General features: G+C 40.5%; 14 protein-coding genes, 4 long non-coding RNA genes and 1 pseudogene across 29 annotated transcripts; 7 read left to right on the top strand and 12 right to left on the bottom strand.

Moving 5' to 3' along the window:
* Positions 1 to 14448: 14448 nt before the first annotated feature.
* On the bottom strand, positions 14449 to 22301 carry LOC133725329 (uncharacterized). Of its 2 annotated transcripts, none has more exons than XM_062152544.1 (11): positions 21915 to 22301; positions 20941 to 21177; positions 20114 to 20275; positions 19227 to 19336; positions 18439 to 18547; positions 17275 to 17430; positions 17013 to 17128; positions 16770 to 16936; positions 15093 to 15223; positions 14900 to 15015; positions 14449 to 14736 (listed from the first exon to the last, which is right to left on the bottom strand). In XM_062152544.1, the coding sequence occupies exons 1-10, from the start codon at positions 22260 to 22262 to the stop codon at positions 14908 to 14910; spliced, it is 1644 nt and encodes a 547-aa protein (XP_062008528.1). In that variant the 5' UTR covers positions 22263 to 22301; the 3' UTR covers positions 14449 to 14736; positions 14900 to 14907. The 2 variants fall into 2 exon arrangements, with proteins under 2 accessions (XP_062008528.1, XP_062008527.1); XM_062152543.1 differs by having other exon boundaries at positions 14876 to 15015; positions 21915 to 22300.
* An 89-nt stretch (positions 22302 to 22390) lies between these two features.
* Positions 22391 to 23123, top strand: LOC133725330 (small ribosomal subunit protein eS30z/eS30y/eS30x). The gene is made up of 3 exons (XM_062152545.1): positions 22391 to 22537; positions 22624 to 22761; positions 22894 to 23123. Exons 1-3 carry the CDS (start codon positions 22534 to 22536, stop codon positions 22938 to 22940), a joined length of 189 nt encoding a protein of 62 aa, XP_062008529.1. The 5' UTR covers positions 22391 to 22533; the 3' UTR covers positions 22941 to 23123.
* Positions 23124 to 33399: 10276 nt separating this feature from the next.
* On the bottom strand, positions 33400 to 36973 carry LOC133730151 (uncharacterized). Its single transcript, XM_062157801.1, has 3 exons — positions 36828 to 36973; positions 35137 to 36645; positions 33400 to 35050 (listed from the first exon to the last, which is right to left on the bottom strand). Exons 1-3 carry the CDS (start codon positions 36971 to 36973, stop codon positions 33400 to 33402), a joined length of 3306 nt encoding a protein of 1101 aa, XP_062013785.1.
* An 8542-nt stretch (positions 36974 to 45515) lies between these two features.
* Positions 45516 to 49176, top strand: LOC133725332 (glycosyltransferase BC10). The gene is made up of 3 exons (XM_062152547.1): positions 45516 to 45935; positions 46275 to 46823; positions 48228 to 49176. The coding sequence occupies exons 2-3, from the start codon at positions 46302 to 46304 to the stop codon at positions 48864 to 48866; spliced, it is 1161 nt and encodes a 386-aa protein (XP_062008531.1). The 5' UTR covers positions 45516 to 45935; positions 46275 to 46301; the 3' UTR covers positions 48867 to 49176.
* A 2561-nt stretch (positions 49177 to 51737) lies between these two features.
* LOC133725331 (IAA-amino acid hydrolase ILR1-like 4) lies at positions 51738 to 54958 on the bottom strand. The gene is made up of 5 exons (XM_062152546.1): positions 54470 to 54958; positions 54251 to 54376; positions 53315 to 53629; positions 52676 to 52804; positions 51738 to 52463 (listed from the first exon to the last, which is right to left on the bottom strand). Exons 1-5 carry the CDS (start codon positions 54827 to 54829, stop codon positions 52056 to 52058), a joined length of 1338 nt encoding a protein of 445 aa, XP_062008530.1. The 5' UTR covers positions 54830 to 54958; the 3' UTR covers positions 51738 to 52055.
* Positions 54959 to 65782: 10824 nt separating this feature from the next.
* Positions 65783 to 66357, bottom strand: LOC133740461 (uncharacterized). Its single transcript, XR_009861236.1, has 2 exons — positions 66195 to 66357; positions 65783 to 65971 (listed from the first exon to the last, which is right to left on the bottom strand). It is a non-coding gene; the product is annotated as an uncharacterized LOC133740461 (long non-coding RNA).
* A 178-nt stretch (positions 66358 to 66535) lies between these two features.
* On the bottom strand, positions 66536 to 67449 carry LOC133730169 (geranyl diphosphate phosphohydrolase-like; annotated as a pseudogene).
* A 500-nt stretch (positions 67450 to 67949) lies between these two features.
* LOC133725333 (uncharacterized) lies at positions 67950 to 71967 on the top strand. Of its 7 annotated transcripts, none has more exons than XR_009854366.1 (11): positions 67950 to 68306; positions 68400 to 68505; positions 68595 to 68767; positions 69382 to 69494; positions 69586 to 69891; positions 70081 to 70178; positions 70269 to 70341; positions 70639 to 70713; positions 71151 to 71204; positions 71320 to 71393; positions 71606 to 71967. It is a non-coding gene; the product is annotated as an uncharacterized LOC133725333 (long non-coding RNA). The 7 variants fall into 7 exon arrangements; XR_009854365.1 differs by having other exon boundaries at positions 69423 to 69494; XR_009854363.1 differs by having other exon boundaries at positions 68400 to 68521; positions 68613 to 68767; positions 69423 to 69891.
* A 1241-nt stretch (positions 71968 to 73208) lies between these two features.
* Positions 73209 to 74087, bottom strand: LOC133725334 (geranyl diphosphate phosphohydrolase-like). The gene is made up of 2 exons (XM_062152548.1): positions 73868 to 74087; positions 73209 to 73698 (listed from the first exon to the last, which is right to left on the bottom strand). Exons 1-2 carry the CDS (start codon positions 74022 to 74024, stop codon positions 73403 to 73405), a joined length of 453 nt encoding a protein of 150 aa, XP_062008532.1. The 5' UTR covers positions 74025 to 74087; the 3' UTR covers positions 73209 to 73402.
* Positions 74088 to 87424: 13337 nt separating this feature from the next.
* Positions 87425 to 88314, bottom strand: LOC133725338 (geranyl diphosphate phosphohydrolase-like). The gene is made up of 2 exons (XM_062152552.1): positions 88084 to 88314; positions 87425 to 87914 (listed from the first exon to the last, which is right to left on the bottom strand). Exons 1-2 carry the CDS (start codon positions 88238 to 88240, stop codon positions 87619 to 87621), a joined length of 453 nt encoding a protein of 150 aa, XP_062008536.1. The 5' UTR covers positions 88241 to 88314; the 3' UTR covers positions 87425 to 87618.
* Positions 88315 to 89954: 1640 nt separating this feature from the next.
* Positions 89955 to 90840, bottom strand: LOC133725339 (geranyl diphosphate phosphohydrolase-like). Its single transcript, XM_062152553.1, has 2 exons — positions 90614 to 90840; positions 89955 to 90444 (listed from the first exon to the last, which is right to left on the bottom strand). Exons 1-2 carry the CDS (start codon positions 90768 to 90770, stop codon positions 90149 to 90151), a joined length of 453 nt encoding a protein of 150 aa, XP_062008537.1. The 5' UTR covers positions 90771 to 90840; the 3' UTR covers positions 89955 to 90148.
* Positions 90841 to 92482: 1642 nt separating this feature from the next.
* LOC133725337 (geranyl diphosphate phosphohydrolase) lies at positions 92483 to 93370 on the bottom strand. Its single transcript, XM_062152551.1, has 2 exons — positions 93142 to 93370; positions 92483 to 92972 (listed from the first exon to the last, which is right to left on the bottom strand). Exons 1-2 carry the CDS (start codon positions 93296 to 93298, stop codon positions 92677 to 92679), a joined length of 453 nt encoding a protein of 150 aa, XP_062008535.1. The 5' UTR covers positions 93299 to 93370; the 3' UTR covers positions 92483 to 92676.
* Positions 93371 to 95004: 1634 nt separating this feature from the next.
* LOC133725336 (geranyl diphosphate phosphohydrolase) lies at positions 95005 to 95892 on the bottom strand. Its single transcript, XM_062152550.1, has 2 exons — positions 95664 to 95892; positions 95005 to 95494 (listed from the first exon to the last, which is right to left on the bottom strand). The coding sequence occupies exons 1-2, from the start codon at positions 95818 to 95820 to the stop codon at positions 95199 to 95201; spliced, it is 453 nt and encodes a 150-aa protein (XP_062008534.1). The 5' UTR covers positions 95821 to 95892; the 3' UTR covers positions 95005 to 95198.
* A 1637-nt stretch (positions 95893 to 97529) lies between these two features.
* Positions 97530 to 98417, bottom strand: LOC133725335 (geranyl diphosphate phosphohydrolase). The gene is made up of 2 exons (XM_062152549.1): positions 98189 to 98417; positions 97530 to 98019 (listed from the first exon to the last, which is right to left on the bottom strand). The coding sequence occupies exons 1-2, from the start codon at positions 98343 to 98345 to the stop codon at positions 97724 to 97726; spliced, it is 453 nt and encodes a 150-aa protein (XP_062008533.1). The 5' UTR covers positions 98346 to 98417; the 3' UTR covers positions 97530 to 97723.
* Positions 98418 to 106727: 8310 nt separating this feature from the next.
* On the bottom strand, positions 106728 to 107611 carry LOC133725340 (geranyl diphosphate phosphohydrolase). The gene is made up of 2 exons (XM_062152554.1): positions 107387 to 107611; positions 106728 to 107217 (listed from the first exon to the last, which is right to left on the bottom strand). Exons 1-2 carry the CDS (start codon positions 107541 to 107543, stop codon positions 106922 to 106924), a joined length of 453 nt encoding a protein of 150 aa, XP_062008538.1. The 5' UTR covers positions 107544 to 107611; the 3' UTR covers positions 106728 to 106921.
* Positions 107612 to 109320: 1709 nt separating this feature from the next.
* Positions 109321 to 112582, top strand: LOC133725344 (uncharacterized). Its single transcript, XM_062152569.1, has 4 exons — positions 109321 to 109387; positions 110190 to 111714; positions 111802 to 111975; positions 112169 to 112582. The coding sequence occupies exons 2-4, from the start codon at positions 110203 to 110205 to the stop codon at positions 112415 to 112417; spliced, it is 1935 nt and encodes a 644-aa protein (XP_062008553.1). The 5' UTR covers positions 109321 to 109387; positions 110190 to 110202; the 3' UTR covers positions 112418 to 112582.
* A 721-nt stretch (positions 112583 to 113303) lies between these two features.
* On the top strand, positions 113304 to 114594 carry LOC133725348 (jacalin-related lectin 19-like). The gene is made up of 3 exons (XM_062152572.1): positions 113304 to 113428; positions 113606 to 113830; positions 114051 to 114594. The coding sequence occupies exons 1-3, from the start codon at positions 113426 to 113428 to the stop codon at positions 114408 to 114410; spliced, it is 588 nt and encodes a 195-aa protein (XP_062008556.1). The 5' UTR covers positions 113304 to 113425; the 3' UTR covers positions 114411 to 114594.
* A 5622-nt stretch (positions 114595 to 120216) lies between these two features.
* LOC133725357 (uncharacterized) lies at positions 120217 to 121660 on the top strand. Of its 3 annotated transcripts, XR_009854384.1 has the most exons (4): positions 120217 to 120408; positions 120486 to 120590; positions 120755 to 120768; positions 120808 to 121660. It is a non-coding gene; the product is annotated as an uncharacterized LOC133725357 (long non-coding RNA). The 3 variants fall into 3 exon arrangements; XR_009854383.1 differs by having other exon boundaries at positions 120217 to 120590; XR_009854382.1 differs by having other exon boundaries at positions 120755 to 121660.
* Positions 121661 to 125446: 3786 nt separating this feature from the next.
* LOC133725353 (uncharacterized) lies at positions 125447 to 128195 on the top strand. 3 transcript variants are annotated; one of them, XR_009854370.1, is made up of 5 exons: positions 125447 to 125650; positions 125745 to 125866; positions 126100 to 126218; positions 126980 to 127076; positions 127714 to 127928. It is a non-coding gene; the product is annotated as an uncharacterized LOC133725353 (long non-coding RNA). The 3 variants fall into 3 exon arrangements; XR_009854369.1 differs by lacking the exon at positions 127714 to 127928 and adding an exon at positions 128145 to 128195 and having other exon boundaries at positions 125448 to 125650; XR_009854368.1 differs by lacking the exon at positions 127714 to 127928 and having other exon boundaries at positions 125464 to 125650; positions 126980 to 127081.
* The last annotated feature ends 12438 nt before the right edge of the window (positions 128196 to 140633 follow it).

Here is a 140633-nt window from a genome sequence, read left to right on the forward strand (position 1 = left end):
AATTCAGCTACTATATTAAAAAAAATAAAAAAATAAAAAATAAAAAATAAAAAAATAAATAAATACAACTCTTAGGGGACAATTCTAAGTGTTCCTACAAAGCTACTAAGCCGAGTCAGCGGCTCCGGAAACTTTTTCCAGCTTTGCCCTCGCAGGAAAGGCTGAGCTCAAGGGAAATGTGAGAGCCACCACCGTGACCGCCACCTCCATCGGAAGTAGTCTTCATGTTGCCAAAGATGTCCTCACCATGCATGGGGAACAGAGGAAGGGTTTCAATCTCCATGTTCATAGATCCATAACCACCATAGTTCCCCATCTGCCCGTTAACAGCAATCATCACACCAGCAGAAGAAGCAGAAGCAGGTGCAGATGAATTGGCAACATTGTCATCACCAACAAGCCCTGATCTTTGCATGGGCACATGAACATCCGAAGTGGACTTCTTCTTCTGCTTCTCCCGAGCCCTTTGGTTCACGAACCAAAAATAGACGTTCTTGAACTCGATCTTGCCGTACCATTTCAGCTGGAGATAGATCCTCTCAACCTGCTCTACAGTTGGGGACCTAACTCCCTTATTGTAGAAAAGCTCCTTGAGGATTCTTATCTGATCTGTAGTGGGAGTCCACCTACTCCGCTTATAAAGCATGTTAGCACTACTCCCGGCTGCTTTGTTGCTTCCTCCATCCTCGATTGGTTGCTGGGTTTGTGGTTCCATTGGTGATGGATTGAGAGAATGCGAGAATTGAAGAGTGATGATAATGAGTAATTAAGAAAGATTGCTGTTAGAAATATTCGAATTGATGAAATGATTTTGGGATTGGAAATTTGGGTTTATAATGTGGAGGAAGATATATGCATGCAAATATCCACCCTTGGATGGACGGTCAAAGAGGAGTCGAATCGATGTCAGTAAATCGAGCTTAGTGATTCCAAATCTCGGGAAAAAAGGGACTAGCAGCATGTGAGGAGCGGTTTTTGAGGAGTTAGCTATTATTAAAGGATTAATAGCATGTGGGGAAACCGAACGGTTTTCGAGGAGGTAACTGTTCTTTTCATGAGATTATTTTTCACGACTGTTGTTTTTCAACGAGTGATTAGTGCCTTAAATCTCGGAAAAGAAGGAGTTATTGACGCTAAGAGTTTTGAGTTGGGAGCCAGCAAGTGGATCCAAAAGATACATATTTTCTCAAAACCCTCACCGCGAGTCTCTTTTTGACGCGGAGCATATTTTAAAAAGTTCATATTATTTTCAATATACAACTATAGGGGCCTATATTTGGGGCCTTGCGAGACACAATTATTGGCTTCTCACGAATATTTGGATATCAGGATAAGAAAATATTATTGTATTCATAAAGTGGATTTGCGGCCAAAAGCAATACATTCATTACAAAGCCAAAAGTGGCTAGAATACAAAACAGGAATCTTCGGATTATCTTCTGAATCTTTTCTCAAGTGGAAGCAGCTATGGAATCCAACGCCGGGTTGAGCCGTGCCATTATCTCCTGGAGGGGCAGAGAGTGAAGGAACCGAATATCAGCTTGAGTCTCTGCACCCCCTCTAGCCTTGGTAACCACCATTAGTTGGACGTGAAGTATAGGAACAGCCATTCTGTGGCTTGAACCCATTCCTTCAAAGAGTCCAGCCCTTCTCATCCCTCCAAGATTCTATCAAGAAGAGAAAGGGGGAGAAGGAGGTGAGAACCAAAGCCCCTTCCATCTGGAGGGCACAACACGGGCCGGGTCCAGAAGGAAGGAAACAGAGGAGGAAAGACGAACCTCAGAGTGGCCGTCCTCCCTTTCTCCGTTTCGCTCCGTGTGTAGGATTATGACAAAGATGATCTCGCATGAGCGTGGATCCCACACTCGGAGCCCCCTCGCGTTTCTAAACCAATCTGAAGCCTGGCATTGTTGTTACAGACTCCAGAAAGGACGAAACAAGGGGTTGCCTAAGATTACGCCATGAGGCCTAACTCAGGCTTAAGATTACGCCATAAAGCTTAAAATTTAGAGGCTAAAGGTCATTTCATGAGGGGAAGATTTGTAAAGAAGGAGAAAAAGAAGCAAGGATTGAAAGGCCATTTCTCGAATATTTCAGAAAAGTTGTTGTGAGTATTCCCTTCCTGAAATACAACTATTTATAGGGACTTCAGGCAAATCCCCACCCTTGGATGAAGCTCAATTTCAAAACCGATGTCAGTAAATCGAGCTTAGTAATTCCAAATCTCGGAAAAAAGGGACTAAGCAGCATGTGAGGAGCGGTTTTTGAGGAGTTAGCTATTATTAGAGGATTAATAGCATGTGGGGAAACCGAACGGTTTTCGAGGAGGTAACTGTTCTTTTCACGAGATTACCTCCTCACGACCGTTGTTTTTCAACGAGTGATTAATGCCTTAAATCTCGGAAAAGAAGGGATTAACAGCATGTGAGGAGACCGAACGGTTTTCGAGGGGGCCTACAGAGATTGGCTCGCAAAGTTCCTCCACGCGGAGTTTCGCCGCAATAGCACTTGCTTCGGCCTGAGTGGCCCGTTCTCTGAGATGGGCCAGGTTGCGGCCCATTTCTTCAGAAGCAGCCAGAGGTTCATCGAGTTGGGCTTCTTCTGTAGCAATCGCGTTTTCAACAAAGGCTAAACCGGTATGGAGGTCCTCGATCCGAAGTTTGAAGTCGGACCTTTGGATTTGTAATTCCCGCAGGCGGATGGTTCGCTCATTTAAAATACCGCGAGAGATGTCCATTTCTCGAGAGAGGCTATTCAAAGCCTCTCGAGTGTCGTGAGCCTGGGCGTTCGCGGCCGGTTGACGTTGGCGGGCCTCATCAAGTTCATTCAGCAGATCGTCAATGGCACTAAATTGCTGTATGGTCAATGCCTTCTCCTGGCAAAGATACCTTAGGGCTTCCAAGACTCGCGGGAGGATGTCTGTCTCCAATACCTGAGGACCCAGATGTTCGTGAAGCACCATCTTAGCCTCATCCACAGCAGAAGGAGGAGTTATCTCCAACACCCTCATCAGTCTCTCGAATCTGGTGGGAGGAGGAGGAGGCAGCAGAGGCGCCACAGGATCACGAACCACCAATGCAAAAGGGTGGACAGCTTCCTCAGTTTCTTCATCTTCAATAGGTTGGTCTATCCCTTCAGCCGCGGGAGAATCTGGAAACTCAACTCGCGGCTCACCATGGGCAAGTGGAGCAGATTCAAGCACAGAGCCCTCAGCTTCGACGGTTGTCTCATTTGTTCGCGAGACTTAGGGGGCACCACCACCGTCAGTATCATTTTCCATCTCTGGGGCGACTTTCCCGCCGATAAGACCAGCAGCGTTTGCAGCCACCTCCTCGGTACAAACAGAATCCTGGTCAGGTTCAGAAATGTCAGAGAGCGGGGTTGGATCTAAAGGGAAATGGAAAGCATTGGCCAACAGTGGCTTACCTCTCGAGCTGTCGGGTCAATATCTGGTACTTGGTCTTCAAGAGGAAGAGGCCTCACCTCATTCACCTCTTGGACCTCTAGTGCCGCGAGAATCTCTGTCGTCATCAGTTCCTCATAAGCGGCAGAATCCTCAGAGTGGCTTTCCACACTTTCATGCTCCGAGGAGTCGTCATCAGAGATCGTTATTAGAATGGTAGGACCTTGCAGATGCTCTATAGATGTGGGAGACGGAAGAGGCGCCACGGGGTTAGTTGATGCTTGAACTAGCGAGAGAGTTGGTTCTTCTGCAGTGGCTGAGGGTCCAGCCTCGCTTAGGCGAGAGGGATTAGTGGTCCTTTGACGGACCTGTCAAAAGATACATAGTGAAGATCCTGCCCAGATTCTAAAATTTAAATAGGATAAGACGGGGTCGGAGTTTACCAATCGCATTCCCAGAGGTTCGTCATCTTCAAAACTCTCTTCGACAAATTGAGCTCGATCGCGTTTGCAAGCAAAGACAGCAGTGGCCTGTACGAGAAAAGAGTCATAACTCAAAAAGGGGGGAAGCACCAAATATACAAGTTTGGGATCATTCTTAACTAAATTACCTCAGCGGGATCTTCATCATCCAAAGACTCTCCCTCAGAAGTCTCCTCTGCTATTGCCTTTCGTTTCCCGGCCTGAACAGAGGCTATCCTGCTCTGGGTAGTTTGCTGCAAAACACACTCAGGAATAAGAGCGGGAAAATCAACACAAGGAAAAGGAATGGTGAAGAAAGACAAAAACTTACTGTTGCCCTAGGCTCGTGGATTTGTATCCCTGGACGCGATGAGCGAGAAGGTAGAATAGGTCGCGGGGGTTGTGCTGCAGGGTTGGAGAAGCGCTCAAGAATCTTGCGGTCCTCCGGACCAGGAATACTCATGCCACGAAAGTTCAGGACGAAGAGTTCGTCATGTGGCAGGTCCCAACAGTTCACGGACACTTCTTTCCACCAATCAGCATAATCGTCGTCGACATCGTTGAGGGGGTACAGCGCTCTGACCCAAGGGGGAATCACTATCAAAGTAAACTGACTCTGAAAAGGGACAGACCCAGGTGGGGCTAATCTCCGCCAAGAGGTGTAGTAATTGGCAGAATCAACCAGAGGCCAGGGTACCAACTGGGCCAACCCAAATTGGCGAGCGAAGTGGTTAGGGGCATAGAGCTCATAACTTACGCGGTCGGTGGCAAGACGAATATCCAAGCAGGAGATGGCGCGACGAAAGGCCAGGAGGGCTCTTTCGCTATGATCCCGTCCACTGGGCAGAAAGCCATCGTCAAGGGGAGGAGGGAAACTCCTAGAAAGGACTATTTTTGGGTCCGGCATCTCTCCCAGCAAGTACAAGTAAATAAAACACTCGGAGTAGGGAGGAGCTCGATACCTTACGTTGCGGCAAAGCCAGTTCCCCAAAAGGGAATCAACTGGAGGTTCCTTTGGAATATCACCGCGACGGAAGAGAGGGAAATAAATCTGCAGCCAAAAGGCAAGGATCCAGAAGGGACCACTAATTTCGGTATCGAAGGGGCGCATTACGGCTCTATAAAGGGAGCGATATAACGCACCTAATACAGGTTGCCCAAGGCCAACGCAAATACCATTGTAGAGAGCAGTGGCCAGAGAATTCCAGGGCCCAGTAGGTTTGTTGGAAGAAGTGCAAAAGATAAATTTGCAAAGCCAGAATTCCAGGAATGCGATACCTCCTGTATGGTCACGCTGGGTACAGTAATAGTCGCGCCAGAATGGGTAGGATCTGCTGTGATGCCCTCGACCAGCCATATCCATTCTCAAAGAAAATTGAATGCCATCAAACTGACCATGCACATAGGGGTCAAAGTCAATGGGCTACCCCGTGATGGTAAGAACATCCAGCAGAGTTATGCTCATCTGCCCAAACTGGAAGTCGAATGTATTGCTGGAGGTGTTCCAGAAGCAAAGAGCGGCGGCTAGCGGTGCAGGGCTAGTATTATGGGGAAGACAGAAGCATAGATCGATGGTTTGGGTGATACCCACCGCGTCCCATCGGGCCAAATCTCTCGCTCGGACCTCCTGATACCAAACCTTTTCCTCGGGAGCGACGGTAGGCCAGAAGCCCACTTTCCTCCTTGGTCCCCAACTGCTAAAATCACCAGGCACCTGCCGAAGAGCCGCTATGGGACGGCGGATGGGAAGCGCATAATAGGCCATAGCATCATCTGGCAAACGATCGCGAGGTGTGGGACCCAGACTCGCTTGACTATCGCCGCCACCAAAGCCCATCAGTCGACTTCTCTCCTCTCCGGTCTGACTTCTACATCGAACACTCATGTTAGTCCGCCAGGTGAATGCGGCTTTCTCAGTGATTTCATCTGCCTGATCGATAACGAATGGTTTCTTGGATGCCATTTCTGGGTTGTGAGGAACACTTCTCCATTACACCTTGATTTATAGCTCAGATATTACTGGAGATTAATTTATTAGCTGGGCCAGTGAGTGGCCCTAGTTAATAATTAATGAGTCATTATTCCATTTTGAGAATCGCATCTAAGGCGACAGCGGAGATACTTCTCCATTACACCTTGATTTATAGCTCAGATATTACTGGAGATTAATTTATTAGCTGGGCCAGTGAGTGGCCCTAGTTAATAATTAATGAATCATTATTCCATCTTGAGAATCGCATCTAAGGCGACAGTGAAGATATTCCACCTTTTCCTACCACCGCAGGGCCAACATAGTGGCCTGAAGTTTTTAAATAAAACATGATTAAAACCGATGCGGGAAGTAGATACTAAAGTTGTAGCAGATACGGTGGTTTCACCTGGTCACACGTCATGATGTCGATAGCCATGATCTAATCATCCTCTTCGACATAAGACTCGCGAAGGATTAAATGACAGCAAATAGTTTGCTATTTTGCATCTTATTTCGCCAAGTACTATAGGCCTTGATCTAGCCAGGAAAGCGGCTTCAACACCTACATTTGAGAAAATCAACAGAGAGCCAGCAAACAAGGCAGATACTTGTTGCTATACACATAGCGAAGCTACCACCAAGGAAGAGAAGGATCCTCATTCGCGATCAAAAGCAGTCTCCTTCGCATGGGGGGCACGCTAAAGTTCTGATCTCCTACAACCTGCCCAAGTTTCGCCAGATCCATGGGGGGCAATAAACTTGGCAAAGGAAGCGTCAGTTCATGACAAAGGCAATCCAGATTGTGGCATTCAAGCCTTATGACCTATTTAGAGGCATATATGGAATCAGTCAAGCCAATAAAAGTGGCTTTTGGAGCAACAACATTATAAGAGCAGTGCTGGTTCAAGACCTCTTCAGTCAAGACGGAGACCTTTGACTTCGAGGTCTGGGGGGCAATGTTTGGACCCAAAATGAGTATTTTGGCCTGACAAGGCACGTCTTGGAGAAATTGAGCCAATGTCAGTGGCTCAAGCTATATATTGTCGACAAGTTCGAAATATATATATATATTTAGAGGCTAAATAAAGCCTACTATGGAAATGAAAAATCAACTTTAGCACATTTTCCTACTTCGGCTAGGAGAAAGCGAGCTAGACAAGAAAGGAGGGGTGGCAGACTGACCAAATGAACTCGAAATGAGCTGAAACTCTGCAGATCCATTCTAGACAGCCCAAGAATCATTTCTTATGAAGAGTGCCAAAGCTCGTTCGGAGTGGAAAACCTTCAAACAAACAGTCCAATTTTCTGCAGAAGCAAAACTTGGAAACTGGACCTGTAAGAGGTCCAGCAGCATTTCCGGCCCACCACATGGAAATAAATTCTGAAATTTTACCACAATAATCTACATTCATGGTGGATCATTTCATATGAAGAAATGGAAGGTTGAATCTGAGTTCTTAGTGGAGATAAAAATTGAGGGATAAGGGAGCAGAAAATGACTTAAACCTAACAAATTCCATTAAGTGTTTAAGTATTCAAACCTAACATTCCATTAATGTTTAAGTGCTAAAACCTAACCCATTATGAGTTGTTTAAGGCCAAATAGTGTTGCTTGTTAGCCTATAAATAGAGGCTACAACATAGAACAATTCACTCATTCATACATCAAAACATCCCTAAGATGATCGAAGTTCTCTCTAGAGCAAACCTCTCTAAGAGCAACTCCTTTCCTTCTCTTTCTCTTATAGGTGATCACACTCTAAGTCCTAGTCTCCTCAGGAGCCGACTATCAGTGCCACCAAACCCTCTGTCAAAATGCTTCGGTCCTAGTCTCCTCGGGAGCCGACTGTAGTACCGCGACCACAACGGTTACGGAACCAGCCAAGCAAGGGTAACGCCCTAGCAACCCAGCCAAGCTAAAGTCACGCTTTAGCAAGTACTTCTCTCTACTTCCCGGTGATTTCGCTCTGCTTAACCTACAACGTTAAGTATCGACTTGGTGACACAAGACAAAGTCCTCCAGCACGAGGCACAAAGAATCCTGCGACGAGGTTGGTGCTCTCCTCGTCTACAGTCGCTCAAAAGAAGTCAGGTCAAGGGACACCCCCAACGACCGCACCCAAACGGTGCTGGCACGCCCACGCAAGAAAAGAGACTGTTGACCAGCTCAAGAAAAACTGGAGCCAAACAACGAATATGATATATGTACCTATTTGAAAGAAAGTCTCTAACCCATAAGAAAATGATGAAATAAACCTCATGAATAGGTCGTTTGAAATCATCCTTTGAAATCATATGCAACTTTGTGAAAGGTCTCCACCCAAAGAAAAAATGACGAATGAATTCACTAGCTTCTATATATAGGAAGAAACATACCAAAAATTCATTATTGTATGATAATAATGACATTAATGTAAACACCTAAAATTAAGTACTGATAAAAACCTAAAGTGAAGGTAATACCAACAATAACGTCAATCAAACTCCATAATATTTGCTAGATGATTTTGACTATTAATCCTATTTAATAGGTGAATGGGAATTTGATAATGGCAACTTCAGTAATTCTTAACAACATTGGGTTTTAATATTTACCCTATTTAATAGGTTTTTTTATTTTGAATAAACCTAATTAATTGGTTTGGGTGTATATTAAAACACTCTTATGGATGGGTTTATTCTAAAAGGGGTGTGTAAATTTGGGTGTACAATCAAATTCCCCAAACAAAAAAGTCCCTAAGTTCTACTAAAACTGAAGGCAACAGGAACAACAACTCCGCCTCTAGTACCCCCATCACCCCAATAGTCTTTAGAAGATCCATCTATTCTCTCATACCAGACCACCATAAACAAAGCCACACATGAGCTGTGTGAATGCTTGCAATAGTATTACATTGCAGGGTGCATGAAATCATCTCAGCTAAGTAAAATAGTATACAACAAAGTTATAGCCAAGTTGAGAAGAATGTGATTACACTAATATCTTCATGTCACAGACACTCACAGAGAATATGTTGGCAACTGTATTTCCTTTTGATTACTGCTGAGTTTGACAACAACTTGGATTACATCTCCTCTGAGCCGTGTATCATAAATCCAAGGAATTTTACTATAAATGAGATCAAACCCACAAGCCATAGCTCAAATTAAAAGCCAATCAACTACCCATGCCATGACAAGCCCATTGTTCAAGTTGTGTTCTTTTGCTACAAATAGTTCTTCTTTCTGTTACCTCTGGGTTCATAAACTCGTCCATTCAGTGGTACCATGAAGATATAGACACATAGAGAGACAAACACTTAACAGTTCCATCACATAGAAGATGGATGAAGTACCTGGTGAGAACCGTATCAAATTAGTGCCTTTCCACTTCAAATATTATTATTATTATTATTATTATTATTATTTTTTTGTGTTGGCTTCACTACATGAAGGAAGCTACTGATTTGAAGCTTAGTTCATTAGAACTTGCTTCACGCAATGCCGCCAACAACAAAGAAAAAGAAAAAAAGGAGGTCTGAGACTTCAGTCAGAAATTGGGGAGCGGCTGGAGAATGATAGAAGATTAAGAGCTTTATACAGCAACCAGCTTTGGGGTCACAGTTTTCTCTAGTCAAGTGTAGGTGATTCTATTGTAAGTTTGTAACCTTGGTTTATCATCCGATGGAGTGAGGTGGCTCAACCGCGAAAAAGGTAGCAAGTGATCTTTAAAAAGCTTGGACAGTTTCCTCATATTTTAATTTTGGATTAAATACTTGTTACTCCTCAAACTTTTGCCTGAAAAACAGTTTAGTCCCTCGCCTTTTAAATTAAACTGGATAGTCCTTATTCTCTCTAATTCTCACACAACAGGTCCTCAACAGACCTAAATTGACTATTATACCCTCATTCATCTTTTTTTCAATTTTTTTTAATTTTTCTCTCTTTATTTTTATTTTTTCATACTTCTCTCTCTCAGCTCTTTCATTAATTTAAAAGGCAATTACAAAGAGGTCTAAAAGAACTCCCAATAGCCTATTACAAACAACACACAACATAGGCCCAAACAAAAAAAACAGTAACATAGTGTAGCCCAAGAATGAGCTGCCACGCCACCACCAGCGACCACACCGTCGTGAAAGACAGAGCCTCCATTCCATCGTGAAGCAAACAGCGGTAATAGCCTTCAAACCTATGCCAAATTAAATAAAACAAGCCTTCAAACCTCCAGAAATCACCGTAATCATCACATGCATCAAGAACCTATTTTGCCGAAAGAACCACAGACACAGCAACCGAATGAAATGAGTCTGGATAAACCGGATGAAGGTGAGATCCTGGGTAGGACCGAAAACACAGGCACCCGAAGGTACACAGTCCCTTGTTGCATCACCTCGTGCGATAGTGAAAAAACCAAAGCTCTAAAGAGCCAATGAACCAAACAAAGGAAAACAATGGGAGATGAAGAGGATGGAAACAAATGAATCTAAGAAATTTGAAATCGAAAACAAAGAGACTTAAGCAAGGTCAGAACGGAGATGAACTCTGAGCAAAACCGCCGAATATGGCAGGCATGGAAAAAACCGAAAGGAATACAGAACCAGCAAAAACAGAAGAGATCTGGCGAGAGAGGGGGGAGGAGGAGGTGGAAGAACTTGTCGGTTTGCTTTTTTCAGAGAGAGAGGTTTCCTTTCGATCCAGACCTAGAGAGAGAGAGAGAGAGAATAAATATATAAATAAAAAGAGAGAAAAATTTTAAAAAAAATTGAAAAAAAGATGAATAAGGGTATAATAGTCAATTTAGGTCTATTGAGGACCTGTTGTGTGAGAATTAGAGAGAATAAGGACTATCCAATTTAATTTAAAAGGCGAGGGACTAAACTGTTTTTCAGGCAAAAGTTTGAGGAGTAACAAGTATTTAATCCTTTAATTTTTCTCTATTTTAGGGAAAAATGAGCCTCTTTTGCTCCAACAGACTCTCTATAACTATCCCATAGAGATAGTGAGGAAAGAGAGAACAAAATTTCCTAAATTTACAGTAATTTCTAAAACTTTAAGGAAGAATTATGGAGATTTTAGAGATTGCTATAAAATAGATAATCTGTTATAATTGGAGAAGAAAAATTGCTTACTTTGACTTTTGCTTCCCTATAATACAAAAATGATAAGGAAGCTATTAGAGTTAGGGCTGGCAAATTCTCCCGAACCAAACCGTACCAACCGCATCCGAGCCGAGCCAAGTGAATTGGTAGCCGAAAACTTGGTAACCGAAGTCTTGGTACGGTACAACCGTACCGACTCTACATACACGGTACGGTAATGGTTTCAATTTTCACATATACATGGTATACCATACCGTACCGAATACATGTATTATACTCATATTTTTTTAATTTTTTATTCTTTGGTCTTCTTCTTTTGGACTCTTCTTCTCTCTTCTCTTTCTTCTTTCTTCTTTCTTCTTTCTTCTTTCTTCTTTCTTCTTTCTTTTCCCCGTCTCTTTTGTCTCTCTTCTTATCTTTTTCTTTTTAGTTTTTTATTCTTTTCTCTTCTCTCTTCTCTCTTCTCTTTCTTCTTTCTTCTTTTTCTTTCTTTTCCCATCTCGATCTTCTGTCTCTTCTTCTTCTTCTTTCCCATCCCTTCTGATTCTTATTTTTTCTTCTTTCAAGGTCATTTCTTCTCTTTCTTCTTTCACCTCAATCTCTCTCTTGAATCCAAGCTCATCAGCCCTCAAACTTTGTTGCTGTCACTCCCGCTGTCGTCGGACGGGCTGTGGCCGTAGGCGACAATGGTAGATGGGAGGAGGAAGGAGAGTTCAGGGGCGCTGAGGGGTGGGGTTTCAGATCTTGCAGACCTAGAGGGGTTGGGATTTGGAACTTGGTTGCTGGTTTGGGGTCGGAGGAGATTGAAACGGATCTCGACCTTCAGTTTGGGGGAGTCGGCGCGATCTAGGCGGTGGTGGAGGGATGGCAGTGGAGTCGGCGCGATCTGGGTGGTGGTGGAGGGATGGCAGTGGTGGTGGTGGTGTCGGGTGGTTGGGGTTGACTCTGCAAGATCTGGGCTTGCCTTGCCTAGCAGGCTCAATTCTTGGGCTCTGGCCAGATCGTGGCCCAATCTTAAACTCGGTTGGAGGCCCAACCAACCGATATCGAGAAGTTGGTAACCGAAGTCTTGGTACCGGTAATGGTACTTCATTTTGTGTACCAATAAGCTCTGGTACGGTATGTGGTTTTAGACTTGAAGGCCCGGTACCGTACCGAACCCAGCCCTAATTAGAGTTGCTCAAGCGAAGCCGATTTAAGTTGGCAATTCTCACAAGTTTAGTGAGTTAATTTTTGCACAAAAATAAATTTATCAAGTTTAAGAAGTATTTTAGCAATTATGCCAAAAGAGAAACATAAACATGCAAAAAAAATTAAAGAAAGGATGGTCAACAATTAGGGGTCGTCTAGGGTACCTTGATGTATGCCATACCCTTATTTTTTTTAATTTATTAAAATTAATGTAGTGGAAACCTGTTGAACTGGTTAACAGGTTACCCACTTAAATGTTGACATGTGTTATTTTAAAAAATAAAATTTACTATATTAACAACACATTTTTTCTTGATATGTAATATTGTTCAGAAATAAGTAATAAATAATGTCAAAATAATAAATTACACCTAGTAGAACTAAAATTACGACTCATGACCACACTTATTTTGGTTATTGTAATTGAGTGGTCAGAGATGTAAGTATCATAGTTGGACAACTTTTATCAAATGGATAACATTGATTATCAAATGGAGAATCTCCTTACGACCTAGAGCAGACAAGGCACTTTGAGTGCACATACAGGCACGCAGCCCGACTAGCCCTATATGACACATATAGGGACTTATTGCTCGCAAAATGCGAAAAACAAATAGACAACTTAAAATAGTAAAAACATAAAAAGAACAAATTACAACTTGGCCCAGGTCCACAAAGTGAGCGCAAGCCCCATCTCCAGCCCAGATCGGGCCCACCAGCTGCATCCAAGCCCAAAGGACCAAACCAACATAGTATTTAGCCCGCCGGGCCCAAAGCAGTAGCTTCGCTGCCCCGCCACCACAACCGCCAACCCACCATCGGCGTCGGGAAACCGTCACGCCTCCGTCGCCGTCCAACCATCGGTGGACAACATCGAGCGCCTCAATCCACCCAACGCAATCCGGCATCTGGGAAATCTGCAGAAAAAACTGGATCGAACACCCGAAACAACCATCAATCCTAGCCGCCCAACGACCGCCAGTAGACGCCGTTCCGACCCAGCAAACTCCCTTCCCTTCTCCGATCGCCGCCCATTTCCCCAACGCAGCCACACCCTTCGACCAATATAGGCGAAACCGTACACCTTCCGATCCAATCCTTCTAAACTTAGCCACAACCTTGAAACAAAACACCCGTCCGGCCTCACCCAACAGCCACCAGCTAGGCCAGAGTCCGTTGCTAGCGCCGAGGCGCAGCCGGACAGGCACTATCACACACAGCGGTGTCGATCCTGTAGGGTTTTCCTCTAAAATCCCACGTCCTCATTCCATCATTTCATTAATTATAAAAACATAAAGATTTACCACTCTGACAACAAATTTGTTGTCACACTTGTTAAATTGTCCACAAACTAGTACATTAGTTTAGGTGGAGTAATTACTACAAATAGAACAAAAACGATCATTTTTACATCAATTGCCGTGGATTGTGGTAAAATGCATACTCATTGAAGTAATCATTTCATTAATGATAAAAACACAAAGATTTACCACTCTAACAACAAATTTGTTGTCACACTTGTTAAATTGTCCATAAACTAGTAAATAGGTTGTCGATTGAAAGTAATTACAACTTTGACGATAGAAATTACACAATATATTACTTAAATTACGCAAGGGAGAACTTCATTACACCAATGAGAACATACGTGCTTTTAGTCAAAATATAATGGTTTACCTATATGATAACACATTGTGGTAACATTTGTAAATTAGTTCAAAAAACAGTAATAACAAGTTGTACGTGAAGTAGTTACTACATCTAAAATAAGAATTATCTATTTTTACATTAATTGTTGTGGTTGTCCATTTTAAAAAAATTATATTTGGTTAAGAAAACTATTAATGCTATAATTAATTAGTAATAAAGACTATTTAATTAATACAAATTCCGTGAGCATTAGAAGTCTTTTGTTTTTTAATAAGGAAAAAATGTAATTGTCAATAGTGTAATTGTTAATTGATAATCAAACATTAATTGGTTAATGATAAAATTAATTAGTAATAAATACTATTTAACTAATAGTAATTGGCTAAAAACTAAACAAGTAACCAAATTTTAAATATTTTGGATCATTAGATATATTACTAATCCAATGGTCCAAAATATTTAACAAAATGAGTGTATGACAAACATCCGGGTACCTAAGAAAATTCCCAACAATTGAATCCTTGAACAGTCTTCACCGCATATATGGCGCTTATGAAAATGGATGGAGAACATTCAAAATTCAGGGAGAGGCTTCTCCTGAATTAGGTTACTCTTGTTATGATGTTTAAATTACGCTGCATTTTTTTGGAGCATTTAATAGTGCAAGTATGTTTATAACTATGTCATCAAGTTTTGGGTTCTCATTCATACTAAGCAAAGAAGCTACTCACATCGTCATGTGTGTGAATTTAAGCAAGTTGTCTTGTAAAGATACAAGTTAGTTTTACATAGCTACAAGGTACCTCAAGGTTACAAAATTAGTTTCCGTAAAGGCGGTTGGGATCTCTCTCAACTTGAAATGATTAGCCCCTTCACAACATCAAAAATGGCAATGATCTGAAACAACTTGCCATGGGTTGCTTCTTCCCACTCCTTTCAATCTCCAGTCACTAGCGTTCCTCGGCGAGCTTGAAAATCCTGTAAGAACTAAACATTTTGAGCAAGAGTTTGAATTCCCTAATTTATAGAAGCATCTAAACTTAAAGAAACACCGTCATGGAACTAATCTTTTTATGACTAAAATAGACTATCTCAGGCTAAAAGAACTACGAACAACCTTGGTAATGAAAATCATACGCACCACTAGGGTCAACAAAGCTCCAAGAGGCAAACACACTCAATATGAGGAGTGTGCGGAAACATGTCTACTGGTTGCACACTCTTTAGCTTGTAACAGCCTTTTATGTTTTTCTCTACCTGCACAGAAGTTATTGCAGGTCAAAAAATTGAGTGTCACAGATGTCGAGGACTCAAGATAAAAAGCAGATACATACCACACCATTGCAGAGATAATCAAGGTCACGTGCACATGTGGCAGGGTTACATGATACATAAACAATGCGTGAAGCCTTCAGCTTTAGAAGAAACTTAATCAACTTCATGTGCATTCCTGGACGATTGGGATCTGTATGATTCACCATGTCAAAATGAAGGTCAGAAGCAAATTGTTTTTTCATGAAAGTAACAGGCCGGGGATGAGCAATCCACATCCAAACGAAAAAAAAAAAAAATCAGTAAGACCATACATAAATAAGCTAACTGCAAACAAAATCACACCAGTACAGATAGCAAATCCAGTTAAATATCACTGAAGACCACAATGCTGAACAAATTCTAACTTGAGCCCAAAGTTTTACATCCCAACCCTTTATAATTTCCATCAATTATCCTATTACACCCCAATGACCAAAAGAAAACAGCTAACCACTAACAATCCACAAGTTTTAGCTTTTCACCCTTTCCCCAAAGCCTTGACTGAATGCTCAACTCAACAACCTCCCAACCACCCCCCACACCGGCAGAACAATTCAACACACAACAACTTCCTTAAGCAGTTTTCACCACAATTGTTGAGAAAAATGATAATGCACATACATTCTCTTTGGGATCTTACTCTTACTTGTCTTGACCCTTTACCAACCAAGCCAATATCTAACTTTCAGTGGAGTCTTCTTTGGTTTCTAAATTTGGGATATTTGTGGAAGAAAAGAGGATTTCATTCATTCCATATTTGCATAAACAAGTTTACTTACTCCAAATCTCGTTTATGATTGCTCCTAGCCAAAATCTCCAGATTACTAAGTGATCTCTTTCACCCTCAACTATAACTTTTCATAAAAAGAACTTATCACCAATCCTTCAAGCTTGTTAGCAATATTACACAGAATCTTAAACAAGCCATATAATTCATAGGTATAATGCCCGACACCACTTAGACCAGAGTTGATCTTTCTTCCCATGGAAAGGAAACCTTTTTTCCAAGTTTGAAGCCTTTTCCACCACTGGGTTCCAAAAACTAATTGCTCTAGGATCTCCTCCCAAGGAAAGACAAATACTTCAGAGGACAATGCAACCACAACACAACCCCACATATCAGTGGATGTTGAAATTTTACCACCTCTGAGTTAATTTCCACTAGACAACACTTGGGCTTTATTGCAGTCCTGAAAATGTACTTGGCAGATTTAAAAACTCTGAAAGATAAAATTAATTTTTCTCTGAACCATCCAGAAAGAAGACGGTGTCACCAGCATATTTAGAGGAGGGTTCCATTCCAACTGGCAACTATCTAATCTAATAAAGTTATACAGCAGAAACCGTATTACTTCCTACAGCAGGAAACCCCTCCTCCAGTTACTTCAAATGTAGATATTGGGAGGAGCACTTGCAGAAAGTAACATTCATGTATATCTTAAAGAATATGAATGTACTCAACAAGAGCACAAGTATGCATCATACCACATCCAATAGGCAAAAAGTAAGCAAAAGGAAATTGCTAAGAATACCCTGTTCAACCATGGTTTCATTAAATTAGAAGCAAGTAAATTCCAAAACAAATTATCAATCAGAAAGCTAGTCCTATGCTTTAAGTTCCTAAACCCTAAACCTAAGGTTAAAAAAAAAACAAGATATGAAGCTGGACAAACTAAGGATTCCAACGAAAAGTTTACCTGAAATAACGATGTCAGGCTTAGGAAAAGTGTTCCCAAAACTTTCATCAATTTTGTTAAGATCCCCTTGGACAAATGTGGCGTTACGGATACCATTCAGCTCAGCATTCAGACAAGCATCTGCAATGGCCTGAGGAATTATTTCATAGCCATAAACATGTTTGGCCCTGCAATTAATATGTAAAGCATAAATATCAGATTTTTCTAAAAGGCATCTAAAACAAATGAACAGCTTAGAATTACCTTCTGGCAAGTGTCAGACCAATGGTGCCAGTCCCACAAAACAGGTCAAGAACAATCTCTGAGCCCTCTCCTCTGAGACCAGCACAATCTTCTATGAGTTTATATAAAATCTCTGCCTATGCATTTACACATTTTTTTAGTTTAATTTCATGGATAGTATTCCGATAAATAGTATTAAACAACTAACAGAAAGCAAGCAATAATCCACCATTAATTTAACTGTTTTAAGATGAGAACAAAGCATTTCTTTCACAATGCATACCTGGTGAGTATTTGTTTGGAAGAATGAGTTTGCTGATATTTGAAAGGTGAGCCCTCGTAAGGTCTCTGTTATGCTAGACTTTCCATACAAAGTGTACTCGACCTCCCCAAGAGACGTGTTACCAACAGACGTATTTACATTGTTCATGATGCTTACCTATCAGTCATAGGAAAAAAGATATCATATGAGACCAAATAGAAGGGAAAAAAAATGATTGACGTGTAGAGACTAGAGCATAACTATTTTTTTATCAGATGATGAGTAAAAAATATCTCAATGAAGTAAAATATACGAAAGCAGAACGTAACAAATCATGGCTAAAATGAAATACATTTTTATTAACCTCTGTATATAGAGCTGTTACAAGAAAAGAAATGTTTATAAATCTCTTAGGTAACTCATTTGATGTTATAACTAAAGCTGAAACATAAAGAATTAGGGGTTCCCAACAAAAGAATTTTTTAGAAACATTCAATAAGACAAAAAGTATATACGAAAAGTAAAGGATTTAAAGGACAAATAATTAGGGAATAGAAAAGTAAAACAGTTTCTCTATCACATTGTCCACCTTAGACTGCAATATGTAATATGTAATATGTGGATAATTATAGTACTATTTCATGATATACCCAGTTCACTGATTTTCTCCTGACAAACCAGCTATACAGACAAACAACTATCATCTACTACAGCTGACATTGATTTCAATACGCAACTGACATTCAAAACAGTTTCTATAAAGTGGACTAGGGAGGGAGTTTACAAAATCAACTATAGCAGCTGACATTGATTTCACTATGCAACTGACATTCAAACAAGTTTCCATCAGGTGGACAAGGGAGGGAAATTACATTATATGTCACAAGTGTCGAATTAGAGACTCATGAAGAACCCACATGTATATTTCAATTGGCATTAAACTCACGCGTTCACATAAGTTAATGCCAAATTGGTTGAGAGAACTCTAAACACTGCATCATGGGTTTGATTCACCCAACCCCGAAGGCACAGAAAGCAATTCAAGCAATGTAGTATACAATGTACAAGTAGTATTCAGAGAACTGATCTCAATCAGTTCAAATAACATTGAAAAGTGGGATAGATTTTACATCATATGTTATATATTCCACAGTACCAATTAAATTGGAAATTGTCCATACGAACCACTTCGGGGATAGCTGTTATCCTTTGAAGAAGAGGCTTAAGTAGCTCTGGCTTGTAAGATGAGGTCACAAAATTAACCATAAGTTCAGGAAGACCGGTCTCCACATTCCTGGAACATGAATGACAGCCATAACTTCTTATTAGATTAGATATTAATGAGCTCACAGAGAAAGATATATAACTAAACAACTAAAAAATATATAATTCCCCAAGGGAAATCCTGCACTTGGTGTCTGTTCAAATTACTAGTGAAACACAACATGTTAAGTATCCCTCAACCGATCACAAATATCTTATGATACAATGCTACAGTTAGGCTTTTAGGTTTTCATTATAAACTAGTTTTCAAGAATGTTACCAAGTAGAAGAATAGGTATGGTTTCCAGAATTGACCTAAGGGAAATGTGGTATTTTTGTTCTTCATTTGTTCCTTGATCTACATCACTATGGCCTCATTTGTACTAAGATTTACCAATTCAATAATTGTCAGATTCCATTTCAAAAAAAAAAAAAAGGATAATGGCTCAATTTATCTCATAAAGCAACAAGAGATTCCAAGAAACATGTATTCATGCCATAGACTCATATACACTACTTGTCATTCTTTTAGCATTGCCCTATGCTCATCATAGTAGGCATAAAAGTTATATTTGAATTATGGAAGAAGATACATAAGTTGCATATAGATTCATGCAGGAGTAGCTCCTTCTTTGGCTTCTTCTTTGATATGAGAACTGCAACGTTCCAATACCCACACACCCACAAACAAGAATCATGCATATTAGTACCTTCCAGTTCTTAGCATTAGATGCTTAAGAAATCCGGCATGAGAGTAAACATCATAAGGAGAGAGACCTAATTGTGGATCTCTCCAACTTTGTTGCACTGCGGCAAGAACCTATACAATAGAAAAAACAAGTCACTAAAACAGAAAGTACAATTCCTGACACTGATGATATATACTATTAATTCATTAGATATATGTAGACAAAGAAGAGAAGCTGTAAAATCACCAACAATGTTACATACTGCAATCCATGCTTGACATTATTGAGAATTTTCAGTACATAGATCAATAGGAGAAAATGCATCCTTAACTGGAAAGTGCACTGTGCTTTGCCCAGAGACAAATTATAATCTTGTAATTATGCAAGTAGGAAACAATGGGATTCTCAGAAGACAGAAGAAATGAAATAAATATAAAGAAACTACATAATCTTTTACAGATATTACTGTATTAGTGACATCGGTTTCTACTGTTGAGAGAGACATCAACTGACATTTGTTGGTTCACCAAGAGTTCTTCATGAGCATGATATGAGTTAATAGACTTCAGTGCAACATTCGGTTTCTTTTCCTAACAAATATATGCCATAAAGAGTGGACATATACTTAATTCTCTTGACTTTTATTTTTATTTTTTTTGTTTAGAAAGAAACTGATATTTTATTAGATAAGCCACAGAACATTGAGGATAAAAAGTCCTCAAGCCACATAACAATATCCTTTCTTTTGATTTTAACCATTTTTTTATATACTTGCGATAAACAGTAGTAGATTGACATTATCAAAACTAAAGAAGGCTGAAAAAAGGGGTCCCTGATTTGTAATGGTATATGCAGTATAGATTCTGCATTTCATAACATAAAGGCACCAGAAATTACACAGGAATTACCATATCGGCAGGCTCACTTTGCAATAAGCACTTGTCAACATTTAGAACCTTATCAAAAAAGCCAGGAGCATGCAAACCCAAGGCATAATTCTCAATTCCATCTTGTCTCTCGTGTAATGATTCTTTAGGTAACCATTTTTGAGAACCAAATGAGAACTCCATCTGCAAAAGCAGGAAAAATATCAATTTTGTTTTCCTTCTAAACAACTATAATCGATTGATACACTTCTCTAAAATAGAAAGTAGACAGGACCATGCGAATTCTTAAAGCTCTAAGGGTGGATTACATGGCCAAGCCAACAGTAAGTACCAATGTATATGTTGCACTAGAACAGTACTCAGATGCTGTTAGTATTGAAGTTGTCATGGAGAAATAGAAATATGCACACCATGTCAACACACCTTTAACATGCATAGCACCAATTTGATGTTTGGTCCCAATTTGAATTGAATAGAAACATAAGTACTGATAATAGTTGGTGATGCAAAGTACTATAAGCTGTTACAGACCAACAAAACTTTAGGTTTAACCTCGTTGTCACTATTTTCCATTATTGTCTGTGGTCCTAGTCCCATGTCACAACATTAACATTATTATCACTGTTTTCTACTTAACTTCCACACATGAAGAACCAGTTGAACTCATTCATTAGATCGAAAGCCAAACAAGTGACCATATAGTAAAAGGGGCATGAAATACAGAGCAAAAATGGAACACTAATTAGTAGTAAATAGCATGAAACTTTTCCATATTTGAAAAGTACTATGGCTATTGGATGCAGCTGAATGATCATCTAAATTTAAAAAGGTTTAAGTTGTGCACTAGCCTTATTCCTGTAACGGAACTGGATGTCACAGGGAACAATGGGCTTCATGATGCTTTCCAGCTCTGTAGGAGAAACCTTTCCAAAATTCATTATCAACTCACGAACTTGGTGCTCCTTAGCTCTGATTTGCGCCTCATAGGACAAACTTTGTGTTTTACATCCTCCACAGTAAGAAGCATACTCACAAGGAGCATCCACGAAATCCCAATGAGGAGATAGTGTCTGTACCTTTGTCACCTGCACTTTTTAACCAAGTAAAATGTGTTTCTTTTTTTTTTGAAAGGAGTCAAATGTGTTTCTTGAGAACTGAGAAAAACATGAAATAATCTCCAGATAGTATAAAATGGGGAATAACACCAAATTATAAACAAATACAATTGCAGGTTGCTCAAGTTATATACTACAGCAACTTCTAGCATAAAACTTTGCTTCTTAAAATGCTGTTTCTGCAGCCAAATTTTCGTTTCCAAGCCTCAACTCTACCCCATAAGTCTCTACACATACGAACAGAAAGTCTATTCATAGGAATACTTCTAATACTCCATTCTAATTCTAACAAACCTCCACAAGACCAAAATTACTCAACACATCAGTCTATTCCATCTTTCTTTTCCTTTAGTTTTAGCAATCTCATAACGTAGTTCTTCAATCAGTCATACAATCACTTCAGAAAACTCTCAGATATGCATCAGTAAGCTAGCACAATCCAATAATCTATACTTCCTATCAAATTACTTCAAACTCAGATGAGCTAACTTAATCTATACCAACCCTAACTCTTCCCAAAATACTTACATTTCCCTATTCGAAATCCACCGAAAAGTGGGAACAATACAGATAGTACTTGAACCACAATCTCACAAGTCACAACCTGTCTACTACTCCTAAAGCTGATTTTTACACCAAAACAATAACTCAAACAAAACCGAAAATTCAATTTTCCTATCAAAATTCTCAGAAGCCATTACTCGTACCTCAGCATAGGTCCCTTTCTTGCGAGTCACGCGCCCAATGAACCGCTCCCCAGGCAAAGCCCTGTCGCACATGACAACGAACCCGGTCTCCGAAACCTTACACAGACCCTTCCCTTTGAAAGCCAAAGACTCACACACCAGCTCCAAACTCTGCCCTCGCTTCGGGAAATACGAGCTGGCCTTGGGCTTGGGCTTGGGCTTGGGATTCTCATTGGACTCGGCCCGCTCCGAATCTTCAGTCGAAGGCGAAGACGGCAGAGCCGCCAGCGTCTTCGCGCTTCGGAAATTCCGCAGCCACGGGCGAACCGTGGTCACGTGCCTCAGGCCGTGGCTCGGCATCGTCGCCATTTTTCGGAGCTCGACTCTGTTTGGAGGGAAAGCAGAAGAAGAAGATAGTGAGAGTAAAAGGGATAGAGGACATTTTCGTCATTACAAAAACTACACCAAACGCACCGTTTTGGGAAACGTCGGTTTTAGTTCAAAACGACGGCGTTTGCTATATTTAAGGACTTTATATAGCGCGCAGTGCCTCCGCTGAAACCCTAAATCGTAGAAGCGGAGCCTCCCATCTCTTTTTGAGTTTCTTCTGTGCCGGCGAGAGCAGCGTCTACGATCAGCCATGGGTACTTGAAATGCTTCTTATAACTTTGTATGTGTATATTTGGCGATGTCCGATTGGTCTGTGACGGTGAGTGAGTTGTGTGTGCAGGTAAGGTTCACGGTTCGTTGGCTCGTGCCGGAAAGGTGAGGGGTCAGACCCCAAAGGTGGCCAAGCAGGACAAGAAGAAGAAGCCCAGAGGCCGCGCCCACAAGAGGATGCAGTACAACAGGAGATTCGTCACTGCCGGTGAGATTATCACTCCCCAATTCTCTGTTTATGTTTTCATTTTCACGATTTAGGGTTTCATTTGATTCGATTCGGTTCAAGTTCTGGTGATTTGGCTGTTACTGAGATTGATTTTTGTTTCGATTTTTGCAGTTGTTGGATTCGGGAAGAAGAGGGGACCTAACTCGTCTGAGAAGTAGGGTTGCAATGTGAGCGCTTCTGCTGGTTTCTCATGAGGCAATAGTGTCTTTTTTTTTTCAATTTTTCTTTTGTAGCCAAAAGGATGGTTTAAGTTTGTACTTGTTTTGCTGAATTATCTTAGAAGCGATGTTCTTAATGTCCGAAATTGTGAGATTCTTATGAATATGTGCTACTTTTGACCACGTGATTGTGTGCTTTTCTGCTTCAGTCTAAGTTTTATTTGTTCTATGATTTACTGTTATCATTGAAAGAATGAATGTGGGATTTCAGGTGCCACAATATGAATCTATTTTATGGTCCTTTCTATTACCAGAATAAGTAGAACTGTTTAGTATGTCAAGATACAATTTAGCGTAAGTGATAATAGGATTAGCTTTTCTAATTTGCTATATGTCCCCGCCCCCACATAAACCACTGATGCGACTGTGGACAAATTACTTTCATAGGATTCTGGCCTTAAATCTCTTGATAGTAATGGCAAAATGTCGTGCTACATGATTTTGTGGACTGTTATACGATTCTGATCTAGATGTTGGATAGAGGATGGCATCTCCTCCTGCTTCTTGTGTCCTAAGTATAGGCAAAGATTGTTGTTGTGTATGGGTACAGCTTGTATTCTGCAGAGTGACCTTGGTGGTACCAAGGATGAGCCAAAAGCCTTGCCTTTGGAGTAGACACCGAGTGTACAACTAGTAGCATGTCTAATGTGTTATGGGTTTGTTAGTAACATGATGTGATTCGTAGATAGGGAGAAGCACTTGGATATGTATTCTAGAACTAGTTACATGTCTGATGTGTTATGCAGTTAAAGTGATAAATTTTATTGAATCTTGTTTGATATGCAAAAAGTTGTTGGTCGATCTTTTGATTTCTTTGAATGTCCCATGGGATGAGTTGTTATGCTGTGTATTTGTTGTAAAGATCCAAAACCCAGTTTGAGAAGGTTGAAGGGAGGATTCCCATCCTCATAATCCGAGGAAGGCTTTCTCTACCCTCACTGAGGATTGGAGTGGTAACGCTTTCCTACCTGAGTTGTTGAAGGGTTTTAGCTCAAACTACTTGGACCAAGCAATAAACCACTTTAATTTTTATACCTAAAATCATTTTTTCTTTTTGGGGAAACTGGAACGGTAGACTTTATTAATGAAGCTAAGTAGTTACATTACGTGATGAGGAGTGCCTCCAGTGTTGGAGGGATAGACCCACTCTAGGAGATAAGCAAACCAGTGCGCAGGGCACATTTAGTCAAAGAATGACCTAACCTATTAGCTTCCCTATAGGCATGGGTGAACAAACAGTTATGCAAGGCAGAAAGAGAATAAGAAATATCATCTACCACTCTACCAAACTCTGACAAATCTTCACCCTCAGCTTGTACCGCTTGGACTAGTTGCAGACAATCCGATTCGAAAACGACCAACTGACATGCTAGACGGCCGGCATAACCTTCCACCAAAATTGGAGTTAACACCATATCCACCCGTGCACATGCTCCTGCAACAACCTGCCCAGTTGTATCCCGGGCAACCACACCCAACCCTCCCTTGTGTGAAGCAACCTGGAAGGCACCATCGAGGCATCGATGTTAGCTTTAAGCCAACCTGCAGGTGGTGGACACCTAAGTAATTAACTCGAGCCGCCCACGGAAGAAAACCCTAAGCGCCGCCGAGCCCTTTGTGCACCGCCGCTAAGCCATTGAGTGCACCCTAACCTTTCCCACCATGTGGCAAGGAAACATTCTTGTTTGGAATTGTCATGGTATTACAAACAAGGAAACCCAAAGAGCGTTGATAGATATGGTACAGGCTAAACGACCGTCTCTCATCTTTGCTTTGGAATTCAGATCTCAAGGTTGATGTTAGAACCTCCTCGTTCCACCATATTGACGTAGATGTCTCTGAATAGAATGAACTTGCCTCTTGGCGCTTCAGTGGTATATATGGCTTTGCTGCTAGAGGAGATCGAAATCTTATGTGGTCTCTTGTTGAAACCCTAGAGCGGGAAAATTGTCCCCTCCCTTGGTTAATGGCTAGTGACTTTAATGAAGTTTGGTGTAGGAATGACAAATCTGGTGGCATACCACGAGCCACTACTACAATGCATCTCTTTCAGACAACAATGATGAATGCAGGTTTGAATGAGATGGGATTTGTGGGCAGCAGGTTCACATGGTCAAATAAGTTCACGAAGGAAAGGCTAGATCGGGGATTCCAATCAACACAGTGGAGAGATAGGTACCCTTTCAGTTGTGTGATTACTTTGCTTCCTTCGGACTCTGACCATAATCCCATTCTTGTGGAAGTCAAAGCACAACGTAGCCCACCAAAATGTTGTCCTAGAAAATTTCGTTTTGAAGAAAGTTGGTTTGGCAAAGCACAATGCCATGAGATTATCCAAAAAAATTGGGCGCGGCCTCTAACTGGGAACACTCTCCACCAACTTGGTACAAAAATTTAAACTGCTGGCAAGCAACTAATGCAGTGGCACCGGATTGATATGCAGGAGCAGAAGATGGAACTAAAGGCAGTTCAAGAGAAGCTTTTTGATATCATGAAACAGCCCTTCTCCGCAGAACAATATGAAGAACAACGCCTTCTCCATGTCAAACAAAGTCATTTGCTTGCCCTCCAAGAGAAATATTAGAGACAGCGATCTAGGGCTTTATGGCTTCAAGAAGGGGATAGGAACTCTGCATACTTCCATCGGAAGACATCCAATAGAAGAAATAAAAATAAGATCAGGGGCCTTCTAAATGCCACGGGGGAATGGCAAACTGAATCCGTCGTACTTAAGCAGATGATGGTTGAATATTATGAGCATGTATTCAAGGCTGGAACAGTCAATGATGATGTTATATCCACTATCTTCCGAGCTACACCAATGAAAGTTACTTCCTCTATGAATGATGATCTTAATATGCCTTACTCGGATGAAGAAATCAAAGCTGCTCTCTTTCAAATGCATCCTTCAAAAAGTCCGGGGCCAGATGGTATGTCCCCTTTCTTTTACCAAAATATTGGCATATTGTTGGATTTGATGTATGTCTAGCTATACGAAATTTTTTGGAAAAATGTGAGCATTGGGATGAGTCGAATTTTACCTACATCTGCCTTATTCCAAAAATAGCTAATCCCACAGAAGCTGCACACTTTCGACCTATTGCCCTCTGCAATGTCATCTATAGAATCTACTCCAAAGTCATAGCCAACAGAATCAAAAGATGGATACCTGAAATCATTTCTCCACTCCAAAGTGCATATGTTCCGGGCCGGTTAATTTCGGACAATACTTTAGTGGCTACTGAGGTTGCACATTTCATGCTCAAAACTTAGATCCCAAGTAGATGGCTTCTTCTCTCTTAAACTGGATATTAGCAAGGCTTATGATCGCCTTGAATGGTCGTACTTGCAGGCTATTCTGACAAAATTAGGGTTTGCCTCTAACTGGATCAACATGATGATGAGATGTGTGACTTCTGTTAGTTATGCAATCTTGGTCAATGGTGAAGCTACTGCAAAAATACATCCTACCAGGGGTATCAGACAGGGTGATCCACTCTCTCCCTATCTATTTATCTTATGTGCTGAAGGTCTGTCTGCCTTAATTTCTCAGGCAATACAGTTTGGTTCCATTCAGGGGCTAAAAATGGGTCCACAAGCGCCAGTGTTACATCACCTCTTCTTTGCGGATGATAGCCTTCTTTTTGGTGCAGCTACTTTGGAGGAATATATGACCTTCAAAGGAATTCTTGATACTTATGAAAAAGCCTCCGGACAGAAGGTAAATTTTAGTAAAAGCAGTGTTGTGTTCAGTACTACTGTGCAGCCTCATCTAAAGGAAGTTCTACCTGCGGTGTTGAATGTTAAATGTGTTGATGAACATGATCGATATCTTGGTCTACCTTTACGAGTAGGCAAATCCAAGACAGCTCGGTTTCAGTACTTGAAAGAAAAAGTCTCCAAAAAGCTCGTGCATTGGAAGTCAAAAATTCTGAGTAGTACGAGTAAGGAAATTCTCATTAAAGCCATTGCTCAAGTAATGCCAACCTATGCTATGAATTGTTATCTTCTCCCAAAAAGCTTTTGTGATGACATCCATAAACTCTGTGCTTCCTTCTTCTGGGATGACATGGAGGGCAAGCGAAAAATCCATTGGAGGAGCTGGGAAAAATTTTGCTTAACTAAGCATGAAGGTGGCTTGGGATTCAAGAACATTTATGCCTACAATCTTGCCATGTTAGCCAAGCAACGTTGGAGGCTCATCACCAGACCTAACTCGCTTATAGCTCAAGTGTTCAAGGCTCGGTACTTTCCCCATTGCTCCTTTTGGGATGCCAATTTAGGTGAAGCACCGTCTTATTCCTGGAGATGTATATTGGAAAGCAGATCATTACTCAAAGCTGGTACTTCTTGGAGAGTTGGGGATGGAACTCAAATTAATATTTGGCACGATAATTGGGTACCAAATTGTCCTCAATATCTACTTCAAAAACCGGTGCACACTCCCGTTGAGACAGTAGCAGACCTCATTGATCCTACATCTAGAACCTGGATTCCCACCTTGATGCATACTTTGTTTAGCCCTTAGGTGGCTGCCAGTATTTTGTGCATTCCACTACGACATCATCCTGTCCCTAATAGAATATGTTGGACCCCTGAAAATAGAGGGTTATTCACGATAAAAATTGCCTACTGGATCGCTAGGCAGCAGGTGCACGAAAATACGTTAGCTTCATCCTTGACGGGTGATCCTTTTCAGATGCTATGGAAATGTATTTGGAAGGCCAAGATACCAGGTAAGGTTCAAATATGTTGCTAGAGGGCGGTTAATAATTTGCTACCTCTAAGGGAACAACTTTCTAAGAGAGGTTATGATGGAGAGATGGGATGCTTACTCTGCAATCACAGAATGGAGAGCACAGATCATCTGTTTTGCAAATGTCCTACTGCTACATCATTACTTTCAGGTACACCAAACTTGTTACAATCCTATATTTTGCCCAACCTGGACTTTAAGGAATGGATGTTAGAAAGAGCTCTTACTTTGAAGCCGGAAATTTTTGAGAAGCTTCTCAATTATGATCATCTGGGGTTTATGGAAGAACAGAAATAACAAGTTGTGGGAAGATAATGCTCAGTCTCCGAATGATATTATGCTAGGGTGTTTATCATGGTTGAATGAGTTCCAACAAGCTCGAAAGATGCCTACTGCAAGGACCCAAGCTGCGGTTCATCGATGGAAACCAGCAAACATTCCCAAGCTAAATGTGAATGGTGCGTTTGCATCTCAGTTTTCACATGGAGGAACAAGCGGCGTTCTAAGAAGTTCCACTGGCAGCTTTGTTGCTGCCTTCATGAAGCCTGTGCACCATGTATGTTCAGCTCAACATGTGGAACTTCTAGCCATTCAAGAAGGCCTACAATTTCTCAAGCAATTTTGTGTCCAACAGGCAGTCATTGAAACTGACTGTCTCTTGGCAGTTTAAGACATAGCTCGGACTAATGTGAATTTGTCAGAACTAAGTAACCTAGTTCATGACATACAACAAACACTAGAAGATATGCAGGGTGTCCAAATCAGTTTTGCGCCCCGGTCCTGTAACAAAGTGGCGCACTGATTAGCAAGTCTAGCTTTCGACGATGGCCAGAGTGAGATTTGGCAAGGAAATACTCCCAGTTGTATTCTTGACTTGATTACAAAGGATTGTAACTCAATTATATAATTCCTTCAATGAAAGTCAGTATCTCTGATTCAAAAAAGAAAGTAATTAACTTCTTGACTTCATTATTTCTCAAAAAACAAAACAGTTTGCTGTTCTATTATGTTATTTGTTCACTATAGCCAAGTTAAAGTTGTTTAATATTATTGGGTTGAGAATTTGGAGGGGGGTCCAACAGTTGAATTAAGCACTTCATATGTTAATTATACACTCTTTAGCTGCAAAACACGGCATCTATAACAATCAAAGGGGGGGTCCGGACCCTTTCAAACCGTAACATCGGTCCGCCCCTGGAGTGGAGTCATCATTTGTGATATTCTCTCTATTAAAGATTTATACGTTTTCAATTCTTTCTCCTGTCCAGAGATTTGTTAAAGAAGTGTGTTTATACCTACACTAGCAAGCTAGTTCTCTACATCACCAAGCATAAGTAACACCCTCTTTGGGACACCCACAAGCCATGGTGAGGCCCAACCGCTACTTGCATCTTGTAGCCCTATGTTCAAGCTATGCTACGGTATCCGGAAGTCGCAAATCCGCCGCCGGGAAGCCACCTTTCCGGCCTTGCCAAGTTGCCCTCACAAACTAGACTTTCTACACTAGAATAGTGGGTTCTTGTCCCACATCTAAGAAAATGTAAAGGAGATGGCTTCCTTCACCTATAAAAGGAACTCTCCTCCCACTTAAACACCATTCACTCCATTACAACACACTTTGTAATCATGTTAGGCCGCAAGGCTCGACACACACTAGTATAAGCTTTCAAGTGGACGTAGTCTCCCTCTAAGGCGGGAGGTGAACCACTATACATCTCGTGTCAATCTCTCTCTCTCTCTTTACTTATCGTTAATTAGATCCCCACGGATCCAAGCATTAACATTGGCGCCGTCTGTGGGAAGCCAACACAATGGCTTCGTCACCTACCGTGAGCTAAGTCTGCTTAGCGGAACTCAAAGAAAGTTTTCCCTCCTTTGAGCTACTTCAACATCATTGGCCATCATTCTTGAGTCATCATTGGCTCCCAGTGAATGCATGTTTGAATTGATATTTCTTGGCGGCAACTTTTGCCAAGGCATGATCAACATAACTCCAGCGGTACAACTAGAGCAGAATGTGCAGAAATTTGCACCTTGAGGGCTGGTCAACACGTGGTCAACGCCCAACTCAAAAAGTCAACGCTGGCAAATTTGGTCACCGCCAGCTAGAAGGGCTAGTGAGAACTCCGGTCAACTTCCACAACACTTGGTCAACGCTGGAAGGGTACAGTCAACGCTAGCAACAAATCTCTCTGGACACCCAGAGATTCCCTTTGGCCACCCTTCTCCTTCTTCGCTGCATCCTCCGCTCCGCCAGTCACACACCCAGCGGCGCACTTCGCTAGCTAAGCCAACTTAGGTGCTTCGTGCTACCCGGAGGGTTCAACACTCCGCTTCGCCCACTGCTGCGCACGTCTCCGCTGCACACCCCGCTGACCGCAAGCTCAGCTGAGCTTCACCGCCGAAAGGGCTCCACCGCCACACTTCTCCACCGCCACCACTCCGCTAGGCGACCCCTCTGGTCATCACCTCCGCTCAGCTACATCAGCAGCAACCCAGCAGCCAAGGCATGCCTCGGAAAACCACCATCCGCTGACCGCTAGCAACCTCCGCCGGCAAAGCTCCGCCAGCCACAACGCCGCTAGGAGAAACCGCTAGACTAGGCTCCGCCGGCCTCCGCTGAGTTCCAGGACCGCCGCTAGCCACCCCCGCCGGCATCGAGCCTCCGCCGCTAGCAAACAACATTGCAGTCTCCGCCGGACTGTACACCGCTGACCCCCAAACTCAGCCATCGCAAATTCCAGTCCGGTCACGTCTCCACCATCCTCCGCTCCGCCGAGCTCCAGGCCTGCTGCGAAGCTCCGCTGAACTCTTGAATCTCTGCCGACCTCTTGAGTCTCCGCTGAACTTCCAATCTCCCATGAGCTCCAAATGTAGAGCCTCCGCCGGACTACATCACCGGACGGCCTCCGCCGGCCTATACACCTGCTGAAGCACCACTGACCTCCTTTCGGTCATCTCTCCGCCGATCACCTCAGCGCCGTGCACCAGCTCCCCTGAGCTCCTCCGCCAGCGACTGGGCAACCTCCGCCGAGCTTCTCTGCTAAGATTTACCTCTCGGGCAGAGCCAGCTATCAGGTCCAGCTATCACTTCGATTCGAAGATCTGGTTGCTGCACTGAGTTCATTTGCAACTATCACGATAAGTACTTCTTATCTCTTTATTCTGTACACACAGAACTGTGCCAGGTATGCACATGCTTTTTGTTTAAGTCATTCACGTGCCTGCATGTGAGTTGGTTGTCAGCGTCAACTGGCGGCTAAGTGTCAGTACTCATGCATACTTTGACAGAGTGTACCTTTCATCCACACATGTTTACAAGGTCTACCCATGTATATGCAAACTCATCTCATGGCCACTTTGAAATTCACATTAGAAGGCACACATGTCGAGCATGGCTTTCTCAGTACATAGCTGCTACATGCAATATCACACGGATACATTACCATGAAAATATCACATGGCTTTCTTATCACACATGTCAAGCATGACAGGTACACGTACATGGTTACTTATAGCATGATTTCATCAATTGTCCTTATCACATTGCCCAGCAAGTGATACCAATTACGTGGTATACATAGATACCAATTATCATACCAAGTATACATGGTCAAGCATCATCCTGTGCAAATATCCACTAGCGGATGTTACACAGTAATATAGTACATTTGTTTCATTTCTATATCTTACCTCTCCACTTTCACATGCAAATGTTGATCATTACACGCCATACTTACCCATGATTAATATACACATGTTTCATCAATTAAACTACATGGATTGATTACTAATCATTTCTCTTATGTTAAGGAGAAATCATTAGCTTTCTACTATGATGTTTCGTCGGAACAATGGACCGTCACCCTCGGCCAAACTCCGCTAGCCTCCAACTCGGCATAAGATAAGTCACTTTATCTTATCTCTTACGCTCTTACAATTTGAGCTACCACCGATGTCATGACTATACATGTCTCTATAACCCTTAAGCATGCCTACAACATGTTATTAGCAACTTTTCTACAAGTACATGCTACACACATACATGCTTAAATTCACTTTCATGTGACATTCATTTAGAACCTTGTGACACTTATAGCTCAATTAAACATGCTCGGATAAATGATTGCGAAACGGTTACGACTCGCTTGGGTATCAAAGCATGGCCGCGACTCGCTTGGGCAACGCCCCGCTCGCTCATACAACGCCTACACCCAACTTGCTCGAACACCTAACTCGCTCCACTTATCCACCATGCTTTAGTTACGCTCTCGGTTCACAATGCTTCATACATGTGGTCTAGCCTCCGGGCACTACACTTTTTCACGTTTTCTTACATATGGTCCCGCCATCCGGAAGGGCGACGCCCCATTATCTCATACACTTCATACATTAGTGCACCTCCGATGTAACTATATATACGAATTGTTGTCTTTTGTGATACAGGATGGCGAGTCCCTTCTTGCTTGCAGAGCTCGGGGACTTGTAGGGGCCGTGCGCCTCTCGGATATTACTTATGCTTGATGACTTCATGATTTGAATTCCCCAACCAAGAAGCTACTCTTACTCGGGGACTTCGGGGACTTGTTTATACCTACACTAGCAAGCTAGTTCTCTACATCACCAAGCATAAGTAACACCCTTTTTGGGACACCCACAAGCCATGGTGAGGCCCAACCGCTACTTGCATCTTGTAGCCCTATGTTCAAGCTACGCTACGGTATCCGGAAGTCGCAAATCCGCCGCCGGGAAGCCACCTTTCCGGCCTTGCCAAGTTGCCCTCACAAACTAGACTTTCTACACTAGAATAGTGGGTTCTTGTCCCACATCTAAGAAAATGTAAAGGAGATGGCTTCCTTCACCTATAAAAGGAACTCTCCTCCCACTTAAACACCATTCACTCCATTACAACACACTTTGTAATCATGTTAGGCCGCAAGGCTCGACACACACTAGTATAAGCTTTCAAGTGGACGTAGTCTCCCGCTAAGGCGGGAGGTGAACCACTATACATCTCGTGTCAATCTCTCTCTCTCTCTTTACTTATCGTTAATTAGATCCCCACGGATCCAAGCATTAACAAAATGAAAAACATACCTTTGTATAGAATCTTTATGGGAGAAGAAGCAAAAGCTTAAACAAGGTTCTTGCTTTGAGTCTCCAAATGCTTGATTGATTGATAAGATGAGGCTTTCAGTCAAAGGGAATAAGGATTTTCCATGTATTTTTACCTTGGCAAGACTCCAAGCACACTAAAGATTGAAGCATATGAGGCGAGATAACGTGTAAAATAAAAAAAATTAAACAAAGATACAGTTGTTTACTCCTTTGCACTTTTTTGTTCTAAAGATAAAAAAATAGGAGATCTAAATAGTTTGGAAATCTATTTACTTGCTATCAAAATATATACATAGAGATTCAGACTTAATGAAATACAATAATTTTATTCCTCAAAAATAAAAAATACAGTTACTTTTCCGTGATGGATTATGATCACTATAAATACAAGATTTATGCGACCTCGCTCTTTGAGTACTTTTTTTTTTTTTTTGAGGGGAATGAAAGACTAATTCATTGATTAAGCATCATTACAATCATTGATTAAACTAGCCTCCACAGACGGAGGAATATCTGAGAAATAATCTATCTGAAAATCATCATGCTTGGCCTCTGCGCCAAAATATGGGCCACACTATTGGCCTGCCTAGCTACCTTAAGCACACGAGCATCCAATGCTTCATGTAACAAAGTTCGCAGGTCTACCAGCAAAAAACCCAGCTCCGAACAATCCAATGAAGATGAGGACAATGCTGACACCAAGTCCAGGCAGTCCGACTCCACAATCAAAGGTGTAAGATGATGGTCAATGGCCAACTGCACTCCCAATATCAATGCTAATAGCTCGGCATGTCTAGCTGATTGAGCAATTGTAACAGAATGTCGAAACCCATGAAGAAAAGTCCCTACATGATCTCGGAACACCCCACCTAAACCCGTACGACACAAGGTCTGATCAAAAGCAACGTCAACATTCAACTTCACAAAGCCAACTGGTGGTTTCGACCATTTGGGTACTGCACGAGTTGCCAACCCCAACGGGGTAGTAATGCGAGCTGCTTTAAATTCTGCCAACCAACCCAATGACATTGGGACAATCTCTGAGGCCTGCTTAAAATCACCTCCCCAAACTTTAGCATTTCTATTCCTCCAAGTAGCCCACAAAATCATCAACGAAGAGGCAAAATGATGAGGATATGTCGCTGAAACAACTGTGAGCCAATCTGCTACAGTGGAAGGGGCCGAAACAAGGGAAATATTGGCACCATGAATCAAACTAGTAGCATGGGGACAGTCACGAGTTGCATGGAGAGGAGTTTCAACTTCTTCGTCACAAAGTGGGCATTGGGTGTCTATATCAACACCACGTTCACTAAGCCGACCCCGAGTAGGAAGAATGTTAGAGGCTGCTTTCCAAGCACATATCTTCACATTGCTTGGAACCTGAGCTTTCCACAGCTGACGCCAAAGAGTAGCACTTGGATTCGATATGGATGAAACATCATCAAGAATCCTATTCCTAGCTACATGGTAGGCCGACTTTACCGTGAACTGGCCTTTTTTATCTGCACCCCAAATCCATCTATCCTCATGAACCCGAGGACTAAGAGGAAGAGTGAGGATCTTCTGAACAATATAAGCAGGAAAAAGTTCAGATAAAAGAGTAACATTCCACACACCTGGAGAGATGAAAAGATCAGCAACGAAAGTTGCTCGACTCGAGAAGTAAGCACCCAAATCCTCACCCATCAACCACGGATCCCGCCATATATTGGTAGACAAACCATTCCCAATGTGACGTTTAATGCCTGCTTTAAGTATGTCTCGGCCTTGCAAGATACTTCGCCATGCAAAAGATGGCTGGGAACCTAGCTCAGCTTCCCAAAAATTACTGTGGGGGAAGTATAGAGCTTTAAAAAGTTGACCGATCAGGGAGTCAGGATATTGGAGTAACCGCCACCCTTGCTTGGCTAACATAGCCAAGTTAAAAGCAAAAAGATGTCGGAAACCCATACCTCCCATACTTTTGGGTTTACAGAGGTCATCCCAAGCCCGCCAATGCATAGCTTTCTTGTCGTCCGTACTACCCCACCAAAACTGTGCACAAAGCTGGTGGAGTTCCTGAATAAGATTCTGAGGGAGTAGGTAGCAATTCATGGTATATAGTGGTAGAGCCTGAGCCACCACCTTGATTAAGATTTCTCTACCGGCAGCACTAAGCAATTTGGATCTCCACCTGTCAATTTTTTTGACAGGTTATCTTTAATATAAGCAAAAGTTTCTGACTTGGATCTACCAATAAGGGTCGGAATCCCCAAATACTTATCATGCTTCTCCACCATCTGAACCCCCAGGATTTGAGCCATATTGTCTCTCAAAGGCGGTAAAACACTCCCACTGAAAACAACACTACTCTTCTGTAGGTTCACCTGTTGCCCAGAGGCCCTTTCATAAATATTTAGCAAATCCCTAATCATGGTGCAATCCTGAGGCGTAGCAATAGAATAAAGCATACTATCGTCTGCAAACAAAAGATGACTGATAGTAGGGGCACCATCACAAATACGCAGCCCCTGCCATTGACCACTAGAAACTCCGTGGGAAATAAGAGCGGACATGCCCTCTGCACATAATAAAAACAAGTAGGGGGACAATGGGTCGCCTTGTCGCAACCCCCGCTGCGGTGTCACATAACCCCTAGGTGTACCATTAACAAGGAAGGAATAACGCACCGTAGAAAGGCAAGACATAATCAGGTCCACCCATTCCTCCGCAAACCCCATTTTCAACATGATTCTCTGTAAGAAACCCCATTCCAGTCTGTCGTATGCTTTACTGATATCCAATTTAAGAGCCAAAAAACCTTCGTGTCCACGCCTCAACCTGTGCATGTAATGGGCTAGCTCTGACGCTACCAAAGTATTATCAGAAATAAGCCGATTTGGAACAAACGCACTCTGTTGAGGAGAAATAATATCTGACAAGAAACTTTTCAGTCGGTTAGCAATAACTTTTGAAGCAATTTTATAAATCACATTGCATAACGCAATAGGCCGAAGATGGGACATATTCACAACTTCTTTAATCTTTGGAATGAGGGCGACATAGGTGAAATTCAAATCAGGGGGAATTTCAGAATGAGTTAACATTGAAATCACCGCATTACTGACCTCCTGCCCAACTAAGTCCCAGTATTTCTGAAAAAAGAAAGGTGAGAGACCATCCGATCCTGGCGCTTTCGAAGGATGCATCAGAAATAACGCTATACGAACTTCTTCCAAGCTGTAGGGAGCCAATAAGATGGCATTCATGTCTGCTGAGACACGAGGCTCAATAGTCTGAAGAACCAAGTTTTGAGCCTCCAAGTCCTGTGGTTGGGAGCTGAAAATATGCTGAAAGTAATCCAACACAACCCCATCTATACCGGCCGTGGACTCTTGCCATACTCCATTGATATCGAAAAGGCTTTTAATTTTGTTTTTTTGCCGTCTGTTCGATGCTTTCTTATGAAAGAAATGGGAGTTCCGGTCACCATCCCTAAGCCAAACCGCTATAGACCGTTGCCTCCAATACGTCTCATCAATGGACATCAACTCATTCAATCTTTGCGAAAGTTGCAGCTTGAGGGCATGATCACTTTGGTCGAACGGTTTCTGGAGAAGAGCATCCAGTTGTGCCCGTACCCCTTCCACTTCCTCTCTTCTACTACGGAAAATAGTTCGATCCCACTCCAAAAGATGAGTCCCCAATCCCTTTACTTTGCGGCACAGCTGAAGCATAGGCTCCCCACCATATGGAATTCCCAAGCCTCCTCCACTTTGGCTGAGAAACCTTCATGGGCACACCATATCTCTTCAAAACGGAACTGGCGTCGAAACTTCTCAAATCTCAACTGCTCCTTTCGGACCTCCAACAGGAGAGGAGTGTGGTCCGACCGACTGGGATGAAGATTGATCACACGAGAAAAACTAAATTCCGATATCCAGGCCGGTGAACAAGTACCTCTATCTAACCTCTCTTTCGTATTGGAATCACACCACGTAAACAGACCTCCAGCAGCCCCCATATCCTTGAGGTTACAATCTGAAAGAGCTTGTCGAAAAGCCTGCATCTGACTCTGACTACGCAGTCTGCCACCAGACTTCTCACCCAACTCCATAATCTCATTGAAATCCCCGGCAACTACCCATCTCTCTCCCGAGTTCCGGACCAGAGATCGTAATAAATCCCAGGACAGATGACGTTGGCCGGTTTCGGGATGACCATAAAATCCAGTAAACCTTCATTCCACCTCGTTAGGAGCTTTAACGAAAGCATCAATATAATACCTCTCCACATCTTGAACCCTAACCGAGATAGAATCATCCCAGAGCAAAGCAAGGCCCCCCGATCGCTCCACACGATCGAAGTGAGCAATATGAGGCAGACCAACAAAACGGCGAAGGGATTGATGCTGGTCCTTTGTACAGTGAGTCTCGCTGAGGAAGACAAGACTTATGCGATGTTTTTGTATAAGCAGCTTAAGAGCATGCCTGGTTCTTCTGTTCACAATACCCTGGCAATTCCAAAACAAAATATTCATGTTGAAACACAGACAAGGTGGACTAGACACCTCCTGAAGCCGACCGGCGGCACTACAAAGAACCGGAAAACCCTAAGTCGAAAAACCTAGGCTCCACAGTTCTCGCTCAAGAAAACTAAAATACTTTTGTTATAGCTGCACTCACGATGATACTAGCTCCGCTCTTTGAGTACTTGCTATCAAGTTATGTTGTCATATAGATAGATTGTTAACATATGAGACAGTCACAAAAGATTTAGTGCTAGCTCTTGCGTTCCTACGTCGCAGAAGTTATAGTTTCGTTGAGAGTACTTACCACTCAAGAAAACTTGATGAGATGTGTTTATTATTAAAATTAAAATTAAAATTAAAATTAAATGAAAGAAAACAACAAAACTTATGTGCTTTTTTCTATACGAGGAAATGTGGTTTGTCATTCATTTGGATGAAAATTAAAATGGATAAATAATTAAATTGGGTTATTTAAACACATATTTTGATTGAAAATTTTCACTTTTTCTAAAGATAAAACCAAATCTAATAGGTGTTTGAAAAAAAAAAAAGATTTCTACGTACATAAAGATAGTTCTTTGAGGCTTTGAGTTTCTTTACATGATATAAATAAAATTGTTTGTTGCTTAGCGCGTTGAACACCAACCTTCCAAAGATGACCGAAGCAAGATAATGCCAACACTTTTGCAAAATATCATTATCGAACATAAAATTTATAATTTTGCCTAAAATTTTCCACATATTCCTAAAGTCCACTGGAAGATTAGAGATGCAAAGAAACTTGAACAACTTCATCTTCATTCCAGGGAACGGATAATCAATAACTAGCTCCATCCTCAATGAATCCCAAACCTATTCTTAATCTTTGACCGATTCTCGTTGAGATGATTTTTTTTTTTTTTTTTAAAAAAGAACAATTGATAATGAGACAATACAATTACAAAAACAAAAACGCACAACAAAATGCATCACTTTGAACAGTCCTAAAAAATTACAGTGATAACCATCTGTCCTAGTCTATCTTTTGGCAAGTCACAAACAGTCCTAAAAAATTACATCTTAAAATTTAATCGCTGTGACCATCATGTTGTTAGCAGTACCAAATAATCGCACACTTTCATTGTACACCACTAGAGATGGATGGAAAAATTGATCACCTTCTAAAAATTCTGCTAGACAGACCACACCATCTTTTATCTTCACATTATTAAGGGTGAGTTCTCCTATACCCAAAGACATTAATGGTAGGACATTAATCCCAATTGGAATAGGAATCAGACTTATAAGATATATTCTTCCTTAAACTAGGAATAGGTCATGCTTATCAATTCATTCTTGGTGCCATACTCACACGTAAATAATTCTCGCTTCTTCGCTGTCAGCGCCGCTTCACTACATTCAGAGTCTCTCTTTTTTACTCTCGTTAAGAAAAAATGACCAAGTCAAGTTAGGAATAGGAATAACCCAACTCAAACTAGGAATAGCATTATTTTCCAAATGCGACTGGGAAAACCAACTTATATATACTATTGGTTTTTCCACAAATGATGATTACTCTGTGTTCATAAGTCTCCTTAGTAATTCTCAAGATCAAATTCCAAATTTCCAATCCTTGTGTTACAATGTCTGTCAAGTGTTTAGCTCTGTCTCTGCTACAAGATGAAATCATAAGAAAGATATATGTTGGTTAGCTTGAAGAAAATGTAAGTTAGAGCTAGGCCACTCTCTAATGATTTCTCATTTGTTTTCAAAACGAGAACCAACAATAAGAAGAAATCTAACAATCCTTTGCGGAGACCCGTTTTCAATAACCAAGAATAGGAAGTTCTCTTCAAGAATGTGATTGACGAGGATTTGACATTAACTATCACTCTTCCAAAGAATCGTGAGGGGACGAAACGTGATCATCCTTTAAGGAAGTTGATTGGAAATAATGAGCAATGGAGCGCCCTCAAAAAGATATAACTAGAGCTAGACCCCCTTTAAAGAATTAGTGCTACTGATAGTCTTCTTAGTTTTATATTTGTGAAGTGGGATTATTGCTTGCAAGAATTAGATGTCATTTCGAATTTTCTTGCAAATGTTACTTTTACTACTCTATTAGTTTCCAATACAAAGTCCTTTTTAGATTTTAATATTTTAATTTGTTTTAAACTTTATTAATTTATTATACATTTTAAATTCTAAATAGATACAACCAAACAATAGAAATTGCAATTAATGAAATTTTAATTGATCGAATTGTGGATTTCATCATTTCAAAATTTCTCAGAAATTTATTTTTCATCCAAATGCAGCATCAATCAAAGAACACTAAAGATGATGGAAGCAAGATAATGGCCGACACTTTCGCAAAATATCATCATCGAACATAAAATGTATAGTTTTGCCTGAAATTTCTGAATACTGGACATATTTTTCACCCCATATTCCTAAAGTCCACTGGAAGATTAATTAGAGATGCAAAGAAACTCAAACAACTTCATCTTCATTCCAGGGAACTGATAATCAATAACCAGCTCCATCCTCAATGCATTCCACACATGTTTCTTAACCTTTGACCGATTCTCGTTGAGATGCTTTTCAAAAAAAAGAACAATTGATAATGAGACAATACAATTACGAAAAATAGAAACACACAACAAATTGCATCATTTTGAACAATTCTAAAAAAATTACAGTGATAACCATCTGTCCTAGTCTATCTTTTGGCAAATCACAAACAGTCCAAAAAAATTACATCTTAAAATTTAATCCCAGTGACCATCATGTCATTAGCAGTTTTAAGTGATTGTACACTTTGGTTGTACGCTACTAGAGCTGGATGGAGAAATTGATCACCTTCTGAACATTCTGGTAGATAGGCCACACCATCTTTTATGTTCACGTTATTGAGGGTGAGTTCTCCTATAACCAGAGACATTCTCATTCTACTAAGCATTCCATTAATGATATCCCTGAATTGAGAAAGCCAAAGTTAGTCTGGAAAATGAAAGATTGAGAACGTTACATTCCAAACAAGTATGGGCTTAAGTTTACACGAAAGATTGAGAACACTTCATTCCATACAAATATGGGTTTAGGGTTTAAGCAAACGATTGAGAACATTTCATTCCACACAAGTACAGATTTATGGTTTAAATGAAAGACTAAGAACATTTTATTCCACACAAGTATGGGTTTAAAATATAAATTAAGGATTAAATACTGTTTACTCCCTATACTTATAGGGTTTCGTCGTTTCAGTCCCTGACCTTCGAATTTCACCTAAAAAGTCTCTGAACTCTCAATTTTCTCCCAATTGGTCCCTACTGTCAAGCATCCGTCAAAGACTCCATTATCTTGCTGACGTGGCGGTCGATTCTCCCCTAAAAAGTCTATTTTGCCCTCACTTAAAAAAACTCTCTCTCTCTCTCTCTTTCTTTTTTCTTTTTTCTCTTTACCTCTTCTTTTCCAGCTCTCTCCCTTCCTTCTCTCCTCCTTACTGTTTATCTCCATCTCAAAATAGATGGGCTTCACAATCGTAAACCCTAACACTTGCACATATTCGCATCCCTTCGCACCTGAAACCAAATTCCAGCACCTTAAACCCTCTTCCATATTCACCAAATTCCAGCACTTGAAACCAAATTCCCTCACCTACCAAAAACTTTATTTTCATGTACACTGTACCTTGCTTCCTCAGAAACCACTGACCCCAAATCCATCTTTCTCCGATTCTTCGTAGCCCTGATTCGATTTCCTCCATTCAGCTCTCAATTCCAACTCTCAATTCAATAGAGTTTCATTTTCGTGAAGTGAATGCGGGTTTTTTGCGTGCTCTGAACTCGGCACTTCGATCTGATGGCGGCGGGGACAATGACGATCGCCACCAGAGCTGCTGTGATTCTGTACTACATGTTTGGCCGGAGCTGCTCACAGACCTCCCAAATCTTTAACACTGGCACCATAGTTCACAGACCTCCCAAATCTTTAACACATACACCACTAAATGATCTCCCAAAATCAAGTCAAAATTTGCAACAAAACGTCAAAACCCAAGATGATCTCCAATCCAAGAATCCTCACTAAATGAACAAACTCACATGATGATCTAAACCAATAACAGAGGGAGTTTCCCAGACCAAAAAATCTGAAGCATGCCAGACCGGAGCAATGTGTTGCTATAAACTTGGTCGGCTTCGACCCATAATGCTCGACTCGAATTTGACCCTGGTGGAGCTCCGGACACTCCAGCACAGTCGGCCCGGACTTATGCGAGACCTCACACAGTCCCTTAGGGTTTTCCACTGTCACAATTGTATCAAACGGCTTCTAATCGTTGAAATTGAAGACGACGATGTTGTGGAGAAGAACAACTACGATTCGGTCGCAGCGGAGCCAGACCAACTTGACCAAGGACCAGAACGAAGGCTCATTGACGCAGCGGGACTGGCGATCTTCATAGATCATGACCTTGTTGGGGGAGGGGCAAAACGAGGAAGCCGCCATTTGTTTTTGATCGGAGCAATGACAGGGGCTCTAGGGCCATGGTGGTGGAGGAAAGGATTCTTGGATCTGGGTGGATTAAGATCAGGTTAGATTGATCGACCCCGATCGGACACACATACTGGATTCTCTATTAGCACGAGGTGTGCCCGTTAGAGATAGATGACTTGGGTGGCTGGCTTAGCCATGCAGATTGGGGTGATGGCGGAGATAAAAAGAGGAGGAGAGAGAGCTGGAAGAAGAAGAGGTAAAACGAAAAAGAAAAAGAAAAAGACAAAAAAAAAAAAAGACAAAAAAAAAATTAAAAAAAGAGTAAATAAGGGTATAATAGACATTTTAGCGAGAAATTAATGCCACGTCAGCAAAATAACGGGGTCTTTGACAGAAAGTTGACGGCAGGGACCAATTGAGAGAAAATTGAGAGTTCAGGGACTTTTTAGGTGAAATTCGAATGTCAGGGACTGAAACGACGAAACCCTATAAGTATAGGGAGTAAATAGTAATTAACTCTTAAATTAAATATTAAGAACATTTCATTCCATAGAATGCAACAACATTTGGATAGCGAAGTTGATCTAATATGTGAGCTTTCTTTCAAAAGTCATCACGCTGCAGAGATGTGAGCAGAAAGAGTTGTTACATAACATACATGTATATGTTGAGCAACTATAGTAGCGAGACCTTGAATAGATTTGTATAAAGAGTTAACTCATAATAGGCAGGTATATACTTTTATATACTTTATATCTACTCTAGTAAGTATAAAAAAAAATAATTAAAAAAAAACATAACTATGTAATTTGCAAATAACTAACAAACATAAATAACCACGTGGTGTGGTGTGCTGGTCGAACGGCCTAATCTGGAACCCCCAGGTTTAGCGTTCAAATCCCAGTTCCATCATGTGCTAGTAGATTTGACGGACCCTTTGGGTTCGTGCGTCTGCGGTGCAGTGGATTAGTCTGCCTTTCGCCGCAATAACGATGCAGGTGCTGGGATACCACTGCATGGGTGTGTGAGTTACTAACCTAACTTCCCGATAAAAAAAAAAACAAAAACAAACATAAATAAGTTCAGACCTTTGGACCTGTGTGTCCAAACTCTCTTATTTTCATATATTAGGCGATCTAAATCAGTCATTTGATAACGATCGTAGCAAATGAAGGACGCTTACTACAACGCCAGCTTCAAGAACAAGCACCACTTCAATGGCAAGGCTAGGTACAGCTCTATGAACTAGGGCTGGCTCTGAGACGACTGCTCGGGGGGCCTCAAAGAATTTAGTTCTATATATATGTTTACATAAGTGTTTTTATAAACACATGTTTACATAAGTGTTTTTATAAACACAGTGTTGCCTTGCTTTAGCATAAGCCAATTAATGCGTGTTCTCCCCAACCAAGGTTCAAATCCTGCATCCCCCTTTCACTGTTCCTTTTTTCTTTTCTTTTTTTATATTTATATTGGTGTCATGTTTATGGGCAATTGAAGAATCAATTCGATCACTGGAGCTCAATCACCCAATGTAAGTTTAGTTAGTTTCAGTAGCTTGTGAGAGGTAACATGACAGTTTGAAGAACCATCACCCTCAACGATAAGGCAAAGGATTGCATTTCTCAAATATCACTTCTGTGGAGACAAAGAGCACCTGATGATGTTAGGAAACCATTAGAGGCAAGGGAATGTTGATTATCAAACCAAAGAGAAGTGCGAGAAGTGGTTGATACAGTATTAGCATCTCACCCGACTCTAGGGCTTTAAGAGAACAAACGCTCGAGGGTTTTGACCAACGCGTGAGGGTTTTGACCAAGACAACGGGGCTTTCGTCCTGTCGTGTGTAATCTTGTTTTTAAATAACATGGTTGGACTTTAAGAAAATAGCTTTGTAATCTATGACTTACAACAGAGCTCGTTCCAAAATGAAAGTGTCAAATATAGAGGCAAGTCAACCATTCATGAAAATGGTGGTGTTTAATATAAGAAAGAATCAAAGCTGGGGAAAGAAACGAGGAAAAAATGGTTCGCGGCCTGCCAATTGCTATCACATTGTTTACGCCTTGCCGTCTCGTCCAAGGAGAAAGGGATAGGGGGACCCAAAATGCTATGTCCATCATTTGCTGACAATGTTCATAATTGTTGATCTGTCTCAAATGGTCTTTACAAGAGAGTGAGATCCACACCTCCATATCTAACAACCGCACCTTGTTTTTGTTTTTAACTGCTTGCGTACAATGATTGTAAAATGGGGGATAGGGATGCCATTGTTAAACATGGGTGAAGAAAATTTCACACCCCATAAGAGCAAGTTCACCCGTTGGGTCACCGGGTCACTTACTATTCACTGTTTTTTAGTGTATATTTTCATTCTCTGGGTCACGAAATACACTGTACTCGTGACCCAGGACACGAAATACACTGTGCAGGTCACCATGGTGACCCAGAATACTGTACAGGGTGACCCAGGGCACGAAATACACTGTGTTCGTGACCCAGATGGTGAAATTAACACTAAAAAGCAGTGAATAGTGGGTGACCTGGTGATCCAACGGGTGAACTTGCTCTAACCGATCACGCTTAACCTAGTAGCAGTTGTTGAAATTGCAAATTAGGGTGAAATAAAGTACATTAAATTAACAAAAGCACAAAAAAAAGAAAAAAAAAAAAGAAGTAGGAAAAGTAAGGACTGAGCAAACTTCTTGAGCATCATCTGTATATTTAAATGTCAGCTAGTCATAGCACACAATTATGATACAAGAAGCTAAATTTGCATCAAAGTAGAGAAATTCAAAATATCAACCCAGTCTTGAAGATCAAAATTAAGTGGTTGTGTCATACTCCACTAAAATTAAAATTGGAGGTATACCACAATTGCTCACACCAACCATCAATCCATTTGAAATCACCGCAAATGGGAATGTCAAATCCTTCCACAAAAGAAGTCCTAGAATTAGGATACGTCATCGTACAACTTTAGGGCATTTTGATTTGGGCTATCAATGCTCTGATTCAAAAGAAGCAAAGGAAGTGCTCTCTCGCTCTTGAGTTCATTTTACATTTCCATCAATGAGATTTTTGTTGAACTTGTGCCTTTTTTAACAGACCAGTCTTTTAGATACATAATCATTTCATTTATTTATTCCTACTCTTACTCCACTCCACTCCTCTCATAATACCCCAGTGAAATTTGATATGTGACATGACTCGTAACAATGTAATAAGCACATGACAAAACTTTGGTACAGAAAAAAATAAGTGAGGAAATCACATCAAGTTCTGAATTGGGAAAGTTGAACCAATGATAAAGATATCTTGTGTCAAAACGTCTGATCATGGAGACCAGATAATAAAGAGAGGTCACCTCATTATACATCAAAAGTACAATGTGTCATTTTCCTATTCATCCAAAGTGAGCAAAAATAGTCCTATAAATATTACAGGTCACTTTTGGATTGGCTGCTCGGAATAATCTAGTAATCCGAACTCCCTGACCCAAGATGTTCTCCGATTGGAAGAGACTAGGTAAAGCCCCAACACGTGCATAGAGAAAAGGCCACAAAACGCAAAAGAATCACCGGACATAAGGCATAACTTAAGCCACTGAGTCACTGACCCCCGCATTTTCGTTTGCTTTGCTTCTCCCCCCCCCCCCCCGACTCACAGGAGAGAAACAAAAAAACAAAACAAAATTCCCCCAAACGGACACACCCCTTGGTTTTTCCCCCACCTTCACTCTCTCTCTTTCTGTTTGTCACTCTCTCTCTCTCTCTCTCTCCTCAATGCTTCAGTTCTACTTTTCTTCATCATCATCATCATGGGTTCTTTAAGTTTCAAACAACACCCCACGAGAGAATAAGAAAGAAGAGAGGAATGAAAGCCCCATAAACCTCTCTCTCTCTCTCTCTTCTCTACCAAATCACAAGGCATAAATTCCACCCTTCATTTAAAGCCGGCCCAACAACTCACGATTGATTTCTGAAGTGACAAAAGTGTGAGAGCCGATCTGCCCCAAACGTATCTCCGACATTGATATAGTTCTCCTCCACGCAATAAACCCCACATGGTAATGCACTCTAGCCCCATTCCTCGTTTTCTTTTTCTCATATGAAACCCATGTTGCATGCTTTGTCCATTTTTATGCTAAGAAAGCTGGAATTCAAAAGCTCTGATTTTGATCCGTTTGGCGAGTACCCTTTTGGAAATTGGCTCATGTTTGTCAATTTTTTGACGTGATCCGATATGGGTTTTCATTAGGGCATTTTTGTGAAACACGTATTATGCATATAACAAACTCTTGGTGTTATTGTGATCAGTTTGAATCGAAAAGGGTGTTGATGATTTTGGGAATTAGATCACCCAGAAGTTGAATTTGATTTGTGTTTTTGTTTTTTGTTTTTGGCAGTTGAATTTGATTAGGATTTGAGTTAAGATGCAGTCAAGGGTGGGGGCATTGGAGGAAAGCAAGGACCCTGGTGGTAGTATATCAAAAACCAGCCATGTAAGGGCCTTGCCTTTGAGGCTGATCCAATTCCTGTTGATGTTTGTGGTTCTGGGTCTCGGGGTTTCGATTTTGAGTATGCATACGATCCGCTATTTCGGAGTTCAACATATGGCTCCAACAGAACCATCTGATGTGAGGTCATGTTTTGCGGAGCCAAACACGTTAGAAAGTTGGATTAGACCTCCATCTAGTCTGTTGCATTCCATGAATGACACTGAGTTGCTGTGGCTGGCCTCATGTGTTCCTCAAGTGAAGGAATATCCGTTCAAAAGAACTCCCAAGATTGCTTTCATGTTCTTGACCAAGGGACCATTGCCGATGGAGCCTCTTTGGGAGCGGTTTTTCAAAGGGCACGAGGGGCTTTACTCGATCTATGTCCATTCGTTGCCATCTTATAGTCCCAACTTCTCAAGTTCATCAGTGTTTTACAAGAGACAAATTCCAAGCAAGGTATATCGAGTCACTAGCTTTTATTTGCTAATGTTAATTGCTCCTGGATGCATGAGAGAACTATCTAAAATATATTGCATTTTTTAATTGCATTACTATGATTAAATTTCTTGCGTTGAAGTGTAAGGAAACCCATGTCTAAGAAAAATAACCACAGGATAGAAACTATATCTGTTTTAGGGTATACCAATGCTATAAACTAGATATTTGTTTCTTGAATAAGAATCAATGTGTTGGATATTCTAGGATATTAAAATAAATATGAATTGACATTAATCGTTTCTTATCTTCACAAGTATTCTTCTTAGGAAGGAACACATGGTATTCATTGTTGTACTAATTGTCAGCTTTAGATCCTTCATAATTTGGCCTAGGATGGTTGATCTGCAGCTGCTTTTGTAATTACCTTCTAGTACTCTCTCCTCTCCTATATCATACATTGGGTGTGGATGTAGTGAGATAGTGCCCTATCTGTGGTTTAATATTTCAGTTGAGGGGTCAGTGATAATTTTCCAAAAATTAAAAGGACTAGAGAAAAACAGAAAAGAGTGCATAGAATTTAAACGTTATTGATATTGGAACACTTCTCTTTTTCTATGACTCTGTTCTTATATAAAAATACCAGAATAACTTATTAAATCTCTCAGAAATGGTACCCTTTAGGTTGTGTACTGGCTCATGAAGGTTGTATGCTAATATTCACTTCCACTGTATGTTCAAAAGAACAGATTTGGACTTGTCATCCAAAATTTATTTGGAAAGGCTCCTGCAACTCAAGTCGGGATGGAGCAACCATTGACTATTATTCATTTTTTTAGAAACTTTCCTAACTACCAAGTTTTTCTTCATTTTATTGATTGAAAGTATATCTCCACATTGTCCACCAATTCTTGCCATGTTATGCTGGTGGTCTGGAACATTTTCAGCCAAATTTTGCTAATAGTAGATGATTATTTGCTTCCACCTTGACCAATGTTCCTGCACTGCAATGGAATATCTACTGAGAATAAGAAATTCATCGATGAAACGAAACATTTTTTCGTGACAAATTGATCCTTTGGTTGTTGTATACAGAGGTGAGGTGGTCACATGATTATCAAACATTAGATATAAGCCGAATATGTTCTCTACCAGTCCTCTTTCGTATGTTTAGAAATTTTCACCATTGGAACATTTATTTTTTAAGTTAGTGAGTTTTAAATAATCTTTACAAATGACACTTTAAAATGTTCAATGGAGTACTTTTTGTTTCTCAGCTGCACTGGAACATTTTTGGTTACTACTTCACAAAAAAAAAGAAAATAATTACCTGGAACTTCCTGTGAACATTTGTAGTATATGTGTTGAAACCTACTTGTTTTTTATTGTATTAGGATCTCTGACCACTCATATATTTTGATTCAGCTCGCAGAGTGGGGAGAGATGAATATGTGTGAGGCTGAGAGAAGACTTCTAGCTAATGCATTGCTTGACATCTCAAATGAATGGTTTGTCCTCCTTTCCGAGTCTTGTATTCCTCTGAGCAACCTCAGCATTGTCTATCACTACTTATCAAAATCAAGGTACAGCTTTATGGGTTCATTTGACGAAATCGGACCTTATGGGAGAGGACGCTATAATGAACACATGGCCCCTTTGGTCAATCTCAGTAATTGGCGTAAAGGTTCCCAGTGGTTTGAGATCAATCGGATACTTGCACATAAGATTGTTCAAGACACAACTTACTACCCTATTTTCAGAGACTTTTGCAAACCTGCATGTTATGTAGATGAGCACTACTTTCAGACGATGCTTACCATCGAGACTCCGCATCTTTTGGCAAATAGGACTCTTACGTATGTTGACTGGTCAAGAGGTGGTGCTCATCCAGCTACGTTCGGTAAAGGTGATATTACAGAAGAGTTCTTCAAGAAGATTACTACTAGCGAAAATTGTCTCTACAACAATCAGCCGACCACGCTCTGTTTCCTTTTTGCTAGAAAGTTTGCTCCAAGCGCTTTGGAGCCTCTGTTAGAATTAGCATCTAAAGTCTTTGGATATTGACATGAGATTGGCTTCTTAATGGTGTTTACGGAGAACTGCAGATGGGAGTATGAATGTAGTTTTGAGTTAACAACGGACTTGTTGCTGAGATTGGTTCCTTTCTACCCAAATTAAATAGGATTTTTGAGACCTCAATATCAATGCATATTGTATGTATAGAAAAATAGGACAAAAGATTAGCATCCTAGAAAATTTTTCTGCTACAATAATGATTATGTATGTATCTGGTTGGGATCCTGATTGAATGAAGTGCTGTTGAGTCATTAATTTAATAAATGTTCAGACCTCCCATATTTGGTCTCTTTCTGAAGTTTTTGTACTTTCAGTAGTCGTACTTGAGGCCAGTTTGCTTTTAATGTCATCTCCTTAACTTTTGGTGTAATATTGCCTCCACTTTAAGTTTGTAACAAACAAGAAACCTCAATGTTAAAAACTTTGTTGACTTCTTTGTGAGGCACTCAGGTTCTGACTTCCCAGTGCAAGGAAAAGTGCAGCTGTAATAATTTCCAGAGGTTAACATAAGAACTGTCGGAATGATTCTTATTCAAATAAGGATGTTTTACTATGTACATAGAGAGGCTCAAGCAAGATCCTGTGCGGTTGCTTGAGCATTGTTCATGGAAATCAAAGATTAAAAGTGACGAGAAGTATTTGGATTTCATTGAAGAATGCCGGCTGTAAGAATTGTATATTCGATCTGAAAAAGAAAAAAAAAAGTAAAAAGAAAAAAAGGAAAAGAAGTTACTGACTACATCTCAATATAAAGCCTAAATGATACCGAGTTGAATTACCAGGCTGTATAAGCTCCTCATATGTCACAACAACTTGGTGTCATTCAAGGATATCAGAGAGTTTACTTGAACTCGCATTAACCTTGTATACTCTGTTACGAAGACGGTTGATTGCATCCTCATATTCAGTTGTACCAGTTGTTGAAGAGTTTAACTTGTCATCCAAAGATTTTTCAGAATATGGGTTTATTATGTTCCATGATTTAGCTTGCAGAGTGGAGGATGAATGAAACTGAGAGGAGACTCCAAACTGATGCATTGCTTGACATCTCAGTCTTCCTTTCCGAGCTGTGTATTCCTCTCAGCAACTCAGCATTGTCTATCACTACCTATCAAGATCCAGGGCAGCAAGCAATCCCCTCTTCTAGCCTCATTTGTAAACAGTTAACCATTAAGTATAGTTTCCAGTTTGGAAGGAATATTAAGTTTCCAAATGATACCATTTCCAATTAGAACAACATTGAGCAGCAATTGAGAAAGAAGGACAAGCAGACTTGACAACACTTCCAAATGTACCTGTCATTTCCACTAGCATATATAGTTACCAGCATGAATACCAAGGATGTTTAGTTCAACTTCATGAGAAAGCATGTGGATAACTCCACTAACCATAATCAGAAAGGCAATCACTAACATGCAGTTAAATTATGAAGATCATCAGGCATGGCACAGTTGATGAGCGAGGAAAGGGCACCGAAGCCAGTCCAGTTTGCTTCCCAAAAGGAAATTATTTGTCCATTACCCTTCCTTAGTAACTGAGCTCCATATAGAACTCCACTTCCAAGTGAGTTATCAGGAAAAGGCAAATTCTTTCCAAGGAAGGTAAAACTTGTTTCATCAAGTACTCCACATAGACCCTGTAAATCGCATAATAGTGAGCCTGCCTGCCATTAATAGAGTACTGCTCTTCCCAGAATCATGAACCTTCGCAATTACACCTTAAAAACTGTCTTGGCTAGTCTGGAATGCACAAGAATAACACCAGGATAGTTACCAAGTCTGAATTAAGCAATGAGAAATGCACAGATATCAGAAATGTTCAAAGCTAGAGACTCCACATTGAGAGTAAAAACACTAGATTTTTGAAAGCTATCAGCTTGAGCAAAAGCCATGCATAAAGTATCTAAATAGAGCAAATCAATTCTCTCATTGAGCAAATCACATCAACTTGATCATCAGCAAAAATGAGATACTGGGGGCCTTTGTGGGATAGCATACAGGTTTTCACATTCCTTTAGCTATGTAATTGTTAATGAGGTCGGAAAGGGGGTCACCTTGCCTTTCACCACTTTTACGAAAAGAAACATCATATAAGTCCCCATTTATAATGGTAAAAGTGAAACTTGGCAGCTTTACAACGATCCCAGCTTCCCATAGAGCACTCCTTCAATAAAGTCCCATTGCAGCATGTCTGTTGATCATAAAGAAAGCGGACAAAGAGGTCTACAACAGAAGCCAAAGTATCACCCACACATTTAATTGTCTTTGAAAGAAACTAGCAGAAATACCATCAGTACCTGGAGCCTTCAAACTGCCAATAGCGAACAAGCTATTTTTGATACTAAGAATAGACAATTCGCAGCTTGAGTCCTTCATATCTTCAGCAGATAAAAAACAAAAAATTGGGATGGCCTCAAAAGGATCAACAGATTCTCTTTCAGCAAACAAACATTGGAAGTACTGAATGGCAATAGACTGGATAGATTGCTGATTGATCACAGTTTATTCCACCCATGTCATTTAACCCTCCAGATAAGTCTTCCTTCTAACAATCTAGTATTTCCGAAGACAGAATCCACCTCTTCTTGCTCTAAATTTCATTAAGCTCGCCAGCCATTATGATCCTTCTGAAGCTGAACAAGGAAAGGTACTATTCTCCTGCAGAGAATTTTCTGGATTCCTAAAAGCCTTGCAATAAATGTTTTCTTCCTCATAAAGAAATTGCCAAAGACAAAGAATCCTCCTACTGAAAAATGAAGCTCTACTCTAAATTTTTCTACTGTAAACTAGAGTTGAGAAAAGCTTGTAGAACATAAAAGTAAGGATTAAAGCTTTATAATCTGAATGCAAGAACAACATAAAACTCCAAGTTAAACTGCTGTTTCTTTTGTCATTGAAAAAAGAATCTCTGACATTATTACAGAAGAACTCAGAAAAACTATACCTCCCAGATATACAAAATCAAGCAGTTGAAGCTGCAGATGTCACTACTCAGTGAATCATCGAAGAATGTAACTTAATTGATTATTTTCAATCGGCTTCATTTTAATGTTTGCATTTAACAATTCATGTCAAATGATATTCGGAAATGAACAATATGTGTGTAGAACCATATATTTGGAATTGCAGACTCCATGAAGACTTTGTAGCATCAACTGTGCATTCACCAGTAAGCTGCTCATAACTCATCACGAATTTGCTGTTCTGGCAAAGGAACCTCCTGTTGAGTTTCAATCAAATACCTAACAGCCAAAGAAGCATGAAGTGCAGCACCATAAGGAAGTGCATCCTCATTGATCCGAAAGTAAGGTGAGTGTGGTGTATCCAGATATCCAAGCCTGTCATCCTTCATTCCAAGAAAGAAGAAGAATCCAGGTATTGCCTCTTGGTAATATGCAAAGTCCTCGGATCCCATTAATGGCTGGTGGTCTTTGACTTTGTGCATGCCAAGCATATCTCCTGCGACATTTTGAAAGTGTTTGTGCAATTCCTTATGGTTTACTGTCGGGGGGAACAAAGGTTTCTCATCTTCAAAGAAATTGACCGTTGCATTGCATCTTTGTACAGCAGCCTGCCCTGTTATAACCTATCAATTGAAGCAGATCAGATTCTTGCAAGAGTGGAAATTAGGGAACCTAATGGGAATTCAAAGATTTCGGGTTTGATTATTACAAGCTCCTAAGAGGATACAAATTGTCTGTAAAGTATAGAATTCATTTAAATTAAATCAGCACTTAATGATGAAGCTAAAATTGCCCTTGACACAGTATGAATATAAATACTGAGTCTGAAAGGTACCTTCTCTATGCGCTGTTTGAGTTGCAATAAGCTCTCCTTTGAAAAGGCACGGAAAGTGCCACCAATTGTTACAGAATCAGGAATGACATTGAATGCTTCACCTCCTTGAACTTTTCCAACTGTCACTACCTGAAAATTTTAGCCAAGTACTTGGTTGACTTGAGAGTATTTGCAAAGGACCAAGGTAACAAATAATGAATTAAGGAAGCCAAGGTTTTTTTTGCAACTTGGCTAACAGAAGCAGCAAAAACTTCAATGTTTGCACTATCAAATTGTGGGAGCATAATTAAATGTAAACATAACACTGAAAATGGATGGTAATTGGAGGCATAGTTTGATCAAAACAATGCAGTCTTGATGATTCAGAAGTGTACAGAGGTCAACAACATGGTAATAACAGGTACCCAAAAGAACTACCTACAATCTCAGTGAAAGAAGCAAGCAGTGCCTTTTATGTGTCAATCAGGACTGTATTTTCTTACGGAAAGCTACCTTCGAACAGAAACTAAACAAGAAACCAATACTGCAAAGAAATGGTATTCAGATTGATTAATAATACATAAGAACATAACAGATTTTGTAGATACATGGGCTTAAAGCAAGCCATAATTTTGGACATGGAACAAAGGGGATTTTTACCTGAGAGTCGAGTGGATCAACTTCACGTGAGACAATATGTTGTAAGCTAGAAATCACATTTGAAACCGCGAGTATTGGATCAACCGCATGATGAGGAAGGGCTGCATGACCTCCTTTTCCACTTATTGTTGCTTCAAAGAAGCCACTCCCAGCAAAAAAGGGGCCAGGTCTAGAGGCTACTTCAGCTAAAGGAATATGGTGGGCAACATGCAGCCCGAAAATAGCAGTAACATTGTCTAATACTCCGGCATCTAATATTTTCTTAGCTCCACCTCCTCCTTCCTCTGCTGGTTGAAATACAAGAACAATTGTTCCCTAATGAAACAACAATAATTGGATCATATCAGGCATCCAGACAAAATAATAAAGTTCACAAGATCCTACCTCATAAGTCATCTATGTAATTGACACTATATTGAAACTGACAACATACTGGCAACCATGCAGCATTTCAATGAACAATATGCTATTTAACGTGAGATTTTTGTAACAATTACCATACAAAATTGGCCCTAAACAAAGTCTTATGTATCCATATCATAGGCTACAGATACCAATAAGCTACTAATCTTACCAATTATGGTCGGGAGTGTAGCATTTTGTTCTCCCTAAGCATGCAGCTAAGATGGTATAAGCAGAAAACCGATTAAAGACAGAGATGATCTCTTTCCTACTACTTTAGCAAGTTGGCCTAATGAAGAAGATGACGTTAAAAGTCAAACTTACATTCTAGCATCTACCAGTATTTTGAAACTACGAAAATATTATTTAAATCACATAACCATAACAATTACTGAAACCATGTATCCCCTTAACTAATTATAATATGTACATACTCCTCATACACTGTAGATACTAACAGGCTCTCAACTTGTATAGCAGTTACTAGTACACAACAGCAAAGACTATCAATTTGAGAACAAGAATGAAATAAACCTGTAAATCTTTCTCATGCTCTTTAAGGATCTTTGCAGCACCAAGAAGCATTGCAACATGAGCATCATGCCCACAACCATGCATTTTCCCAGGGATTTTACTCTTGTGCTCCCACTCCACCATTTCCTACAAAACACAAATCCCATCAATCAAATTATAAAGAACTCAACTAAATATCAATAACAAAATTTCTATTCACAAAAATTTGCACTATCAAACCTGCATAGCCAGAGCATCCATGTCAGCTCTGATTGCAACAAAAGGAGGCTTTCCAGTCCCAATGGAACCTACAACCCCAGTAACTGCAACTGGGTACTTATATGCAATACCCATCTTGTCCAATTCTGCTCTGATCAGCTTACTGGTCTCAAATTCCTCATAACCTAGTTCTGGGTTTTCATGTATCTTCCTTCTGATGCCCACCATCCACTCAAACAGCTCAGGTTTCTGGGCTAAAGTGAGCAACTTTTTGGGGATTTCTGAGAACCCATTTGAACTCAAAGAGGAATCTGAGAGTATAGGTGTAGGACCAGCAAGCAGACTTAATAGTACAATCAAAGAGACCCACATGAACTCCATGAACTTTGCAAAGTGATGAGATTTGATGATGATTGAAAGTACAGGAGTTGGGTATGAAAGCTACAAGAGAGTGAGCATATATAGATAACAATTACTGTGATGAAAAGTTGAAAACCAAAATTGTGGTCAAGTTGAAAAGTGGGCTGAAAAAGAAAAAGGAAATGGGTTGCTGATTTCCCCCCTGATAATTTGAGGCAAAGGCTGCGCAGTCACAAGGCGGCCAACTTTTTTATTATGGAAGTTCTTTAGCTCTCAATTTTCTTTTGATCAAAGAATTTTTAAGTAAAAACATAAATACACTGTCGAAAACTTAGAACAAAAGGAGAAATACATAATTGATGAAATGGCGTCTCCTAGTGGAGAAACTCAAGTCTACGTGTGTATGGTATGACTAGCCAATCAATACACATGTAAGAGGTAGTGGACAGTGCTTTGGGAGTTTGGGAAGTCATTAACTAGCAACGTGCTTGCGTTTTTTGCGGGTGATAATGTGAATGTTAATGGAAAATAGATCGATTAAAATGAATAGTAATTATTTATTTTTTCTATGTGGTGGTTTGGATATTTTTTTTCAATTTACTCTTTTATTTATTTATAGTTTATTAACTTAATTTAATAATTATGTTATTGAAAGGTATTATAGGCACTTTCAAAATTTGGTGAAGTCTTTGAGGCACTATTAAGGGGCCGGTGGTGGCCCTGGCCCCCCCAAACTTTTTGTCACGCCCCTGATTTTTAACACAATTAAAAATCGATATATAACCCCATAATTATACATGCGTGAACGTTCAACCATCAATACCAAATACCTGGAAAACTTTTTCCCTTTATACAACATACATATTGATGCCCTGAACCCACTATGTCAATATTGACCCGCCCACAGAGTCATATATTACATAAGCTTACGAATTAAATTGTCCACAACAAGATAAAACGCAAAAGCTCCTCAGAGTATACTACATAGCGGAAGTCATAACATTGGCAAGGCCAATCAATTTTGCTTCCTACCTGTTCTGTTGCCAACAAGCTACCTCGGCTTCAGCCCCGATTATCCTACCCTGCAGGATTAACCCCTACACCGTTGGAATGGTGCACCGGGTTGTCACACAACAAACCCGGTAAGCTTTTGCAAGCCCGTATGAGTAACTCGAAACAACTCACACCAAATCACAATCACAACCACAACCACACTTAAAAAAATCAAATTAAGTAAAATCAATAATCCCTGCATTGAAACTTAGTTCAGGAGATCACATCAAAACAACAATCCAAAAAGCAGTAATCCCTGCATATAACTTAGTTCAGGAGATTACATTAAAACAATCGATTCGAAAAGCAATAATCCCTGCATATAACTTAGTTCAGGAGATTACATTAAAACAATCGATAAAATCATAGTAATCCCCGCATAGAAATTTAGTTCAGGAGATTACATTAAAACAAACAATCTCAGTTTAAACATTATTCTCAAAACAACTCACACTTGAATTCTATCAAAATAACATAGAAAGCAACTCACACCTTGATTTCTATCAATTGTACCATAACGTACCATAGAAAACAACTCACACTTGAATTCTATCAAAATAACATAGAAAGCAACTCACACCTTGATTTCTATCAATTGTACCATAACGTACCATAGAAAACAACTCACACTTGAATTCTATCAAAATAACATAGAAAGCAACTCACACCTTGATTTTTATCAATCGTACCATAACGTACCAAAACGTACCAATTCGTACCAAGTCGTTAATAAGGAAAACAACCTACACCTTGTCCCCTTAAAAACCGTTAATAAGGAAGCAACTCACACTTTATTCCCTAAAAACACGTAATGTCATGAGTTATCAATAACCAATTCCCGTTACCCCATGAATTACCTAGATGGCAGACAGACTAGAGCTCTAACTGAACGTAACCACTCGTCCGGCCAAAGACGTGATTACCTGATATTCTGCCCAAGGTCATAGACCTTCGTTCCTCGGGCCGCACAGTCCCTTGGAGCAAATCATTAAAACAGTCGCACAGGACTCAAAAACATTACACAAATCTCACGCTTTTCAAAACAATCGAAATCGACATTTCCATAATCATTGTTTTCTGAAAAGCCACAAAACAATAAAAAGCATCATTTCATGCATATTGTTTTCATACACAAATCTCAACGCTTTTCAAAACAAATCGAATCAACAATTCCAAGTCATTTGTTTTCCAAAAGCCACAACCCAAAACAATAAAACGCATCATTCATGCCTATTGTTTTCATAAATCCACAACCCACTAAAACATATAATTTGCAGTTAAATCAATAACTCACAAAACGATAAGGTGTTCCGTTCCAAAATGAACCTTGTGAGATTACTCACCTCGAAACTCCCGCTGCGTCTTCTATACAGAACCGAACCAAAACTATCACCAACAACTCGTCCAATTCACCTTTAGAAGCACCTAATCACCAATGACCTCAAATCAGTAACGATTCACAAACGATTTAAGTCCGAAACCCCTGTTTTGAACTAAAATCCCCAAAGTGGTGCCAATCGAGGCAAAACCACATCCGAGACCTCCCAAAGTCTCCGGAATACGTCCATGATCGATGTGACCAAACCACATGTCGACCGGACGCTCGAATCCTCACGGATCGAATAAATCGATCGGTATGAAACTGCAAAAATCATAACAATTCCATACGAACTCCAAAATTTGCATATTATATATCGAAACGCTCGTATCAACGAGTAGAACATATATAATACCACAAACAGTTCCTTAAGTGGCCGGAACACCGCCAGAACGCCACCACAGACGGTGGAGCACCGCCACCGGCCAAAACTCATTATTTCACAAAACTCCCAACATCAAAAAGCTTCATCTAAGCATGCTTGTGGATTCTCATAACTAGCTCGAAGTCAGAAAACAAGCTTAAGGGATCGAAAACTACCTCACAAGCCGTGAACAGTAATCCCAACTGAGTTGATCGAAGTTTCACGTGAATCGATCCAAACAAACACCAAGGATCGATCGGCGAGGTTGCTCTGAGCTCAACCAAGAAAACTCGAAGCCTTGACGACGTCGGAATAGGGATTTCCAGTCGGGTCCGAAAACTCCAATCTGCACCGCCTTCTATCGCCGTCACCACCGAGAATCGGCGCTAGAGAACACCACAGGGAGGAGCGCACGGAGGAGGCGAACTGATCTGGAAAGTCTCGTCGCCGGAGATGGCCGGAGCTCGCCGGAAAAGTCGGGTCGGATCGACCGGGTCCGGGTCGGGTCAGCCGGATATCTTCGATTCTGAAGGTAGCAGCCGAGAGAAAAGAGAGAGAAAGGAAATGGTTTTTCCGGAAAAGGAAACTTATGAAAATAGTAAGTTTCTCCTTCGGGAAACTTCTATTTATACCAAAATGGAAATTCCTTCCAATGGCCATAACTCTCTCATACTAACTCCGATTTCCGCGTTCCTCATATCCACGAACTCGTATCGACGCGCTCTACAACTTTTGTGAAGGAAGTTTCCGGAGAATCCCAACGAATAAAAAGTCAACCTTTACGCCACCCCTAAAGTCCCATTTTCTGAATAGAAATTCGTTCGAAACACATCCGCTCCATCCACGAGCCACGAAACCGTCCAATAAACCTAAAATAAATTCCGGAAATTCCTCGGAAAATAATTACGAATTTCCGGGGCATCACATTCCACCCCCCTTAAAGAAATTTCGTCCCGAAATTTAAACGTACAAAACCAACAAGTACGAATAACTCATTCCAAGCCTCCATAGGGTATTGAACTAGTCAATTATCCCCGATCAAAGTTTCCCTGTACTCCATACAAAAACAATCCAAACACTAACCATGATCTCCACATCTTCTGTTTCAACAACACTACGATCAACCACACTGGACTCATCGTAAACTTCATCATCGGCATAAACAAAATAAAATATGCCGCACCACATAACATCTTGGAGATAAAGCTGACCTAAACATCGACTCTCCACACCCCAAGGTACAACATGCATCTCACTCAACAATCGATATAGGTACCTTACCTAATATCGCAATTCAAATGCACCATACCATCCCACTTGGAGATAATCCAAACATCTCACCTGTTTCAATCACAAACCAATGCAACAATTCTGCACAACTACAGCACTATGCACAACCACCTAAGAGTCCAAAGTCCTGTCCTCACAGTATCTGCATCGATATATCATCTATTGCAACACTCTCATTGCTAAATTTAAAATGACATTTCATTTCAAATCAATCGATAAACTCTAGGTCTTGCCATAGTCAACTATTTGCGAAATCACAATAAGCATTCCAATCATCTCCAAACACAACAAAATGAGATTCAGCCTCAGCCGAACTACTCATCAATTGTCACATAGTATTGCACATACAAACAAAGTTGTAAAAGACTTCTCTATTACAACAATGAAAAATGCATCATGCAACCTACCACATAAAACAGTACTTTACAAAAGGAAGCCACACACAAAAGTCTAACTATAGACATCAGGCAAAGCCTGTCACAGCACACAAAGGAATTAGGTTCTCCACTATCACACTTCGCCTTAGCAAGAAAAGTCTTAAGGCCGATAAGACACCTCCATTCCCTACACTTTGCTAAAATTAGCATCCAAAGGCTACTGTCCCCGCTAATTTCCCTGTCTCCTACCCTGCTGCTGGGTACAATCCCTTGAGAAATGCCCTGTCTGGCCACAAGTAAAACATGCCAAGTTCTTCGGTTTCGTACAAACCCTAGCAGTATGGCCAAGCTCCTTACAGTTGTAACATCTCAGAGGTGCTTCTTGCCCAACAGGTGCAGCCGCTTCCCTAACAGGTGCAGCCCTAGCAGGTGCAGCCGCTTCCCTAGCTGGCGCCTGCTGATGAGTCCTGCGTCTCTTCCAGAACCCACCCTGAGCATCTGTCCCTTCACTGCCCTCAGCAGTTGCCTTTCCCTTCCTTCGGGAGTCCCTCTCAGCTGACTCCTGCTCCTGGAAAATCAGGTTTTCCTGCTCAATGGCCATAGCCTTAGCGAAAATGAGCTCCATCGTCTTCAGTTCCAAAACAGCGACATCACGCCGGATCGAAGCATTCAGTCCCCACTGAAACTTCATGGCTAAGCTCTCAGCATCCATTTACCTCACAAAGCGATACAACCTTGAGAACTCAGCCTCATAATCCCTCACACTCTTAGTCCCTTGGACTAACGAGACAAATTCCCTTTCCAACTGCTCCCTCACTGAAGGCGGAAAGTACTTCTTCCTGAACAGTTCCACAAACTCATTCCAGGTCATGGTGGACACATCCATAACCCTCTGTGTGCCGCTCCACCACACCCGTGCATCGCCTTGGAGCATAAATGTGGCAATCTTCCTCTTCTCAACGTCGTCACAGACGACCATTTCGAAGTAGGTCCTCATGTTCTCGATCCATTTATCTGCCAACATGTGATCCGTTCCTCCCTGGAATGGAACTCCTCCCAGCCTCGAAATCTCCTTTGCCAACTTCGACAAACGAGTGGGATCTACAACATTTGCCGCCTCCACAACAGGTGGAACAGGCAGCTCAACATTCGATGCCTCGACCTCATTCTCGAATATCTCCTCAACAGGTGGAGGAATCCTGCCCCTACCTCGAGCTCCACCCCTACCTCTGGGTCTACCTCGACCCCTAGCTCGGCCTCCTCGTGAATCCATCACCTAAGGAGCATAACAACCTGTGATTAATACTTGTACAACTTCCAACTACAAGTATAAGTCAACGTTATGACTAAATCAACCACACACTACGTCAGAAGATACAATTCTATCCCCAACGTAAACAAGAGTCAAATCTAAAGGTCCTCATTCCTCAAAAGATTATAACTCCTAGAAGCTACCTTAAACTCCTACACTTTGTTCACTGAGCCAACACTACCCTGAAGACTCACATTCCAACGCCACCTGCATACCCAATGACTATATCAATACCGAAGAGCATCGGATGAGGATCCGCTGCAGACGGGCCATCACTCGAGAAGTATTGATTGTCACCAAATATGCACCTTACGCTCTGATACCAATCTGTCACGCCCCTGATTTTTAACACAATTAAAAATCGATATATAACCCCATAATTATACATGCGTGAACGTTCAACCATCAATACCAAATACCTGGAAAACTTTTTCCCTTTATACAACATACATATTGATGCCCTGAACCCACTATGTCAATATTGACCCGCCCACAGAGTCATATATTACATAAGCTTACGAATTAAATTGTCCACAACAAGATAAAACGCAAAAGCTCCTCAGAGTATACTACATAGCGGAAGTCATAACATTGGCAAGGCCAATCAATTTTGCTTCCTACCTGTTCTGTTGCCAACAAGCTACCTCGGCTTCAGCCCCGATTATCCTACCCTGCAGGATTAACCCCTACACCGTTGGAATGGTGCACCGGGTTGTCACACAACAAACCCGGTAAGCTTTTGCAAGCCCGTATGAGTAACTCGAAACAACTCACACCAAATCACAATCACAACCACAACCACACTTAAAAAAATCAAATTAAGTAAAATCAATAATCCCTGCATTGAAACTTAGTTCAGGAGATCACATCAAAACAACAATCCAAAAAGCAGTAATCCCTGCATATAACTTAGTTCAGGAGATTACATTAAAACAATCGATTCGAAAAGCAATAATCCCTGCATATAACTTAGTTCAGGAGATTACATTAAAACAATCGATAAAATCATAGTAATCCCCGCATAGAAATTTAGTTCAGGAGATTACATTAAAACAAACAATCTCAGTTTAAACATTATTCTCAAAACAACTCACACTTGAATTCTATCAAAATAACATAGAAAGCAACTCACACCTTGATTTCTATCAATTGTACCATAACGTACCATAGAAAACAACTCACACTTGAATTCTATCAAAATAACATAGAAAGCAACTCACACCTTGATTTCTATCAATTGTACCATAACGTACCATAGAAAACAACTCACACTTGAATTCTATCAAAATAACATAGAAAGCAACTCACACCTTGATTTTTATCAATCGTACCATAACGTACCAAAACGTACCAATTCGTACCAAGTCGTTAATAAGGAAAACAACCTACACCTTGTCCCCTTAAAAACCGTTAATAAGGAAGCAACTCACACTTTATTCCCTAAAAACACGTAATGTCATGAGTTATCAATAACCAATTCCCGTTACCCCATGAATTACCTAGATGGCAGACAGACTAGAGCTCTAACTGAACGTAACCACTCGTCCGGCCAAAGACGTGATTACCTGATATTCTGCCCAAGGTCATAGACCTTCGTTCCTCGGGCCGCACAGTCCCTTGGAGCAAATCATTAAAACAGTCGCACAGGACTCAAAAACATTACACAAATCTCACGCTTTTCAAAACAATCGAAATCGACATTTCCATAATCATTGTTTTCTGAAAAGCCACAAAACAATAAAAAGCATCATTTCATGCATATTGTTTTCATACACAAATCTCAACGCTTTTCAAAACAAATCGAATCAACAATTCCAAGTCATTTGTTTTCCAAAAGCCACAACCCAAAACAATAAAACGCATCATTCATGCCTATTGTTTTCATAAATCCACAACCCACTAAAACATATAATTTGCAGTTAAATCAATAACTCACAAAACGATAAGGTGTTCCGTTCCAAAATGAACCTTGTGAGATTACTCACCTCGAAACTCCCGCTGCGTCTTCTATACAGAACCGAACCAAAACTATCACCAACAACTCGTCCAATTCACCTTTAGAAGCACCTAATCACCAATGACCTCAAATCAGTAACGATTCACAAACGATTTAAGTCCGAAACCCCTGTTTTGAACTAAAATCCCCAAAGTGGTGCCAATCGAGGCAAAACCACATCCGAGACCTCCCAAAGTCTCCGGAATACGTCCATGATCGATGTGACCAAACCACATGTCGACCGGACGCTCGAATCCTCACGGATCGAATAAATCGATCGGTATGAAACTGCAAAAATCATAACAATTCCATACGAACTCCAAAATTTGCATATTATATATCGAAACGCTCGTATCAACGAGTAGAACATATATAATACCACAAACAGTTCCTTAAGTGGCCGGAACACCGCCAGAACGCCACCACAGACGGTGGAGCACCGCCACCGGCCAAAACTCATTATTTCACAAAACTCCCAACATCAAAAAGCTTCATCTAAGCATGCTTGTGGATTCTCATAACTAGCTCGAAGTCAGAAAACAAGCTTAAGGGATCGAAAACTACCTCACAAGCCGTGAACAGTAATCCCAACTGAGTTGATCGAAGTTTCACGTGAATCGATCCAAACAAACACCAAGGATCGATCGGCGAGGTTGCTCTGAGCTCAACCAAGAAAACTCGAAGCCTTGCCGACGTCGGAATAGGGATTTCCAGTCGGGTCCGAAAACTCCAATCTGCACCGCCTTCTATCGCCGTCACCACCGAGAATCGGCGCTAGAGAACACCACAGGGAGGAGCGCACGGAGGAGGCGAACTGATCTGGAAAGTCTCGTCGCCGGAGATGGCCGGAGCTCGCCGGAAAAGTCGGGTCGGATCGACCGGGTCCGGGTCGGGTCAGCCGGATATCTTCGATTCTGAAGGTAGCAACCGAGAGAAAAGAGAGAGAAAGGAAATGGTTTTTCCGGAAAAGGAAACTTATGAAAATAGTAAGTTTCTCCTTCGGGAAACTTCTATTTATACCAAAATGGAAATTCCTTCCAATGGCCATAACTCTCTCATACTAACTCCGATTTCCGCGTTCCTCATATCCACGAACTCGTATCGACGCGCTCTACAACTTTTGTGAAGGAAGTTTCCGGAGAATCCCAACGAATAAAAAGTCAACCTTTACGCCACCCCTAAAGTCCCATTTTCTGAATAGAAATTCGTTCGAAACACATCCGCTCCATTCACGAGCCACGAAACCGTCCAATAAACCTAAAATAAATTCCGGAAATTCCTCGGAAAATAATTACGAATTTCCGGGGCATCACACTTTTCACTTGCACACATGGGCACATGTAATTGGTGTATAGATTTAATATGATTTAGACAAGAACTATGAGATTGCCCCCCCCCCCCCCCCCATAACATATTTCATAATTGTTCGGCCCCCCCAAATGGAACTCTCTAGTTCCGCCACTGCAGAGATAAGAGTAATTTTGGGTTACAATTTAGATTTGGTGGATTTTGATTCGCGAGCCGTATGGCATGTGGCACGATAGCGATATGGAAAACTTCCTCCTATTAGTGAAGTATAATGAGAAATAAAAATAAAAATAAATATTAAATTAGATTAAGTTAAAGATCTGTGATAGGCTATCAACTTCGATACAACTCAAAATCTACATCAAATAAAGTAAGTTGAACTCATGCTAGTATATTAAAAAGTTGTTTATTTAAAAGATTGACTGGAGTTATATATTAACTTGCATGCATAACCCATTGAAAGTTAGGTTGAGTGAGGATTGGTGGCATGAGTTTCCTGAAGGATGTGCATGGAGGTCTTTGGCCATTGTATGGTGGTTCTAGGCAATGGGTTGGCAAGGTCTAGGGTGAACTTGGTTGGACTCATTGAGGATGGCGGCAGCTTGTGGAGTGGCTACGTTTGGATCGTGGGTACGGGTCGATGAAGGGTAGTTCCGAGTGGACGGTTTTCGGCGATAGATTTGATATTAAGTGTTTGCATCAAATATGGTGGCTGGGGCCTCATGCTCCACACTGCTTGTGCATTGGGGTTGGCCTGTGGCTACAACTACTGTAGATACTGATATTACTGCGGTTGTTATCGAGAAGTTGGTGTTGGTGTTGGCGATTGGCCAGGGAGAGGAAAGACGGGTTATGGTAGCTTCATTTTTTTTCCTTTTTTTAGGGTTTTAGTTTCCAGTATTTGTTAAGTCTTATCCTTACTCAGTTGAGCTAGGGTTGTGGCCGGTGTCTTGGTTATATTGCTTTTTCTTGATGTTATTCCTAGGGACTAGATATATTAATTTCGATACTTTCTTATTATCAACACGATGGTGAATTTCCCTTCCACGTAATTTGGTGTTCTTAGGACACAATATGGAAGAGTGTGAAATAAATTATGTTGGGTTTATGTTTGTCCATTGCAACCAGTGTTAAAAAAATTGGCCAAGGCGTCTTGATTAATCGCTAGAAAAATCGGCCAGGGGATTAGGCAGGCTACGCAGGGATTAGGCGAGTCGGCTTTAAAAAAATTGAATTTTTTAGGTCAAAATTAATTGAAAAAACTTAAAATTCAAGACTTTTCGCATTTGCAACCTTCTCTCTCTCCTCGTGGTCGTTTCTCTCTCTCTCTTTTTTTTTAATGGAACAAAAAAGTAGGGGTGTTTCTATTTGAACCCAGCAAACTTCTTAGTAGACCCAGTAGTTAAAAAATATTTTTTATTTTCCAATTTTGCCCTCGATATAATAAACCCAGCAGCATACACAAATCCTTCTTTTGGAGTCGGATCAGAGGCATGCTATGAAGAGGAGGAAGAAGAAGAAGAAGAAGAAGAAGAAGAGAAATGGCAACGACAACGTGTTTCATTATTGTGAGCATAAACGACATCCCCATTTAGGACGCTAAAGTGGGATATGGGGCCGATACCTTCTCATTGTTGCTTTGAGCCTTTGGTTTTTAAATTGAAATTTTGTGATTGATTGCATAGCCATCTACAATGTCAATTCTTTGATTGGGAGACTTCAGTCAATTTTGTTCTTCTTTTCCATTACCTGGAATGAGTTTCTTCATTTCTTCAATTACCTTAAATGGGTTTCTTCATTTCTTCTACAATAGTCTGTTTTAAGATAATCATGTTGGGTAAAACGAAGTGCAGTAGGCTAGAGACTACTTCCATACTTGTATTGATATGGGTGAGATGTAATCAAATCATTGATTGATTGGAATTTCTACAATTTTTTAATGTAATCAAATCCAATAGCCCACATCAAATCTTCTCCAGCTTCTCTGCTTTGATCACTGGAATGCTCCTCGCAATCTCCTCCTTCCAGAACAATACTCTTTCTAACTGGTCTCAACCTTGAAGATGGTGATGGAGATAATGTTTGCTGGGTTTATTTAAACAGGGGTAAAACAGGAAATATAAGATAATATTTAAAATGCCGGATACACTTAGAAATTTGCTGGGTTTAAATAGCAACACCCAAAAGTAGGCACTTGTATGATTATTTATATATTTTATAAAAAACAGCCTAATTCTCTAGCTGTCAGGCGCCTACCCACCACTTTGCCTATTTCTTTACAATTTTGACATTTATTGACACGTTATACCTGATCCATTGAAAACCCTACTTCAGTGTAACTCCTAAAAAAAAAAAGGACTAAATATTGTTTAGTCCTTAAGCTTTTGATCATAAAACATTTCAGTCTATGACCTTTTAACTTCACACGTTTAGTTTTTGTACTTCAAAATTTCAGACCAATAGGTCCTTGCCGTCTAAAAGTCACGGCGAAATATCTATTATGCCCTCAGTTCTTTTTTTTTAATTAATTAATTATTATATTTTTTTTTGAAAAGGAATTTTTTTTCCCTTCTTTCTTTCTATTTAAAAAAAAAGAATAAAATAAAGAAAAAAGAGAAAGGAATAAATTTATTTTTTAAAAAAAAGTACTGAGGGCATAATAGACATTTCACCACGACTTTTAGACGGCAATGACCTATTAGTCTGAAATTTTGAAGTACAGGGATCAAACGTGTGAAATTAGAAGGTCAGGGACTGAAGTGTTTTATGGTCAAAAGCTCAAGGACTAAACAGTATTTAGTCCAAAAGAAAAGCAGCCTGCTGTGCCGATGCTAATGTGCACTACATATAGCTAGCAGCTGTCTCATGTTGGAAAAGGATTAAATCCATCTTGAACCACGTTCTCCAAAGGCCAAAAGAGTGGCTTCGGAAGATTGTCCCACTCATACCATCCCCAACCATCATAAAATTCTGGCTCAATATTCTGGGGCTCTTGACGAGGATCTGCCAACACTGTTCTCATGAAAACAGCCACGTACTGCGATGGTTTGGCTTCATCTAGGAACAGGTTGTTGGTCACAGTTAGCAATTCTATCTTGCCAATGTCTAAATCAGTTTCATCCTTCAGTTCCCTTGCTGCACACTCCTCAAAGCTCTCTCCTGAAACGTTTGCAAAGAAAATCAATTAATTAGCTCTCGTAAAAAATGTAAGATATGTTATATACTCTCTTAATTATAGTTTGTTACAGCAGTGTGTGCGTAATATGAAATGCAAATTTTAAAGTGCAAACTGACAACTTGGAAGAATGAACAAGAGATAATTAACTACCAAACTCAAGGTGGCCAATGGGAAGGGAAAAGGTGGAATCTCCCAGAGAGGAGCGGAGCCGTCCCAAGAGCACGTTTTGGCCTCTCAACAGGCATACTACCACCGCCACTTTTATCGACCCGCAGTTTCAACCACTACTACTGTCGATCATTTCCCATGCTTTTGATATAGTCTTTTTCTAAGGAAGAAGAATTTGATCGATCGAGCTAGTTTAAAGTACTCGACAAACCCTCATGACCACGTACCTTTAAATAGATAATTGGAACGCCTTCACGTCACAGTTACGAATTATTACAAATATTATTCCTAATTTCTGTTAAGTATGGCTAACTAATTCCTAATTTCTGTTAAGTATGGCTAACCACTATGCCAATAACCTTATCAGACGACAGAGATCAGACGACAGACAAGTTGGTTTCTGTCGTCTGATATATTTTAACGACAGACAATGTAAAAACTGTCGTCTGAATATAGCAACATACCATACAAAGTTAGTTTTGAGAATTAAGTTTGTTTTCAGACAACAGTTATCTGTCGTCTCATCAAAGGAGATAAATTGATTTCGATTCCTGTTGTAGCTGTTTTTTTTGTTTGTGTTTAGACAACATATATATGTCGTCTTGTCAAAGGAGATAAATTCGCTTTGAATTTTTTTGTAGCTGTTTTTTTTTTTGGGCACAACGTGAAGGGATATATGCCAAATTTTAAAGCTAGCTATTTCTCTTTCCCGACAAATTTAACCTTTTGAATACTGTTCTCTTCCGCAGAAACCCTATCTATCTCGCTCTCCCTTAGGCACAGAAGAAACCAGCAGCCCCAACTCAAGACACATACACTCAGCTTTCTCTCTCAAACCGAAATTTCATTTCTTACCCAAATTCATTCTACAGAGCAAGAGAGCCAAACATGTCGATCGAAATACCCAAAGGGCTCCCCTTTTCAGTTGATACATGGAGTTCTTCTTCAAAGAGAAAGAGGCACCATTTCTTAACTCACGCCCACAAAGACCACTCCACTGGGATTTCCTCCCACTTTTCTTACCCGATTTACTCAACCCAACTCACCAAAACCGTCCTTCAACACTACCTCAAGGTTTGTCTTTCAATTTTGATACTTTACATGTTTTTACGGTAGCCCATTTCATTTTTTGGGTTAAAGTTTCAATCTTTAATTGGGATTTTGCAGCTTGATGAATCTTTGTTTGTGGGCATTAAAGTTGGGCAATCTGTAGCTATTGATGAACCGGATGGAGCCTTCACTGATACGGCTTTCGATGCCAATCAATGTCCTGGTATCTATCTTTCATGGTATTATGGATTGGTTTCTTATTGCTTTGTTTCTTTTCTTTCTGGATCTGAACCATAGCCGCTTAATCTCCAGTCCTTGACCATTCTTTAGCTGAGGTTAGAAGTTGCTCCGATTTTGGTCAAATTAAAAACCCAAGCTTAAGCCCTTCGATTTTGGACCCAGAAGCAAAAGCACTCTCAGACACTGAGACGAAGCAATGGAGGATAAAACTGAGTCTGTTTCATTCAACAAGAGAAGAGCAGAGGGTAACGATAATTGCTTTTTTTCTCTATAGTTAACGGTGAAATCTGTAATTGCTTGCATTGGTTTCTAGGTTGTGTTCCTTTCTTTGATTCTGGATAATTAATATGATTTTATCTCATGTGGATAATAGTTCAAAAGTGACTGACTCTGAGGTAAGTTCAAATGGTAAGAAAGAAGTATTTTCTACTCTACTGTTCGAAAAGTTACAATCTTTTGTCACATAAGCATGGAGCGTGTGAGGAAAGTATATTAATTGACCAATAAGACAGCCACTTGACCTGAAGAAGTGGGAAATGTAGTTCCATGTGACTTGGTAGTTACAATAGGCAATGGGATTCTAGGAATCAGGATTGGTGCTTAGGAGTGTGAATGGTTTGTTTTTATGACTTGAAGTTTGTGGGGTTGGATATTGGAAAGTTTGGCTTCTACTTTGAAATTTTCTTTGTGGAGTTTAGTTTTGGATTTTCATTTGTTATCTCATCCTACTTCCTTTGTGAAATAAGAATGTTACGATTTTGTGCGATAACTTTTAATTCATATGGATAATTTCAGTTATTATCTATAAACTAGATGACTCTGAAGCTATTTTAATTTATTCTATCTTTGTCTTATGAAGCTCGTATAAATTTTTATGCATGTTGTTGGTGCAAATAAAAGGTGGAGTGGTGGATGTGGAGGAAGGCAATAGACGTTTTGTTTCTTTCTCAAAATCGATCATCTGTGTAACAGGTAAGTCTTGTTACACTTGCATCTTCACTGAAAATTTAGTGCACCATATATATTGTAGTCAGTGAAGCCCTTGTCAGTGGATCAAATAAAGGCAGTCTTTACTGAGGAGCATACATAAGCCAAGGACGAGACCTATGACACATACCTTCTACCACCTAGTGAAGATCCAGAATCTTGCCAATCATATCTTAGGATGCAGGATAAAGATGGGAAATATATGCTCTACGAAGCTGGTTAGCTTAAGTAGAAAGAAACAAATGGTGCACTTGTTTTTCTATAGTGGTACCCTTATAAGCTTGGACATGCATGTTGCAGTCACAGTGGAAACTGCCAATATGTTATAATGGACCACAAATAATGATAGAGGGATTGATCGGACTAGTGCATTCTACTAAAGGTTAGTGACTATCTTCATGTCATCGATCACTTACGTTTTTGCAAATATGGTTTCAGTTTTTAATTATGCACTAATTATACACTACTTGCATTCTAAAGGTTACTAAGCTGAGCATTTCATTGATGTGGTAAATTGGCTCACTATATGCTAATGTTTTTTTTTTCTTTCTTTTATTGTGCCTTGTATCAGCCTCTTCAAGAACCAGAGAAGATGACCAATATTATTCTTCAAGCTCTGAAAATTACTGGACAAAGAGGCATTATCAACAAAGGTTGGGGTTGGTAATTGTAAGTCTTGGTTCTCAAGATTACTTTCGAGCATAGTGTATATGTATGCTTATCTGGATATGAAACAGTTTATTTTTATCTTCTTAGCAGTACAATCAAATGATTCTATGTACTTAGTGGACAATTGCCCCCATGATGACTCTTCCTCGGATGCTCTGTTGTGGTAAATTATTTATGTTATTAGTTTATTTTGGTTTAGTACAGATTTTGCTGCACTGGTGCTTACTAGATTCATGCTCGCTACGTGGTTTATTTGTTGTAGTGACATGATCATTAATTCAAATATGACTAACAAAAAAAGGTCTTGAACATTTTCATTTGAAGCATGTAGGAGCAGTTACATGTTGTAATGATAAATTGATGTAGTAGTAATAAATTCCTGTGGTCATAGTAGTCTACTTGTTTTATAGCAAGAGGAATATATGTTGGTTGATTCACTCTATTATATGGGACACTGCAGGTTAGGAACGTTACCATAGCCTGACTCCCATGTATTACTGCGGTGCAGCTGTTGGTCTATGATATCACAAGCATGGTAATCATTCAACTCTCCAATTTAGGTTCAGATGTCCTTATGTGTTGCTGGTTTTTGCAAGTTCGTGTTTGTAATTTCACAGAACATTAGACTTTCAAGTTTCAACATTATATAGTCCCTGCAATGGTTCCATTATAAGTATCTGCAAATTATATGTAATTGACTTGAAGTTTTTCTGTTTTCGATACTCTTGAAGCAAAGACTTAAGCATCTTTGATATATAACTTTCGAAAGCAGAATGAGCCACTTGTGACATGCTCATTGTAAGCCTTATAATTTTATCTATCAAATGATAGAAGACTATGTCATTAATGATCTACAATATGAGTTGCTTAGACTTTATCTGTCAAATGATACGAGACTCTTTGGTGATTTGTAATATGAGTTATGCACTTTTTAAGTGTAATCAGTTCGATGCATATTGTTTTTTGCTGCAGGAGTCATTTGTTTTTAGCAAGCTAAGAAGTGGGTTTTTGAATTGCAAAGACAAGGTACATTTGAAAAGTTTTGGAGTGACCACTTTTTGGATTGATATAACTTGAGTAACTAATATTCTTCAAGACTACTAACTCACTCAAGTTTATTTTACTTCTCGTTTGATATTAGCAAATCCAACTTTAATAATGTTCTTGGCTGGAAACAAGGCTGACTTGGAAGAGAAGAGAAAAGTAGGGACTGAGGTATATACTCACTACTACCTTTCCCTGTTCATTTTTTTGTTACCTCTATTCATGAAGTATAGTCAACTATACATTTGCATCTCGATTGAGTTTTGCAAATGAGTTTTCTGCTTGATACTGTTAATCAAGCAATTTGACTATAAAAGTTTGACTTATATTTCATGTGTTTAGCCCAATGGTAACTAAACTAATGTTGGTTGATGTTGTCACAGAAAAGTAGTCCTCTCTTAGGAAGCAGAGATCTATCCGGGCAGAAATGGTTAGGAAGTAGAGACAATACGTAGTCTGCAGAAGGCAAGTAGAAAACAAGTAGTGAAGTCTTTGACCATTGCGCAATAGATACACTGTTGATTTCTCGTGGGACAAGTACACTCTTCATGAAGGACCTTTTGAGGAGGTTGGAGCAACGTGCTAAAACTTTTATCAATGGGGTAGATTAGTTTATGATGATGTTAACAAACTATATTTCATGGTTTGATTATGACTTTCATCATTGGGATATATGATAATACATTGGAAGTTATGTCTTTTTAAATAATATCAAACATTAATAGAAAGTTGCCAACAACTATGGTTTGAAACAAGTATACACAACAGAAAGATCAAAGATACTTCAAGCATTTACACATTCAAAGGACATTTAAATGTCCTTTTACAACAAGAGAGACAATAGATCACTAATAGTGGATGTTTTTTCAATAAAGTTCGCACAACAGATTTGGCAAAGAAACATGGAAATTCTACACATTCAGACGACATTTGATTGTCGTCTCGCATTAAAACAGACAATAGATTATTTGTCAAGTCTGTTGCTAGAGTTTGACAACAACAACATTTAACTGTCGTTCTATTTCATATCTAACCACATATACTTACAATTTGTACATATTTAAGCACATTCAGAGGACAGATTTTTTTTAGGTGTCTGTCGTCTGAGTGAATTTCTGACGTCAGGCTTTGACCGTTGTCTGAACATCAATCAGATATCAGCTTAATAGACGACAGATTTTTTGCATATCAGACGACGGTCATTGTCTGTCGTCTGATGAGGTTATTGGCATAGTGAACTAATTCTTAATATGGCTGTCTAATTCCTTATTCCTAATTTCTGTTAAGTACGGCTAACTAATTCTTAAGTTCTATTAAGTATGGCTAACTAATTCCGACATTAGTTTCTTGCAAAACAATCTCAGTCCTACACGTGGAGTCTTATGGAATGGTCATGTCCTGATTATTGACTTTAGTATTGACCTTGGCTTTGACTTTATCATTGACTTGATCGCTCCTACATCCCCCCTCAACCGAATGAGTGGGACCAATCATGAGGTTGCCACAGAGATATCAGAATTGAGGGAGAAGTAGTATGGAACTTAACTAATTCATTTGAGTAGGCCGGGAAGAGGGAGAGATGCATGGAAGAAAAAAAAATTTATCACAAATTAACATGAGGACAATTCTTAGGTTCACCCCTGGGGTAAATGAGCATATTCACCCTTTATTGTGATTAATGCATTTTAATTTTATAATTTTCTAATCCAACCATTCATGTTGCATAACACCATACAAAGATTAGCTCTGTAAAAAATCAATCAAATTGAATACCTTTTAGTTATCATTTCTATGAAATACATGGACGGTTCATTATAATAGTAGTAAGTGTTGTTAGAACCATCCATTTGTTTGATTCAATTAGATAATTAAACGATTTCTGTTTCAATTGATTTTTTACATAGATGATCTTTTAAGGCTAATCTAAGATATAGACCGTTGGATGATAAGTTTATTAAGTAAAAGTATGTTAATCGACAATAGAGATGAAAATATGCTCGTTCACCCAATGGGATGAACTTAAGAATTGTCTTTAACATGATTAGTACACAAACTTGATTAACGCTTAGTGAAGGTACATGCATGGTACAAATTAACAAATCACTCACAAAATACTCTTAAAAAGGAAAGCAGCCTGCTGTGCCAATGCTGATGTGCACTACATATAGCTAGCAGCTTTCTCATGTTGGAAAAGGGTTAAATCCATCCTGAACCACGTTCTCCAAAGGCCAAAAGAGTGGCTTCGGAAGATTGTCCCACTCATACCATCCCCAACCATCACAGAATTTTGGCTCAATATTCTGGGGCTCTTGACGAGGATCTGCCAGCACTGCCCTCATGAAAACAGCCACGTACTGCGATGGTTTGGCTTCATCTAGGAACAGGTTGTTGGTCACAGTTAGCAATTCTATCTTGCTAATGTCTAAATCAGTTTCTTCCTTCAGTTCCCTTGCTGCACACTCCTCAAAGCTCTCTCCTTAAACGTTTGTAAAGAAAATCAATTAATTAGCTCTCGTAAAAAATGTAAGATATGTTATATACCCTCTTAATTATAGTTTGTTACAGCAGTGTGTGCGTAATATGAAATACAAATTTTAAAGTGCGAACTGACAACTTGGAAGAATGAACAAGAGATAATTAACTACCAAACTCAAGGTGGCCACTGGGAAGGGAAAAGGTGGAATCTCTCAGAGAGGAGCGGCGCCGCCCCAAGAGCACGTTTTGGCCTCTCAACAGGCATACTACCACCGCCACTTTTATCGACCCCGCAGTTTCAGCCACTACTACTGTCTCGTTTCCCATGCTTTTGATATGGTCTTTTTCCAAGGAAGAAGAATTTGATCGATCGAGCTAGTTTGCAGTACTCGACTGTACCTACATGTACGTTTGCAAAGCATAATTAGCTATAATCAGCCACGCTCATCGTACCGCCAGTGGTACCAACTACCGTCAAAGGAGTGACCCACGGATAGGCAGCCAGGCGGGCCACGGCCTGAGCACAAGAGCTCCCTGGGATCGCCGCTGACGCGCCGCCACGCACTCTGCCAAGACGGCATCAGAAGCTACTGAAACTGGGAACTGAAGCACATCAGTCCCACATCGAAAACAAAGAGAAGATCAGACCTCTCCTCACCTATAAAAGGTCCTCTCTTCTCTCTTCATTATTACGCATTAACTACTCATTTATTATTGTGCTGTCTATACGTATCAACTGACTTAGGCATCGGAGAAGTGAAGACCGCCCAACGCGGTCTCCCTCTGACGCCTTGTCTTTCATTTGGCAGCCAGCAAGAATCACCAAGTATACAGAGTAGCGGTCCGCCCACCGGACCAGCGTTAAACGAAGGTTTTGGTTACCGCCAGACTTTGAGCATTAACATTGGCGCCGTCTGTGGGAACCCTTGAACAAGAGGTCATCCCATCACAACTACCATGACTAGCGGTAGCGGGGGAAACGCCGATGAGCAGGCAGACCAATCCGCCATACCCCAACCATCCAATCCAGCGGTAGGTGTTAACCGCGCACTATTCAACACCCCAACCAACCCCGGCGGTGAGACGGATCCAGGCAGCAGCCGCCCACCAGGCCAGGACCTCGCCGCCATGTACGAGCTGGCACTGGCAGACCTTCACAAGGCAAACAGAGAGCGTGAAGAGGAGCGCAGAGAGAAGACCGAGGCCCAAAAGCAGGTGGCTACGCTGATGTCACGTTTTGATGACCTGAAAAGGACGTTGGAAAGAACCGCCAACCCGGCACAGAGCGAGCATTCGCATAGCACGAGGCGTAGTCATCCCAACGCCGGTACATTGGGACCAGAACCAGTCGTACAGATGCAGGTCCCGCTGGACCCCCCTGAACTACTGGGGATGGGACCACCGCCCATTCCCCAACTCATGTTGGAGCAGGAGGCAGAGTCGGTACCACGCACCAACCGCTCGGAAATCAGGGCAAGAACTGAGGGCGATCCGCCTGCGGCAAGGCGTAGGCAGACCCAGCGGAGTACATACGCCGGACCAGCCGGCGACGCAACAGCCCAAATCCTGGAGAGGATGCAACAGTTGGAACAGAGGTTGGTCCGGGCGGAGTCGGGTGCCACGCCACCAACTCAAAGTCCACTTTTCACGTCCAGACCAGGGCCCTTCACCGCTGCAATTCTACAAGCTATCAGGCCTGCGTACGCAAAAACTCCAAAGATGTCGCATTACAGCGGTACAACCGACCCCTTCGTCCACATGGACACCTTCAAGAAGGTCACCAACAACAAGGGATTTGACGACCCCACTCTGTGCCACTTGTTCAGCGAAACACTGGACGGAGAGGCAATGAATTGGTTCTTCGAATGTCCGCCGGGATCCATTGACTCATTCAACGCACTATCACATACCTTCCTCTCCCGGTTCATCTTATTGTCTGCCGGACATCATAACACGAGTCAGCTGTTCAGCGTCAAGCAGGGAGAGAGCGAATCACTGAAGGCATTCGTCACAAGGTGGCGAGCGGCAGCATCTCAGTGCCGCGATCTAGACAAATCGATGGCATCTGCGGCCTTCAAGCAAGGACTCCTCAAGGGGCCGTTCCTCTATCACCTCAACTACAACCATCCAAATGCAGCATATGACCATATCATGAGTGAGGCGGTCATTCACGCCCAGGCGGAATTCATTACATATGGAGAAGCCCCACCGCCACCGGCAACGCCAGCAAAGGCAACACAGCCCACCTCGAGTCATGAGACCATTAATAAAGCACCCGCCGCATCGCCAACTGACAAGAAAAGGGAATGGCCACAGGGCCACTACCAGAGCAAGCGGCAGAAGGATCAATACCACAAGGGCAACCGCCCAACCCAAGAAGAAAACCGCAGCAGACAAACGGAGTCTTCTCAACGGTATGCCGTGTTCACGGTCCTCACAACCTCGTACGAGGAAATATACAATCAGTGCAAGGATCAAATCCCGCCACCTCCCCCAGCAAAATACCCGAAGACGGGCAAACCTAAAAACACCGGCAGATGGTGCAAGTACCATGAAGACAGCGGCCACAATACCAACAGCTGCAACGCACTGAAGACGGCCATTGAGACTTTATACCGTGAAGGCAAGATGGAACAGTTCAAGGTGCGCCAACCGCCACCCGTGATCGCCAACGTAGAGATGTTGGGCCGCATTAACACAATCGACGGCGGTGCTCCAATCACGGGCTTGTCTCACAGAGCCAGGAAGCGTTATGCACGCATTAATCACCCAAAGGAGGTCTGCCATATCCGTTACGAGAGATCCGCCAAAGTCCCAAAGGTGGGTTGGGAACCTATTACATTCTCAGAGGAGGAGGAGCGCGGGGTGCACTTACCCCATGATGACCCCTTCTTGGTCGACGCCATTCTTGGCAGGTTCTCAATGGGGAGAATATTGGTAGACAGCGGGTCCGCTGTCAACGTCATCTTTAACGGTTGCTACGGCCACCTCAAGCGGAATAACAAGTTGCTCCAGGACCATGAGCCACTGCTCAGCTTCTCTGGTGACGTCACGCAACCGCTCGGTTCTGACTACATGCGGCTGACTATTGGCGCTAGTCCATGTATGGCGGAGGTACATACAGAATTCATAATCGTTGATTGTCTCAGCTCATATAATGCCATCCTCGGACGACCGGCGCTCAACAAGCTTAAGTGCATTATCGCCGGATACATGCTTCTCATGAAGTTCCCCACACCTAACGGCACGGGCAGTGTGAGGGGAAGCCAGCAGTTGGCACGCGAGTGTTATTCAACGACCATGGCACGGTCAGCGCAAAGCCATGATGTCCTGACAGTGGGAAACCAGGCACCGCCACCAAATATCTTCGAGGACCCTAGGGACGAGGAGGAGAAGTATGTAAGGAAGGAGCCGGTCAACCCGGACACATCCTTGAAAGTTGTCTGCATCTCAGACGAGCACCCTGAGCGGACAGTCCGCATAGGCGCCCAACTAGACCCAGAAGTAGAGGCAGAACTCATTCAATTCCTACGTCATAACGCCTCCGTCTTTGCATGGTCCTACGCGGACATGCCAGGTATCTCCCCTGAGATTATCACTCATAAACTCACCATCAAACCCTCCTTTTATCCCATCAAGCAGAAGCGGAGGGCCTTCGATGAGGAAAAATACCGGGCAATCGGAGAAGAGGTCGCCAAACTCCAGGACATTGGATTCATCCGCCAAGTCATCTATCCCCAGTGGATCTCAAATTTGGTAATGGTCAAAAAGCCCAGCGGCAAGTGGCGGATGTGTGTTGACTTCAAAAATCTCAACAAGGCATGCCCAAAGGATAGTTTCCCGCTACCCCGTATCGATCAGTTAGTCGATTCAACCGCCGGACATGAGCTCCTCAGCATGATGGACGCTTTCTCCGGATACAATCAGATCAAAATGCACCCCAGCGACCAGGAATGCACCACCTTCACCACCGACAAAGGCCTTTACTGCTACAATGTCATGCCTTTCGGTCTGAAGAACGCCGGTGCCACTTACCAGCGGTTGATAAACGCCATGTTCGCTGAGCATCTAGGAAAAATCATTGAGGTCTACGTGGACGACATGCTAGTTAAGAGCATAAAGGCCGGCGGACATGTGGCAAACCTCAGGATCATAGTAACCATTCTCTTGGCCTATGGTATGCGCCTCAACCCGGAAAAATGTTTCTTTGCAGTCACCGCTAGCAAATTCCTGGGATACATTGTCAGCGAGCGGGGCATCGAGGCTAACCCAGACAAGGTCCAGGCCATCCTTGACCTGGCGGACCCTGAGTATAAGGTACACGTCCAGTGCCTCCAGGGCAAGTTAACCGCCCTTTCTCGATTCATCTCTCGACTCACTGACAGGTGCGCCCCATTCTTCAAACTCCTCAAAACAACGCACAAGAAGGTCATCGACTGGAATCCAGAATGTCAGGCGGCGTTCCAGGGCCTTAAGGAATACCTGGCGGCAGTCCCTCTCCTCTTTGTCCCTGTCCAAGGAGAAACCCTATTCATATACCTAGCGGTATCCACATCGGCGGTAAGTTGCGCAATTGTCCGAAGGGAAGGCCAAGATGAGCTCCCAGTTTTCTACGCCAGCAGAGGCATGAACGGAGCAGAAACAAGGTATCCTCCCTTGGAGCAACTGGCCCTGGCACTTATCGTTGCCGCCAGGCGCCTCCGCCAATACTTTCAGGCCCACACGATCCATGTGTTAACTAATCAACCGCTGAGGCAAGTAATGCAGAACCCTGAACACTCGGGGCGCCTCAGCAAGTGGGCCATCGAGCTCAGCGAGTTCGACATAGAATACAAACCAAGAATCGCCATGAAGGGCCAGGCAGTGGCGGACTTCATCGCTGAACTCACCGAACGTCAACCTGAACCCGGTGTAGAGATAGTGCCCGGAGCGGAAGTGGTAACCGTCGGGGAGGCGAGTCCCCTCCAGTCGGATTGGAACCTACATGTGGACGGATCCGCCAGCGCCAAGGCCAGCGGCGCCGGAGTCATCCTAACAGGACCCGGGGGACTGAACGCGGAGTACGCGTTGAAATTCAACTTCAAAGCTTCAAACAATGTGGCGGAGTACGAGGCACTTATCGCCGGTCTACTCCTCGCCATTGACTCAGGGGCTGACAGCGTCAACATATTCAGCGACTCTCAATTAGTCGTTAACCAGGTCAACGACAGCTTCCAGGCCAAGGACCAGCAGTTAGCGGCATACTTGGGATACGTCAAAACGTTGCTAAAAAAGTTCAATTTCCACACCATCACACAAATCCCCAGGGAAAAGAACGCCAAGGCTGATTCCCTGGCGAGACTGGCAACCGCCCAGCCACATCAAAGTCCAGCGGACACAAAGGTGGAATGCCTTGACAAACCAAGCATCACAAAAACCCTAGCAGAGATCTTCAACATTGAAGTCAACCCCAGCTGGATGGACGAGATCACTGCATACAAACGCAGCGGCACATTACCCGAGGATGAGGTCAAGGCACGCCAAATTCAACGGAGAGCAACCCGCTACAATATCCAGAATGGCAAGCTTTACCGCCAGGGGTTCACTCACCCCAACCTCCGCTGTTTAACCCCGGAGGAAGGAAAGGTCGTGTTGGAAGGAATCCACGGCGGGGAGTGCGGAAACCACTCGGGCGCTAGATCCCTGGCCAATCGCACAATGCGACAGGGCTACTTTTGGCCTACGCTTGGTGAGGACGCCCAGCAGGTGTCAAGATCTTGCCACAAATGCCAGCAGTTCGCCGATCTCCCACATGCGCCGGCGGAACCACTTTCAATCATCATCGGTCCATGGGTTCACTCTACATGGGGCCTCGATTTGATGGGAAAATTCCCAACCGCCAAGGGACAGTTCAAGTACATCATTGTTGCTATCGACTACAACAGCAAGTGGATAGAGGCAGAGCCACTGACTGCCATCACTACCGCAAAGGTCATTCACTTCCTCTGGAAAAACATTTACTGCCGCTATGGTGTCCCACATACAATCATTACAGACAACGGCACACAGTTCAACAACGAGGAACTCATTTCATTCACCGCCAACCTGGGCACCAAGATGAGCTTCGCCTCTGTCGCCCACCCCCAAACCAACGGCCAGGTCGAAGCGGCAAACAAGATAATCAAGAAGTTGCTAAAAAAGAAGCTCGACACTGCCAAGGGCTTGTGGGCGGAAAAACTGCCAGAAGTGCTATGGGCCATCAGGACAACTCCATCCTCCGCCACTGGTGAAACCCCCTTTTGTATGACGTTCGGAACTGAGGTCGTTCTGCCTGTCGAGGTTGCTCAACCCACCGCTCGGGTCGAGTGCTACCACCCAGAGACCAACGGCGATGGCATCAACCTGGACTTGGACCTCCTAGAGGAAAAACGACACAAGGCCCATTTGCAAAACCTGCAAAACAAGCAACGAGTATCGCGTTTCTACAACGCCAGAGTCAAGGCCCGGAACCTCCAACTGGGGGACTGGGTAATGAAGGAAGTCATTCCAGCGCCAACAAAACTCCGCCCAACTTGGGAAGGTCCATACAAAATAGTAGAAGTCGTTAGCCCAGGCACCTTCTACTTAATGGACAAGGATGGCGTCACTACGACCCACCCTTGGAATACCGAACACCTTCGGTATTACTACAAATAGTCATGTCGCTACCCAGGAGCATCTTGACTTAGCTAAATTTTTGTTCAATATTTAGCTAAGGGAAGCTACCCAACGGGTACATCCCCACTTTTGTTAACACTGACCAGTCAGTTATCAATGAAACGAGGAATTATTCAAACCATTGTTACCAAGTCTAGCACTGAGGGCAGCTGGCAACGCCAGCAATCGTCAGCGGACCACGTCCGCTACGTCGTGCACTTGGACCAATCTTAATTCCTTTAATATTTCATTGATTGCAAAAGAAAATCTTAAGTCAAAACTCTAGCGGTATAGACATATCATCACACAACGTCAAAAATTCCATACTTCATATATTCAGGGCTGGGACTCCCCACCCAAAAATGTTCCTTACATTCAAAAAAAAAAAAGAAAGAGTACATATATTTTCAGCCTCAGCGGCTACACAATCAAAACAGGGCACGTCCGGCATCTCAGGGGTTGGCCCCGGCGTCACCTACTTCTGCTTGCGGCGGCTGTACGCAGCTTGCTTGGTCAGTCCCTCGAGCGGTGGGACTTGGCCTCTCTATGGTCCCATCCGCCGGAGTTTGATACCCACTGCCTGAGCTGCCGCCTCCTGCTGGGGGACTGGGTACTGGCGGGAGTTTCTTTGTCGACGCTACATTTTTTGCTTGCGGCGCCTTGGGCAGGGACGCCTTCGCCCAGTCAATGGCACCCTTCGCTTGCAGCATCTCGACGTTTGCCAGGGCGCCGGCCTTCGCCGATTCATTCATCGCGTTTTTATATTCCGCCGACTGCTTGAATTTCTCCACAGCGGCGGCGGCGGCTCGGCTTCCATCGTCCCTCAGCCGGGTCACCTCACCCTCCAGTCTCTTCACCTCCCCTTGCCTGGCGGCAGACTCCCGCTGCAGGATATCAATTTTCTTCTCCTTGGCGGCCACACGCTCTTGCAGCAAGGCCATGTCTTGTTCCAGCTTGGAGACATGATCGTTTCGTTCTATGTCCCGCTGGATGGCCACGTCTAGCTTGCCTCGAGCGTCCGCAGCATCACAGTCCGCTTTCATCAAGCGTCGCTCCACATCTGCCAGCCTGTCCTTGGCATCCACCAGCTCCCCCTCAAGCCTCTTAACCTCCTCCCGGAGCTGTCCCTCAATTCGGGGTTGCTTGGAGGCCGCCAAGAACATTTCGTTCAGCCCAACCGCCAGGTGCCCAAAGGCTGAGCTAAAGGGCGACTACTCGATCGCCGTTGGCCGCGTCATCCCTGCCAGACCGCCGAACCCCAACCGCTCGCACAGGTGATAGAGAAACTCCCGCTCGCTGTCAGTCATGAACTCGGTGAAGGCGGCAAAGGAGTCCAGATCGCTCACGGGCATCTCTCTCTCGGCCGTCACGGGGGCCTTCGACGGGTCTTGTCGGCCCTTCTTCTGCCTGTGGACCTCGAGGGTCTCATCATCATCCTCCTCCCCGGCCGAGTCACACTGGCGCCGCTTCCGCAGGATCCCCCGTGTATCTCCGGCGGGCGCAGCCCTGGACCCCTTCGGCGGTTGTCTCCCCACCGCAGTAGCGGCAGCCCCCACTGGCGCCACGACTTTTTCTCTCTGTGGCCCACGTCGAGTGGCAACCACTATTTCCTTCTGCGGCAAGGTAGACCCCTTTTTTCCCCCGCCCGCATTCCCATCCACTTGCACGCTGGGCAGACCGTCGGCCCCTAGGTGGGAGTGGTGCGGCATGGGCAGCACCACCGGAACCTCGGATGCACTCACCTCCAGAGTCTCCGGGTTCACAACTGTCCTTTGGGCCGCCTCCCCTGACGTGTACATCGCCTCCAAGAAGTTGTCAATCTCCGCACGATCCATGGCTTTGTCAAAGGCGTCGCGGCTCGCTTTGTTGCCTGGCGGAGTTTCTGAGAACATGCAAACACCCGTCAGCATTAAACAAATTATCGAGGGATACAATGTGGCGGAGATCTCTTACCAATAGCGCGCGTTAGTTGTAGATCAACCAACAACTCCCAGCCGGTGAGAAGACGGAAGTCCAGCAAATTGCGGTTCTTCCAACAACCTTTGATACGCGCAATACGGCACTCTTTCTCACTCGTCAGGTTATAACGCAGTCCCGCTACAAAACAAGAAACAAGGCGTCAGTACAACAGTTGAAATATACAGTAAACCGCCAACTATGTTCAGCGGAGATCGACGAACAACCTCGGATTGGCTGAAACTCCGACTTAATCCTAAACGTCGGTTCCCCCTCGTTCAACTCCGATTGGTACTCCCACCCTGTCATTGCCACGCAAAAAGTCCCCCGCCAGTAGGACATTGAATCCCTCAAATTTTCTATCAGCTTGGGCGCTCCCTGCCGGCGGCTCAAATTTACTTGCCCTCTGCAACCTTGGCGATTAACGTACACCAGTTCGTAGAAGTGCAAAACCTCCGCCACAGTCGGCCCCTCGCACCCGGATAGCCGCCACAAGGAGTTCATCGCCAGCAGCAACCGCCACATGTTGGGACAGATCTGCCCAAAGGCGACGCCGAACTCGCACACCAGGATCTGAAGGTTGGGTACAAGCGGCAATGTCACTCCTTGGCGGAATATTGCCTCGTGGACAGCGGCGAACCCCGCTGGAAGAATTGAGGCCTTCTCGTCCGCCGTCGGTTGACGAAGTTTCACCACTCCCGGCAGCCGGTATATCCGCTTCATCTGGTTGAAAGCGGCGGCAGTCATCCGCCCTCCCGCCTCGTCAACGGGGGTCCCATCCTGGAGAACCCACGCCGACTCCGTTTCCTCCCCTGTCACGTTTCCCCCGTCAGCGGAACCACTGGCGGCACTGTTACTGGCTAGCCGCTCCTCATCCCTATCCCGCGCAGCAGCATTCTCACCCGCCCTAGAACTCTCCGGAAGCGACGTACGGCCCATGACAACTTCCCAGGGTATGGTTTGTAGCGGCTCTGGCAGTGAGGTTCCTGCACGGGCAGACGGACGCAACGAGTCAATAAAAATCCTATCCGCCGCACTGATTGACACGTCAGACCCGGAGTCCTCACTGCTCGAGATCTCTATGACGTTGGCCATCCCAAAACCCTAAAACCCAAATCAGTTAGCCCACAGAAGGATCTAACCTATCCCTACATCAGGTATAGCAAAGAACACCACGAACAACTACCCAGAAAATACCAAAATATGAACAAACCCCCCTCAACCCAGATTCAACCATCTAGCAAAACCCTAACTGACAACTCTCTGTCAAACATCTTAACCTACCCCCAAAATCTCATCTTATGCCCCCGACGAACATCAAGAAACCCCGCCAGCGGAACTTCTCACTTGTCCTCTCCAAGTGACGGTCCCCGCTGAGCGAAACCCCGCCAGCGGAACTTCTCACTTGTCCTCTCCAAGTGACGGTCGCCGCTGAGCGAAACCCCGCCAGCGGAACTTCTCACTTGTCCTCTCCAAGTGACGGTCCCCGCTGAGCGAAACCCCGCCAGCGGAACTTCTCACTTGTCCTCTCCAAGTGACGGTCTCCGCTGAGCGAAACCCCGCCAGCGGAACTTCTCACTTGTCCTCTCCAAGTGACTGTCTCCGTTGGGCGGAACCCCGCCAGCGGAACTTTTCACTAGCTGTTATTCACGAAGTCTCCCAACAGCGGAACTTCTCCCTTGTCATCATACAAACGGGGCACCTTCCGCTACACACCTCTAGCGGAAACCACTTTTATCTGGCAAGTCGCGTACTTTATTCAGCGCGGTACCGCTCAATAAAGCAACGCCAAGCACGTCCACTGGACGCTGTTTACTGCTATAAACCAGCGGGTGGACACCCGCCAGCGGCGGATCCCGAGGCCACGCCTCATTCTGACAAATGACCGCCACGCGGCGTTACAGTCAGATCGTCCCTACGGGACACGGGGACTAGTCAACAGTCTACGACGGCCCTGATCAGGTACGTTGACCCCCGTCACTCGGGTACTAAAGATTGGGTTCGCTACCCAACACCCTCTGCTTCATGCAGCTCCCCCTCACCAAACAAATTTTGCGACCGTCCGGAGGTCCATCTTAGCCGGGGAGTGCGGGACTCCCTGGGGGGCCTAGCAGGGGCCCACCCGAAAGGGTATAAAGCGTTTGCTCAGTAATATCCATGGTTGACAACGCACTGACGCTAATTATGCTTTTGTAAAGTCTAGCGGAAGAAAACGCTTCAAACCGCCGATCAACTCCCCAACCAAGATTGCCCTCCTTGACTGGGGACTTGGGGGACTTGTACCTACATGTACGTTTGCAAAGCATAATTAGCTATAATCAGCCACGCTCATCGTACCGCCAGAGGTACCAACTACCGTCAAAGGAGTGACCCACGGATAGGCAGCCAGGCGGGCCACGGCCTGAGCACAAGAGCTCCCCGGGATCGCCGCTGACGCGCCGCCACGCACTCTGCCAAGACGGCATCAGAAGCTACTGAAACTGGGAACTGAAGCACATCAGTCCCACATCGAAAACAAAGAGAAGATCGGACCTCTCCTCACCTATAAAAGGTCCTCTCTTCTCTCTTCATTATTACGCATTAACTACTCATTTATTATTGTGCTGTCTATACGTATCAACTGACTTAGGCATCGGAGAAGTGAAGACCGCCCAACGCGGTCTCCCTCTGACGCCCTGTCTTTCATTTGGCAGCCAGCAAGAATCACCAAGTATACAGAGTAGCGGTCCGCCCACCGGACCCGCATTAAACGAAGGTTTTGGTTACCGCCAGACTTTGAGCATTAACATTGGCGCCGTCTGTGGGAACCCTTGAACAAGAGGTCATCCCATCACAACTACCATGACTAGCGGTAGCGGGGGAAACGCCGATGAGCAGGCAGACCAATCCGCCATACCCCAACCATCCAATCCAGCGGTAGGTGTTAACCGCGCACTATTCAACACCCCAACCAACCCCGGCGGTGAGACGGATCCAGGCAGCAGCCGCCCACCAGGCCAGGACCTCGCCGCCATGTACGAGCTGGCACTGGCAGACCTTCACAAGGCAAACAGAGAGCGTGAAGAGGAGCGCAGAGAGAAGACCGAGGCCCAAAAGCAGGTGGCTACGCTGATGTCACGTTTTGATGACCTGAAAAGGACGTTGGAAAGAACCGCCAACCCGGCACAGAGCGAGCATTCGCATAGCACGAGGCGTAGTCATCCCAACGCCGGTACATTGGGACCAGAACCAGTCGTACAGATGCAGGTCCCGCTGGACCCCCCTGAACTACTGGGGATGTGACCACCGCCCATTCCCCAACTCATGTTGGAGCAGGAGGCAGAGTCGGTACCACGCACCAACCGCTCGGAAATCAGGGCAAGAACTGAGCACGTTTTGGCCTCTCAACAGGCATACTACCACCGCCACTTTTATCGACCCCGCAGTTTCAGCCACTACTACTGTCTCGTTTCCCATGCTTTTGATATGGTCTTTTTCCAAGGAAGAAGAATTTGATCGATCGAGCTAGTTTGCAGTACTCGACAAACCCTCATGACCACCTTTAAATAGATAATTGGAACGCCCTCATGTCACAGTTACGAATTATTACAAATATTATTCCTAATTTCTGTTAAGTATGGCTAACTAATTCCTAATATGGCTATCTAATTCCTTATTCCTAATTTCTGTTAAGTATGGCTAACTAATTCCAGCATTAGTTTCTTGCAAAACAATCTCAGCCCTACACGTGGAGTCTTATGGAATGGTCATGTCCTGATCATTGACTTTAGTATTGACCTTGGCTTTGACTTTATCATTGACTTAATCACTCCTACATCCCCCCTCAACCGAATGAGTGGGACCAATCATGAGGTTGCCACAGAGATATCAGAATTGAGGGAGAAGTAGTATGGAACTTAACTAATTCATTTGAGTAGGCCGGGAAGAGGCAGAGATGCATGGAAGAAATTTTTTTTATCACAAATTAACATGAGGACAATTCTTAGGTTCACCCCTGGGGTCAGTGGCGGAGCCAGAAAATTATATTTACTGGGGCACAAAAAAAATATTGATAATATCAAAGTATAAAAAAATTTGTACATGTAATTTTTATCTAACAACGGTAATTATCCTCAACTTTCATAATAGTCTGATCATCTACACTAGTAAAAATATCGTTCTCATTCGACTGCGGCAATACATGGGTAATTGATTTTTTTTTTTATCATTTCCGCATTGGATTGAGAAATTTGTAAATAAGAAGGAAATACAAATCTTTAATTGTAATCAATTCTATGATTGATGTCAAAAAGGTTTGGGAATGAAAGATATTATATAATAATATTATATTATATAGGATATGAAAACCTGTTTTCCATTCTAGATATTGATATATTAAATAATTTTTGATAAGATGAGAATTGATATAATAAATATATATATATATCGATATAAGAAAAAGAAGAAAAAAGTATATAGAAAAGAAAAGACAAAAAGAAGCAAAAACTAATAAAAAGAAAGAAAAAAAAAGTTCAATTGGTAGGTTAGGGCCCTGGTTTCCACTTTCCACAATAAGACCGAACAAGAAGTTCCAAACTTCTTTCCTTCTTCACATACCTGCTCCCTTTGCCTGCATGGCAGCCAGCCTTGCTGCACTGAACTTGTTCTTTGTCCTGGTCATATATATATATATATATATAAATCAACTTTTGCCAAGAAACATGACTGGGGCACGTGACCCAGGGTGCCCCTTCATCCCTCCGCCCCCTGCCTGGGGTAAATGAGCATATTCACCCTTTATTGTGATTAATGCATTTTAATTTTATAATTTTCTAATCCAACCATTCATGTTGCATAACACCATACAAAGATTAGCTCTGTAAAAAATCAATCAAATTGAATACCTTTTAGTTATCATTTCTATGAAATACATGGACGGTTCATTATAATAGTAGTAAGTGTTGTTAGAACCATCCATTTGTTTGATTCAATTAGATAATTAAACGATTTCTGATTCAATTGATTTTTTACATAGATAATCTTTTAAGGCTAATCTAAGATATAGACCGTTGGATGATAAATTTATTAAGTAAAAGTATGTTAATCGACAATAGAGGTGAAAATATGCTCGTTCACCCAATGGGATGAACCTAAGCATTGTCTTTAACATGATTAGTACACAAACTTGATTAACGCTTAGTGAAGGTACATGCATGGTACAAATTAACAAATCACTCACAAAATACTCTTAAAAAGGAAAGCAGCCTGCTGTGCCAATGCTGATGTGCACTACATATAGCTAGCAGCTTTCTCATGTTGGAAAAGGGTTAAATCCATCCTGAACCACGTTCTCCAAAGGCCAAAAGAGTGGCTTCGGAAGATTGTCCCACTCATACCATCCCCAACCATCACAGAATTTTGGCTCAATATTCTGGGGCTCTTGACGAGGATCTGCCAGCACTGCCCTCATGAAAACAGCCACGTACTGCGATGGTTTGGCTTCATCTAGGAACAGGTTGTTGGTCACAGTTAGCAATTCTATCTTGCTAATGTCTAAATCAGTTTCTTCCTTCAGTTCCCTTGCTGCACACTCCTCAAAGCTCTCTCCTGAAACGTTTGTAAAGAAAATCAATTAATTAGCTCTCGTAAAAAATGTAAGATATGTTATATACCCTCTTAATTATAGTTTGTTACAGCAGTGTGTGCGTAATATGAAATACAAATTTTAAAGTGCGAACTGACAACTTGGAAGAATGAACAAGAGATAATTAACTACCAATCTCAAGGTGGCCACTGGGAAGGGAAAAGGTGGAATCTCCCAGAGAGGAGCGGCGCCGCCCCAAGAGCACGTTTTGGCCTCTCAACAGGCATACTACCACCGCCACTTTTATCGACCCCGCAGTTTCAGCCACTACTACTGTCTCGTTTCCCATGCTTTTGATATGGTCTTTTTCCAAGGAAGAAGAATTTGATCGATCGAGCTAGTTTGCAGTACTCGACAAACCCTCATGACCACCTTTAAATAGATAATTGGAACGCCCTCATGTCACAGTTACGAATTATTACAAATATTATTCCTAATTTCTGTTAAGTATGGCTAACTAATTCCTAATTTCTGTTAATATGGCTAACTAATTCCTTATTCCTAATTTCTGTTAAGTATGGCTAACTAATTCCTAATATGGCTATCTAATTCCTTATTCCTAATTTCTGTTAAGTATGGCTAACTAATTCCAGCATTAGTTTCTTGCAAAACAATCTCAGCCCTACACGTGGAGTCTTATGGAATGGTCATGTCCTGATCATTGACTTTAGTATTGACCTTGGCTTTGACTTTATCATTGACTTAATCACTCCTACATCCCCCCTCAACCGAATGAGTGGGACCAATCACGAGGTTGCCACAGAGATATCAGAATTGAGGGAGAAGTAGTATGGAACTTAACTAATTCATTTGAGTAGCCCGGGAAGAGGCAGAGATGCATGGAAGAAATTTTTTTTATCACAAATTAACATGAGGACAATTCTTAGGTTCACCCCTGGGGTCAGTGGCGGAGCCAGAAAATTATATTTACTGGGGCACAAAAAAAATATTGATAATATCAAAGTATAAAAAAATTTGTACATGTAATTTTTATCTAACAACGGTAATTATCCTCAACTTTCATAATAGTCTGATCATCTACACTAGTAAAAATATCGTTCTCATTCGACTGCGGCAATACATGGGTAATTGATTTTTTTTTTTATCATTTCCGCATTGGATTGAGAAATTTGTAAATAAGAAGGAAATACAAATCTTTAATTGTAATCAATTCTATGATTGATGTCAAAAAGGTTTGGGAATGAAAGATATTATATAATAATATTATATTATATAGGATATGAAAACCTGTTTTCCATTCTAGATATTGATATATTAAATAATTTTTGATAAGATGAGAATTGATATAATAAATATATATATATATCGATATAAGAAAAAGAAGAAAAAAGTATATAGAAAAGAAAAGACAAAAAGAAGCAAAAACTAATAAAAAGAAAGAAAAAAAAAGTTCAATTGGTAGGTTAGGGCCCTGGTTTCCACTTTCCACAACAAGACCGAACAAGAAGTTCCAAACTTCTTTCCTTCTTCACATACCTGCTCTCTTTGCCTGCATGGCAGCCAGCCTTGCTGCACTGAACTTGTTCTTTGTCCTGGTCATATATATATATATATATATATATATAAATCAACTTTTGCCAAGAAACATGACTGGGGCACGTGACCCAGGGTGCCCCTTCATCCCTCCGCCCCCTGCCTGGGGTAAATGAGCATATTCACCCTTTATTGTGATTAATGCATTTTAATTTTATAATTTTCTAATCCAACCATTCATGTTGCATAACACCATACAAAGATTAGCTCTGTAAAAAATCAATCAAATTGAATACCTTTTAGTTATCATTTCTATGAAATACATGGACGGTTCATTATAATAGTAGTAAGTGTTGTTAGAACCATCCATTTGTTTGATTCAATTAGATAATTAAACGATTTCTGATTCAATTGATTTTTTACATAGATGATCTTTTAAGGCTAATCTAAGATATAGACCGTTGGATGATAAATTTATTAAGTAAAAGTATGTTAATCGACAATAGAGGTGAAAATATGCTCGTTCACCCAATGGGATGAACCTAAGCATTGTCTTTAACATGATTAGTACACAAACTTGATTAACGCTTAGTGAAGGTACATGCATGGTACAAATTAACAAATCACTCACAAAATACTCTTAAAAAGGAAAGCAGCCTGCTGTGCCAATGCTGATGTGCACTACATATAGCTAGCAGCTTTCTCATGTTGGAAAAGGGTTAAATCCATCCTGAACCACGTTCTCCAAAGGCCAAAAGAGTGGCTTCGGAAGATTGTCCCACTCATACCATCCCCAACCATCACAGAATTTTGGCTCAATATTCTGGGGCTCTTGACGAGGATCTGCCAGCACTGCCCTCATGAAAACAGCCACGTACTGCGATGGTTTGGCTTCATCTAGGAACAGGTTGTTGGTCACAGTTAGCAATTCTATCTTGCTAATGTCTAAATCAGTTTCTTCCTTCAGTTCCCTTGCTGCACACTCCTCAAAGCTCTCTCCTGAAACGTTTGTAAAGAAAATCAATTAATTAGCTCTCGTAAAAAATGTAAGATATGTTATATACCCTCTTAATTATAGTTTGTTACAGCAGTGTGTGCGTAATATGAAATACAAATTTTAAAGTGCGAACTGACAACTTGGAAGAATGAACAAGAGATAATTAACTACCAATCTCAAGGTGGCCACTGGGAAGGGAAAAGGTGGAATCTCCCAGAGAGGAGCGGCGCCGCCCCAAGAGCACGTTTTGGCCTCTCAACAGGCATACTACCACCGCCACTTTTATCGACCCCGCAGTTTCAGCCACTACTACTGTCTCGTTTCCCATGCTTTTGATATGGTCTTTTTCCAAGGAAGAAGAATTTGATCGATCGAGCTAGTTTGCAGTACTCGACAAACCCTCATGACCACCTTTAAATAGATAATTGGAACGCCCTCATGTCACAGTTACGAATTATTACAAATATTATTCCTAATTTCTGTTAAGTATGGCTAACTAATTCCTAATTTCTGTTAATATGGCTAACTAATTCCTTATTCCTAATTTCTGTTAAGTATGGCTAACTAATTCCTAATATGGCTATCTAATTCCTTATTCCTAATTTCTGTTAAGTATGGCTAACTAATTCCAGCATTAGTTTCTTGCAAAACAATCTCAGCCCTACACGTGGAGTCTTATGGAATGGTCATGTCCTGATCATTGACTTTAGTATTGACCTTGGCTTTGACTTTATCATTGACTTAATCACTCCTACATCCCCCCTCAACCGAATGAGTGGGACCAATCACGAGGTTGCCACAGAGATATCAGAATTGAGGGAGAAGTAGTATGGAACTTAACTAATTCATTTGAGTAGCCCGGGAAGAGGCAGAGATGCATGGAAGAAATTTTTTTTATCACAAATTAACATGAGGACAATTCTTAGGTTCACCCCTGGGGTCAGTGGCGGAGCCAGAAAATTATATTTACTGGGGCACAAAAAAAATATTGATAATATCAAAGTATAAAAAAATTTGTACATGTAATTTTTATCTAACAACGGTAATTATCCTCAACTTTCATAATAGTCTGATCATCTACACTAGTAAAAATATCGTTCTCATTCGACTGCGGCAATACATGGGTAATTGATTTTTTTTTTTATCATTTCCGCATTGGATTGAGAAATTTGTAAATAAGAAGGAAATACAAATCTTTAATTGTAATCAATTCTATGATTGATGTCAAAAAGGTTTGGGAATGAAAGATATTATATAATAATATTATATTATATAGGATATGAAAACCTGTTTTCCATTCTAGATATTGATATATTAAATAATTTTTGATAAGATGAGAATTGATATAATAAATATATATATATATCGATATAAGAAAAAGAAGAAAAAAGTATATAGAAAAGAAAAGACAAAAAGAAGCAAAAACTAATAAAAAGAAAGAAAAAAAAAGTTCAATTGGTAGGTTAGGGCCCTGGTTTCCACTTTCCACAATAAGACCGAACAAGAAGTTCCAAACTTCTTTCCTTCTTCACATACCTGCTCTCTTTGCCTGCATGGCAGCCAGCCTTGCTGCACTGAACTTGTTCTTTGTCCTGGTCATATATATATATATATATATATATAAATCAACTTTTGCCAAGAAACATGACTGGGGCACGTGACCCAGGGTGCCCCTTCATCCCTCCGCCCCCTGCCTGGGGTAAATGAGCATATTCACCCTTTATTGTGATTAATGCATTTTAATTTTATAATTTTCTAATCCAACCATTCATGTTGCATAACACCATACAAAGATTAGCTCTGTAAAAAATCAATCAAATTGAATACCTTTTAGTTATCATTTCTATGAAATACATGGACGGTTCATTATAATAGTAGTAAGTGTTGTTAGAACCATCCATTTGTTTGATTCAATTAGATAATTAAACGATTTCTGATTCAATTGATTTTTTACATAGATGATCTTTTAAGGCTAATCTAAGATATAGACCGTTGGATGATAAATTTATTAAGTAAAAGTATGTTAATCGACAATAGAGGTGAAAATATGCTCGTTCACCCAATGGGATGAACCTAAGCATTGTCTTTAACATGATTAGTACACAAACTTGATTAACGCTTAGTGAAGGTACATGCATGGTACAAATTAACAAATCACTCACAAAATACTCTTAAAAAGGAAAGCAGCCTGCTGTGCCAATGCTGATGTGCACTACATATAGCTAGCAGCTTTCTCATGTTGGAAAAGGGTTAAATCCATCCTGAACCACGTTCTCCAAAGGCCAAAAGAGTGGCTTCGGAAGATTGTCCCACTCATACCATCCCCAACCATCACAGAATTTTGGCTCAATATTCTGGGGCTCTTGACGAGGATCTGCCAGCACTGCCCTCATGAAAACAGCCACGTACTGCGATGGTTTGGCTTCATCTAGGAACAGGTTGTTGGTCACAGTTAGCAATTCTATCTTGCTAATGTCTAAATCAGTTTCTTCCTTCAGTTCCCTTGCTGCACACTCCTCAAAGCTCTCTCCTTAAACGTTTGTAAAGAAAATCAATTAATTAGCTCTCGTAAAAAATGTAAGATATGTTATATACCCTCTTAATTATAGTTTGTTACAGCAGTGTGTGCGTAATATGAAATACAAATTTTAAAGTGCGAACTGACAACTTGGAAGAATGAACAAGAGATAATTAACTACCAAACTCAAGGTGGCCACTGGGAAGGGAAAAGGTGGAATCTCCCAGAGAGGAGCGGCGCCGCCCCAAGAGCACGTTTTGGCCTCTCAACAGGCATACTACCACCGCCACTTTTATCGACCCCGCAGTTTCAGCCACTACTACTGTCTCGTTTCCCATGCTTTTGATATGGTCTTTTTCCAAGGAAGAAGAATTTGATCGATCGAGCTAGTTTGCAGTACTCGACAAACCCTCATGACCACCTTTAAATAGATAATTGGAACGCCCTCATGTCACAGTTACGAATTATTACAAATATTATTCCTAATTTCTGTTAAGTATGGCTAACTAATTCCTAATTTCTGTTAATATGGCTAACTAATTCCTTATTCCTAATTTCTGTTAAGTATGGCTAACTAATTCCTAATATGGCTATCTAATTCCTTATTCCTAATTTCTGTTAAGTATGGCTAACTAATTCCAGCATTAGTTTCTTGCAAAACAATCTCAGCCCTACACGTGGAGTCTTATGGAATGGTCATGTCCTGATCATTGACTTTAGTATTGACCTTGGCTTTGACTTTATCATTGACTTAATCACTCCTACATCCCCCCTCAACCGAATGAGTGGGACCAATCATGAGGTTGCCACAGAGATATCAGAATTGAGGGAGAAGTAGTATGGAACTTAACTAATTCATTTGAGTAGGCCGGGAAGAGGCAGAGATGCATGGAAGAAATTTTTTTTTATCACAAATTAACATGAGGACAATTCTTAGGTTCACCCCTGGGGTCAGTGGCGGAGCCAGAAAATTATATTTACTGGGGCACAAAAAAAATATTGATAATATCAAAGTATAAAAAAATTTGTACATGTAATTTTTATCTAACAACGGTAATTATCCTCAACTTTCATAATAGTCTGATCATCTACACTAGTAAAAATATCGTTCTCATTCGACTGCGGCAATACATGGGTAATTGATTTTTTTTTTATCATTTCCGCATTGGATTGAGAAATTTGTAAATAAGAAGGAAATACAAATCTTTAATTGTAATCAATTCTATGATTGATGTCAAAAAGGTTTGGGAATGAAAGATATTATATAATAATATTATATTATATAGGATATGAAAACCTGTTTTCCATTCTAGATATTGATATATTAAATAATTTTTGATAAGATGAGAATTGATATAATAAATATATATATATCGATATAAGAAAAAGAAGAAAAAAGTATATAGAAAAGAAAAGACAAAAAGAAGCAAAAACTAATAAAAAGAAAGAAAAAAAAAGTTCAATTGGTAGGTTAGGGCCCTGGTTTCCACTTTCCACAATAAGACCGAACAAGAAGTTCCAAACTTCTTTCCTTCTTCACATACCTGCTCTCTTTGCCTGCATGGCAGCCAGCCTTGCTGCACTGAACTTGTTCTTTGTCCTGGTCATATATATATATATATATATAAATCAACTTTTGCCAAGAAACATGACTGGGGCACGTGACCCAGGGTGCCCCTTCATCCCTCCGCCCCCTGCCTGGGGTAAATGAGCATATTCACCCTTTATTGTGATTAATGCATTTTAATTTTATAATTTTCTAATCCAACCATTCATGTTGCATAACACCATACAAAGATTAGCTCTGTAAAAAATCAATCAAATTGAATACCTTTTAGTTATCATTTCTATGAAATACATGGACGGTTCATTATAATAGTAGTAAGTGTTGTTAGAACCATCCATTTGTTTGATTCAATTAGATAATTAAACGATTTCTGATTCAATTGATTTTTTACATAGATGATCTTTTAAGGCTAATCTAAGATATAGACCGTTGGATGATAAATTTATTAAGTAAAAGTATGTTAATCGACAATAGAGGTGAAAATATGCTCGTTCACCCAATGGGATGAACCTAAGCATTGTCTTTAACATGATTAGTACACAAACTTGATTAACGCTTAGTGAAGGTACATGCATGGTACAAATTAACAAATCACTCACAAAATACTCTTAAAAAGGAAAGCAGCCTGCTGTGCCAATGCTGATGTGCACTACATATAGCTAGCAGCTTTCTCATGTTGGAAAAGGGTTAAATCCATCCTGAACCACGTTCTCCAAAGGCCAAAAGAGTGGCTTCGGAAGATTGTCCCACTCATACCATCCCCAACCATCACAGAATTTTGGCTCAATATTCTGGGGCTCTTGACGAGGATCTGCCAGCACTGCCCTCATGAAAACAGCCACGTACTGCGATGGTTTGGCTTCATCTAGGAACAGGTTGTTGGTCACAGTTAGCAATTCTATCTTGCTAATGTCTAAATCAGTTTCTTCCTTCAGTTCCCTTGCTGCACACTCCTCAAAGCTCTCTCCTTAAACGTTTGTAAAGAAAATCAATTAATTAGCTCTCGTAAAAAATGTAAGATATGTTATATACCCTCTTAATTATAGTTTGTTACAGCAGTGTGTGCGTAATATGAAATACAAATTTTAAAGTGCGAACTGACAACTTGGAAGAATGAACAAGAGATAATTAACTACCAAACTCAAGGTGGCCACTGGGAAGGGAAAAGGTGGAATCTCCCAGAGAGGAGCGGCGCCGCCCCAAGAGCACGTTTTGGCCTCTCAACAGGCATACTACCACCGCCACTTTTATCGACCCCGCAGTTTCAGCCACTACTACTGTCTCGTTTCCCATGCTTTTGATATGGTCTTTTTCCAAGGAAGAAGAATTTGATCGATCGAGCTAGTTTGCAGTACTCGACAAACCCTCATGACCACCTTTAAATAGATAATTGGAACGCCCTCATGTCACAGTTACGAATTATTACAAATATTATTCCTAATTTCTGTTAAGTATGGCTAACTAATTCCTAATTTCTGTTAATATGGCTAACTAATTCCTTATTCCTAATTTCTGTTAAGTATGGCTAACTAATTCCTAATATGGCTATCTAATTCCTTATTCCTAATTTCTGTTAAGTATGGCTAACTAATTCCAGCATTAGTTTCTTGCAAAACAATCTCAGCCCTACACGTGGAGTCTTATGGAATGGTCATGTCCTGATCATTGACTTTAGTATTGACCTTGGCTTTGACTTTATCATTGACTTAATCACTCCTACATCCCCCCTCAACCGAATGAGTGGGACCAATCATGAGGTTGCCACAGAGATATCAGAATTGAGGGAGAAGTAGTATGGAACTTAACTAATTCATTTGAGTAGCCCGGGAAGAGGCAGAGATGCATGGAAGAAATTTTTTTTATCACAAATTAACATGAGGACAATTCTTAGGTTCACCCCTGGGGTCAGTGGCGGAGCCAGAAAATTATATTTACTGGGGCACAAAAAAAATATTGATAATATCAAAGTACAAAAAAATTTGTACATGTAATTTTTATCTAACAACGGTAATTATCCTCAACTTTCATAATAGTCTGATCATCTACACTAGTAAAAATATCGTTCTCATTCGACTGCGGCAATACATGGGTAATTGATTTTTTTTTTATCATTTCCGCATTGGATTGAGAAATTTGTAAATAAGAAGGAAATACAAATCTTTAATTGTAATCAATTCTATGATTGATGTCAAAAAGGTTTGGGAATGAAAGATATTATATAATAATATTATATTATATAGGATATGAAAACCTGTTTTCCATTCTAGATATTGATATATTAAATAATTTTTGATAAGATGAGAATTGATATAATAAATATATATATATCGATATAAGAAAAAGAAGAAAAAAGTATATAGAAAAGAAAAGACAAAAAGAAGCAAAAACTAATAAAAAGAAAGAAAAAAAAAGTTCAATTGGTAGGTTAGGGCCCTGGTTTCCACTTTCCACAATAAGACCGAACAAGAAGTTCCAAACTTCTTTCCTTCTTCACATACCTGCTCTCTTTGCCTGCATGGCAGCCAGCCTTGCTGCACTGAACTTGTTCTTTGTCCTGGTCATATATATATATATATATATATATAAATCAACTTTTGCCAAGAAACATGACTGGGGCACGTGACCCAGGGTGCCCCTTCATCCCTCCGCCCCCTGCCTGGGGTAAATGAGCATATTCACCCTTTATTGTGATTAATGCATTTTAATTTTATAATTTTCTAATCCAACCATTCATGTTGCATAACACCATACAAAGATTAGCTCTGTAAAAAATCAATCAAATTGAATACCTTTTAGTTATCATTTCTATGAAATACATGGACGGTTCATTATAATAGTAGTAAGTGTTGTTAGAACCATCCATTTGTTTGATTCAATTAGATAATTAAACGATTTCTGATTCAATTGATTTTTTACATAGATGATCTTTTAAGGCTAATCTAAGATATAGACCGTTGGATGATAAATTTATTAAGTAAAAGTATGTTAATCGACAATAGAGGTGAAAATATGCTCGTTCACCCAATGGGATGAACCTAAGCATTGTCTTTAACATGATTAGTACACAAACTTGATTAACGCTTAGTGAAGGTACATGCATGGTACAAATTAACAAATCACTCACAAAATACTCTTAAAAAGGAAAGCAGCCTGCTGTGCCAATGCTGATGTGCACTACATATAGCTAGCAGCTTTCTCATGTTGGAAAAGGGTTAAATCCATCCTGAACCACGTTCTCCAAAGGCCAAAAGAGTGGCTTCGGAAGATTGTCCCACTCATACCATCCCCAACCATCACAGAATTTTGGCTCAATATTCTGGGGCTCTTGACGAGGATCTGCCAGCACTGCCCTCATGAAAACAGCCACGTACTGCGATGGTTTGGCTTCATCTAGGAACAGGTTGTTGGTCACAGTTAGCAATTCTATCTTGCTAATGTCTAAATCAGTTTCTTCCTTCAGTTCCCTTGCTGCACACTCCTCAAAGCTCTCTCCTTAAACGTTTGTAAAGAAAATCAATTAATTAGCTCTCGTAAAAAATGTAAGATATGTTATATACCCTCTTAATTATAGTTTGTTACAGCAGTGTGTGCGTAATATGAAATACAAATTTTAAAGTGCGAACTGACAACTTGGAAGAATGAACAAGAGATAATTAACTACCAAACTCAAGGTGGCCACTGGGAAGGGAAAAGGTGGAATCTCCCAGAGAGGAGCGGCGCCGCCCCAAGAGCACGTTTTGGCCTCTCAACAGGCATACTACCACCGCCACTTTTATCGACCCCGCAGTTTCAGCCACTACTACTGTCTCGTTTCCCATGCTTTTGATATGGTCTTTTTCCAAGGAAGAAGAATTTGATCGATCGAGCTAGTTTGCAGTACTCGACAAACCCTCATGACCACCTTTAAATAGATAATTGGAACGCCCTCATGTCACAGTTACGAATTATTACAAATATTATTCCTAATTTCTGTTAAGTATGGCTAACTAATTCCTAATTTCTGTTAATATGGCTAACTAATTCCTTATTCCTAATTTCTGTTAAGTATGGCTAACTAATTCCTAATATGGCTATCTAATTCCTTATTCCTAATTTCTGTTAAGTATGGCTAACTAATTCCAGCATTAGTTTCTTGCAAAACAATCTCAGCCCTACACGTGGAGTCTTATGGAATGGTCATGTCCTGATCATTGACTTTAGTATTGACCTTGGCTTTGACTTTATCATTGACTTAATCACTCCTACATCCCCCCTCAACCGAATGAGTGGGACCAATCATGAGGTTGCCACAGAGATATCAGAATTGAGGGAGAAGTAGTATGGAACTTAACTAATTCATTTGAGTAGGCCGGGAAGAGGCAGAGATGCATGGAAGAAATTTTTTTTATCACAAATTAACATGAGGACAATTCTTAGGTTCACCCCTGGGGTCAGTGGCGGAGCCAGAAAATTATATTTACTGGGGCACAAAAAAATTTGTACATGTAATTTTTATCTAACAACGGTAATTATCCTCAACTTTCATAATAGTCTGATCATCTACACTAGTAAAAATATCGTTCTCATTCGACTGCGGCAATACATGGGTAATTGATTTTTTTTTTATCATTTCCGCATTGGATTGAGAAATTTGTAAATAAGAAGGAAATACAAATCTTTAATTGTAATCAATTCTATGATTGATGTCAAAAAGGTTTGGGAATGAAAGATATTATATAATAATATTATATTATATAGGATATGAAAACCTGTTTTCCATTCTAGATATTGATATATTAAATAATTTTTGATAAGATGAGAATTGATATAATAAATATATATATCGATATAAGAAAAAGAAGAAAATGTTGTAGAGAAACTGAAATTGAGAGGAAATCGCTGTGTGTTCTCATCGATAATAGGGGTCTCTTTATATAGAGGATTACAATGCATAGAATCTCAATCATACAAGGAAAGTAATCGTACATTGAATAGGAATATAGATCCTTCTAATTTAACCCTATTACCACTAGGTCAAGTAACCTAGAGTTTGGGCCAAACACAAATTAGGGTTTACTTGAACACTCCCCCTTGTGTTGCCCAAACGCGGTGCTTCTCTCGTTGCCTCGTTAAAAACCTTGCCGAGTAACAAAAACCCAGTGGGACAAAAATAACCTCGGTCGAAGGGGAAAAAGAGCACAACACACCCTTCACGTTTCGAGACCATACATGTTAACATCTCCCCCTGATGTTTGCATCTCCCCCTGATGACAACGGTCATGGGAGTTCGGATAACTTCGGTAAACGATGCTACCAAACATGTTTCTCGAAAGTGGAATTTAGGCAATGACTTGGTGAGCAAGCCTGCCACACTGTCCTCAGATTGAACCTAGTTCACTTTGATCTTGAGGAGAGTCTGTTGTTGCTGATTATTCTTGGTGTTGTCGCTTTTGATGTAGCCTTGATTCATTTGTTTAAAACAAGCAGCATTATCCTAAATGCTCGTAGGCTCATCTGTGGTAGACTTCAAACCACAATTGTTCGAACATGCGTAATTATGGATCCAATCCAATCCATATACATTCACGAACCTCTTCGTGAAGAGCAATGATCTCTGCATTGTTCGAAGATATAGCGACTAGGGTCTATTTCTGTAGACCTCCAAGATATCACTGTCTTTACCCATGGTGAACACTTAACCATTTTGGGAATGACCTTTGTGTGGGTCAGAGAGATACCCAACATCAGCTAAACCTTCCAAAACACATGTCGTTTTGGGATGGGGATAGTGGACGCAGGCCAGTGTTGGCGGCGTTCCTGGTGTGTGATGGGTCCGAATCCATCATCTCTCTGTTGGGATAGAACAAGCCCATATCAATCGTACATCTCAAGTTCTGAAAGATATCTTTTACACCAATCTAATGGCGTCGCGTTGGCGCAGAGCTATATCTTAGCTAACAAGTTCATGGTAAATGAGATGTCCGGTCTTGTGCATTGAGCTAGGTACAATAATGCGCCTATTGTACTTAACTAGGGCATTTCTGCCCCTAGCGCATCTTCGTCATCATCCTTCGAACGAAGAGGATCCTTTTCAGGATCAAGACTACAGACGATCATGGGGGTGCTTGAAGGTTTGACCTTGTCAAAATGCCTAAGCATCTATCAACACGATGCTCAAGTTCCAAACCGAGACATAGTGATGTTCTCCCATAATCCTTCATCTCAAAATCGGATTTCAAGTGTTCAGCGGTTTCCCTTAACTCTTTAAGGGCTTCTAATGAAGATCATGTCCAACATGAACCGCGATAGAATCCGAAACTTGTTATAGAAACGCGTGGGCATATCCCTTCCCAATCAAGTAGTCACTTTAGTGAGCGTTTCAACCTCTTTGTAAACGCGCTCCGTGGTCTAGAGCCACTTGACTTGGGTAAATGAAGTTCACCATGAACCTTCATGTATATTCCGTATCTAGATCCCCATAGAGATACGTAGTGAACACATTTGTAAGCTGCATAATCAGTTATTTGGAAACTACCAAACTGACAGGGTAGTGGAGTGCAATGACATCCATTACGAGAGAATATGTCTCATCGTAGTCGATTCCAGGGCGTTTTGTGAGAAGCCTTGCGCCATAAGGCGAGATTACCATCTCTTTTTCTCATCACGCATTCTAACGAAGACCCATTAGTCAATAGGTTTTATGTTAGGAGGTGTTGGCATCACTGGCTCAAAAACCTTCCTCTTCGTTAGAGAATCCATCTTAACCTGGATCGCATCTTTCCATTTAGGCCAGATTTCTCTACGTTGGCATTCATTTATCAACGGAGCGTGGTTCGATATCATCTGACTCAACAAACTCATGCGCAACGAAATGCGCAACTACATCATCAATTATGATGGAGTTTCTATCCCACGTCTCATGTACACTAGTGTAAGTTTCATAGAGCTCTATATTCTCAGGAATAGGTTCTGACGTTGAGGCGTCCCCCAACGATAACCATAATCCGAAAGATTCTCATGAGACGGATTTTGAGTGTCGATGATCAAAGGATTGCAATGTGCCAAAGTATCCTTCGAAACCCACGGGCGTTCCATGCATCCTAGCTGGGGCCATGGCCTATAACGCCAGAGTGCCACTCTCTGTGGCGTTGGCGCCATGCCTACCTCCGTGTAGGGTGGCGCTACGTCCTCTCGTAGGGACGTCCTTCCTTGCAGGTATGTTTGCAGGATATTTTGTGTGATCTCGTCACTTTAGTAGGGATCGAGATGAGACATAGTGGGGACAGGCCACGACAATTCCTGTCGTTCCTGCTGAACATCTATGTTCTTATCTCCCCCTAACGATGGGAAGACTGTCTCATCAAAGTGACATCCGCAAATCTAGCGGTAAGGAGATCGCCTAGCAAGGGCATGAAGTGGCGGACGATTGTTGGAGTCTCAAATCCAACGTAGTTGCCCATTCGTCTGTGAGGACCTATCATAGTGAGCTGTGGCAGCGCAATTGGCACATAAATGGCTCACTCAAATGTGCGTAAGTAATACTTGTACCCAGTCACTAGCTGTAACACAGAGATACATTGAGTGGCGGTAGGTCGTAGACGAATTAGCATGGCTGCATGCGATATTGCATCACCCCAGGCGGATATAAGGAAATTGGTGAGCATTACCAATGTCCGGACTACCATCGTAGTCGTTTCCGCGAGACCATTTGGGTGTGTTCATGGGAATATAATGTCCAACATTAGTCCCAATGCAATAACCATCGAAAGTCTTCGATGTAAACTCTCTAGCATCGTCAAGTCCAATTGACGGAATAGGATGATCCGGGGAGTGGGCCCGTTGTTGTATTATACGTGCTAGGAGGGTAGCATAAGCAGCATTACAGGTGGACAATGGCACAACACGGGACCAGCGTGTTGGCATATCAACCAACATCATGAGATATTTAAACGTCCGCAAGTTGGTGGAATCAGTCCACAGAATCCCTACGGATTCTATGTAAGAACATGATGAGTATTTTCATATCCTTTGCAAAGGACTGTCTCAGTCCTAATTTTCCTAAGGAAATGGCTTTGTAAAATGAGCGAGAGGCCTTAGAAGCAACCAATGAGAGTTTTGGTTGGGCCTAAGCGTTTGAAACGCATATTGAAGCAAAGTTTGTGACTACATCACCCATCATGGTGTCATGACCATGGGAAGTGGCATCCATGGCGTCATAACCATGGGGATTGACATCCATGGCGTCATGGCCATGGGTAGCGCCATATATGGCGTTGTCACAAGGGACTTGGGCGGCCATATGGCGCCCCAAGACAGCTGCAGCGCCAGATGCTGCAATTGTTGCGGTCTTGCTAAGTCCAGGAACCAATTTTTGATTCTTGCTTCATTTCGCTCGAGAGTGTCCATGTGAAGTCTTTAGTAGACGGATCATCATATCATGACTAGGGTGACTTATCCTATCGAGACAAAGCCAATATGTGTCTAAATCCAAGAGATCTGCTCTCATAACTTTATTGGATTTAATAGCTCGAATAGTGACATAGAGTCCACTAGAGAGACACATAAACTTCTCTAAGATGCGCCTTCATTCGCAATCATTAGAGGTATTGCAAAGGAACTCATTTCCGTTCTCTACATGCGTTTTCGCATGGAATCCGTTGGCTATTCATAGGGCAATTTGCCCTAAGAGCGTAGAGAGTTTCTGTGACAGTAATCAAGGTGCCATTTGGCAAGTGGAACTTGGGCTATTCCATGTCCTTGAATTAATACTGATGGCCCAGCCATCGTAGTCACAAAGTAATATGCTTAGAATTAAAATTGAGTCATAATGAAAAGAACTCGAAATTTTATTCATAAGTCAACGGAATACATCATTGTCTCTTAACCATTAGGAGAATCTAATCCACATGCTAGCTAATGCAAAACAAAGGTAGTCGTTTGACTTCTTTCGGTAACTCCAAAATAAATATGACCAGGTGAGTAGAGAGATGTCGGTGGAGCAAAGCTCGCTTAAGTACCACTTATCTCAAAACCTTCCTAGACATCACACTCATTTTGGATGAGCCTATGTGAAGAAAAACTAAACCAATGGCATTTACTACAACGTATATGGCAATTACCTATTACATCTCTTGGAAAAATGAAGACTTAAACATAATTGGCGATCTATTGATTCCAGCCAGATTTGTAGTCTTCAACCCTTCACTCTAGATCATCTTCTTGATCTTCTTGTTCCACATAGTAAGCTTCTCTTGCTTCACAATATGCTTTGTAGGCGGTGACAATTTTTTCACAAGCTCTACAAATGTGTGCCCAATGATCAGACACTCCACATCGAGAACATACATCTCTTTGCTCAAACTCCATTGATTGAGGCGCTTTGAAAGCATCATTTAGATGGCTCTTAGTGTTGGTGGCGCCACCAACATGGCCAGAGGCGTTGCCTCCCTCTCTCTTTCCACGTTGACCTCTTCGGTTCCGTGTTTGCCTATATTGGCGGTTACCTTCCCAAGTAGAGCGATAATATGGACCAGAACGTCCAGAAGTATCCCTAAGATTAGGGTTTCGCTCTTGGCGCCTTCTTTTAGGGGCGCGACTATAATTGGACTCCGGAATATGCTCTATTTCCACGGATCTCGAATTATAGTTCTTCACAAGGATGTTGTCATGCTTTTCAGCGACATTCATAGCTCCAATGAGCTCATGAAACCTTGTGATCCGTCCTGCAGCAATATCGATTCGATAGTTCTTAGCAACCATCAATGCAGGGACGGGGAAGGTAGAGAGAGTCTTCTCAATCAACATCGCATTTGTGATCTCTTTATCACAGAATTCCATTAAGGATTTAATGCGAAGTGCTTCCGAGTTGTAGTCAAGAATTGACTTGAAATCACAGAAGCGGAGGCTATGCCATCTCACTTCTAGGTCAGGAAGCAAGGAGTCACGGACGTTGCCAAATCTTTCTTCGAGTGAGACCCACAGCCTTCTGGGGTCTTCTTCATTCATACACTCGTACTGGAGCGAATCATCCATATGACGAGTCATTAGGATGATGGCTTTCGCCTTATTTGCCTCTAAGGCTGCTCTATTTGCTTCCAAAGCTTGAGCTTTCTCAACAGTTAGCACGTCCTGGCTAGGCTCGAGAATCGTATCTAGGATTCCATCGGCCTTGAGATGCTGGCGGACATCACGAACCCACCTGTGATATTCAGAGCCAGTTGTTCCCAATGGAGCAAAGTCCAATTTGTTCAGGTTATTCATCCTGAAAGAGAACAAGAAAAAGGGTTAGTTTCGGAGCGTAAAAGGCTACCACGAAAACATATAAAATTTCTGAGCGTAGTCGCTTCCAAGAAATTAGGAATTTCCGAGCTTAGTCGCTTCCAAGAAATTCGATTCCAAGAGGGGTTGGATTAGATCGAAACAATGATGTGTTTGTGGTCGATCATAACTTCTCAACAAACTCTAAGTTTGGAGATCTCAACAAGCTCCAAGCTTGGAGTGAGCACGAACCCCCACAGTTCGGCTTAATTAGGTCTCCCCTATGAAGAAGAAAGGGGGGTAGAAGAAGGGAGGTTGCAAGTTCCCGAGAGAAAAGAAGAAAAGAATGAAAAACTTCAAAAACGGGAACTTTTAGTAAAGTTTACCTTGAAAAGTGGCCGGAAATTTTGACCGGAAAGTTATTGTAGATGGCCGGAAAACTTCACCGGAAGTCGCCGGAAAAAGTGGTAGTCGCCGGTGGGCGGAGCTGAGCTTGTGGTGGCTGCAGGCGGAGATGGCAGAACCTTGCAGGGCTTGTGCGGAGCTGCTGCAGGACTGATGCAGATGCTAGGCGGGGCTGTCGACAGGCTGTAGGCAGCTGTCGAGGGCGTGCAGGGGATCTGTCGGCAGATGTCGACAGATGCTCGGCAGGTGTGCGGGGGGTCAGCAGGAGCAGGCACAGGTCTCGGCAGCAGGTGCACAGGGGCTCGGCAGGTGTATCGGCAGATCTCGGCAGGACTCGGCAGGACTCGGCAGGAGGCTCGCAGGGGCTGTCGGCAGATCTCGGCAGCTACTCGGCAGATGCAGGCACAGGTCTCGGCAGATGCAGGCACAAGCTTCGGCAGATCTCGGCAGCTGCTCGGCAGATGCGCAGGGGCAGGCACAGGGGCTTCCGGTAGCGAGGCTAGCAGAGCGAGGCTAACCAGAGCGGTTCAGCCTATTCCGGCGGCCGATTCAGGCGGTTTCCGGCCGGTTCCGGTGGTTCCGCCGCTGGTTCTGGGTTCCTTGAGGCTAGGGCTTCAATATGTGGGGCGGTGGATGTTGGAATTTGAGGGCTACGAAATTAGGGTTTCAGGGTTAGTGCTTCGTGCGGATAACGTGTTGTAGAGAAACTGAAATTGAGAGGAAATCGCTGTGTGTTCTCATCGATAATAGGGGTCTCTTTATATAGAGGATTACAATGCATAGAATCTCAATCATACAAGGAAAGTAATCGTACATTGAATAGGAATCTAGATCCTTCTAATTTAACCCTATTACCACTAGGTCAAGTAACCTAGAGTTTGGGCCAAACACAAATTAGGGTTTACTTGAACAGAAAAAAGTATATAGAAAAGAAAAGACAAAAAGAAGCAAAAACTAATAAAAAGAAAGAAAAAATAAGCTCAATTGGTAGGTTAGGGCCCTGGTTTCCACTTTCCACAATAAGACCGAACAAGAAGTTCCAAACTTCTTTCCTTCTTCACATACCTGCTCTCTTTGCCTGCATGGCAGCCAGCCTTGCTGTACTGAACTTGTTCTTTGTCCTGGTCATATATATATATATAAATCAACTTTTGCCAAGAAACAAGACTGGGGCACGTGACCCAGGGTGCCCCTTCATCCCTCCGCCCCCTGCCTGGGGTAAATGAGCATATTCACCCTTTATTGTGATTAATGCATTTTAATTTTATAATTTTCTAATCCAACCATTCATGTTGCATAACACCATACAAAGATTAGCTCTGTAAAAAATCAATCAAATTGAATACCTTTTAGTTATCATTTCTATGAAATACATGGACGGTTCATTATAATAGTAGTAAGTGTTGTTAGAACCATCCATTTGTTTGATTCAATTAGATAATTAAACGATTTCTGATTCAATTGATTTTTTACATAGATGATCTTTTAAGGCTAATCTAAGATATAGACCGTTGGATGATAAATTTATTAAGTAAAAGTATGTTAATCGACAATAGAGGTGAAAATATGCTCGTTCACCCAATGGGATGAACCTAAGCATTGTCTTTAACATGATTAGTACACAAACTTGATTAACGCTTAGTGAAGGTACATGCATGGTACAAATTAACAAATCACTCACAAAATACTCTTAAAAAGGAAAGCAGCCTGCTGTGCCAATGCTGATGTGCACTACATATAGCTAGCAGCTTTCTCATGTTGGAAAAGGGTTAAATCCATCCTGAACCACGTTCTCCAAAGGCCAAAAGAGTGGCTTCGGAAGATTGTCCCACTCATACCATCCCCAACCATCACAGAATTTTGGCTCAATATTCTGGGGCTCTTGACGAGGATCTGCCAGCACTGCCCTCATGAAAACAGCCACGTACTGCGATGGTTTGGCTTCATCTAGGAACAGGTTGTTGGTCACAGTTAGCAATTCTATCTTGCTAATGTCTAAATCAGTTTCTTCCTTCAGTTCCCTTGCTGCACACTCCTCAAAGCTCTCTCCTTAAACGTTTGTAAAGAAAATCAATTAATTAGCTCTCGTAAAAAATGTAAGATATGTTATATACCCTCTTAATTATAGTTTGTTACAGCAGTGTGTGCGTAATATGAAATACAAATTTTAAAGTGCGAACTGACAACTTGGAAGAATGAACAAGAGATAATTAACTACCAAACTCAAGGTGGCCACTGGGAAGGGAAAAGGTGGAATCTCCCAGAGAGGAGCGGCGCCGCCCCAAGAGCACGTTTTGGCCTCTCAACAGGCATACTACCACCGCCACTTTTATCGACCCCGCAGTTTCAGCCACTACTACTGTCTCGTTTCCCATGCTTTTGATATGGTCTTTTTCCAAGGAAGAAGAATTTGATCGATCGAGCTAGTTTGCAGTACTCGACAAACCCTCATGACCACCTTTAAATAGATAATTGGAACGCCCTCATGTCACAGTTACGAATTATTACAAATATTATTCCTAATTTCTGTTAAGTATGGCTAACTAATTCCTAATTTCTGTTAAGTATGGCTAACTAATTCCTTATTCCTAATTTCTGTTAAGTATGGCTAACTAATTCCTAATATGGCTATCTAATTCCTTATTCCTAATTTCTGTTAAGTATGGCTAACTAATTCCAGCATTAGTTTCTTGCAAAACAATCTCAGCCCTACACGTGGAGTCTTATGGAATGGTCATGTCCTGATCATTGACTTTTGTATTGACCTTGGCTTTGACTTTATCATTGACTTGATCACTCCTACATCCCCCCTCAACCGAATGAGTGGGACCAATCATGAGTTTGCCACAGAGATATCAGAATTGAGGGAGAAGTAGTATGAAAGTTAACTAATTCATTTAAGTAGGCCGGGAAGAGGCAGAGATGCATGGAAGAAATTTTTTTTATCACAAATTAACATGAGGACAATTCTTAGGTTCACCCCTGGGGTAAATGAGCATATTCACCCTTTATTGTGATTAATGCATTTTAATTTTATAATTTTCTAATCCAACCATTCATGTTGCATAACACCATACAAAGATTAGCTCTGTAGAAAATCAATCAAATTGAATACCTTTTAGTTATCATTTCTATGAAATACATGGACGGTTCATTATAATAGTAGTAAGTATTGTTAGAACCATCCATTTGTTTGATTCAATTAGATAATTAAACGATTTCTGATTCAATTGATTTTTTACATAGATGATCTTTTAAGGCTAATCTAAGATATAGACCGTTGGATGATAAATTTATTAAGTAAAAGTATGTTAATCGACAATAGAGGTGAAAATATGCTCGTTCACCCAATGGGATGAACCTAAGCATTGTCTTTAATATGATTAGTACACAAACTTGATTAACGCTTAGTGAAGGTACATGCATGGTACAAATTAACAAATCACTCACAAAATACTCTTAAAAAGGAAAGGGCTAAATAATGTTTAGTCCTTGAGCTTTTGACTATAAAACACTTCAGTCCCTGACCTTCTAATTTCACACGTTTAGTCCTTGTACTTCAAAATTTCAGATCAATAGGTCATTGCCGTCTAAAAGTCGCGGCGAAATGTCTATTTATACATTCAGTTTTTTTTTTTAAAATTAATTAATTAATTATTTTATTTTTTTTGGAAAAGGAATTTTTTTTCCTTTCTTTCTTTCTGTTTAAAAAAAAAGAATAAAATACAGAAAAAAGAATAAATAAAAAAAAAAGAAAGGAATAAATTTATTTTAAAAAAAAAGAACTGAGGGCATAATAGACATTTCAGCGTAACTTTTAGACGGTAAGGATCTATTAGTCTGAAATTTTTTGAAGTAGAGGGATTAAACGTGTGAAATTAGACTGAAGTGTTTTATGGTCAAAAGCTCAAGGACTAAACAATATTTAGTAAAAAAAAAAAACACACACACACATTAAAAAATTCTCCCGGCCTTTAATAAATCTTTAATGGAAGAATTTATAACAGCGATTGGACTTGCTTGTAATTAAAGTAAACTACAGGGGCTTAATTTCAATTTCCATAAAATAACCTAAACTATTACGGTATTACCCAAAGTAAAAACAATCGACCAAATAGCAGGACGGTTGAAACTTTTGATATAATAAGAGTGACCTCAGCCACAGTTTTGACTCTCTTCCTTTGATACAGGCTCTCTTCTTCTGGGGACCCAACTCTAGGTAATTTTCATAATCCTACTCAGAAATCTCCTTTTTATTTTTCTTATATTGAATTGGGTTTCGTTTTATTTTCAATTTTGATTTCAAAGATTGATGCTTTGATTGTTGCCCCGAAATTTGTGATCTAATCTCTTATTTGTTAGACCCTAAAAGTCTAAAACCCAACACCCAATTGAGGGTTTTTTTTTTTTTTTTTGGATTCTTTTCTGTTTCAAAGATCAAGAATTTTGTGTATGATGACAGACCCAATATGGGTTTACATAACTTTATTTAGGTTTGGAGTAAGAGAATTAAGATTTTAAAGCATGTTTTTTGTGAGCTTTGCATTGGATTTGTGAGTTTAGTTTTGGGATTGCAGCTGTTAATGGGGATATGAATTCTCTGTTATTTCTGTGGAATTTGGGTACTTAGTGACATTAGATCAGAATTTGAGTATGGAATGTGAGTTTTTGTATTGGTTGGTCTGATATTAGCCTTGCAATCTGCACCGAGACTCCTATGGATTTTACTTTTCTTTTGGGAATGCAATTGTTAATGTGGATAAGATATATATATATATATATATATTTTTTTTTTTTCCTGTGAAATTGGCTATGTGCGTGGAATTGGTTTCAGCGAACAAGGACCATAGTACTAGTATTGAAGGTGAGACTTTGGTGTGGTATAGCCTTGCACTGTGAACCCTTTATTGATCTGGGTTTATTTCTGTAGTTGAGGGGTTTTTCTTTTTGTACATGTTGCTTAATTTTGTTTGAGAATATTCTTTTCGTCTATTTCCTTGTTTAACTTTATTTTTAAGTAGGATATCTTGTATCATGACCTACTATTTACCTTATGAAGATAACATGAAGAGGAAAAACATGTCTAGCACACCACAGTATGAAACCGGTGCTGTTGATTTGATTACACAAGCACCTGGAATTGAAAGAAAGAGAAAGAGAAAGGAATCTAATACCATTGACCAGAACGTTGAGCGACAAAAGCAGCAAACTGCCGAAAATTCTGAGAGCTTGGACAAATGCATTACACAAGAAGCTGGATCTCGAAAAAAACGAAAGAGAGAAAAATCTAATATTACTGGCAAGAGGGGGAAGCTTAGAAAGAAGCAACCTGGTGGAGTTGTAAATGGCATTGAAAAAAGTGTTGAGTCCACTGATCATATCTCACAATTGCCTGAATCTGTCATTCATCACATCCTTTCTCTCATTCGTTGTACAAAAGGTGCTGCTCGGACCAGTGTGTTGTCCAAGAGGTGGAGGGATGTATGGACTTCTTTCTCTGTTTTGACATTTGATCAACGCAAGTTTCAGAAACCAGAGGGAGTCCAAGATAAGAGCAAGAATGAGATGTTTAAGGACTTTATTGATCGGTCTCTTCAGAGCCAACTTGAGCAAAATTTAGGAATACGTAAATTTGAGCTACATTTGACCTCCTATGATCAAGAAATGGCGCGTGGTATGGAACAGTGGGTTGGACTTGCAACTGAAAATAACATCAAAGAGCTAGGTCTCCATGTTCACACAAGAGGAAATAATGTTCACAATTTTCCCAGGAATGCGTTTGCTTCAGATACACTAACTCGATTAAGGCTGCAGAGCTGTAAACTGGAAACTAGCTGCGCTGTAAAGCTTCCCCATCTGCAAAAGCTATATTTGCGTGATTGTAATGTTGATGAACAGAGAATCCAGCATATTATTTCCAGCTGCCCTTTAATTGAGGATTTGAGACTCATACGTTGCACGGGGTTGAAGTTTCTGCAGATTTCAAGTCTCCTTGAGCTTGATAGGGTTGAAGTATACCACTGCCGCGGACTGAAGAAGATTGAAGTTAAAGCTGCAAAGCTTCAGACATTTTGGTATTGTGGGAAGAATCGCACGTCTTGCAAACTTATCTTGAGTGGTTGTGAGTCTCTGAAAAGATTGACACTAGAGGACAAAAAAATGACAGACAATCAGTTTCGTGAACTATTCTTTGGCCTTCCTCTCCTCGAGAAGCTGGACCTAAGTAAATGCCTCAAATTGAAAAATATTACAATTGCAAGTCATCGACTAAACAGATTAGTCTTGAGGGGTTGCGAGAATCTACAGGGAGCCGAGATTGATACTCCAAATCTTCTTTCATTCGAGTATCAAGGTGATAAAATGCCCTTTTCTTTTCTGAATCCTATATCTTTGAAGGAGGCCAAGCTTTCTTTTGGGTCGGCTTCTGCTGGTCAGCTCAAATTCGATCACAATAAAGATGAGCCTTTTTGGTTTAAAAAGTTGCGGGATTTTCTTGGCAAGTTTGATCACAATACAGGCTTCAAACTGGTTGTCCGCACTAATAAGGTAACACACTCTTATTAAACTTATATTATCTGTGTTAACTTACTGCACTTCTCATAATTTTTTTCATGCTTACCTTGGTCAATTCAGAATGTTATCATCTATGAAGATCTAAGAGGAATTTCACTTCCTCCTGTTCGTGGTCTCAAACTTGAAATAATCCAGTCTTCCGTGGGTACTGAAGAATTATTAAACAGTTCATTGCAGAAATGGCACCCAGAGACCCTATCTGTAGTATCATCTTCTAGCAGTGAATTCCCCAAGGTACATAGTCTCCTTGAATGCTACTCGAAACTGTGTTATCTTTGTTAAATTACCTTATTAATGTGCATTCTGTTTTGGATTATCGTCTCATTTGAGAAACACTATGTTGAGTGAAACTGTGCTATCCAATAAAAATTTGCTTTCTGGGATCTCACGGAAGCTATACTTTCTCTTGCTGTTACTTAAACTGCAGTTGGTACATGAGAAGATCATGGAGAGTAAGAAGGATCCAACCTGCTGCACATCTAACCATTCAAACAATAAATGTTGGCGGCACTCTTTGAAGTTTGGCAAGAAAGTGAACTTGAAGCGGGCCAAAGGCAAGTCGGGCTGGATTGCTTGGTTGAAGTTGAAGTCTTGTCCAACTGACCTGTACGAGATTACTTGTTTTAGTTTATTAAATAAAAAATCTGATAAGCATGGTAGGAAGGCATCTTCTTAAGTAATCTTGAGGTTCTTTGAATCAAGTCGTTCTCAGGATTTTCTTTTTCTTTTTTACCTGCAGTGGATATTTTTGGAATTGTAATTTCGTTTTCTCCAAAATTCTTTGAATTGTATTCTTGGTGAATTCATTTATGAGATTTTGTTTAGCTTTGTTCCTTTTTCATTCATCTTCTGCATTTGCTAAAATATAGGCCATGTTGATTAATACAATCAGGCTGTTATTAGGATTATCCCTGTGTATCTCAGTTGAACGTCAGTACTATATCCTAAAGCGCCTTTGTGTATTCTTCGAAAGGTGTTTTGATTTTAATTATGATAGTTATGCACTGCCAACTTCTTGTCTGGATTCTTGCAAGACGGAGGAAAACCAATAGCCGAAAACCCGATGATAACTTCATTCGCTTATGGTGTCTTGGGTGGTTTGGTTGATGCCCTTGTACTATTTATTGAATAGAGAAGTTGTACACTGAGGATATTAAAGAATTAAGTCTACGCAGAATGCCAGCAATATATACCGAACATTGGCAGAAAGAAACAATACTTATGTGATAGATCCATAGATCCTAGTGACTAAAATTCTGCTTTGTCTGGCATACTGGTCTTGGGAACAATCCAACTATGACTCATCGCTGAAATGATCAGAATAATTTTCTTTCGGTCCGAAATAAATCAGCACAATTAAAGCGAGTACTAAAATATGAACATATACCCAAACTGAAGCATCTCAAAATGTCACCAGAAGTAGATTTCTGTTTAGAGTTGGCATGCTTTTCTATTTGGCTAGTGTCTAGTGATAACCACAAAAGCAAAAGCAAAATTCTTGATTCCTCGATAGGGCCAGAAATAGAATCAGATACTGCATTTGGCATCACATTCCACCATCACTTCCCATATATACAATCGTTTATTCTTCTAATTCTTAATACACCTCCCTATATACTTGCAATCACTTGCAAGTTGCAACATACTCAAACTTCAAACTTATTCCATAATTTCATCGATCGGTATGGTAAGGAATTTTGTTTTGCAACTTGGTGAATTTTGAATAATCCTCATGTATCTTTGCAAATATTGTACCTTATTTTTTATATTTATTTTTTATACTTTAAAGGTACAGATTACTAATTCGTTGTGTAGTCTGTAATATATTGAACAAAGAAAGATTGGTGAAACTTGTTCTATGCAGGAGAGTGGGAAGGACAATGCAAGTGGGAAGAGGAAGACCATAGTATTGGGACCATGGGGAGGCAATGGCGGAAACGTTTGGGATGATGGGCTCTATCATGGAGTGAGAGAAATCACTCTCGTCTATGGCCATTGCATCGACTCCATTGTTGTCGTGTATGATAAAAACGGTATGCCGGTCACATCAGAAAAGCATGGTGGTCTTGGAGGCAATCGAACAGCTGAGGTCAGCTTCGGAACTCATAGTACACAGTCATGGTTTTATGCTAGTATTTACTTTGATTTTTAACCTATTCCCTTACTACTTACATATCCAAGAGTTAACTACAAAACCCCAAATCATAGAAAGGCGACCCTTAAATTTGTTATACACCGCTAACTTGGGTTGAAAGCCAGGTAATGTCATGATCTTTCAAACTTTATGTTAATTTTTGCCTTGCTTGTAGATAAAGTTGCAGTACCCCGATGAGTTCCTAGTGAGTGTGAGCGGACACTATTGTCCGGTGGTGTATGGTGGCAGCCCGGTGATCCGGTCACTCAAATTTGAGAGTAATAGAAGAACGTTTGGACCATTTGGAGTTGAAGAAGGCACACCCTTTACTTTCACTGTGGATGGAGGCAAAATTGTTGGGTTAAAGGGAAGAGGTGGTTGGTACCTAGATGCAATTGGGTTTCACGTATACCATGCTCCCAAAGGAAAGCTCTTTCGGAGAGTTCAGAAAAGTTTCCGAAGGCTTGCCAGCACGGTTTCAAAACCCCTGGCCACCAAAGAAACTGAAAAGACTACTGCTGAGAGTCGAAATTAAACATATTATATATACATGGCTCCTAGCCTCCTGCTATGCTTGCCATATGATTTTGATCATCAAAAATCCACGAAACTTACAAATGCTGGATGTACGAGAAACTCTTAATTAGTTCGCACTTGTGAATTATGATTATATGTTATAGTGTACTAATTAATAAAGCCATGCATCTTATATTGTTGGATACTGCAGTGAATATAATTCCTTTCATTTTTACATTATTTATTTATGAACAATTCTTAGTTTCACCCTTAGGGTGAATAAACACATTCACCCTCTTTTGCGATTAACTCATAATAACTTTATAACTTTATAATGAGCACATGGACGGTTCATCATAGTAGTAGTACTTACAAACCATCTATTTGTTTGATTTAATTAGATAATTAAATGCTTTCCGATTCGATTGATTTTTTACAGAGATGATCTTTAGAAGATAATTTAATATATAGACCGTTGGATTATAAATTTATTAAGTAAAAATATGTTAATCGACAACGGGAGTGAATGTGCTCGTTCACCCTAGAGGTGAACCTAATAATTGTCTTTTATTTATTATTACTAGCAGTACGTGGAAATAAAGTTTAGTCCAAGACCCCAGCTAGCCATTCAGTAGAATGACAATTGCATTATGATATCAGTTGAAGGAAGCTACCATTCTCACTGATCCGCAGTCATATGCATATATGTTCATCTGGAAACCTTTTAATTTCATGCATATATTGTTCTAGATTGCCTTGTTGGCTGGCACAGATGTGTGAAGAATATTCTTTTGATTGAAAGACCTTATTCTAATTCTAATTCAAAATGTTTACCCTTCAAAGGGTCTTCAGTCCTGATATCGATCAAAACTCTGCATGCACTTGAGATATACTCCAATTATATATATATATAAGGGTCATTCTAGAGATGACCTCCTTACTTTAAGAATTTGAGGATTTTTGTTATTTTACATAAGTATATGACCTAATTCAATGATCTCAACCGTTAATCCTTTAGATTCCTATGCAAGAACAAGGTTCTAAAAAACGCTAGGCGCTAGTCGGGCGGTGACTAGGGGACTAGCGCCTAGAGGCCTAGTCGGGAGCCTAGGCGGGGACTAGCGCCTAGAGGCCTAGTCGGGAGCTTAGGCGGGGACTAGGCGGTTTTTATTTTTTTAATTTTTAAATTATTTTTATGACCTATAATAATATAAATAAAAATATTTAAAGTCTAAAAATTAATTATAAATATAAAAATAGTCAAAATATAGAATAAATTAGGGTTTAGGGCCGCCTAGTCCCCGCCTAGCCCGCCTAGTAGCCCAACGCCTACAAAAAATCAGCTAAATCCATAATCATTTGGTCATTCAAAATTGTGTAAACAAATGTAATCCGTTAGATAAAATTAAAACGAATATTGCGCTAATCAAATGGTTAAATGTTTTTCGATTTGGCTAATTTTTTATAAGATTAATATGTGTGTAGGTAACTAAAGAATGAGTGTTTGTGATTATTAAAATACATCCTAAAAATAAAAACATTCTCACTTTAAGAATTTAAGGACGTTTAAGGACGTTCACTCTTGATCCTCTTATATATATATATATATATATATATATATATCTGATTTGATCTTGTTCTTTTTCTTATACCATCTCCACTAGCATCACTTAATTTAACTAAGAATCCATTTGAGGTTCTTGACTTTTTTATTTTTTATTTTATTTTTTTTATATTTCAGTTGGATTGTCATGAAGACTTGGTATTCGAACTTAATTGATCGATCTGTGGTCCAAAGACAATATCTACTTGAGTAGTAACTTGGGTCTAGACTAGTTTGAGAGCGATCAGCGACCAAACCCTAGCCACACTTAACGGTGACAGATTCTCTAGCAGCCAGTGTCATGGTTGAATGTGAACGCGCGTGGTTATGCGATTTTTGCGTCTCTCTACCTCACTAGCCGCAATTTTCATCCTTTATATCTCTTTTTCACTTTTTTTTTTGTTATCTGATACTAGCAGCACTCTTTAATATTTTGTTGTAGGCCTTTTCTTTGTTAAAAGGTTAGTATAGGCATTTCAATTTCTGGTGAAGCCTTTGACAATAAAACAGTATCTCGCTATAGTTGGGGAGATAGGAACCAAAAGTCACACGGACATGCAGATAAACAACTTTATCTGTGGATATTGCCCACAACAATAAGGTCGTTTTATAGCTCATAGTTTGGAACGCGTATGTAAGGTCGTTTTATAGCTCATAGTTTCACACCAGCACGCATGAAATTATATATTCATACGCGCACGTATATATACAAATATAACTTATTTGCTTTTTGTTCATATATATATATATACTAGAGAGAGTTTCTATTGGGACCTCCAAATCTGCTCACTTGACCTCACTCTATTATGAATTATTAAATGACATATATAACCTACTATAAAATGACTATTAAGGACAATAATTATACAAAAAAAATATTATATTTATTTTATGTAGACTTTCCAATTCAATAATATTAGATTGTATTCCTTATTATTTTCCTTGTCTATTTTTATTTTCCAATTTCACTACATACTCATTAAAGCATTCATATATATTTAATAAGAATTAAAAATATGATTAAGATCATGTGACATAAAAATGTATGATATATATATATATATATGTTGAACGTAAAAATGTATGATATATATGTTGAACGCATATTGTCGACGAGATAAGCTTGGTCTCCCTAATTTTCGTTTTCATTAATTTGTTCTTCCTCTTTGTGTTAGTGGTATTGTTTAAATTTGATGTCATTCTCATTGTTCTCCAGGGGTTTGGCTTTTGTGCCACCCTATTAGATTGTACATTATCTTTTTTTCAATAAATTTGGGGGTGGGAGAGCACTTTCTCTTCCCGACTCCTATCTTAACCAAAAAAAAAACAAAAAAACGCATATTGGTGAGGGAAAACAAAATAAATCCTCTTATGATTTATGACCTAAATCTAAGTCAATCCATTATATTTGTTATAAAAAAAATAATAAAAAATAAAAATATTTAAATAATTAATCATGTGGTACAAAAAATACAGGAAAAAAAAACACTAAAAAACGAATGATTTTTTTTTTTTGAGAATAAAAACAAATGGTTTCTTCATTTTTTTTTTTGCACAGCTATAGTTCATGGTATTTTCTTATTGATTAGACATTAATTTTTGAAACTCAAGTTTGATTGAGAAATGTATATTTAGTTAAGATTTATAGAGTGATTAAATCATTGAAATGACTAAATTTTTTATTTTAAAGATAATAATTTGTTTGCAAATTATATGAGTGAGGTTATTTGAGGAAGTTTAGTGAGGTTTAGTGAGTAAATTTAGTATTTGAAAATTTGATAAGAGGTGTAAAAAGCATAGAGGTCAAGTGAGTAAATTTGGAGGTTCCAATAGAAAAACTCTATACTAGACTCCAAACACACCCTATGAGTGTGGATAATTATGGGGGAAGTTATTCCACATAATGTGGAGAAAATTGCTGCACATATTTTATTTTTGATTTTTGATTTTTTTTGTTAAATTTCTTTTGTTTTTCTTTTATTTGTGAATTGACCATTTTGTTTTCTCAAATATTTCAGTTCAAATATTTTTTAATATTTAAGGGATATTTTGGTAAAAATTTTCTGTTTTGACTGACAAACTCTCTTCTCTTAATAATAGTATAGATATATATATATATATATATATATATATATATATATATATATATATATATATATATATATATATATCTTTATTAATTAAGCCAATTTCTGGCCGAATGGTTAAATTTTTGAAGTACCTGTAATGCCCACATAAAAATATTGTATGAAGGATATGACGGTAATTTTGAAAATCAAAGGCAAAACAAAAACCACGGGAAGATAATGTTGCGGCAAAGAAGAGAGAAAAAAAATTGGCCGCAGTCCCGCACGATCTCCAGACTTCAGGTCAGGGCACGATCTCAACGCAGATGAAAACTCAAGACGACGTGAAAGTAAAAAACAAGCACAGAAAGAAGAGGAAAGCAGAATCAACCTAAAAAAAGGAATTGGCTGACAGTTTGTAGATTCACTTGAGGTTGGCATTGGGTAAATTTTGAGGTTTGGTTTTCATTAGAGACTTCCAGTCGAATGATCATTATGTTCATGTTTCGCTTTTTTTTTCCTTTTGGAATTTCCTAACTGATTTTTTTAATGTGGTTTTCTTTGAATCTTGCAGATATCAAAGAAGTTATGGTTCCATGTAATCTAATCCCTCTGTTCTTCTCGATTGAACTCATTTGGTTTCCCAATTGCACGTTCTTTTTATTTTTAATTTAATTCTCTTTTTTCATGTCGAGGGGATAATGTATGCATAATCTTTTTGTTCATTAGTGTTGAGAGAAAATTGCACACAGTGAGCGAAAATGTCACCCAACATAATTTCACTCGTATTCATTTAGTGAATAGAGTTTTTATTATTTCGGGTTCGACCCATTCAAGACAGAATGTGTCTCTTAATTACAATCCCTTGTTACAGGGAAACACCCTTTGATTCCATTTATGAAGAAACCAATTGATGGGATATGTGTCGTTTGTTTGTTTTTGCGGCTGCACCCGGATATTTGAATGGGTTGCCTATGTACCCTTGGAGAGGGATCAAGCCACTCGTAGTTCAAGAGTTTCAATGAGTGGATGACTCATTGGAGGGCTTTGATTTTGGAATTAGAGTAGTGTTTGGGACGAATTTGGTTTAAGTGGACCAGGGATTCGATTTTGTGTTTAGGACGCGGTTGTATCTAGATTAGTTTGTTTCTAGATTGCCTACATACCCTTTGCGGGATCAAACCACATGTAGTTCCGGCTTTTGAGATTTAAATGGGTAGATGACCCATTTATTTTGAATTTGTGTTTGGGAAAGTGTTTAAAGCCCTTGAATTTGGTTTGGACTTTATTCATGTGATTTGGGAATGAATTTGATTTTTCTGGTGTTGGGAGAATTTGACTGGAGTCAGTTATTCATTTAGGACTGGTTGAATTTGACTGGTGGAGTCAGGGATTCTGTTTGGAGTTGCAGTTGCATCTAGTGGGTCGCTAGACTGCCTACATACCCTGTGAAGGGATCAAACCACTGTAGTTCATCGTATTTGGGATTTTTGGTTTTGTACCAATTTTTACTCAACGGGTATGTATTTTGAACTCGTCGAGAAAACATGTTTTGGTGAACACTTGATTTTAGTAGAGTGTCCACTGATTTGAATTGGGCACCCGAACATGCCGAGCTTCATAATGGGCCTTGGATTTTGCAACGGGCTTTGTGTCGCCTTCTTCACTTGTCGGCGAAAATTTTGATTAGGCCCGAACTTTTGCGAAGTTGTGCAATGGGCTTTAAAATTGGGCTTCATACTGCTCCGAAATTAATTTGAGCCCAACAGCTTGCAACCTATGGATGGACACCCATAAGTTTATATCTGCACCCAGTTTGAAGCCATTTGCGAGTCCTGCCAGTTCGACTTAGAGAGAGAATTTATTTGAGGCTCTGAACATATCACCGCTTCACCGTGGCCATGCTCCTCGTCACTTTGCTATTTAATCCCCACAACAGCACCATGGTTTGACAATTATGCAGTCTTCTTGTATTATTAAACCATTATCCCACCACTTCATAGTCACAGTGAGAGACATGAAACAAAGCATAACTAAGCTTATGACTCTCCAAAGCCATTTGGTCTTTGTTGTTTGACTCATGGTCAAAGCCAAAACAATTTGCAGCTCTGTCTTTAATATACATATATACACATGTCTCAAAGCTCTGTCTTTAATTCTCAATCAACGCCACAGTAGCACCATGGCTTAGTTACGTATGGGACTTGTGTGTTGATTAATTTTCTACCGTCAAGACATGTTTGTTTGTCATCTTGGTATTGACTCTTTAATTATCGAAACTGTTGCAGGTACCACATCTTTTGAAGAAAACATAATCACCCCAGTACTTTGGTGCTTGTGACTTCGAGGTAAGAGAGTCTGACCACAAGAGTACTTTCCTTGGAGAAGATTCACATATCTCTTTGACTTGTTTTACATTTTGCAGGAAGCATCCAAGCTTCATTCCAGTCCGTCAGGTGGCCTTCAGATGGTCTTAGGATTGATTGCATGAGTTCAATCCTCGATGCGTACTGAGGAAGCCTACAAGAAGGTAGCACCGTGATGTTCCAAGGCTGTCATGACTGCTTCCCCTGTGCAATTTGCTGCATCGATCACTTGAATTTGATCTAGCAACTCTTGCATGCTTCTGTATTTATGTGCTTGTCGTAAGTATGAGACAATTCCCATAATTCCTCCACTTTGTGTTTTCTGCAGCTTTGTGATCGCAGGTGAGCCAAGTAGAACACGCTGCTGATTTGTGATTGAAGGTGAGCTAAACCGAGCATTCCGCAAACTTGTGGCTGGAGGTAGGCACCCTTTTATAGAGAGATGGCCACTTTACTTTCAGGGGCAGCATTTTGATGATGACTTTGATGCAGGCAGCGTAACATCTTGGTTTTGGTGTTGCACAAAGATTCCTCCAGAGCAGTTCTTCACTTCGTGAGCCCAAAAACTTTGCAGACTCGTAGTTGGTGTGAACTAGCAGTCCAGGCCTTCACTTGACACTCGTTTTTGCCACCCATATGCAGGACGCACCGCGATACAGGCATAAAAAACAAGTGCAGTGCACCCTCTAGTTTGGACCTTGCTTCCACCACCCATACGCAGGACGCACCGCAGTATAGGCATCGAAAGAAGGCCAAAAACACAGGTGAGCCCCTTCCCTTGCCGAAATCTCTTCTCCTCTTTCATCTCTGTGAACGTGCTTCTTTTTTGTCTCCTTGGACCTGCACTGTTTGTTAACACAAAGGCAAATGGAGGTGTATTTGGTTGTTTTGTTTTCTGATTTTGGTGGGCAACAATGAGGGATTTGAGGCTTTGTGATTTGGTGTATTTGGCTTTGGGGGGTATGGAGAATTTGTTTCTGATGCTGTTTGGAAGGGTTATAGAGCCACATAGCAATAAGCAGAGGAAGGACTTTCTGCACTCATGGACACATCAGCAACGATAAAGGAAAAGTACCAGTAAAGACCATGGAGAAGTGACCAACAGGATACCTGAACTTGATGCTCTCCTGTCGTCGGGTTGTAGTCTCCAGGTAACTAGACACTGCACTATTTCTTCTCGTTGAACGCTGCTTTACTTTGATGCATATTTTTGACTCACCCTTTTCTCTATTTCTCCTCCCTCTGTTTCTTGTGCAGGTTTGTGTTCTTTATATAGGAGGCAATGAAAGCTCTAGAAGCTGGATAAACGCTCGTTTGAAATTTGAAATTCCCGAGGCTCACATGGATAAGCTGCTGAACAGAGATTTCCTCCTTGACTCCGATATTGAACTTAGACACCCCCTGCCGCTTTGTTCTTATCTCACTTTGAGATATTTGAATCACAATTTGAATGCTTTCCTTTGTTTCTGTTTTTTTTGTAGCTTTTCCCCGTTGAAACTTGGTCAAACATTCAACTTGTTTGAATTTGAGAAAGAGATAATTTGTAACATTTGTTTAATTGCAGCCATTATCCTCATCTCTTTGTTTTTTTTAATAATGTTGCGATAGCTACATCCCTTTATTTTTTTATTATTGGATTAAATACTCGTTACTCCTCATACTTTTCCCTGAAAAACAGTTTGGTCCCTCGCCTTTTAAATTAAACTGAATAGTCCTTATTCTCTCTAATTCTCATATAACAAGTCCAAAATAATCTGAAATGACTATTATGCCCCTTATTTTCTATTTTTATTATTATTTTTATTTTTTTCTCTATTTTTTTAATTTTTCTCCCCTTTTTTTATACTTTCTCTCTCCTTCCCTCCCTCCCTCTCTCCTGGCCTCACGGTCTCTCTCTCTCCCTCGACCTCTCTTCTTCTTCTCTTCCTCTGCCATCACCGGAGACCACTGTATTCCGGCCACCATCTCACCAAAAACCTAAACTCTCCCTTTCTCTCTTCTCAGCCGTGCGTCCTTCTCTCTCTCCCCTGACCTCTCGCTCCCTCTCTCTTCTTCTTCCCTCTGCAACCACTGGAGAACACCATCTCCGGCCACCATTTCCCTAAATTGAATCTGCATTCCACATCTAGCTTAAACTAAACAAACCTTTTCCAACACAACGTTCATCTCAAACCCAGAAATCTAATACAGTGAAAGAACCAAACCAAGAAACACAGATTCAGAAAACCAAATCCCACTTCTTCATCTCCACGAATCCCAACAATCAAATTCGTCTATCCTCATATCGGAAGCCTTCAAGTCCTTACTCGTCAACCTCCTCCTGGTCCTCGTTGTTGAACAAACGCGCTTGTGAAGCTTTTAAGCATAGCCATTTCTGAGAGAAAAATCGAGAGTATGCCTTGTGAGTTTGGATTGGACTTGTCGAAAAATCCCTAGCAAGTTTGGGTCCAAACAGGACCTAATGCTCATTTCATCATCATCTACTCCAATGTACCTAAAAAAATAGAAATTGAGTTAAAAATCGATTCGTTAAGGAATTAACTAAGCAAAATGTGAGGAATTAACTATTAAAATACCACATTAAAATGCTCCTATCAGCGCTCTCATTCTGCCCTCCTCCTCTAGCTCGGCAACATCGTTTTACAACTCCGAAGGTGGACTCGGTCCCCGATCCGCCACGCCGAGTCGCTCCCATTCTGAATCAATATACCAGGGCTCGCGGTCGTACGGCGGCGTCTTGCCGGTAGAGTTCGCGGCGGAGGAGCTTATGCCCGAGACGGTGGATGCTTCGAGGTCAGGGGATAGTGTGTCGGTCACGATTCGGTTTCGGCCTCAGGTAATTTTGGTAGATCCGTGGGAATTGGATCAAAGGTGATGCGATTTGGGATAAGGGGAATTTGAATCGTTTGATCCTAGGATTTTTGAACTGAGGTGATGTGATTGAATTGTTTGGTTTTTGGGCCTTTTGGTTGCAGCGAGAGAGAGTATCACAGAGGAAATGCAAAAAAGGGAAGAGGCTAAAGATGCGAGCTTTGAGGTTAAATATATATTTTGAGGAGAAAGATGGAGACTTTGGAATTCTGGAACGGACTCGATTTTGCTTGTAATCTCAGAGCCGAAGAGAATTTGAGAGGAGGAGAAGAAGAAGATGGGGAAGCAATCGGTGAGGATGAAGAGAGAGAGAGAGAGAGAGAGTATAAAAAAAAAGGGAGAAAAATTTAAAAAAATAGAGAAAAAAATAAAAATAATAATAAAAATAGAAAATGAGGGGCATAATTGTCATTTCAAATCATTTTGGACTTATTATATTAGAATTAGAGAGAATAAAGACTATTCAGTTTAATTTAAAAGGCGAGGGACCAAACTGTTTTTCAGGGAAAAGTATGAGGAGTAACAAGTATTTAATCCTTTATTATTCAACAATTAGATTGTTTTTTGCAGAAAGATTTTCTATTCTTCTTCTTTGTTTACTTTGGTTGGGGTTAGTAATTGATGATACTATGACTGTGTGCGATGATTTTAGCATTTCTTTTTTCTTCTTCTTTTTATTTGTTCCTGAACAGGGTTGTCGTCTAAAATCCTATCCAGGAAGAAAACAAGGAAAGGGAAGTGGCTATCTAAAGTTGGGATTCCATGGTGTATCTGCTAAGAGCTTCCAGCAAAATTGGTGAGGTTCTTCATTTTTGGTGTTAGATATGAATTAGGACTGCAACTAATAATTGTGTTTGAATATATTATTCGTAGATATCGATGTTGGTCTTCCTTTCATTTTGTTTACTGTTTTGGTAGTGATTTTGATGTTCCTTTGGCTCTTTCCCATTCATATTTGTACGTTTACACATTCATGTCATATTGATGTTGCTGATTTTTCCTCTTGGTTAGAGATAGATCTCACTAAAGTTCTTGATTGGCCCTTTTTTCAGTTTGATTTGTTTCTACCTCCTCATGGTCTGGTAACAATTCTCTCCCTCGATTTATGTATTACAGATTATTAGATTGAGGTTTGTTATTTTCCTTCCCTCGGTTCTTCCATTTAGATTGTGATCTTATCTCCATCTAAGCATTTTGGGATTTATTATTTTAGGTGTTCTTATTACTGTTATATGAATTGAGGTTCGGATAACTTTTATTTAGTGCAGCTTTGAGGTTTTCTTTGTTTGCTCTCTTTAAGGTCATAAAAGCCTCTATTTTTTCCTTTGTATTTGTTTGCAGATACTTAGACATAAGGTCTACAGAGAGACTATGAAGTCTACAAATTCTTTTTTACTCATTTTGATCTACGTCACCAAAATTATGTGAGCTCCGAGGATGATACATGTCAAAACACAAGTGGTCCACCGATGGAATGACGTGGAAGTGTCAATCTTGCATATCAAAATGACCGTGCAGGATTAGGAGCAAATTGACTAAAAGCAAAGTTTTAGCTATGACTACCTGTCTGAAAATGGCATCGGAGCTAAGCGGACTCTCCTTAATTCTCCGGTGAGCCGGATTTTCAGAAGGCCGGTAAGCAAATTTCGCACCGGAACCGCCTCGATCCTCACCGCTTTGCTTCTTCTCCTCCCCGCCACGATGAACCGACTCCACAGAAGCTTCATTCTTCACCTTATTCTCATCCCCGGTGATCTTCTTCGAGTCCTCATTGGAGGTCTCCTCCGCCACCAAATTGCCGTCCTTGGATTCCGAATCCTCCACCTCGCCTCTCGCGATCGGCCTCCGCCGGAGATCCGACTTGGCCACCGGACTCCCGGCGGTGACGGTTTCGCCCTCCGGCGAATCTGACATCACCATGGAAAAATCAACTCCACTACTCCACAGAGCTAAATTGAGAGAAGAAGAAGAGAGAGAGTTTGAGAGTGTAGAAAGCTCGTTAGGCTTGAGCAAGTGGCAAAAGGAATCGGCGAAGTGGCGATGAATGTGTGGAAGAGGTGAGAGCGGTATTTATATAATTATACTATAATCTAAAGCCGAATAATCTTGACTGTTTATCCCTGTTCATTCAACTGTTCATACGTGAAGTGGCGGTTTTACCCTTCTGTTTCTCTCATTTACGGGATGCCATCGTTCTATGGTCAAGTCGAGTTCGTTCGTGGTTTCTGGAGAAAGCAGTCGAAACAGAGAGAGAGAGAGATAGCGAAAGAGAGCTAGAGAGAGTGGAGATTCCGTTTTTCTGTGAGGAGGAAGAAGATCTGCGTCTTGGATAGTTCTGCCGTCTACCTTTTGGGTTGGTTTTTTATTCGTGTCTTTGGTTTATAGTTTTGATTGAGGTTTTTTTGCCGTGGTTGGTTTTGAATTGAATTGGGTTTCGATTTTGTAAGGGTATTGTTCGGTTTTGCTGTGAGGAGGAAGAGGACCTGCGTTTTGGATAACTCTGCGTTTTGAGCCAAGGAGAAGATGAGGGATTTGGGTATATGGTTGTGATCGATACTTAGTTTTTGGGGTAAGTTCAGGTAATTTCGATTTTGATTGAAATTCTGGTTTCGATTTCAATATGGGATCTGTTTGATTGCTAGGTAAGTGAACAATTTTGAGAGTTGTTATACAATTTCTGTGTTGTGTTCAACCATAAGCATAGAATTGATTAAAAGATTTGAGCTTCACTCTGAGAATGATTGAATAGGAATTGGGCTTAAGACGAGTATTTGATTTTCTAATTCTGGGTATTGATTGCAGAGATTAGTTTCAGCACCAACCCAGTATCTGACATCTGAGAAGTTAAGCATTGGAAAAACCAAGTTCAAGGCTTTTGATTTGGGTGGCATCAGATTGCTTGCAGATTTTGGACAGATTTTGTAAGATTTTGATCAAAGGTCTTTTGCTGTTATTGGCTGAGTTGATTGAATGAGTTGCCAGAAAAAGATTGGTAGAATAAGATTAGTGTTTCTGTCTTATTTTGATGAGGTCAAGTTAGATATTCTCTGCTAAAAGAAATGCAGAGTTTACACACAAAAACTCTACTGATGAGACCCATTCTCTTCAATTTATTTGTCTTTTGGGCAATCGCCAACTAAATTTAAGTGCCAGAGAGGAGATAGTGAAAAATGGTGAAGGCTGTGCACTATTGTAATTGTTGTGACCGATTAGATTTAGTCCTTTCCGTTTTCTGTTTGTGGATTGATTACTTTAGGCACTATCCTTATAAACACTAAAGTTTTAGATCAGTTACTGGTTCTGTTTGCATTCATTATTATTTTTTCTATATTGTTTCAAGTTGGTTCGGTTGTTTGGCTTCTTTTTGTTAAACAGTTGACAACTTGATTTTAATTCTTTTCTGATAAAACCAATAATTTATATTCATGAAAAAGATCTTCATTTCTTGCTCAACTACATCATGTTTTCGAACCCACTGTTTCCTGCTTTCATACTTTGAACTTCCTTCTTGCTCAAGTACATCATTATCATATTCATGCGTTCTGCTATTCGCCTATCAATTTAATCATCAAAGAATTCTGATATTTACATTTGTTGACACTGTATAGCAAATTAATGCTATTATCAAGAATTTCTACTCACATAATGCAACTAATTTCATTTTCAAAATTACTTTATGCAGCATCAGCTCTGTTTCACAACTGGAAATCACTGAGCAAGAGGAAAAAAATCAAACAATAGCTTCATCTGTTCACTGTCAAAGATAAATGAAGCTACAGGTAAAGGCTTTTATTCATGAATTTATAACATTTCTATTTGTTTGTACTCTACAACATATTAATCGTATCAATAGTGTTAATCAATGATAGTTTGAGGTTTAGGCAATAGATATCATCCTCAGCAATGAATGTTGACATGAATTAGTCACTTGATTTTCTGACCTTCTGTGACATTTGAATCGTAAAGGACTCATGAGTTGCCTTAACAAGAAATTCAAACCAAGCTCAGAATGTTTTAGCTTTCATTTCAGTAATGTTTTTTTGTTTAAATGTTTGAGTTCAATGAATATCGACTCAGATACGAAATTCATTTTTTTCATTCACTTTTGCCTATAGCACTATCTCAATATAACTGTTTGTCATACTCAGTTATTGCTTAAGATGATGTATCATGTATACCAGTGACCTAGCTTAAACTAATTATTTAGGATTGAGTTAAATACATTTTGCATTTTGTATAGGTTTCCAAATATATCTTGCATTGGCATTGTAAGCTCATCCCATTCATTCATCTGATTTCAATTTTTGTTTTGTTTTGTTTTTTTGTTTTTTTTTTTTTTTTTTGGTATTGCAATAAATTCGTAACTGGTTTTCTGAGATAGTAAATTAAGAGACACTGATCTTTTCTATTTTGAAGTTATAAGAAAATGAGTGACATTTCTTATTCCAATGCCAATGCCAATGTGAATGGAAATGGAAATGTTGTGAATGGTTACTAGAAGAGCTGCTGGTACGAGAAGGAAATCGAAGAAACCTTAGGCTGGAGCTTTGCTTTTAATATGTATAGTTACTTATGTATACATTTTCAGTACAATCAGTTACATTAATTTAGTAATCTTGGCTTCTACATCATTTTTTTTTCTTTTTCTTTTTCTTTTTGTGGTTCCTATTTCATTTTATACTTGAATGCGGAAACACACACACACACACAAAACAAGAACTAGCTGACTTATGGCCCTATATTAAAATTTGAGAGTGAAAGTTCTTTACTTTACAAATTGAATGAAAAGTTTCATAATTTTACCATAGTAACATTTTTTTTTTGACAACAAATATTGGTTGGATTAGAGGTACCGCAGCATATAAATAAACCCGCGGCATCGCGCGGGATACTCTGCTAGTATAAGAGACAAAAGCGAACAGAAAGAGAGAGAGTTGGTGATTTTGCTACTGTGGTGATGGAGGTGATGATGTAAGAGAGAGTGAAGGTGTGTGACTAAAATAGAAAGCGAAAAAGATATTGGACGTCTGGGAATTTGAAATCGACGATCAGAAGAACCAGAGAGCGGCTTGGCGTGAAGCAACAGAGGACGGTACCCCCATGGGGAAGGAGAGAAGAAAGAGTTTTTTTTTTTTTGAAAAGGGAGAAGAAAGAGTTTTTAGTGTGTAAGGTCCTTTCTTCCCGGGTACCAAAAAAGAAAGAAAGAGGTTTAATATTTTAGGCTAGGGGTTTAATTAGCTTAGCGTCAAATGAAGTTTGCTGTCACTTTCCTGTGTAGTATGTCGGCTCCAATTATACTATACTAGTCTGCAATTACATGCTCTGCATGTGTAAGAAAAATTTTAATTGTAAAAAAAAAAAAAAAAGTTATCTGCAAAAGACATAGATTCAGTGGGTGGTTATTGTAGAGAGAAAATAGTGGGAGAGAAAAGTGGGGGTTGTGGGATCATTTCTTTTCAATTTTCTTAATAAAATTTATTTTATAATTGTCCTATTTACCCTTGTGATTTAATTTATTGTCAAAGTTTTTTAATCTTTCAGGGTTAAATCTGTCAAAATTTTAAGTTTTGGCTAACAAAGCCTCTTCTCTTAATAATAGTATAGATTTACGGAATTGGATTAATGCTATGTCATCAATGCATTCCAAATTGAGGGAGACGTCGATATTATAAATACCTGTTCTTAAATCAAGAGAGTACGACAGACAGACGCAATCAGATGGAAGAAACCTCTTCAAAGCTCAGAAATCTCCCAAACTCGTGAAGAACCATCAAGCTTCCAAATAGTCGGTCTCTTTACCTCACCGACTTCAGACAAACAAGGGAAATCACCTGCAAGCTCAGAAATCGTCAAACTCGCGGAAAATCAACAAGCACCAAGCAAACGTGCCGATTCATCAGCCATCAAAGCCATACTCGCCACGTGACACCTCTCGTGGTTCAGGTCAGATCAAGATCAAGCCTCTTCAGCCCTTGATCATCCGTCGTCTTCAAGTCGTCAACAAAGCAAAGCTTCTGCCAAGTTCTTCATCAAGCTCGTGGAGAATCAACAAGCACTAAGCACATGTGCCGATTCATCCACCATCAAAGCTAAAGAACACTCACCACGTGACATCGCTCGTGGTTCAAATCCAATCAAGAGCAAGCCTCTGCATCCCTTGATCAATCGCCTTCTACAAGTCGTCAACAAAGTAAATCCTCTACAAGTTCTTCATCAAGCTCGTGGAGAATCAACACGCACCAAATACACGTGCCGGTTCATCCCCTACCAAAGCCGAAGAACGCCCACCACGTGACACCACTCGTGGCCTAAATCTGATCAAGATCAAGCCTCTACAGCCCTTGGTCAATCGTCAACATAACAAGAAGTTCACACTACAACCGTTCGATTCAAGATCAGGTGCTAGCCACCCTTGGATCAAATCAACGTCGGAGATCGAATCAGAGGAGATTCTTGTGAAAGAGCATCTACAGAGATTGTAACCCTCAAATTCATTAATAAAAAATATATTATTTTTGTACATGTGTCCGTCTTTCATTCGTTGCAGGATTTTCGTGTTTACAACCATTTCTACACAACCATCCTTTTAACATCAATTCCGTCAAGCATGTAATACGAGAAACCAATTTCATTCCAAATATCAATACCAGATTTGTTCGACTGACCTAAAGTACTTCTCCCATAATTCAATTACAACACTCAACCACCAGAAACAAAATCAAATCAACTTGATAAATTGAACACACAATCTGGAAGACTTCAATTTCAACACATCAACCACAATCACCACAATTACTCAATCTCAGAGATTATCAACTTTAACAGAACTCCGAATTTACTTCGTTATGTCTAATTTGCAGACTGGAACTCAAACTCCTTCACAGTAGCTTTCTGGTGAAAACACGACAATGGACTCTTTCTTTTTTCTCGTCAGTTTCCAAACTTAACGAACTCTGAAACTATCAGCTCAGCCCGACCAACGATTTCATCTCAACCAGCCATGCTTCCGAGTTCTAGGACCACAGTGACCGATGAAAAACGAGTTGAAGACACCCAGACGGTTGCCGGAAACTGGAATCGTAGTGAATTACGACGTCACCCAAAACTCAAATTCATCAGAACCCATTCGAAATCGAAAACCATTTATATAAGCAGGTAGAGAGTGATGAGGGAAGAAAGATTCATACCCCATGGAGTTAAATCGACCGCTGGAGTCGCCAGAATTTACAGAAGACTTAGCCGGAAAATTTCAAGCTTTGGATTGTCGATTCTCCTTCCTCGTTCGATGCATGGATGATCCAAGACCACAGAGCTGTCGGCGACGGCGAGGCGAAGAGAATGATACCCATGTGCCGGCTGGAGGCGACCTAACGGTGGAGCGCCGGTCGAGTTAGGGCGTTGGTTCACATTGTGAGGGAGTGTGAGAGTGAGAGAGAAGCAGAAAACATAACTAAAAGAGAGAGAGATAAAAAAAAATAAAAAAAAGGAAGTGAGGGATAAAATATTCATTTTAGATCAAATTGTGTGAGATTTGAATGTTTGAGGAGTTATTTGTTAAAAGGATTAATTACATATAAGTGCATATTTGAATGTTTTTTTAGCCATAAGGCCACCAACTAATTTTTCCCTTATAAGGCCACTAGATTAAAAAAGATGTTATATTTTGGATATAAAAACCAACATATTTACATAAATGCCACTAGAGTAAAAAGTCAACAATCATTCTCTCTCTTCTCTCCGGCGAGGTCTCTGGTCAACTCCGGCAGGACTCCGGCCAACTTCCGGCCGACCTACGACGACCACAAAAGCTACTGTCACTAACACCAAAAGCTATTGTGGCTAGCAACAAAAACTACTCTGATGAGATTTCCGGCAACCTCCGGCGAGGTCACAAAAGCTACTATCACTAGCAATAAAAGTTACTGTCACTAGCAACAAAAGCTACGCTGGTGAGATTTCCGGCGAGGTCACAAAATCTACTATCACCAGCAACAAAAGCTACTGTTACAAACAAAAACTACGCTGGTGAGATTTCCAACGAGATCACAAAAGCTACTGTCACCAGCAACAAAAACTACTATCACCAACAAAAGCTATGCTCCCCAAAACCAAAAGTTACCATCCCCACCAACAAAAGCTATTGTCACAAATACCAAAATCTACTCTCACCAGCAACAAAATCTACTCTCGCATCACTAAAACTTACCATCATCAACGCCAAAAGCAATAATCAAGTATAACAAAAACTACTTTCATATTCTCAGAGAATAAGAAAACTATGGAAATATGAAGGATACAAAAAAAATAATTAAATTAAATTCAGTTTACCCCCCTGAGGTTTGGGGGTAATTTCATGTTAGTCCCTGTCCTCTCAATTTAATCAGTTTACCCCCCGAGCTGTTCAATTTTCCTCAATTGTGTCCAATGTCTCATTCTCCGTCCAATTTGGACGTTAAGTCTGACAAAGGAGCCCACTTTAGGGACTAAAATTGTCATTTCAAAAAAAAAAAAAATCCACGGCAAAAAAAAAAAACAAAAAATTTCATCTTCTTCTTCCTTCAATCCCACTCTGGGTCTCTCTCTCCTCTCTAATCTAACTTGTTCTAACCTCGATTCCTATTTCACCTCCCTTCAAACTCCAAACCCTAGAGTCCCAATCCCCAAACCCTTCTTCCTTTACCTCAAATGGCCATTTCAAGAAGAACAAAAAAATCTGCGACAAAAAAGCCCCAATCTCTCAATCTCTTATACTCGATTCCAATCAGTCTCTCCACTTCATCTCTCAATCTCTCCATCTTTGGTTCAAACTTCAAACTCTCTATATCTCGTCATCTCTTATCCGGCAAGCCTTCATCTATATTTCCAAGCTTCATCTGGTCAACCCTACAAATTTCAAGTACAAGAGCTCCGCCGTCAACAAATTCCTTCTCTGCAGCGTCTCGCCCCAAACGACATTGTCGACATACCAACTTCGTTCCTCTCTTCATCTTAAGACTCACTCTTCCAGAACCGAAATCCGGTCAAGGCTTCGTCGATTTGGGTTTGGAGCTTCGACTATTAATCTCATCAAAATCAGCTTTCTCACTCTAGTGTTTGGGTTTGTGGGTTGCATGTTTTTGGGGTGGAGATGAACCACTCTCAGCCATGGTTTCAAAATTTCTCAGAGGAATTCAGTTTCTGAGTGTTGTTAGTTTCTGATGGGGCGGTAGTTTGGGGGTGGGGAGGTGTCGGGCCACGACAGCGGCGGAGGAGGTGCGGCCATTCCAGCGACGGACATAACATTAGCTACCTCAAATGAAAGAATCCCTATAGTCTGCTTCTGGGTTTTGGTGTTGGGGTTCTTTGAATGCTGAAGTAAAAGAGCATGCTTTAGATTCGAGCTTACCTAGTTCCCATCTTCAAAATCGAAGGCTCTGCAACCATTGCTAAGATCTGAAGCTCCGAGATTCAGGGTCTGAGCTAGAAACTCAATCCGAATAACATGTGTGCAAAATTTAGTGATACCCTTTTGCTTTGGTTACTGATTGAAAGCCTCAGATTGTGCCCAAGGAAAGTGAAACAGTTGGGAATTTCAACGTGTTGGGATTTGGGTATTTGAGAGGTGAGAATGCTTAATTGATTAGAGGGAAAAAGATGGTTTCTTTTTTTGTGTTTTGGGTGAGAGTGGGGGAATCAATCGGTGCTTTGAAGCACATCTCTTCATGCATGTTTTTTCTTTTCTGCTTACAACTGGCACTTGGGTTGGTATTTAAGTACTGTGAAAGCTTTATCAAAATGTTTTCAAAATTGGTCCGACTCTCTGCATTTTTTGGTGTCTGAATTTATTTTTGTTTCTTTTTGGTTCTGGGGAGGAGGATCAGAGGAAGAGGAAGAAGAAGAAGATGAAGTTTTTTTTTTTTTTTTTGCCATGGATTTTTTTTTTTTTGAAATGACAATTTTAGCCCTTAAAGTGGGCTTCTTTGTCAGATTTAACGTTCAAATTGGACGGAGAATGAGACATTGGACATGGTTGAGGAAAATTGAACAGCTCGCGGGGTAAACTGATTAAATTGAGAGGACAAAGACTAACATGAAATTACCCCCAAACCTCAGGGGGGTAAACTGAATTTAATAAAAAAAAAATGCTACTGAAATCGAGAAAAGAAAACATATTCAATGTTACAAAACGTATGCAGGGTTCAACAATAATATAACTATATAAAAAGCCACTATCATAGTTGTGAAAATCTATTACAATAGTTGTATAAAGCTATTGTCAATGTTATAATGCTACTGTCATTTTTCAATGGTGATGCTCTAAACTCATATGCATCATTTGCCACCTTCAGCACGAGCCTTCATTTCAACATTTATTGGTTGGCCGAATGATCTCTTGGTCAATGGAGGCTTCAATACCCAAATTCACATGATTTTCGAAATCTACCACTACAAATGCATAGCGGAAAAACTCTGCAAGAACAAAGATACAACAAAATATTAGTATTTGAAATAAAAACTAAAAACAACAATTAATGTACCGCTGCGCCGCAAACGTGGCACTCTTTGTCAACTAAAAAAAAAAAATAAGCAATCTAAAAAGCTACTGTCATAAATACAGAATATTACTATAACGCACATACAAAACTACTGGATCAGTAATAAAAAGCTACTGACACAGGTACAGAAAGCTACTATAAAACATGTACAAAGCTACTAGACCATTAATAAAAAACTACTAACATAGGTATATAAATCTACTATAACACGTACAAAACTACTGGACCAATAACAAAAAGCTACTGACATAAATACTGATTACACAAACCAACTGATTATACATGTTGATAGTGTAACACAAATGTCAAACAAGAAATGCTTGAAATAAGAAATCACAACAAGAAGAAAATTGAATTTCATTCAGGATCATGCTTTTCCAATTTGATAAGTTATTGACAAAAGACCACTTGAAATCAATTAAAATGAAAACAAAAGGCTACTGACATCAAATTGAAAAGATACTAACATAGAGATAAAAAAGTACTATCACTATATTGAAAAACTACTATAACATTTATAGAGAGCTACTGACTTGAAATCAATAAAAAAGAAAACAGAAAAGCTACTGGCATCAACTTAAAAATATACTACCGGAGCCATAGAAAACTACTATTTCTGTGTTGAAAAGTCACTATACCAATCATGGAGAGCTACTGACTTGAAATCAATCAAAATGAAAACAGAAAAGAGGATGATTGCTAATTATGAAGGCTGATTACCATATTAGCATAAAACTTAACAATCATGGAGAGCCACTATAACAATCATGGAGGCTGATAACCATACTAGTATAAAATGCTTATTTGAATTAGAGGCTTCAGCACTGGTATGATAGCTAGTATTAATAAAATGCCACAAATTACCACGAGCACTATATCAACCCAACTTGTACTAACTAAAAATTCAAGCAAATTTCCATCATAGTCCTTTGGAATGAAATGTAGGGTCTAATTGTGAAGACTTGATTTGGCTTAAGTTAATAAAAGTCTAGTTTACCACTACTAAATTATGTTATAGCTAGATACTTATTTGTTTTAGTAAAAGAAGGGTCAAATATAGAGGTCTAGCATTGTGTATGGGTTCATTGCTTGATCTCTGCTGACTTTAGTTTTTGTCAAAAACTAACTAGCTTTTATTTGACAAAATACTAGAGTAGAACACAAGTACTTCTTACAAAGAAAAATAAACTTTAACCTGTATACAATCTTTGTCAAAAAGAAAAAAAAAAAAAAAAAAAAAGAGATACTACAATTTGTGCTTGGTTTCAAGAAGGAGAAATACATAGCTATCTGCAAAGTATTATATCTACATTAATACATGTTTCCATAAGCCACATTACATCAATCTCTTGTTCATGATTTGAAATTATAGCTTCCTTGACTTGCTGCCATTACTTTTTGCAAAAGTATCAACATTTCAAGAAAATATTTAGCTCTATGTACTTCTTCTTCTTCTTGAGTTTTCTTTAGCTGGAATTCTGTTAAAACCTGCAATGCATGCACAGAAACATATTAGAAGAAGAAGAAAAAAAAATCTGGAATGTTATTTTGTTTTATTTAACTGCTGTGTCACCTAGTAGCTTGTTGAAAACACATGGTTACACACTTTTAACCACAATTAAGAGTCTGCAGACATAAAGTTACTTGTGTGCAGCAAGTGGCTGCTCTTAGAGCAGCTTAAAACTTGGGCAACAAGCTCAAAGAAGGAGCTGGCAGTTTGAGATAATTTTCAGATGATTTTTCTAAGCAGGAGCTGGCAGTAAGCTGCTCCCAGTGTTTATCTAACTGACTAAGCTAAACAGGAGGTGGCTAGTCTACCTATAGGTTCTAATTACTACATCTTCTAGTATAAAAGACGCCTTTACCTGCAGTAAGAAACACAAGTTAGGAAAGAGAGCAGAAAAACAAGTTAGAGAATCTGGAAATAGCAGGGACCGGAGACAAGTCTTTAGAGGTCTGGAAACAAAGTCTCAGCTTTACTAAATCAGGTTTAAGGTAGGGGAAGTTTTGGGGAACCTCAAGTTTGATTATATGGGTCTATGCATATGATTTTGAGTGACATTTGCTGCTGATCAGGATGTTTATGCTGGATAATATATATATATATATATATATATATATATATACAGGGCTTCTTGGGTGCGGACGTCCGTACTGTGCGGACGGTACGGATTTTCCGTTTTCCCCCACTTTCCGGCCACATTTTCACATCTTAACCGTTCAGTTTTTAGGTCATAATGTATAGATCACCTCTGCAAAATTTCAGCCAATTTGGTGATCGTTAAGGCATCCAAACTGCAATTTACCATTATAAATACGAACGGTTCCGGTTCGACAGATTCGGTCCGTTCGTGTAAATTGCAATTTTGGATGCCTTAACGATCACCAAATTGGCTGAAATTTTGCAGAGGTGATCTATACATTAGGACCTAAAAACTGAACGGTTAAGATGTAAAAATGTGGCCGGAAAGTGGTCGAAAACAGGAAATCCGTACCGAAATTTCGGTACGGACATCCGCACCTGAGAAATATCCTATATATATATATATATATATATATATATATATATATATATATATATATATATATGCTTAGTTCATCATCATGTTGTTTTATCTGATCCTAGCTTGAAGAAATAGTGAAAATGGTTGTGTAGTTGAGTCTAATACTCGTAAGGGACCAGCAATGTCAGCCAATGATATATACACTTGGGGAGAGAAGCCCCTTCAATTATTATTGATAAAACGATCTATTGTTTGGCAAGAAGACACTGGTGACAGAGATTAGTACAAGATTACTAACAACTGGAGTATAAGGAGTTATTTTCTACCTTGCATTATCACTAATTATATGTATGAGGTTTGCTCTACTGAGCTTTAAGCTCACCCCTTTTATGATATTGTGCAGATCATACTCTTGAGGATTAGAACTTAATTTCTGGAAATTTGATGTAGGAGAAGGAGAAATAAATTCTTAGTTTGCTGTTTTGGTTTATCTTTGTACAATAAAGCTTATTTTATAAGCTTGCTTTTGTTTTTCTTGTAAGAACTTACTTTTGTAATAAAGAGTTCAACATCCAAGTCACCTCTGATTCTTATTTTTTTCAATATAGTTTTTATTTGCCAAAGTGTTTCTTAGCTTTGACAAAAAAAAGCTATTCACATCCTTACTTGGAAAAAAAAAAATTTGCAGATTTCCGGGTTAGGGTGTGACACTAATGTTTACCTATATCTCTTAGGATGGTTATACTTTCTTGTTCGTTTGTGGCTGCTGAGCTTGATAATTATTGGAGTTTTCTCCTTGTTTCTTTGCTTCTGAAACTCCAAGACTTCCTTTCTGATTGAATCCTTGGCACTCTTTAATAAAGTTAACCTTATACCTGTCATAGTTATCAGCACCTAATATCAAATCAAAGCATCTCATGTTTTTTAAAGCCAGAAAGTTGTAGATTAACTGCAATATATAATTAAACAAACAAATAAACAATAGCAAATCCGAATTCAGTGTAATTTCCGGTGCACAATGATCAATAAGCAATTCCAAGAAAGATCTCAATAGCTCAATTCTAAACTACCAAAAACTGAGTAAACAAACATGAATAGATTCAAAACCAATCAAACAGAAAATAGAGAATCTTTTGCGAACATCTGATGCGTCTTGATGAGACAATAGTTGAAGTATGTCATCATAAACCCGATTCACACCGCCGTCCACACACAATCGCAACTGTGCTGCTCTAAACAAACACCAACCCTCAAAGAAATCAATCAAAATAGAAAAAATCCCTCGCCGCCATTCCTTCGTATTCCTCCATCCCTTTGTGATCCAACAACCGCTCCAAATAGATCTTAAATTTCTTGGCCTTTAGCGATTTGTTCTTCTGTACTCTAGCTTACCTGTAAATAACACTCAATTGATATCACATCCCTAAAAGAATCAAAGAATTTCAGCTCAAAATGAACACTCACCAGCAATCAGAATCTTCGTCGAAGACTCGCCGTCGAATCTACCTTAATCTCGACTCCCGCTGGCGGCATATTCGGTGGCTGAAGAAAACGATTCGCCGAAGGAAGAGTTTCGGCTGAGAAATTTGAGAAATTGACCTTTCTGATGATATTCGAATCAGTCTTTCAGATCCAAATGTCTGAAAATCGGTATATGAAAAGATTGTTCGTGTTGATTTCACCGGCGAGAGAGAGAGAGAGAGAGAGAGAGAGGAGATTGTTCATGTTGATTTCGCAGGAGAGAGAGAGCAACGAGATCTGGTTTCAAAATTTAACCGGATTAGAATTTTCTTCGATATAATTTTGCAGGGGCCTAATAGTCATAGCACAAAATATTCATCACATTTTTAGCCTTAAAGTGGCCTTATCTAGACAAAAAAAATTTAGTGGCTCTTTTGATAATTAAAGTTTCAAAATGACACTTATGTGTAATTTTCTATTGTTAAAATTAGGATGTTAGGGACTGAACTGTCGACGCACCCAAAGTACAGGGTGTGACTAGTAATTTTCCCTTTTTCTTTTCCCTTATGATGCAGATAAAGCTGGACCCAGATGAGTTCTTAGAGAGTGTCAGCAGACATTATGGTCCGACAGGCTGGCCCCGCAACCACCCAGTGGTGATACGATCACTAAAATTCAAGAGCAATGGAACAACATATGGACCATTTGGAAATGAAGTGGGTACGCCTTTTAGTTTCACAGTGAAAGATGGTGGCAAAATTGTTGGCCTGAAAGGAAGAAATGACATTTTTTTTTTGGTACAATGGAGGCACAAGGCCCAGACGCAAGGAAGAAAACAAAAGGGAAAAAAAAAAAAACCTAGTCTATCTTATAAGACATAAAGGTTCTCGGCCGACGAAGTGGTGTTAGCTCAGTGGTTAGAGCACCCACTACCTATGTACGAAGTCATGGGTTCGAGTCACCATGGGGGCAGGAGTGAAACCTTTTGATCCTCTTTTTAAAAAGAAGAAAGAAGAGAAAAAAAAAAAACATAAAGGTTCTCGGCCAAGAAATGCCATCAGTATCATCCATCACAGCTTGATAGACAAAAGGAGGAATGGAAGGACATCTGCAGACCCCTAACTCCTGATCAATACTTCTCATGGCTAAACCATCCGCAACCATATTCCGCTCACGATGGATATGCTGAATAGAATAAGATTCAAAAGAGGTAAGCATAATCTTTCGATTAGAAAGCAGAGTACCCAAGGGATGGAGATCAATGTTAGTGCTCATCATTAGGTCCAAAAGGGTAGCAGAATCGGTTTCCACAGTAATATGCTTGATCTTAAGCTCAATGGCAATCTGCAAACCTGTAAACAAACCCTAAGCTTCAGCTTGAAGAACTTCACCACTACCAATGTTGTGCATAAAGCCATGATGCCAAATTCCTGAGCTGTCTCTTATGACCCTTCCAGCACCAATTAAACCATTATTGGTTCGGGATCCATCCACATTTAATTTGAATTGGCCAACAGAAGGTTTTCGCCAACACAACATCTCAGTTCTACTGATATAAATATTCTTTGAGTTTATGTGACAAGAGCTCCATTCTCTAATGTACTGAAATATAATGGAAGCAGCATTATGAGGTCTTTGGAAGCCATCATCAAAAATATACTTGTTGCGCCATTTCCAAATAAATCAACAGGTGTAAATGAACAAATGAGACCATTCAAATCCCAGAACAGTTTTTTTTGCAAGAGGTTAGCTGCTATCCAACTATTCCAGTCAAGATTGAAAGTTCTAATAATGGTAGCAGGCATTCCAATTTCCTTCCTAACAGTAGTAGCCATGGGACAATCCCTGAACAAATGAATCACAGATTCAGGTTCCTCAGCGCAATGTTTACAGTTTGGGTTCATAGTAAAGTGTCTTTGGACTCGGTGCATACTAGTCAGCAACCTCCCTCTAACAAAGAGCCAAGTGAAGATTTGTAATTTTGGATGAATATTTAATCTCCAGATACCTTTCCAAAGACCACTAATATGTTGACCATCATCAACAATGCTATTATAAGCACTTTTCACAGAAAATTTGCCATCAGTGTGGGCTTCCATATCATCTTATCAGAAGTGCAACCAAAGTTATCAATAGGAATGCAAATAATTTTAGCCGCAACTTCAGGGGGTAAACAAGCATAAACCATCGTGATATCCCAATCATAGCCATTCCAGAAGTCTTGAACTAGTAAGTTGGGATCCACCATGGTACGATCAATAGCCAGAGGAGCCAAAATTGCTTGAGGGGATCAATGGTCAATCCAGAATCGAGCAGTGCCACAATCACCAATTCTCCATATAATTCCTTGTCGTAATAGAGTAGCACCAGATCAAATACTACGCCAAGTAGTAGAGCACTTACCAGGAACTTTGTAGAGATTGCTAATCAAACTAACATGTTTCAAATACTTAGCTTTGTACAAATTACATCAAAGACCATCATCATTTTGTAGAATTCTCCAGCTAACCTTAGCCACATGCATGGCTTTATTCATATCAGTTGTCCTCTTAATGCCTAGGCCACCCCTATTTTTAGGTTTGCAAACATTGTCCCAATTTACCAAATGTATTTTCCTTTTGTCATCACTACCACCCCAAAGAAAATCTCTGTTGAGTTTATCTAAAGCATCACAAGTAGATAAGGGGATCTTAGCTGTCTGCATAGTGTAAATAGGTAGAGAAGCAGTCACAGAATTAATTAGAGTGGCACCAGCCATGCTCAGAGTTTTACTTTTCCATCCACAGAGCCTACTATGAACCTTGTCAACCATTTCAGAGTAAGCATGTTTAGTAAC

This window comes from Rosa rugosa, chromosome 1 (assembly GCF_958449725.1).
Source record: "Rosa rugosa chromosome 1, drRosRugo1.1, whole genome shotgun sequence".
Classification (NCBI taxonomy): Eukaryota; Viridiplantae; Streptophyta; class Magnoliopsida; order Rosales; family Rosaceae; genus Rosa; species Rosa rugosa.

Coding starts and splice junctions, on each gene's coding strand:
- LOC133725334 (XM_062152548.1), bottom strand. CDS start 74,024: ATGGGAAACGAGACAGTAGTAGTGGCTGAAACTGCGGGGTCGATAAAA. Junction 73,699..73,867: donor CAGTGGCCACCTTGAGTTTG/GTAGTTAATTAT, acceptor CAAACGTTTAAG/GAGAGAGCTTTGAGGAGTGT.
- LOC133725338 (XM_062152552.1), bottom strand. CDS start 88,240: ATGGGAAACGAGACAGTAGTAGTGGCTGAAACTGCGGGGTCGATAAAA. Junction 87,915..88,083: donor CAGTGGCCACCTTGAGATTG/GTAGTTAATTAT, acceptor CAAACGTTTCAG/GAGAGAGCTTTGAGGAGTGT.
- LOC133725332 (XM_062152547.1), top strand. CDS start 46,302: ATGCAGTCAAGGGTGGGGGCATTGGAGGAAAGCAAGGACCCTGGTGGT. Junction 46,824..48,227: donor AGAGACAAATTCCAAGCAAG/GTATATCGAGTC, acceptor ATTTTGATTCAG/CTCGCAGAGTGGGGAGAGAT.
- LOC133730151 (XM_062157801.1), bottom strand. CDS start 36,973: ATGGAGTTGGGTGAGAAGTCTGGTGGCAGACTGCGTAGTCAGAGTCAG. Junction 36,646..36,827: donor GATTCCAATACGAAAGAGAG/GTTAGATAGAGG, acceptor GTGCCCATGAAG/GTTTCTCAGCCAAAGTGGAG. Junction 35,051..35,136: donor ATGGTGGAGAAGCATGATAA/GTATTTGGGGAT, acceptor AAAAATTGACAG/GTGGAGATCCAAATTGCTTA.
- LOC133725348 (XM_062152572.1), top strand. Junction 113,831..114,050: donor GAGGCAATCGAACAGCTGAG/GTCAGCTTCGGA, acceptor CCTTGCTTGTAG/ATAAAGTTGCAGTACCCCGA.
- LOC133725340 (XM_062152554.1), bottom strand. CDS start 107,543: ATGGGAAACGAGACAGTAGTAGTGGCTGAAACTGCGGGGTCGATAAAA. Junction 107,218..107,386: donor CAGTGGCCACCTTGAGTTTG/GTAGTTAATTAT, acceptor CAAACGTTTAAG/GAGAGAGCTTTGAGGAGTGT.
- LOC133725331 (XM_062152546.1), bottom strand. CDS start 54,829: ATGGAGTTCATGTGGGTCTCTTTGATTGTACTATTAAGTCTGCTTGCT. Junction 53,630..54,250: donor AGCATGAGAAAGATTTACAG/GTTTATTTCATT, acceptor TTGTTTCATTAG/GGAACAATTGTTCTTGTATT. Junction 52,805..53,314: donor TTGATCCACTCGACTCTCAG/GTAAAAATCCCC, acceptor TAAAATTTTCAG/GTAGTGACAGTTGGAAAAGT.
- LOC133725344 (XM_062152569.1), top strand. CDS start 110,203: ATGACCTACTATTTACCTTATGAAGATAACATGAAGAGGAAAAACATG. Junction 111,715..111,801: donor TGGTTGTCCGCACTAATAAG/GTAACACACTCT, acceptor TGGTCAATTCAG/AATGTTATCATCTATGAAGA. Junction 111,976..112,168: donor CTAGCAGTGAATTCCCCAAG/GTACATAGTCTC, acceptor CTTAAACTGCAG/TTGGTACATGAGAAGATCAT.
- LOC133725336 (XM_062152550.1), bottom strand. CDS start 95,820: ATGGGAAACGAGACAGTAGTAGTGGCTGAAACTGCGGGGTCGATAAAA. Junction 95,495..95,663: donor CAGTGGCCACCTTGAGTTTG/GTAGTTAATTAT, acceptor CAAACGTTTAAG/GAGAGAGCTTTGAGGAGTGT.
- LOC133725330 (XM_062152545.1), top strand. Junction 22,762..22,893: donor CAGGAGATTCGTCACTGCCG/GTGAGATTATCA, acceptor CGATTTTTGCAG/TTGTTGGATTCGGGAAGAAG.
- LOC133725337 (XM_062152551.1), bottom strand. CDS start 93,298: ATGGGAAACGAGACAGTAGTAGTGGCTGAAACTGCGGGGTCGATAAAA. Junction 92,973..93,141: donor CAGTGGCCACCTTGAGTTTG/GTAGTTAATTAT, acceptor CAAACGTTTAAG/GAGAGAGCTTTGAGGAGTGT.
- LOC133725339 (XM_062152553.1), bottom strand. CDS start 90,770: ATGGGAAACGAGACAGTAGTAGTGGCTGAAACTGCGGGGTCGATAAAA. Junction 90,445..90,613: donor CAGTGGCCACCTTGAGATTG/GTAGTTAATTAT, acceptor CAAACGTTTCAG/GAGAGAGCTTTGAGGAGTGT.
- LOC133725329 (XM_062152544.1), bottom strand. CDS start 22,262: ATGGCGACGATGCCGAGCCACGGCCTGAGGCACGTGACCACGGTTCGC. Junction 21,178..21,914: donor AGAAAGGGACCTATGCTGAG/GTACGAGTAATG, acceptor TAAAAAGTGCAG/GTGACAAAGGTACAGACACT. Junction 20,276..20,940: donor AGTTCCGTTACAGGAATAAG/GCTAGTGCACAA, acceptor CTGCTTTTGCAG/ATGGAGTTCTCATTTGGTTC.
- LOC133725335 (XM_062152549.1), bottom strand. CDS start 98,345: ATGGGAAACGAGACAGTAGTAGTGGCTGAAACTGCGGGGTCGATAAAA. Junction 98,020..98,188: donor CAGTGGCCACCTTGAGTTTG/GTAGTTAATTAT, acceptor CAAACGTTTAAG/GAGAGAGCTTTGAGGAGTGT.